This window comes from Schistocerca serialis, chromosome 6 (genome assembly GCF_023864345.2).
Source record: "Schistocerca serialis cubense isolate TAMUIC-IGC-003099 chromosome 6, iqSchSeri2.2, whole genome shotgun sequence".
Taxonomy (NCBI): domain Eukaryota; kingdom Metazoa; phylum Arthropoda; class Insecta; order Orthoptera; family Acrididae; genus Schistocerca; species Schistocerca serialis.
Window position 1 is genome coordinate 10,359,701 of NC_064643.1, and position 144,179 is coordinate 10,503,879.

General features: G+C 40.9%; 2 protein-coding genes across 2 annotated transcripts; one reads left to right on the forward strand and one right to left on the reverse strand.

The window, feature by feature from the left end:
* Positions 1-25,601: 25,601 nt before the first annotated feature.
* Positions 25,602-108,591, reverse strand: LOC126484185 (molybdenum cofactor biosynthesis protein 1-like). Its single transcript, XM_050107599.1, has 7 exons — positions 108,580-108,591; positions 85,767-85,987; positions 81,349-81,604; positions 67,401-67,625; positions 58,054-58,199; positions 47,893-47,978; positions 25,602-25,657 (listed from the first exon to the last, which is right to left on the reverse strand). The coding sequence occupies exons 1-7, from the start codon at positions 108,589-108,591 to the stop codon at positions 25,602-25,604; spliced, it is 1,002 nt and encodes a 333-aa protein (XP_049963556.1).
* Positions 108,592-139,211: 30,620 nt separating this feature from the next.
* Positions 139,212-139,692, forward strand: LOC126485134 (molybdenum cofactor biosynthesis protein 1-like). The gene has a single exon (XM_050108782.1). It carries the CDS (start codon positions 139,212-139,214, stop codon positions 139,644-139,646), a length of 435 nt encoding a protein of 144 aa, XP_049964739.1. The 3' UTR covers positions 139,647-139,692.
* The last annotated feature ends 4,487 nt before the right edge of the window (positions 139,693-144,179 follow it).

Consider the following 144,179-nt stretch of genomic DNA (forward strand, 5'->3'; position numbering starts at 1 on the left):
CTCCTGGGAGACCAGTGTTAGATTCCGATGAACCAGTGCAGGTTTATTGTATCTCTTGGACATTCACAATGACCATGAAACACAGAAATCGCATCGGGATTGAATACAAAAGGCACAATGCCGACTTGAGTACAAGAAGACCGAATCTTCTAAGGGTTTGTGCTTTGAGCGGCTCCTGGGAGACCAGTATTAGATTCCGCTGCACCATTACAGGTTTACTGTATCCCTTGGCCCTTCAATTTGACCATGATAAAAAGAAATCGCATCGGGATTGGATACTAAACTCACAATGCCAACATAAGTACAAGGTGAGTGAATCTTCGAAGAGTTTGTGGTTTGAGCGTCTCGTGGAAGACCTGTATTAGATTCCGATGTACCAGTGCACGTTTACTGTATCTCTTTGACCTTCACATTGACAATGAAACACAGAAATTGCATCAGGATTGAATACAAAAGGGACAATGCCGACTTAAGTACAAGAAGTTGAATTTTCTAAGAGTTTGTGGTGGGCGGCTGCTGGGAGACCAGTATTAGATTCCGATACACCAGTGCAGGTTTACTGTATCCCTTGGACCATCACATTGACCTTGAAACACAGATATCGCATCGGGATTGAATACAAGAGGCACAATACCATCTTAAGTACAAGAAGAGTGAATCTTCTAAGAGTTTGTGGTTTGAGAGGCTCATGGGAGGCCAGTATTCGATTCCGATGAACCAGTGCAGGTTTTCTGTATCCCTTGGACATTCTCATTGACCATGCAACATAGAATTTGCTTCGGGGTTAATTAAAAATGCACAATACCGAGTTAAGTACAAGAAGTGTGAATCTTCTAAGAATTTGTGCTTTGAGCGGCTCCTGGGAGACCAGTATTAGATTCCGATGCACCAGTGCTGGTTGACTGTATCATTTGGAAGTTCACATTGTCCATGAAACATAGAAATTGCATCGGGATTGAATACAAAATGGACAATGCTGACATAAGTACAAGAGGAATGATTCTTCTAGGAGTTTGTGCTTTCAGCGGATCCTTGGAGACCAGTATTAGATTCCGATGCACCAAAGGAGGTTTACTGTATCCCTTGACCTTCACATTGTCCATGAAGCACAGAAATTGCATCGGGATTGAATACCAAATGCACAATGCCGACTTAAGTACAAGAAGAGTGATTCATCTAAGAGTTTGTGCTTTGAACGGCACCTGGGGGCAAATGTGCGATTCCGATGCACCAGTGCATTTTTACTGTATCCCTTGCCCTTCACATTGACCATGAAACACAGAAATTGCATCGGGATTGAATACAAAAGGCACAATGCCAAATTAAGTACAAGATGAGTGAATCATATAGAGTTTCTGGTTTGAGCGGCTCCTGGGAGACCAGTATTACATTCCGATGCACCAGTGTAGGTTTACTGTATCCCTTGGACATTCACATTGACCATGAAACGCAGATATTGCATGGGGACCAATACAAAAGATACAATGTCGACTTAAGTACAAGAAGAGTGAATCTTCTAATAGTTTGTGATTTGAGCGGCTCCTGGGAGACCTGTATTAAATTCCAATGCACCAGTGCAGGTTTGCTGTATCCCTTGGACCGCCACATTCACCATGAAATTCAGATATCGAATCGGGATAGAATACAAAGGGAACAATGCCGCCTTAAGTACAAGAATAGTGAATCTTCTAAGAGGTTGTGCTTTGAGCGGCCCCTGGGAGACCAGTATTACATTCCGATGCACCAGTGCAGGTTTACTGTACCCCTCGGACATTCACATTGACCATGAAACACAGAAATTGCATCGGGATTGAATACAAAAGGGACTGCCGACTTAAGTACAAGAAGAGTTAATCATCTAAGAGTTTGTTTTTTGAGTGGCCCCTGGGAGACCAGTATTAGATTCCGATGCACCAGTGCAGGTTTACTGTATCCCTTGGCCCCTCACATTGACCATGAAACGCAGAAATTGCATTGGGATTAAATACAACATGCACAATGCCGACTTAAGTACAAGAAGAGTGAATCTTTTAAGAGTTTGTGCTTTGAACTGCTCCTGGGAGACCAGTATTAGGTTCTGATGCACCAGTACAGGTTAACTGTATCCCGTGGTCCTTCACATTGGCCATGAAACACGGATATTGCGTCGAGATTGAATACAAAAGGGACAATGCCAACTTAAGTACAAGAAGAGTGAATCTCTTCAGAGTTTGTGTTCTGAGCGGCTCCTGGGATATCAGTATCAGATTCCAATGCACCTGTGCAGGTTTACTGTATCCCTTGGACCTTCACAATGACCTTGAAACACATAAATTGCATCGGAATAAAATGCAAAAGGCACAATGCCGTCTTTAGTACAAGAAGAATGAATCCTCTTAGATATTGTGCTTTGAGCGGCTCCTGGGAGACCTCTATTAGATTCCGATGCACCTGTGCTGGTTTACTGTATCCCTTGGACCTTCACATGGACCATCAAACACAGATATTGCATCGGGATTGAAAACAAAATTCACAATGCCCACTTAAGTATAAGAAGAGTGATTCTTGTAAGAGTTTGTGCTTTGAGCGGGTCCTGGGAGACCAGTATTAGATTCCGAAGCACCAGTGCAGGTTTACTGTATCCCTTGGACCTTCACATTGACCATGAAACACAGAAATTGCATCGGGGTTGAATACAAATGGGGGTGCCGACTTAAGTACAAGAAGAGTTAATCTTCTAAGTGTTTGTGCTTTGAGCGGCTCCTGGTAAACCAGTATTAGATTCCGATGCTCCAGTGCAGGTGTACCGTATCCCTTGGACCCTCCCATTGACCATGAAACGCAGAATTTGCATCGGGATTGAATACAAAATGCACAATGCCGACGTACGTACAAGAAGAGTAAATCTGCTAAGAGTTTGTGCTTTGAGCGGCTCATGGGAGACCAGTATTACATTCCGATGCACCAGTGATGGTTTACTGTATCCCTTCGACCTTCACATTGATCATGAAACACAGAAATTGCATCGGGATTAAATACAAATGGGACAAAGCCGACTTAAGTACAAGAAGGGGTAATCTTACAAGAGTTTGAGCTTTAAGTGGCTCCTGGGTGTCCAGCATTAAATTTCGATGCACCTGTGCAGATTTACTGTATCCCTTGGACCTTCACATTGACCATGAAACACAGAAATGTCATCGGGATTGAATACAAAAGGGACAATGCCGACTTAAGTACAAGAAGGGTGAATCTTCTAACAGTTTGTGCTTTGAGCGGCTCCTGGGAGACCAGTATTAGATTCCGATACACCAGTGCAGGTTTACTGTATCCCTTGGACATTCACATTGACCATGAAATACAGAAATTGCATCGGGATTGAATACAAGAGGGTCAATGCCGACCTAAGTACAGTGAAGAGTTAATCATCTAAGTGTTTGTGCTCTGAGCGGCTCCTGGGAGACCGGTATTAGATTCCGATGCTCCAGTGCAATTTTACTGTATCCCTTAGCCCTTCACATTCACCATGAAACTACAGAAATTGCATCGGGTTTTAATACAAATGGGACTGCCGAGTTAAGTACAAGGAGAGTTAATCAACTAAGAGTTCGTGTTTTGAGTGGCCCCTGAGAGACCAGTATTACATTCCGATGCTCCAGTGCAGGTTTACTGTATCCCTTGCACCTTCACATTGACCGCGAAACGCAGAAATTGCTACGGGATTGAATACAAAATGCACAATGCCGACTTACGTACAAGAAGAGTAAAACTTCTAAGAGTTTGAGCTTTGAGCGGCTCATGGGAGACCAGTATTAGATTCCGATGCACCAGTGCAGGTTTACTGTATCCCTTGGTCCTTCACATTGACCATGAAACACAGATATTGCATCGGGATTGAATTCAAAAAGAACAATGCCGACTTAAGTACAAGAATAGTGAATCACTTCAGAGTTTGTGCTGTGAGCGGCCCCTGGGATACCAGTAGTAGATTCCGATGCACCTGTGCAGGTTTACTGTATCCCTTGGACCTTCACAATGACCATGAATCACAGAAATTGCATCGGGATTGAATACAAAAGGCGCAATGCCATCTTAAGTACAAGAAGAGCGAATCTTCTTCGTGATGGTGCTTTGAGCGGTTCCTGGGAGACCAGCATTAGATACCGATGCACCAGTGCAGGTTTACTCTATACCTTAGACCCTCAAATTGACCATTAAACACAGAAACCGCATCGGGATTGAATACAAAAGGACAATGCCGACTTAAGTAACAGAAGAGTGAATCTTCTAAGAGTTTGTGCTTTAAGCGTCTCCTGGGAGACCAGTATTAGATTCTGATGCACCAGTGCAAGTTTACTGTATCCCTTGGACCTTCTCATTGACCATGAAACACAGAAATTACATCGGGATTGACTACAGGGACTACCGACTTAAGTAGTAGAAGAGTTAATCATCTAAGAGTTTGTGCTTTGAGCGGCTCCTGAGAGACCAGTATTAGATTCCGATGCTCCAGTGCAGGTGTACTGTATCCGTTGGACCTTCACATTGACCATGAAACGCAGAAATTGCACAGGGATTAATTGCAAAAGAGACTTCCGATTTAAGTACAAGAAGAGTTAAACATCTAAGAGTTTGTGATTTGAGCGGCTCCTATGGGACCAGTATTAGATTCCAATGCAGCGGCGTGGGTTTACTGTATCCCTTGGACTTTATCATTGCCCATGAAACACAGAAATTGCATCGGGATTGAATTCAAAAGGGACTGCCGACTTAAGTGTAAGAGGAGTTAATCATCTAAGAGTTTGTGCTTTGAGCGGCTCCTGGGAGACCAGTATTAGATTCCGATGCTCCAGTGCAGGTTTACTGTATCCCTTGGACCTTCACATTGACCATGAAACACAGAAATTGCAACGGGATTGAATTCAAAAGGGACTGCCGACTTAAGTACAAGAAGAGTTAATCATCTAAGAGGTTGTGCTTTGAGTGGCCCCTGGGAGACCAGTATTAGATTACGATGCTCCAGTGCAGATTTACTGTATCCCTTGGACCTTTACATTGACCATGAAACACAGAAATTGCAACGGGATTGAATTCAAAAGGGACTGCCGACTTAAGTACAAGAAGAGTTAATCATCTAAGAGGTTGTGCTTTGAGTGGCCCCTGGGAGACCAGTATTAGATTACGATGCTCCAGTGCAGATTTACTGTATCCCTTGGGCCTTCACATTGATAATGAAACACAGAAATTGCATTGGGATTGAATACAAAAGGGACTGCTGACTTACGTACAAGTAAAGTAATTCTTCTAAAAGTTTGTGCTTTGAGCGGCTCATGGGAGACCAGTATTAGATCCCGACGCACCAGTGAATGTTTACTGTATCCCTTGGAACTTCACATTGACCATGTAACACATATATTGCATTGGGATTGAATACAAAAGGCACAATGCCGACGTAAGTACAAGAAGAGTGAATCTTCTAAGAGTTTGTGCTTTGAGCGGCTCCTGGGAGACCAGTATTAGATCCCGATGCACCACTGCATGTCTACTGTATCCCTTGGACCTTCACATTGACCTTGAATCACAGAAATTTCATCGGGATTGAATACAAAATTGATAATGCCGACATAAGTACAAGTAGAGAGAGTTTTCTAAGAGTTTGTGGTTTGAGCTGCTCCTGGGACACCAGTATTAGATTCCGATGAACCAGTGGAGGTTTATTGTATCCCTTGGACCTTCGCATTGACCATGAAACACAGAAATCGCATCGGGATTGAATACAAAAGGCACAATGCCGACTTGAGTACAAGAAGACCGAATCTTCTATGGGTTTGTGCTTTGAGCGGCTCCTGGGAGACCAGTATTAGATTCCGATGCACCAGTACAGGTTTACTGAAACCCTTGGACATTCACATTGACCATGAAACACAGATATTGCATGGGGACCAATACAAAAGAAACAATGTCGACTTAAGTCTAGAAGAGTGAATCTTCTAATAGTTTGTGATTTGAGAGGCTCCTGGGAGACCAGTATTAAATTCCGATGCACCAGTGCAGGTTTACTGTATCCCTTGGATCTTCAATTTGACTATGACAAACAGAAATTGCATCGGGATTGGATACAAAACACACAATGCCAACTTCAGTACAAGATGAGTGAATCTTCGAAGAGTTTGTGCTTTGAGCATCTCGTGGGAGACCTGTATTAGATTCCGAAGCACCAGTGCACGAATACTGTATCCCTTTGACCTTCACATTGACAATGAAACACAGAAATTGCATCAGGATTGAATACAAAAGGGACAATGCCGACTTAAGTACAAGAAGTTGATTTTTCTAAGAGTTTGTGGTTTGCGCGGCTGCTGGGAGACCAGTATTAGATTCCGATGCACCAATGCAGGTTTTCTGTATCCCTTGGACCATCACATTGGCCATGAAACACAGAAATCGCATCGGGATTGAATACAAGAGGCACAATGCCGACTTAAGTACAAGAAGAGTGAATCTTCTAAGAGTTTGTGGTTTGAGCGGGACAAGGGAGGCCAGTATTCGATTCCGATGAACCAGAGCAGGTTTTCTGTATCCCTTGGACATTCTCATTGACCATGCAACATAGAGTTTGCTTCGGTATTGATTACAAAACGCACAATACCGACTTAAGTTCAAGAAGAGTGAATCTTCTAAGAATTTGTGCTATGAGCGGCTCCTGGGAGACCAGTATTAGATTCCGATGCACCAGGGCAGGTTTACTGTATCCCTTGGACCTTAACATTGACCATGAAACACAGATATTGCATGGGGACCAATACAAAAGATACAATGTCGACTTAAGTACAAGAAGAGTGAATATTCTAATAGTTTGTGATTTGAGCGGCTCCTGGGAGACCACTATTAAATTCCAATGCACCATTGCAGGTTTACTGTATCCCATGGACCGCCACATCCACCATGAAATTCAGAAATAGAATTGGGATTGAATACAAAGGGAACAATGCCGTCTTAAGTACAAGAATAGTGAATCTTCTAAGACTTTGTGCTTTGAGCGGCTCCTGGGAGACCAGTATTAGATTCTGATGCACCAGTGCAGGTTTACTGTAACCCTCAGACCTTCACATTGACCATGAAACACAGATATTGCATCGGGATTGAATACAAAAGGCACAATGCCGTCATAAGTACAAGAAGAGTTAATCTTCTAACAGTTTGTGCTTTGAGCGGCGCCTGGGAGACCAGTATTAGATTCCGATGCTCCAGTGCACGTTTACTGTATCCCTTGGACCGTCACATTGACAATGAAACACAGAAATTGCATCGGGATTGAATTCAAAAGGGACTGCTGACTTAAGTACAAGAAGAGTTAATCATCTAAGAGGTTGTGTTTTGAGTGGCCCCTGGGAGACCAGTATTAGATTCCGATGCTCCAGTGCAGATTTACTGTATCCCTCGGGCCTTCACATTGACAATGAATCACAGAAATTGCATTGGGATTGAATACAAAAGGGACTGCTGACTTAAGTACAAGAAGAGTTAATAATCTAAGAGTTTGTGCTTTGAGTGGCCCCTGAGAGACCAGTATTACATTCCGATGCTCCAGTGGAGGCTTACTGTATCCCTTGGACGTTCCCATTGACCATGAAACGAAGAAATTGCAATGGGATTGAATACAAAACGCACAATGCCGACTTACGTACAAGTAGAGTAATTCTTCTAAGAGTTTGTGCTTTGAGCGGCTCATGGGAGACCAGTATTAGATCCCGATGCACCAGTGCAGGTTAACTGTATCCCTTGGAACTTCACATTGACCATGTGACACAGATATTGCATTGGGATTGAATACAAAAGGCACAATGCTGACGTAAGTACAAGAAGAGTGAATCTTCTAAGAGTTTGTGCTTTGAGCGTCTCCTGGGAGACCAGTATTAGATTCCGATGCACCACTGCATGTCTACTGTATCCCTTGGACCTTCACATTGACCATGAAACACAGAAATCGCATCGGGATTGAATACAAAAGGCACAATGCCGACTTGAGTACAAGAATACCGAATCTTCTAAGGGTTTGTGCTTTGAGCGGCTCCTGGGAGACCAGTTTTAGATTCCGATGCACCAGTACAGGTTTACTGTATCCCTTGGACATTCACATTGACCATGAAACACAGATATTGCATGGGGACCAATACAAAAGAAACAATGTCGACTTAAGTCTAGAAGAGTGAATCTTCCAATAGTTTGTGATTTGAGTGGCTCCTGGGAGACCAGTATTAAATTCCGATGCACCAGTGCAGGTTTACTGTATCCCTTGGACCTTCAATTTGACTATGATAAACAGAAATTGCATCGGGATCTGATACAAAACACACAATGCCAACTTAAGTACAAGATGAGTGAATCTTCGAAGAGTTTGTGCTTTGAACGCCTCGTGGGAGACCTGTATTAGATTCCGAAGCACCAGTGCACGATTACTGTATCCCTTTGACCTTCACATTGACAATGAAACACAGAAATTGCATCAGGATTGAATACAAAAGGGACAATGCCGACTTACGTACAAGTAGTTGAATTTTCTACGAGTTTGTGGTTTGCGCGGCTGCTGGGAGACCAGTATTAGATTCCGATGCACCAATGCAGGTTTTCTGTATCCCTTGGACCATCACATTGGCCATGAAACACAGAAATCGCATCGGGATTGAATACAAGAGGCACAATGCCGACTTAAGTACAAGAAGAGTGAATCTTCTAAGAGTTTGTGGTTTGAGCTGGACAAGGGAGGCCAGTATTCGATTCCGATGAACCTGTGCAGGTTTTCTGTATCCCTTGGACTTTCTCATTGACCATGCAAAATACAGTTTGCTTCGGGATTGATTACAAAACGCACAATACCGACTTACGTTCAAGAAGAGTGAATCTTCTAAGAATTTGTGCTTTGAGCGGCTCCTAGGAGACCAGTATTAGATTCCGATGCACCAGTGCTGGTTGACTGTATGATTTGGACCTTCACATTGACCACGAAACACAGAAATTGCATCGGGATTGAATACAAAAGGGACAATGCTGACTTAAGTACAAGAAGAATGATTCTTCTAGGAGTTTGTGCTTTCAGCGGCTCCTGGGAGACCAGTATTAGATTCCGATGCACCAGTGCAGGTTTGCTGTATACCTTGGACCTTAACATTGAGCATGAAACACAGATATTGCACTGGGACCAATACAAAAGATACAATGTCGACTTAAGTACAAGAAGAGTGTATCTTCTAATAGTTTGTGATTTGAGCGGCTCCTGGGAGACCAGTATTGAATTCCAAAGCACCATTGCAAGTTTACTGTATCCCTCGGACTGCCACATTCACCATGAAATTCAGAAATCGAATCGGGATTGAATACAAAGGGAACAAAGCCGTCTGAAGTACAAGAATAGTGAATCTTCTAAGACATTGTGCTTTGAGCGGCTCCTGGAAGACCAGTATTAGATTCTGATGCACCAGTGCAGGTTTACTGTAACCCTCGGACCTTCACATTGACCATGAAACACAGATATTGCATCGGGATTGAATACAAAAGGCACAATGCCGTCATAAGAACAAGAAGAGTTAATCTTCAAACAGTTTGTGATTTGAGCGGCGCCTGGGAGACCAGTATTAGATTCCGATGCTCCAGCGCACGTTTACTGTATCCCTTGGAACTTCACATTGACCATGAAACACAGATATTGCATCGGGATTGAATACAAAAGGGACTGCCGACGTAAGTACAAGAACAGTTAATCATCTAAGAGTTTGTACTTTGAGTGGCCCCTGGGAGACCAGTATTGGATTCCGATGCACCAGTGCAGGTTTACTGCATACCTTGGCCCTTCACATTGACCATGAATCGCAGAAATTGCATCGGCATTAAATACAAAATGCACAATGCCGACTTAAGTACAAGAAAAATGAATCTTCTCAGACTTTGTGCTTTGAGCGGCTCCTGGGAGGCCACTATTAGAATCTGATGCTCCAGTGCAGGTGTACTGTATCCTTTCGACCTTCACATTGACCATGAAACGCAGAAATTGCATCGGGATTGAATACAAAATGCACAATGCCGACTTATGTACAAGAAGAGTAAATCTTGTAAGAGTTTGTGCTTTGAGCGGCTCATGGGAGACCAGTATTTGATTCCGATGCACCAGAGCAGGTTTACTGCATCCCCTCAACCTTCACATTGACCATAAAACACAGAAATTGCATCGGGATTGAATTCAAAAGGGACAATGCCAACTTAAGTACAACAAGAGTAAATCTTACAAGAGTTTAAGCTTTGAGCGGCTCCTGGGTGTCCAGTATTAGATCTCGATGCACCTGTGCAGGTTTACTGTATCCCTTGGACCTTCACATTGACCATGAAACACAGAAATTGCATCGGGATTGAATACAAAAGGGACAATTGCTACATAAGTACAAGAAGAGTGAATCTTCTAAGGGTTTGTGCATTGAGCGGCTCCTGGGAGACCAGTATTACATTCCGATGTACCAGTGTATCGGTACTGTATCCCTTGGACCTTCACATTGACCATGAAACACAGAAATTGCATCGGGATTGAATACAAAATGCACAATGCCAACTTAAGTGCAAAATGAGTGAATTTTCTAAAAGTTTGTGATTTGCGAGGCTCCTCAGAGACCAGTAATAGATTCCGATGCTCCAGTGCAGGTTTACCGTATCCCTTGGACCTTCACATTGACCATGAAACACCGAAATTGCTTCGGGAGGGAATACATAAGGGACAATGACGACTCAAGTAGAAGAAGGGTGAATTTTTAAGAGTTTGTGCTTTGGGCGGCTCCTGGGAGACCAGTATTAAATTCCGAAGCACCAGTGCAGGTGTACTGTATCCCTTGGACCTTCACAATGACCATGAAACACAGGAATTGTATCGGCATTAAATGCAAAAGGGACTACCGACTTAAGTACAAGAAGAGTTAATCATCTAAGAGTTTGTGCTCTGAGCGGCTCCTGAGAGACCAGTACTTGATTCCGATGCAACAGTGCAGGTTTACTCTATCCCTTGGACCTTCACATTGACCATGAAACACAGAAACTTCGTCGGGATTGCATACAAATTGGACAATGACGACATAAGTACAAGATGAGAGAATTTTCTAAGAGTTTGTGGTTTGAGCTGCTCCTGGGAGACCAGTGTTAGATTCCGATGAACCAGTGTAGGTTTATTGTATCCCTTGGACCTTCACATTGACCAAGAATACACGGAAATCGCATCGGGATTGAATACAAAATGCACAATGCCGACTTGGGTACAAGAAGAGTGAATCTTCTACGAGTTTGTGCTTTCAGCGGCTCCTGGGAGACCAGTCTTAGATTCCGATGCACCAGTACAGGTTTACTGTATCCCTTGGACATTCACATTGACCATGAAACACACAAATTGCATTCGGACCAATACAAAAGATACAATGTCGACTTAAGTACAAGAAGACTGAATCTTCTAATAGTTTGTGCTTTGAGTGGCTCCTGGGAGACCAGTATAAGATTCCGATGCACCAGTACTGGTAAACTGTATCCCTTGGCCCTTCACATTGACCATGAAACACAGAAATTGCATCAGGATTAGAACATAAGGCACAGTGCCGTTTTAAGTACAAGAAGAGTGAATCTTCTAAGAGTTTCTGCTCTGAGCGGCCCCTGGAAGACCAGTATTAGATTCCGTTGCACCAGTGCAGGTTTCCTCTATCCCTTGGACCTTCACATTGACCATGAAACACAGAAACTGCATTGGGGGATGAATACAAAAGGGACAATGCCGACCTAAGTACAATAAGAGTTTTTTTCTAAGAGTTTGTGGTTTGAGCGGCTCGTGTTGGGCCAGTGATAGATTCCACAGCACCAGTGCAGGTTTACTGTATCCCTTGGACCTTCACATTGACCATGAAACACAGAAATTGCATCGGGATTGAATACAAAAGGGACAATGCCGACTTAAGTACAAGATGGGTGATTCTTATAAGAGATTGTGCTTTGAGCGGCTCCTGGGAGACGAGTATAAAATTCCGATGCACAAGTACTAGTTAACTGTAGTCCTTGGACCTCCACATTGACCATGAAACACAGAAATTGCATCAGGATTGAATACAAAAGAGACAATGCCGACTTAAGCACAAGAAGCCTGAATCTTCTAACAGTTTGTGCTTTGAGCGGCTCCTGTGGGACCAGTATTAGGTTCCGAAGCACCGGTGAGGTTTTACCGTATCCCTTGGTCCTTCACATTGACGATGAAACACAGATATTGCATCGGGATTGAATACAAAAGGGACAATGCCGACGTAAGTTCAAGAAGAGTGAATCACTTCAGAGTTTGTGCTTTGAGCGGCCCCTGGGATACCAGTATTAGATTCCGATGCACCAGTGCAGGTTTACTGCATCCCTTGGCCCTCAACATTGACCATGTAACACAGAAATTGCATCGGGATTGAATACAAAATGCACAATGCCGATAAGTTCAAGAAGAGTGAATCTTGTAGTAGTTTGTGATTTGGGCGGCTCCTGGGAGACTAGTATTAAATTCCAATGCACCAGTGAACTTTTACTGTATCCCTTGGACCGCCACATTCACCATGAAATTCAGAATTCGAATCAGGAATGAATACAAGGGGAACAATGCCGTCTTAAGTACTAGAAGAGTGAATCCTCTAAGAGTTTGTGATTTCCGCGGCTCCTGGGAGACCAGTATTAGATTCCGATGCACCAGTGCAGGTTTACTGTATCCCTCAGACCTTCACAATGACCATCAAACTCAGATATTGCATCGGGATAGAATACAAAAGGCACAATTCCGCCTTAAGTACAAGAGGAGTTAATCTTCTAACAGTTTGTGCTTTCAGCGGCGCCTGGGAGACCAGTATCAGATTCCGATGCTCCAGTGTAGGTTTACTGTATCCCTTGGACCTTCACATAGACCATGAAACACAGAATTTGCATCGGGATTAAATACAATAGGCACAATGCCGTCTTTAGTACAAGAAGAGTGAATCTTCTAAGATATTGTGCTTTGAGCGGCTCCTAGGAGACCTGTATTAGATTCCGATGCACCTGTGCTGATTTGTTGTATCCCTTGGACCCTCACATGGACCATCAAACACAGATATTGCATCGGGATTGAAAACAAAATGCACAATGCCCACTTAAGTATAAGAAGAGTGAATCTTGTAAGAGTTTGTGCTTTGAGCGGGTCCTGGGAGACCAGTATTAGATTCCGAAACACCAGTGCAGGTCTACTGTATCCCTTGAACCTTCACATTGACCATGAAACACAGAAATTGCATCGGGATTTGATACAAAAGGGACAATGCCGACTTGAGTACAAGAAAAGTTAATCATCTAAGAGTTTGTGCTTTGAGCGGCTCCTGGGAGACCAGTATTAGATTCCGATGCTCCAGTGCAGGTGTACCGTATCCCTTGGACCTTCACATTGACCATGAAACGCAGAAATTGCATCGGGATTGAATACAAAATGCACAATGCCGACTTACGTACAAGAAGAGTAAATCATCTAAGAGTTAGTGCTTTGAGCGGCTCATGGGAGACCAGTATTAGATTCCGATGCACCAGTGCAGGTTTACTGTATCCCTTCGACATTCACATTGACCATGAAACACAGAAATTGCATCGGGATTGAATTCAAATGGGACAATGCCGACATAAGTACAGGATGAGAGAATTTTCCAAGCGTTTGTGGTTTGAGCTGCTCCTGGGAGACCAGTAGTAGATTCCGTTGAACCAGTGCAGGTTTATTGTATCCCTTGACCTTCACATTGACCATGAAACACAGAAATCACATCGGGATTGAATAAAAAATGAACAATGCCGACTTGAGTACAAGAAGAGTGAATCTTCTAAGAGTTGTGCTTTCAGCGGCTCATGGGAGACCAGTATTAGATTGGGATGCACCAGTACAGGTTTACTGTATCCTTTGGACCTTTACATTGCCCATGAAACACAGAAATTTCATCGGGATTGAATACAAAAGGGACAATGTCGACTTAAGTACAAGAAGAGTGAATCTTCTAGTAATTTGTGAATTGAGTGGCTCCTGGGAGACCAGTATTGAAGTCCGATGCACCAGTGCAGGTTTACTGTATCCCTTGGACATCCACATTGACCATGAAACACAGAAATCGAATCAGGATTGAATACAAAGGGAACAATGCTGACTTAAGTACAAGAAGAGTGAATCTTCTAAGAATTTGTGCCTTGAGCGTCTCCTGGGAGACCTGTATGAGATTCCGATGCACCAGTGCACGTTTACTGTATCCCTTTGACCTTCACATTGACCATGAAACACAGAAATTGCATCAGGATTGAATACAAAAGGGACAATGCCGACTTAAGTACAAGAAGGTGAATTTTCTAAGAGTTTGTGGTTTGGGCGGCTGCTGGGAGACCAGTATCAGATTCCATGCACCAGTGCAGGTTTACTGTATCCCATGGACCATCACATTGACCATGAAACACAGAAATCGCATCGGCATTGAATACAAGAGGCACAATGCCGATTTAAGAACAAGAGGAGTGAATCTTCTAAGAGTTTGTACTTTGAACGGCTTCAGAAAGTCCTGAATTAGTTTCCGATTCACCAGCGATGGTTTACAATAACCCTTAGACCTTCACATTGAGCATGCAACAGAGATATTGCTTCGGGATTGAATACAAAAGGGACAATGTCGACCTAAGTACAAGAAGAGTGATTCATCTAAGAGTTTGTGCTTTGAACGGCACCTGGGGGCCAGTGTGAGATTCCGATGCCCCAGTGTAGGTTTGCTGTATTCCTTGGACCTTCACATTGACCATGAAACACAGAAATTGCATCGGGATTGAATACATACGGCACAATGCCAAATTAAGTACAAGAAGAGTGAATCTTCTAAGAGTTAGTGCTTTGAGTGGCTCCTGGGAGACAAGTATGAGATTCCAACGCACCAGTGTGGGTTTACTGTATCCCTTGGACCTTCACATTGACCTTTGAAAAATAGAAATTACATCGGGATTGAATACAGAGGGACAAACCGAACTTAAGTACAAGAAGAGATAATCTTCTAACAGTTTGTGCTTTGAGCGGCTCCTGGGAGTCTAGTGTTAGATTCTGATGCACTAGTGCAGGATTACTGTATACCCTTGGACTTCCACATTGACCATGAAAGACAGATATCGCATCGGGATTGAATACAAAAGGCACAATGCCGACTTAAGTACCAGAAGAGCGAATCTTCTAATATTTTGTGCTTTGAGCAACTCCTGGGGGAACAGTATTAGATTCCAATGCACCAGTGCAGGTTTACTGTATCCCTTGGACCTTCACATTGACCCGGAAACACAGAAATTGCATCGACATTGTATACAAAAAGGACATTTCCGACTAAAGTACAAGAACAGTGAGTTTTCTAAGAGATTGTGGTTTGAGCGGCACCTGCGAGACCAGTATTAGAATCCGATGCACCAGTGCAGGTTTACTGTATCCCTTGGACATTCACATTGACCATGAAACGCAGAAATCGCATCGGGATTGGATACAAACGGTGCAATGCCGACTTAAGTACCAGAAGTGCGAATCTTCTAAGAATTTAAGCGGCTCCTGGGAGATCAGTATTAGATTCCGATGCACCTGTGCAGGTTTACTGTATCCCTTGGAACTTCACATTGACCATGAAACACAGAAATTGCATCGGGATTTAATACAAAAGGGACTGCCGACTTAAGTACAAGAAGAGTTATTCATCTAAGAGTTTGTACTTTGAGCGGCTCTTGGGAGACCAGTATTAGATTCCGATGCACCAGTGCAGGTTTACTGCATCCCTTGGCCCTCAACATTGACCATGTAACACAGAAATTGCATCGGGATTGAATACAAAATGCACAATGCCGATAAGTTCAAGAAGAGTGAATCTTGTAATAGTTTGTGATTTGGGCGGCTCCTGGGAGACTAGTATTAAATTCCAATGCACCAGTGAACTTTTACTGTATCCCTTGGACCGCCACATTCACCATGAAATTCAGAATTCGAATCAGGAATGAATACAAGGGGAACAATGCCGTCTTAAGTACTAGAAGAGTGAATCCTCTAAGAGTTTGTGATTTCCGCGGCTCCTGGGAGACCAGTATTAGATTCCGATGCACCAGTGCAGGTTTACTGTATCCCTTCGACATTCACATTGACCATGAAACACAGAAATTGCATCGGGATTGAATTCAAATGGGACAATGCCGACATAAGTACAGGATGAGAGAATTTTCCAAGCGTTTGTGGTTTGAGCTGCTCCTGTGAGACCAGTAGTAGATTCCGTTGAACCAGTGCAGGTTTATTGTATCCCTTGACCTTCACATTGACCATGAAACACAGAAATCACATCGGGATTGAATAAAAAATGAACAATGCCGACTTGAGTACAAGAAGAGTGAATCTTCTAAGAGTTGTGCTTTCAGCGGCTCATGGGAGACCAGTATTAGATTGGGATGCACCAGTACAGGTTTACTGTATCCCTTGGACCTTTACATTGCCCATGAAACACAGAAATTTCATCGGGATTGAATACAAAAGGGACAATGTCGACTTAAGTACAAGAAGAGTGAATCTTCTAGTAATTTGTGAATTGAGTGGCTCCTGGGAGACCAGTATTGAAGTCCGATGCACCAGTGCAGGTTTACTGTATCCCTTGGACATCCACATTGACCATGAAACACAGAAATCGAATCGGGATTGAATACAAAGGGAACAATGCTGACTTAAGTACAAGAGGAGTGAATCTTCTAAGAATTTGTGCCTTGAGCGTCTCCTGGGAGACCTGTATGAGATTCCGATGCACCAGTGCACGTTTACTGTATCCCTTTGACCTTCACATTGACCATGAAACACAGAAATTGCATCAGGATTGAATACAAAAGGGACAATGCCGACTTAAGTACAAGAAGGTGAATTTTCTAAGAGTTTGTGGTTTGGGCGGCTGCTGGGAGACCAGTATCAGATTCCATGCACCAGTGCAGGTTTACTGTATCCCATGGACCATCACATTGACCATGAAACACAGAAATCGCATCGGCATTGAATACAAGAGGCACAATGCCGACTTAAGAACAAGAGGAGTGAATCTTCTAAGAGTTTGTACTTTGAACGGCTTCAGAAAGTCCTGAATTAGTTTCCGATTCACCAGCGATGGTTTACTGTAACCCTTAGACCTTCACATTGAGCATGAAACAGAGATATTGCTTCGGGATTGAATACAAAAGGGACAATGTCGACCTAAGTACAAGAAGAGTGATTCATCTAAGAGTTTGTGCTTTGAACGGCACCTGGGGGCCAGTGTGAGATTCCGATGCCCCAGTGTAGGTTTGCTGTATTCCTTGGACCTTCACATTGACCCGGAAACACAGAAATTGCATCGACATTGTATACAAAAAGGACATTTCCGACTAAAGTACAAGAACAGTGAGTTTTCTAAGAGATTGTGGTTTGAGCGGCACCTGCGAGACCAGTATTAGAATCCGATGCACCAGTGCAGGTTTACTGTATCCCTTGGACATTCACATTGACCATGAAACGCAGAAATCGCATCGGGATTGGATACAAACGGTACAATGCCGACTTAAGTACCAGAAGTGCGAATCTTCTAAGAATTTAAGCGGCTCCTGGGAGATCAGTATTAGATTCTGATGCACCTGTGCAGGTTTACTGTATCCCTTTTGACCTTCACATTGACCATGAAACACAGAAATTGCATGGGGATTGAATACAAAAGGGACAATGCCGACTTAAGTATAAGAAGAGTGAATTTTCTAAGATATTGTGGTTTGAGCGGCTCCTGCGAGACCAGTATTAGAGTCCGATGCACCAGTGCAGGTTTGCTGTATCCCTTGGACCTTCACATTGAACATGAAACACAGAAATCGCATCGGGATTGAATACTAAATGAACAATGCCGACTTAAGTACAAGAAGAGTGAATCTTCTAAGAGTTTGTGGTTTGAGCGGCTCATGGGAGACCAGTATTAGATTCCGATGAACCAGTGCCGGTTTAGTGTATCCCTTGGACGATCATATTGACCATGAAACACAGAAATTTCATCGGGATTGAATACAAAATGGACAATGCCGACTGAAGTACAAGATGAGAGAATTTTCTAAGATTTTGCGGTTTGAGCTGCTCCTGGGAGACCAGTATTAGATTCCGATGCACCGGTGCAGGTTTACTGTATTCCTTGAACCTTCACATTGACCATGAACCACAGAAATTGCATCGGGGTGAATACAAAACTCACAATGCCATCTTTAGTTCAAGAAGAGTGGATCTTCGAAGAGTTTGTGATTTGAGCGCCTCCTGGGAGACCAGTATTAGATTCCGATGCACCAGTGCACGTTTACTGTATCCCTTTTGACCTTCACATTGACCATGAAACACAGATATTGCATGGGGATTGAATACAAAAGGGACAATGCCGACTTAAGTATAAGAAGAGTGAGTTTTCTAAGAGATTGTGGTTTGAGCGGCTCCTGCGAGACCAGTATTAGATTCCGATGCACCAGTGAAGGTTTACTGTATCCCTTGGACCTTCACATTGACCATGAAACACAGAAATAGCATTGGGATTGAATACTAAATGCACAATGCCGACTTAAGTACAAGAAGAGCGAATCTTCTAAGAGTTTGTGATTTGAGCGGCTCATGGGAGACCAGTATTAGATTCCGATGAACCAGTGCAGGTTTACTGTATCCCTTGGAACTTCTCAATGACCATGATACACAGAAATTGCATCGGCATTGAATACAAATGCACAATGCCAACTTAAGTACAAGAAGAGTGAGTCTTTTAAGAGTATGTGCTTTGAGCGGCTATTGGGAGACCAGTATTAGATTCCAATTCACCAGTGCAGGTTTACTGTATCCCTTGGAGCTTCACATTGATCATGAAATACAGAATTGGCATCGGGATTGAATTCAAAAGGCACAATGACGACTTAAGTACAAGAAGAGTGATCGTCTAAGAGTTTGTGTTTTGAACGGCACCTGGGGGCCAGTATGCGATTCCGATGCACCAGTGCAGGTACACTGTATCCCTTGGACCTTCACATTGACCATGAAACACAGAAATTTCATCGGGATTTAATACAAAAGGCACAAAGCCAAATTAAGTACAAGAAGAGTGAATCTTAAAGAGTTTGTGGTATGAGCGGCTCCTGGGAGACCAGTATTAGATCCCGATGACCCAATGCGGGTTAACTGTATCCATGGGACCTTCACATGGACCATCAAACACAGAAATTGCATCGGGATTGAAAACAAAAACCACAATGCCGACTTAAGTACAAGACAAGTGAATCTTCAAAGAGTTTGTGCTTTGAGCGGCCCCTGGGAGACCAGTATTAGATTCCAATGCACCAGTGCAGGTTTACTGTATCCCTTGGACATTCACATTGACCATAAAACACAGAAATTGCATTGGGATTGAATTGAAAAGGGACTAATACTTAAGTACAAGAAGAGTTAATCATCTAAGAAATTGTTTTGAGCGGCTCCTTGGAGACCAGTATTGGATTCTGATGCTCCAGTGCAGGTGTACTGTATCCCTTGGACCTTCACATTGACCATGAAAGGCAGAAATTGGATCGGGATTGAATACCAAATGCACAATGCCGACTTACGTACAAGAAGAGTAAATCTTCTAAGAGTTTGTTATTTGAGCGGCTCCTGGAAGACCAGTATTAGATTCCGATTCACCAGTGCAGGTTTACTGTATCTCTTGGACCTTCACATTGACCATGAAACACAGAAATTGCATCGGGATTGAATACAAAATGCACAATGCCGACTTAATTACAAGAAGAGTGAATCTTCTAAGAGTTTCTGGTTTGAGAGGCTCCTGGGAGATGAGTAATATATTCCAATGCACCAGTGCAGGTTTACTGTATCCCTTGGACCTTCACATTGACCATGAAACACAGAAATCGCATCGGGATTGAATACTAAATGCACAATGCCGACTTAAGTACAAGAAGAGTGAATCTTCTAAGAGTTTGTGGTTTGAGCGGCTCATGGGAGACCAGTATTGGATTCCCATGAACCAGTGCAGGTTTACTGTATCCCTTGGAACTTCTCAATGACCATGAAACACAGAAATTGCATCGCGATTGAAATCAAATGCACAATGCCAACTTAAGTACAAGAAGAGTGAATCTTCTAAGAGTTTGTGCTTTGAGCGGCTCCTGGGAAACCAGTATTACATTCCCATTCACCAGTGCAGGTTGACTCTATCATTTGGACCTTCACATTGACCATGAAACACAGTAATTGCATCGGGATTAAATACAAAATGGACAATGCCAATTTAAGTACAAGAAGAATGAATCTTCTAGGAATTTGTGCTTTCAGCGGCTCCTGGGAGAATAGTTTTAGATTCCGATGCACCAGTGCAAGTTTACTGTATCCCTTGGATCTCCACATTGACCATGAAACACAGAAATTGCATCGGGATTGTGTACAAAAGGAACAATGCTAACTTAAGTACAAGGAGAGTGAATCTTCTAAGAGTTTGTGGTTTGAGCGGCTCCTGGTAGACCAGTATTAGATTCTGATGCACCAGTGCACGTTAAATGTATCCCTTTGACCGTAACATTGACCATGAAACACAGAAATTGCATCGGGATTGAATACAAAAGTAACAATACCGACTTAAGTACAAGAAGAGTGAATTTTCTAAAAGTTTGTGGTTTGTGCGGCTCCTGGGAGACCAGTATTAGTTTCCGATGCACCAGTGCAGGTTTACTGTATCCCTTGGTCCTTCACATTGACCATGAAACATAGAAATTGCATCGGGATTGAATACAAAAGGCACAATGCCAATTAAGTAAAAGAAGAGTGAATCTTCTAAGCGTTTGTGGTTTGAGCGGCTCCTGGGAGACCAGTATTAGATTCTGATGCACCAGTGAACGTTAAATGTATCCCTTTGACCTTCACATTGACCATGAAACACAGAAATCGCATCGGGATTGAATACTTAATGCACAATGCTGACTTACGTACAAGAAGATTGAATCTTCTAAGAGTTTGTGCTTTGAGCGGCTCCTGGCAGACCAGTATTAGATTCCGATGTACCAGCGCAGGTTCACTGTATCCCTTCGACCTTCACATTGAAGATGAAACACAGAAATTGCATCGAGATTGAATAGAAACGGGACAAAGCCGACTTAAGTACAAGAAGAGTGAATTTTCTAAGCGGTTGTGGGTTGAGCAGCTCCATGGAGACCAGTTTTGTATTCAGATGCACCAGTACTGGTTTACTGTATCTCTTGGACCTTTACATTGCCCATGAAACACAGAAATTTCATCGGGATTGAATACAAAAGGGACAATGCCGACTTAAGTACAAGAAGAGTGAATCTTCTAACTGTTTGTGTTTTGAGCGGCTCCTGGGAGACCAGTATTAGATTCCGATTCACCAGTGCAGGTTTACTGTATCCCCTGGACCTTCACATTGACCATGAAACACAGAAATTGCATCGGGATCGAATACAAGAGGGACAATGCCGACTTAAGTACAAGAAGAGTGAATCTTCTAAGAGTTAGTGCTTTGAGCCGCGCTTGGGAGACCAGTATCAAATTCCAATGCAGCAGTGCGGGTTTACTGTATCCCTTGGATCTCCACATTACCATGAAACACAAAAATTGCACCGGGATTGAATACAAAAGGGACTGCCGACTTAAGTACAAGAAGAGTTAATCATCTAAGAGTTTGTGTTCTGGGTGGCCCCTGGGAGACCAGTATTAGTTTCCGATGCACCAGTGCAGGTTTACTGCATCCCTTGGACCTTCACATTGACCATGAAACGCCGAAATTGCATCGGGATTGAATACAAAATGAACAATGCCGACTTAAGTACAAGAAGAGTGAATCTTCTAAGAGTTTCTGGTTTGAGAGGCTCCTGGGAGACGAGTAATATATTCCAATGCACCAGTGCAGGTTTACTGTATCCCTTGGACCTTCACATTGACCATGAAACACAGAAATCGCATCGGGATTGAATACTAAATGCACAGTGCCGACTTAAGTACAAGAAGAGTGAATCTTCTAAGAGTTTGTGGTTTGAGCGGCTCATGGGAGACCTGTATTGGATTCTGATGAACCAGTGCAGGTTTACTGTATCCCTTGGAACTTCTCAATGATCATGAAACACAGAAATTGCATCGCGATTGAAATCAAATGCACAATGACAACTTAAGTACAAGAAGAGTTAATCTTCTAAGAGTTTGTGCTTTGAGCGGCTCCTGGGAAACCAGTATTACATTCCCATTCACCAGTGCAGGTTGACTCTATCATTTGGACCTTCACATTGACCATGAAATACAGATATTGCATCGGGATTGAATGCAAATAGGACAATGATGACTTAAGTACAAGAAGAGTGAATCCTCTAGGAGTTTGTGCTTTCAGCGGCTCCTGGGAGACCAGTATTGGATTCGGATGCACCAGCGCAGGTTTACTGTATCCCTTGGACCTTCTCATTGACCATGAATCACAGAAATCGCAACGGGATTGAATACAAAAGGCACAATGACGACTTAAGTACAAGAAGAGTGATCGTCTAAGAGTTTGTGCTTTGAGCGGCTCCTGGGAGGCCGGTACTACATTCCGATGCACCAGTGCAAGTTTACTGTATCCCTTGGATCTTCACATTGACCATGAAACACAGATATTGCATCGGGATTGTGTACAAAAGGCACAATGCCAACTTAAGTGCAAGGAGAGTGAATCTTCTAAGAGTTTGTGGTTTGAGCGGCTCCTGGGAGACCAGTATTAGATTCTGATGCACCAGTGCACGTTAAATGTATCCCTTTGACCTTCACATTGACCATGAAACGCAGAAATTGCATCGGGATTGAATACAAAAGGAACAACGCCGACTTAAGTACAAGAAGAGTGAATTTTCTAAGAGTTTGTGGTTTGAGCGGCTCCTGGGAGACCAGTATTAGTTTCCGATGCACCAGTGCTGGTTTACTGTATCCCTTGGTCCATCACATTGACCATGAAACATAGAAATTGCATCGGGATTGAATACAAAAGGTACAATGCCAATTAAGTAAAAGAAGAGTGAATCTTCTAAGCGTTTGTGGTTTGAGCGGCTCCTGGGAGACCTGTATTAGATTCTGATGCACCAGTGAACGTTAAATGTATCCCTTTGACCTTCACATTGACCATGAAACATAGAAATCGCATCGGGATTGAATACTTAATGCACAATGCTGACTTACATACAAGAAGATTGAATCTTCTAAGAGTTTGTGCTTTCAGCGGCTCCTATGAGACCAGTATTAGATTCCGATGCACCAGTGCTGGTTTACTGTATTACTTGGACATTCACATTGACCATGAAACACAGTAATTGCATCGGGATTGAATACAAATGAGACAATGTAGCCTTAAGTACAAGAAGAGTGAATCTTCTTACAGTTTGTGCTTTCAGTGGCTCCTGGGAGACCAGTATTGGATTCTGATGCACCAGTGCAGGTTTTCTGTATCCCTTGGACCTTCACATTGACTATGAAACACAGAAATTGCATTGGGATTGAATACAAAAGTGACAATGCTGACTTAAGTACAAGAAGAGTGAATCTTCTAAGAGTTTGTGGTTTGAGAGGCTCCTGGGAGCTAACTCGTTACAATACACCCAGGAAGTGGAGAGGAACCCGCACTGGACACCTCAAAAGGCTGAACATTGGGAATAATTGTAGATGTAGCTAAATGGAATATCTGAAGGGAAGTAACAGAATAATGTGTACTAGGATATGTCAAACCTGCCCAAGTCCTCTACAAAGGATACCAAGGGTCTAAATAATTTTTTGATAACATTTTGTATTTAAAAATATTTGTGTGTATAAATTGTTCATGTTGATGTAAATTTGACATTTTAAGAAATGGTCATGCTTAGGAACAATATAAGAAATAGGCGTTATGTAAAAGCCAGTGTGCTTTTGTTTGAAACGAAAATGGCTATGGAGAGTGGAAAAGGTTCGAAAGGCGAATTGGCGTGCTACCTTGAGCAAGTGCGGGAAGTAAGTCACACAGTCTGTAGGCAGTAGTGATTGAGGTAACTCCTTTGTGGAGCAGAAGCTTTGCCTGCAAATTTTCATAAAAATCCCTCGGTTGAAGACTGCAAACAGCTTGCAGCATAGCTGCGAGTTGTTGAGCTACTGTATGTAGAACTGAATGAAGCCAAGTAGAGAAATTGAGCCCATACAGCAAGAAACTTGCAGGCTGTAGTGTGTGTAGTTTAGCCGTCATAACTGTTTGCCACACCCAAGCCTACAGCCCACAGATAAGATTTTTTTCTATTTTTACCTTTGTAGGGCATGAACCATTAATTTAAACTGTGTTTTAATAATCATTCTTGAACTTTACGGAAACTGGTTCACCCTGTTATTTCATCTTAATCATACATCTGTATAGGGTTCCTTCCTGGTGTTTGATTAATCCGAGTGTCCTGTTTTACAGACTTATGAAGTTCCAAGTTAATATAAAGAGGCACCATTTAAATAGCTTTAGTGTAAATAATAAAAATGTTTTCTTAACTATTGCAAAGTGTTGTAGTTTGGTTACATAAAATTCAATCAGAGTGAAGCCAAGTTACTAAAACCTGTTAGATGGCTATACAGAATTAGTTCAAAGAATAATAGCTTTTGAAAGTTAATTCCACCAAGAAAGAGGTTTTCTTTAAGTGAAATGTTCAGTTAAAAAGTGTGTGCTTTAGTGTCTAAGTATTTAAGTTTCTTGATTATGGAAAGTGCTTTTCTAAAGGTTGTCCCCCCCACCCCGGCTAATTTTTTTTACCTTCCTCGAAGTTATCTACTGGGCCTTTTCTTTTTTAAAAACATAATGCATAAAGATGTAGCCCAAAATTGTTTAAGTGGGGTAATTTATTTGAAGAGCCAAACTAAACAGTAGCAAGAAAGTAGGCAAAATTCACATTTCTGCTTCTCCAATACTTCACTATTCCATTGCCAGGATAGGTTGGTGACCATTAAGTACATGTTTCATACCACTAAATGAACTTGGAAATGAGTTGTCCTAGCTTCAGTATATTATTATTCATACTGTGTTTCTATCTAGCCACTGGGTAAGATCTTAGGAAAAGAAGTGAATAGTCCAATTTACTTATCCATTAGATGCAACACACGGTAAATCCTGTAAGAAGGATAACTCTATTGATTATCTTTTCCTATAAACAGGACTATCCTTCCATAGTGTATTTTATTTGGAAACTAAATTAAATTTTAGTAAGAGGGTTATAAGTGGCAACATAGAGACAGGGTTTCTGTTATTTATGTAAAAGCATGCTAATATCATAATGGTAGCGTTATAAGGTCCTATTAATGTGTGGTCATGACATTTGTTAAATGTCTCACCACATTCCTATTGAAACTATTTACTCTTCTTGTAAATAACACCTATGACAATTTTATACAAATGACCACTAAGACTTTGCTCGTCAACTTTCATTTAGGTAACAGCGATCTTTAGATGTATTTAAATCAGTACTGTTAAGAAATACTGACTAGCTTTATTTTCAAGAATCTCAAGTTTAAGTTATACATACTGTTATCCTCCAATAAGAATCATTGGCCGATTCTTCATCTTTGACAGGTTTAGCATGCCTGCAATGCAAAACATTATCTTTTGTATTAACAGATGAAATCCAACTTTTTAAATTTAATAAATGCTTATACAAACATAAAGTTTCTTCAAAAAATGTATTTCTGACAACTTCCTGTCACAGATAATTTTCACTGAATGTTGCAACCCAGTTATATTGCTGATGAGAAGCAAATGTTGATCTTTTCCCTCTCTTCCTTCACCATCTCCTGTTTTCAGAATGAGATTTTCACTCTGCAGCGGAAACGAGGTACTGGCAGAAGTAAAGCTGTGAGTACCGGACGTGAGTCGTGCTTTGGTAGAGCACTTGCCTGCGAAAGGCAAAGGTCCCGAGTTCGAGTCTCGGTCGGGCAAACAGTTTTAATCTGCCAGGAAGTTTCATCTCCTGTTTTGTTCACCTTGACATATTTCTACCAAAAAGACTACCCCAATGGATCCACTGCTTATATTTAACACACAGTAAATTCAGTTCAAATATTTCCTTAACACAGGATGTGCATTGACGAGCTTGAATTAATCAGAAAAATATAAACAGATACTAACCATTCCACAGCTCTTACAAAATACTTGCATTAAGTAATCATCAAAGCTACTTTTTGTACAGCAAGAGGACTAACAGTCAAAATGGTGCTACATGCTACAGGCAGTGCAATACAATTTATTTTACTCATTGCTACAGCAATAAATGTACTTATAAAAATATTCAGACTTAGACTATAATCAAATACAGAGAGAGAAAATATTCTAACTAAAGAGATATAGCAGCCATAGGCAGAAACAAATAAAAAAACTGATACTAATCTTAGCTTTGAGGACCAAAAGTTTCTTCATCTGGAAAATGTAAAAAGAGAAATGAGACTGTTCAAGAATTAAGGATGAAAATTCAGGATCTTGAGTCAAGGAAGATGGATGGTTAAATGAATGAAAAAACTAGACTGGACATGATGAAATTGAGTTGCGAAAGAGCAGCAGATGATGTAATTTTAAATGCTGAGAAATAAGATCTCTTCAAGAGGAGCCACCAAAAGGTCAAATAAGTGAAAAACAAGCTGAAAATACCGGTAAATGGGCTAAAATGGCGGCAAATAGATAAACGAAACAGAAAGATAGTGCTGAAGAACAGGCAACCAAACAACCACAACAACAACAACAATAATAATAACAGCACATTGTAGCAATATATAATAGCAGTCCCACAACATCTGGAGGAAGATTTTCCACTAACAGAACAATAAATTCATGAAGCCATCAAATCATTCCAACACTTCAAAGCAACAAATGAAGACTCCACTACAGAAAAATTATTGAAATAGTCAGAAGACACAAATGATCTACGACCGCTGTTTGAGAACATTTGGAAAGCTGAAGAGATTATGGAAAGCATTAATTCACAGCTATGAAAAAAAGGGGACACACAAAATGTCAACAATTGCAGAGATGCCTCACTTCTGCCAGTGGTATACAAAATATTATCAAAAATTCTCTGGACAGAGTTGTAGAAACTTTAGACAAATAACTGGGAGAATCTCAAGGAGCTCTAGAAAGGGAATACCCTGCACAGAACAGATGTTTATTAGAAAATCGATAATTCTCCACATACTGTTAATCACCAAACCTATCATAGTATCATGTATTGGTTTCAAGAAAACATTTGATTTGGTAGGCAGAGAAATTATAGGTAAAATCATCAAAGAATTTTGTGTTAAAGCAAACATAATCCTCAAAACACTAGCAAATAGGATGGCAGAAGCTAAATTTATGGGAGAAGTATCTCAACCATTTGAAATAAAAACTGATGTTAGACAAAGGGACAGTTTATCACCTTTACTGTACACTGCATTCTAGAAAAAATAGAAAGTATCTGGAATTTGGAGAAAAAAAAATCACAAAATTGAACCAATAATTTTAGGATGAAAAACAAATGGAATTAAGGTAAACTGCCTGGCTTCTGCAGATGATTCTGATATACTTTCAAAAAATCTGGCAGAAAGTTATTGAAAGAAATCTTTTGGAAGAAATAGCAAAGGGAGCTGGTCCCAAAATTTCAGCTGAAAAAACAACATTGATGACAATTTCAAACAATGCATCAACACTCTTAGAAAAACAAAAATGTAAAATAGCATTAGGAAGTAAATTTAAATATATTGGACAAACTGTACAACAAAATGGACTAGAAGAATTAACAGTAGATGCAAGAGTCAGAAAACTGGAGAGAGCAAATCGTTTGACAAAGGATATTTACAACAAGAAATGTACAACTAAAAAAACAAAACTAAGACACTATCCCACAGTGGTATGACCAGGATGTTTATATGGTTGAGGATGCCTAATGATGAACTATAAGCTGGACAGAACAGAGGTTCCTCAAAGGAGCATTATTAGAAAATAATGGTTGCAATACAAGCTACAGATGGCTGGAAAATGAGAAGTAATGAGGAGATCTACAAAAATTTTGAGAAAATATCAGAAGTAATGGCTAAAAGAAGATTAATCTTTTTTAGAGACCTCTACTGAATGAGTAGTTCTGGAAGAAGGAATCAATGATAGCATGGATTACAGAAATAAGAAAGAAACAACATCAAACAATCAGAAATAATAGAAAGAAACCTTTTTACAGATAAAATACTGAATTTAAAAGGATCATCACCTCTCCAAGATCAAAATTAATTTCATCCCTCTCAATAAGACCGTGAAAACCGGAAATAAAATTCATAAATATGATATTGCGAAGCTCAAAATCAATCAAAACATATTGGAACAATGCCACCAGTAACTGACAGTTGAATCCCATAAATGGGCAGACATTGACTCCATGATCCAACAAGCAGCTAATACTAAAATCCTGACAGCTAAAAAGAGGAATCATACATGGTGGAATGAGGTTTGTGGTGAGGTGGTGGGCCAAACAGCAAGTGCATGGAAAAAGTGGAACTCTACCAGGAGACCTGATGATTTTGATGTATTCCATGAAGTTCGAAAATATGCAGCCAGAACTCTACGAAGGGCTAAGCAGTTGCATGAGAAACAGCAGTTATAACAGATCGATCAGCGTTTCCAGATAAACAATGTCAGAGACTTCTATCAGACGTTCAAATCGAATTTGAAAGGATACCAAGCCCCTAGTTTTTGTTTTAGAGACGAAAATGGAAAGCTCAGTGTTGTGTACATAGTTCCGCATATTCAGCGCATACACAAATTTCCCACTAGAGTGAGCCCCGCTAAGCACAACAGCGCAGGCGCAGCACTCGTCCATCTCCGCACTACGAGATGGCGCTGCCACAGAGACGGACCAAATTCTGCTTCCGCCGATCCGCGTATTAATATGTAACACAGCCAATGAGATTGCTGCTAAGATAGAACACTTTCTCCTCGCGCATCACACTCGCGCAGTGATACATGAACGTGCGAGGTATTATAACGAGTGTAAAGACCTTCAACCAGTCAGTCTGCATTTGTCTGCACCAGTCTGCATTAGTCTGTACCAGTCTGCATAGTCTGTACCAGTCTGTACGAGTTCTACAATTGTCTGTACCAGTCCATAGTCAAGATTCAGTCTGCGCCTAATAAGATTACCATATTCCTGTACATTGCCATGAAGATAAATGTATAGACACTTTCGTCAAGTACCCGAGATATATGTGAGAATAAGATTAATGTATCAATACCAAAGGAACTTCAGATTGTCAATTGTAAATAGCATCCAGAACCAAGTTAAGTAATTTTTCTATTTGTTATTATTTTAATAAATGTATGTGAAAATTAATCAAGTTCTGTTTAAAGTTGGTCACCGTCAATCTGCTACTCTCAGCGTGCAAGTGGCATTTCTATCGTCTGACCTAATGGCAGAAGATAAATACGCCATGATAAGACCACGAGACATATTGCTGACACTCGCTTACTTTGTTAGAGCAACAAGTCAAATAATCTGATGGTGTGTGCACTGAAGGTCTTACAGTACACACACCACACTCGGCCTGACCAACAAAAAAACTGCAAGATAATGTCTCGTTACTTTGAAAACCTACTTAATTGTGATGAACCAAAAGAAAGATTCCCTGTATGTGCCCCAATCCACAAACTACCCCTCATCTCCATCTAGTAAAGAGGAGACCAAAGAGATCATCAACAACTTTAAGAATAATAAGGCAGCTGGAGAGGATTCAATAGTGGTGGAACTACTGAAGCTGCCAAATAATGAAACTCTAGATATACTAGTCCAACTTTTTGAGGAGATCTGGAGAGCTAGGATGATACCAACTGAATGGCAGTCAGCTTTAATCCATCGTCTACACAAAAAAGGTGATAAATAGAATGTCAATAACTATAGGGGTACCTCTTTAGTATCTGTTCCATATAAGATTCTCTCGAAAGTGATACAGAATAGAATAGAAGATCATTGTAACCAACTGATTGGGGACTATCAAGCTGGTTTCCAAAAGGGTGATTCTTGCGCAGAACAGATCTTTAACCTGAAGAACATCATGAGGTACAAAAAAGAATTGGAAGAAATAACTATGTGGTCATGTTTGTTGATTTTCAGAAAGTATATGACTCCATCGACTGACATGCATTAATGAATATTTTGGAAAAGTTTGGGGTGGATAATACATCAAGAAAGCTGATCAAACAAACTCTTGCTAACACAGTGTCGAAAATTAAACTTATGGGTGAGGTATCTGAACCCTTTACAATCAGAACGGACATAAGACGAGGAGATGGACTATCCCTCTCCTTTTCAATTGTGTCTTGGAAAATGTCATTCGAGAGTGGAGAAAGTTATTAGCCCAAGAAGAAACAAATGAAGAGTGGTTCAGACTTGGTCCTAAGAACAAAGGGGTGTGCATTGACTGCTTAGATTTTGCGGCTGACCTGGCCATTTTTGCTAACAACATAGAGTCAGCAATCAACAAGATAAATAGGCTGTCAGAAATTGATGAAGAAAGTTAGACTCCAGATCTCTATTCAAAAGACAAAATATATGACGAACATCTGTGACGGACCTGAATGGAAGATAACCAACCTGGGAAAAAATCGGATGAGTTAAGAATTTCAGGTATCTCGGTGAAGTCATCCACCAGGAGAATGGATTAAAAGAAGAAGCAATTGTCGGGATGAGGAAGTTAGACCAAGCATACCAACTGACAAAGAATACTTATAACAAAAAGTCTATGAGTATATGGGCCAAGTTCCAACATTATAATACAGTTGTACAACCTGAGGGCTTATAAGCATCCAAAACTTTGACCACGAATAGACAAGGTCAAGCTGAGTGGCTGGAAAAGCGTGAGTGTAGGATATTAAGGAAAATCCTAAGGTAATAGATGGGTCGATGGACAATGATGAATGAGAGCAAATGAGGACACGTGCAGTGAGACAGAACCTATCACAGCATCCATTACAAAGAAATGATTGTTATTTTATGGTCATCTCATGAAAATGGACGGTGATTGACTAACAAAAAGAATACGGAGTTTCATCCTATCTAAGAAAACGAGGCCGAGATGGTTCAAAGAATGTGAAAAAGATCTTAAGCAGATTGGTATCTCAGAGAGAAATTCCTGAAAGGAACAAATTTAGAAGATTGGTGACCAACTACCAAGGTTTTAACATGGCATCAACATCCGAAAGACAGTGAGGACCATTATCTGAAGAGCATAAAAAGGCACTTCTTGCAGGGGCTCAGAAGATACCGGGAGGAAGTCAAAGCTGGAGCAAGAACAAGACCTGGACACTAGAGTGAAGTCGGTTGTTACCACGCAGTCCGTAGAGACTCACCTCAATAAAAAAATAAGTAAATAAAAATAAAAGGCTTTCAATGCAGAAGAAATAGGGGATTGAGAACAACACGAATAGAATAAAGGGGGAAAAACATGAGGAGGAGATGGACGAGTACTGGAAAAACAGGAGACGACAAGGGAAGAAGAAGAAGTGAAGTTATTACATGATGAGAGATGGTGATTGGATTTGATTTGATTCAGTTTTCATTACATACACCGAAAAAATGAGATGATTCTCGAGGGTGTGGAACATGTCAGAATGTATAACACAAAACATTTTAATATAATGAATACTACCCTGATCATTTGTCATGAGATTGTCAAAATAGGTGAATACAATACAATAAACTGGAAAAGCTAATATTTACAGAATTAATACGCTGTCAGAATGAAACATTGTTATGCACTATTAATAAATTTATCATACACAAAATACCTAATTTTGACTGTTGCAACCAAGTGCTGTCAAAACTTATATCTAACATATTTTTACTTAAGCTGGCCTAACAGTCTCTGTTAGGATATTCATCTATAGAGTAGAAGGCATTGCCTATCAAAAAGTCATTCAAACTCTGTTTAAACTGTGCTTTATCTGAAACCAAGTTTTTAATGGTTGCTGGTAATTTATTGAAAATGTGTGTTCCTGAATATTGGACCCCCTTTTGGACCAACATAAGTGATGTTAGGTCTTTATGTAGATTTTTCTTATTCCTAGTATTGATAATATGTATTGAGCTACTTGTTGGAAATATAGATATATAACTTGCAACAAATTTCATTAAGGAGTAAGTATACTGAGAAGCAATGGTTGGAATTCAAAGTTCCTCGAATAGGTTCTACACGATGTTCTTCAAAGACTGGTCCCAGATACTCCATTGCACCATTCACCGAACCTGATAACCCCAAGCCGTCAGTAACAAAAATTAAGTCTTGCTTAAGAGATTTACAACACTACATGCACTTGTTACCAAAGTCTCATTTACTTTTAGAGCTATCTGTTCCACTTCCTTTTTGGCCCCACTTCTCTCTGTCTTCACTATATCTGAAACAGTTCTTATTTTGTTGCCCGATACAATTATCATTTTCTCTTAATAAAGCTACTTCGATTTCTGGATTACTTGATTCAATATTTTGCAGTATTCTTTGTAATGCATTACAATTCTAATATCAGAAACATTCCTAGATAGTAGATACAGTCTCCTTTTTGCCCCACATGATATCTTTATTCCTTGTATAATCCATGGTTTATCTTTTGACTTCTGTGTGATCTGAGTTACCTTTAGGGGAAAACAATTTTCAAAAGAGGAGGTAACTTTATTAATAAATGCTTTGCATTTTCCATTTGAGTCAGGTAAACATCTCTCCAGTTCATGTCTTTGAGCAATTTCCTGAATTCCTCAATTTCTGGCTTATTTATTATCCTCCTGTACTCAGATTTAATATTTTTTTATCCTGACAAGTTTCAACATTTAACACAAGATGCTGCACGTCGTGATCAGATAGTCCATTTACTATTGGTTTTGTGATATGATGTTTTTCCCCTAGATTTGTTCATAAAGATATTATCAATAGCAGTCTCAGAGCATTTACATATCCTAGCTGCAAAGTTCACAATAGGAACTAAATTGAATGATAGTGTTAAAAACACCAGCAACCACTATTTCCCCTTCTTTTGTTTTTTACACAAGCTATTCCTTTCGCTTTGTGAAATGAAGCACTGCCTAGTTCCAAAACACAGGACTACTATGACAAGGTGAAATGTTCTCAGAGTGCTACATGTATGATAGTAAATGTAATCAGCACTATAGTTGTTTTCTGAGTAGTTATGCTGTGTGTGTTTCATTCAATCAGATGAAATGGAATAAAATCATCAATTTATTTATTTGGGCTCTTTATCACCAAGATACATTCAATGTTGGTTGAGGTTTATCTTTTGAATTCACTCCAGTGTAGATTGTCAAAATTTTATCAGTTGTCAATGTACTTGTAACACAGTTTCCGAATTTACTGCCATCCAGGAAAGTATCGCACTCAAATTATTCTCAGAGACTGAGAGATGGCTGAAACCGAGAGCAGAAAGCTCTGACATATTTAGTGATTAATGGAATATATATCAGAAAGGCAGGTTAGACACTGTAGGAGAGGGAGTGTCCATTGTCTCTATTGAGGTCAAAGCTGATTGTGACAGTGAAGTTATCTGGTTGCGTATAACAAGTCTAGGTGAAATCACGTTAATTAATGGATAATCAGCCACCCAGTTCTGCTATGACAGTTTTGGAGCCATTCACAGAAAGTCTACAGACAGTAGCACATAAATACCTAGATCATGCAATACTAGTTGGAGGTGAATTTAGCCTACTGAGTATAGATGGTAGCCTATGGCTTCATTGCAGGGGGTGCAGTCAATCTTGTGAAGCACTTTTGAATGTGGTTTTCGAAAATTGTCTTGAGCACCTAGTTTGCCATGCCACATGCAATGGAAATATCTTAGACCTTGTAGTTACAAACAGGCCAGATATCATCAATGACTTCAGCATAGAGATGGGGATTAATAATCATGATAACATAATAACAACTAAGGTTACAAAAATTAATAAATCAGTCAAGAAGGCTAGGAAAATGTTCATGCCAGAAAGAGCAGATAAGCAGATGTTAGCATCTTACTTAGACAGAACTGACATCACTTAGTTCCATTAAGATGGACGTAGAGAGATTATGGTCAAAGCTTAAACAGATCGTGAATTGCACTCTCAACAAGTCTGTACCTAGTAAACGAATTAAGGATGCAAAAGAGCCACTGCGGTTTAACAATGAAATTTGGAAAATACTGAGGAAGGAAAAGCTACTGCACTCTTGGTTCAAAGGAGAATGCCAAATGGCAACAAGGAAAGGTTACTACCACTGTCATACCTCAGCAAAAGATCTGGCTGAGAAGCAGGGGAATTTATTGTCCTATGTAAAATCACTAAGTGAGTCAAAGAATTCCATCAAGTCACTTGACCAGTCTGGTGTGGCAGTAGGAGATAAATGTTTTAAATTTTGCATTTAAGAAATCATTCATGCAAGAGAATCATATAAACATACCGTCATTTGACAATAGCACAAAGACACCTAACAACAATCACCTGTAAACATGTGCCATGTCAGTGCTCTTGGAAGAGAGCTGTGGCAGTGACACGGCTCTGTTGTTGTTCCTGTGTAGTGATCTGCAAAGACGGGGGGGGGGGGACGGGTAGAGATTCAAGCAGTGATGAAGTACTTCATAAAGATAGGTATGAAAGCGAAGGACATTCATGCCGATTTCCAGAATACACCAGGGGCTCTGCTCCTTTGTCTTCAACTGTTGCCAAGTGGATAAATGAATTTAAATTTGGTCAGGAGGGCTTAGATGATGATCATCCATGAATAGGTCAGCCAAGATGTGTCACTACTCTAGAAATCATCGCAAAAGTGCGCATAATGATCAAGGAGGATCACCAATTTAGAGTGCATGAAATTGCTCACGCTTGCCAGATGTCATCTGAAAGGTATTCACAAGATGGGTGCCGCGACTCTTGATGCTGGGTCAAAAACACATGAGAATGGACATATCACAACAATGTTTGGCCTGTTTTAGGAGAAACAAACAAGAACTTTTGTGCTGGTTTGTGACCACGAGGAAACTTTGGTTTACTACTATACCCCAGAGACAAAGCAACAATCAAAGCATTGGAAACATGCTGAATCTTCGCCGCCAAACTCCTTCAGCGGGGAAGGACATGGCGTCAGTGGTCTGGGATGCGCCACCAAATTCCTTCAGCGGGGAAGATCATGGCATCAGTGTTCTGGGATGAGAAGGGGATTCTGTTTGTACTTTATCTCCCCACTGGGCAAACAATTACTGGAGAATACTATGCTAACATTCTGGACAAATTGCAACAAAAGATATGAGAAAAAGGCCAGGTTTAATAAGGAAGAAAGTCATCTAGCATCAAGCCAATGCACGCTCGCACGCATGTGCCATCGCCATGGTAAAATTACACAAACTAAGGTATGAATTGTTGCCACACGTGCCTCTTCCCTAAACTGAAAATTTTTCTTTGTGGATGAAGATTCACTTAAATTAAGAATTGATAGCCTGAGTTGACAACTATTTTGTAGGCCTGGAGGAAAATCATTGTCGAGATGGGATCAAGGTATTGGAACACTGTTGGACCAAGTGAATTAATCTACAAGCAGGGTACATTGAAAAACAAAAAAGTTTCAGTGACATAAGTACTTTTTTTCTATTCTGTTTCAAGAACTTTTCAAACCACCCTCGTAAGCATCCCTGACACCTGAAATAATTAAAAACAAATAAGTCACCAGTTGCAGATGGAATCTCAATTTGGTTTTACAAAGAGTGCTATATGGCACTAGACCCTTACTTAGCTTGTATTTATTGTGAATCTCTCACCCAGCAGAAAGACCTAAGCAACTGGGGAAAAAATACAGAGGCGTCTCCTGTATATACGAAGGGCGAAAGAACAGACCCGCGAAATTACAGACCAATACCCGTAACATCAGTTTGCTGCAGAATTCTTGAACATATTCTGGGTTTGAATCTAATCAGTTTCATAGAGACCAATAAGTTTATGTCCACAAATCAGTACAAAGCATCACTCATGGGCAACTCAGCATGCCCTTTTGTCATACAATGTCTGTTCAAAAAATTCCAGAACTTTGTCCACAAAATTTTCTATGCTTATCTTTTAGTTACTATGGATTGTCTCCTTCAAAATACTCTACTCCAAAATTGATACACTGCTCCCAATATCATTTCCACTTCCAGGAGCAGTCTTGACACACATCTTGCTGGGTCGCATAAAGTGCCGTCTGCGAATTTTCTTTTATCTCATCTACCATTGCAAAACTTCATCCTTTTCACCTTTGGAAATAAAAAGAAGTCTGCAGGGGTCATACTATTCTCACAAGGAACATCTCAGTCTCATTTGTAAGATCCAAAAAGTTTTTTTGGACTTGACTCATGAGCGTGGAATGAACTTGACGGCAACACAATGCATTCCAAGATGCTGTGTCATTTCATAATATGATCCAATTGAAATGTTACATTCTTCTACAATCTCTCGGACAGTGAATCTTCGACTGGCACACACAATTTCGTTGACGTTCCTGACACAAGCATCATCAGTGGACATCTAAGAGCGTCCTGAACAAGGATCATGTTTGACTTTTGTAAAGCCATTTTTAAAACGTGTGAATAATATGTAACACCGAGTATGGCTTAAGTACTCATCGCTATAGGCTCCCAGCATCATTTGGTGTGTCTCTGTAAAGGTTTTCTTGAGTTTCACACAAAATTTAATGCAGATGCATTGCTCCTCTAACTTTGCCATCACAAAATTCACAAACCCAGATTCCATATTTCTTGATTTCCGAGAAGCATTTGACATAATGACTCAATGCAGACTTTTAACAAAGGTACAAGCACATGGAATACATTCCCAGACATGTGAGTGGCTCAAAGACTTCTGAAGTAATAGAACCCACTACATTATCCCGACGGTGAGTGTCCATCAGTGACTGGGGTATCATTAGGATCGTTCCAGGGATGTGTGATAGGAGCACTATTACTCATATTTTCTATGTGCATAACTGATTTGATGGACAAAGTGGACAGTAATCTGTGGTTGTTTGCTGATGATATTGTGGTGTATGGAAGGTGTCATCGTTGAGTGATTTAGGAGGATAAAAGATGACCTGGACTAAGTTCCCAGTTGGTGTGATAAATGACAGCTAACCCTAAATGTAGAAAAATATAAGTTACTGCAGAGGAGTTGGAAAAACAAATCCATAATGCCAGAATCCAGCATTAGTAGTGTCATGAATGAAGAAGTCACATTGTTTCAATATCTGGACGTAACATTGCAATGTGATATGAAATGGAACAAACGTGTGAGGGTCATGGTAGGGAAGGCGAATAATCATCTTTTGTTTGTTGGGTGGATTTTACTACAGTGTGGCTCAGCTGTGATGGACATCACATATAGGATGCTAGTGTGATCTCTTCTTGAGTACAGTTTGAGTGTCTGGTATCCGCAAGGGGTCGAATTAAAGCAGACATTGAGGTAATTCAGAGGCAGGATACTAGATTTGTTAACAGTAGGTTGAAACAACAACATACAAGTATTATGGAGATGTTTCTGGAACTCAAATGGGAATCCCTGGAGGGATTTTGAGGAACACTGTGCTGACTGCAGAACAATTCTGCTTGCACCAACATACATTATGCGTAAGGACCACAAAGATAAGAGACAACAAATTAGGACTCATAGAGAGGCATATAGACATTCACTTTTTCCTCACTCAATTGGCAGATGGAACGGGAAAGGAACTGACTACAGTTGAAATAAAATTACTTGATAGTTGGCACTTCAAACGCCAATAAGAGTTGTCAGCGTCACACTTGAACTGTCTGCTGTTGCCAAACTCCACCAAAATTGGCCAGTCACTTCCAATTCCTGGTTCAGCATTCTTTCTTGATGTATTTGTATCCCGAATTACGAGCCCGACACTTTTATTATGTATTTCATGACACGCGATAGCTACACCAAAAACAACACACATTAACAATGCTAATGAAAGACACACATTTCATTCATAGCACTAACCAAACACTACTGAATAACTCAGCACAAGGTGTGATTCTGTATCATACATATAGTTATCATATTCACAGAGATCATCTTACATTAGATAAGCTTTTCACTACACTGCGTGAAACTGAAATTTTTAAGGTTGCAATTCATAGTTGCAACTGGGTCACTACATTCACATATATAAATACTTCATGCAGTGCTGTGGCATAGCACAATGGTTGGCAGATTAATCTAATATGTAGCATGTTGTAGGTTTGAATCTCATCAATGTAGCAAAATTTTTATTTTTAAATCTAACCAAAAGAGTGTGATTATTATTTTCATTCAATTAATTGGTTTAAATATATTTTTTTCTATTTTTAATAATTTGCTGCATCATTTTTCATCATTGTTTTGACTGTTCTATTTGGTCTAATTTTTCTTCCTGTCATTATTTCTTCATTTGGAATCTGCCTCAGTCATCTATAATCCACGACCAAGTGCCCACATGGACTGTTCACTGGTTTCTAACATGGCAGCATGTGCAGCTAGTGTAAGGATAGTTACAGGTAACAAATGACATGGAGAAATTTCAATTTGCTTTCAGCCCTGAAATTGAGTTTTTGTTGTCGTGAGTTTACCCTTAAGGGTTAGGTTTAATTGCCATGAACAAAGCGATCATGATATTAGTACTGCTGCAGACTGTTGACCACAATTTTCTCGGCTGGGTTAGGACACAAGTTTACAGTCAGGGATACAAAATGGGTCGTCTGCCCCAGTTCAGTCACTGGTCACTTTAAATCAATAGTCGACAGAGTATCCAACAATTCTGACATACCTTGCACCAGCCACTAGAAAAATTGCTCTGTGTTAAACATTTAACATAATTTGTGAAGTGAGCTGCTTGTTTGTTGTCACCTGTAACCAAACGGTAGCTGGTAGCCAATGTGGCAACATTGTTGCAGCAAGTGATTGATGTCAACTATCAAGTAATTTTATTTAGACTATTGTAGTGAGACAGGGTACCTTCTGCCATGCACCATATGGTGGCTAGTGGAGTATGTATGTAGATGTGGAATCACATCCCATCTCGAAAGTCAGCCCTTGATCTGCAGTTCTGGGTAACTTTCTCAAAATCTACCCTTTTTCCTAGACCTATCCTTCACCCCTCTTCCTTCCACTTCAACCCTTCTGCCTGAAGAATGAGCTACTGGCTCTGAAGCTCGCCTAATTATAATCTTCTTTTATGTGTGTGTTCTGCCGCCACTTAGCAAGTAGGTTGTTTATCTATCCAATTCAGTTATCATGTAAACAAAAGCTGCATTTAACACACCAAGTCTCTTTTACCAATCACTTTTAATATGTCCTACAGAATGTACTGTCTATCCTGTCCTTTTTCGAGATTACTGTTTTGTTGTACTTTTCTACAGGCATCATCTTACTTATTAGGAGTCAGTTCCTTCATGTTGTTGTTGTTGTTGTGGTCTTCAGTCCTGAGACTGGTTTGATGCAGCTCTCCATGCTACTCTATCCTGTGCAAGCTTCTTCATCTCCCAGTACCTACTGCAACCTACATCCTTCTGAATCTGCTTAGTGTATTCATCTCTTGGTCTCCCTCTACGATTTTTACCCTCCACGCTGCCCTCCAATGCTAAATTTGTGATCCCTTGATGCCTCAAAACATGTCCTACCAACCGATCTCTTCTTCTAGTCAAGTTGAAGAGCTGCATGTCCTCGGGAAAAATTATGGCTGTAGTTTCCCCTTGCTTTCAGCCGTTCGCAGTACCAGCACAGCAAGGTGTTTTGGTTAATGTTACATGGCCAGATCAGTCAATCATCCAGACTGTTGCCCCTGCAACTACTGAAAAGGCTGCTGCCCCTCTTCAGGAACCACATGTTTATCTGGCCTCTCAACAGAAACCCCTCCGTTGTGGTTGCACCTACGGTACGGCCATCTCTATCGCTGAGGCACGCAAGCCTCCCCACCAACGGTAAGGTCCATGGTTCATGGGGGGAGTTCCTTCATAGTCAACAGTTAAGGAATGGGTGGCTGAATTCATATGTGGCATATGTCTCTGTAAGATGACTCATGAACTACTTCCTAGAATTACAATCAAATATGAAAATGCTGAGAAAGAACACAGTGTGATATTGCAAGATCAGTAATTAAAAAGATGTGCAAAACAGTTGATGCCGTGGCCATACCAGAAAGTGAGTGGCATGTCTGTTGAAGCCTGACTACAACCTAATATGAAAAACAATTTGGGACAATCTGACACACAACTGATTCTATGCACCAATCTGTTCCCGATGATGAAATGAAACAGCAGTTGCACAAAAATAGCCAAGGTGACTTAATCGGAGAGAAAGAGTGGTCATTGTTTTCTAGGATGCAAAAGGGATTGTATTTTAGATTAGCTTGCAAGACTGAAACAATACCTCACAAATACTATGCAAGTATTCTGACTCAACCGGATGAAAAAATATGGAGCCAAGACCCAGGGGGAAAAAAAAGTTTATCATCAGTGAAATGCATATGGTCACAAAGGCACTTTCACAATAGGAAAACTGGGAGTTTCAAGTGTGAAGTCTTCAAATAACTATTCCATTCTCCAATTTTTTCACATTCTGACTTTAGCTTCCTCTTCTTTTCTTTTTGTATGAATGATTCACTTAAGACTACATGCGTCACAGCTCAAAACCGCTTTGTGAGTCAACAACTGGATATGTTTTCACTGCTCTGTCTCTTGTAACTCTGTTGGACATGGAGGTAGCAAATGAGGATGTAGGATGTCCATGACATACTGCTGTGCTGTCAGAGTGACCTGAAGTCATATCCGATGCTGCCCCAAACGCCCTCTCCCTATGTCGTTGTCATACTCACTGACAACTGTCATTGCGGGTCTTGTAGAATGTGACTCACTGCTGATCACATGACAGGTGCAGGTGTGAAAGGGTTACAATGTGCTCGGCGTACTTGCAGCAATTCTCCCATGGGCTCGTCAGACACGGTCAACCGGAAGCTTGCTGACAAGCAAACCGCCCTTACGTACCCAAGCAGTCCAACATGGGGACACTACCACATCTGAATGTCTCACAAATCTGCATACTGCATAATTCAATCAGCCTGGCAAATGGAGACACACAATTAGGCCCCTTCAAATTTTGTTACGTGCTGATAATGCTGACTCACAGAAGTACAGGGCATCTGTGTCCTTAACAGGGATCACTCAACATCTTACGCTCTTCACATCTCTTATAGCTCCTACCATTCACGGTAACAATCCGAGACACAAACAAAGCTAATGCAATCTGGTGACCTTTTTATCCATTTCAGAGAGTTGCGACTCTCATAATTTACCACTGGTATGCACACTCGTGAAACTACGTTGCTTCAGGGAGCTTCCCTTTTTTTTCTTCAAGCAGTTTAGTTCTTTGAATCCATTTTTCTTGTAGCTCAGAATAATTATTTTATTGTGTAGCAAACTTACAGGCTAGCATTCTGGCCTGAGCTGTCTGAGTTGGTGGTCATGTGTGTGTGTGGTGTGCTTGCTTGTGTGAATGAATGGTGTGTATTTCTATTTCTTTTTCTGATGAAGGTTGTGGCCAAAAGCTTATGTGTAAGTGTCTTAACTGTGCCTGTCTGCATTTTAACGTGCCATCTTTATGGTAATTAGCACTCTATCTTTTCCTACACTGCTGATATTCCAACCTGTAGTTTCCATTGTTTGAACTTACGGTCTACTGTTTTATGTTGCAGTGCACTTCTACAAGTGTAATACACAAATGTTGCCTTAGGAAAGTGTCACAATAACATCCATGTCTACCGTTTGCTATTTTTTACGAAATAGCACGTCACACTCGAAATTTAACTTAGCCAATGAAATAAGTTTGAAGATTTATTGTGTGTAAGAGACACGAGGGCCCACTGTGTGGGAAATGTGGGAAGTTCTGTGCAGAGACGGAGTTATCCACAGACGCAGTAAGTCTTGGGAGCTATACGGGTGTTTAAACATCGCCACCTGCTGGGATGAGGGGCCACTTACTCTGAGGTGGCGCTGTGCCAGCAACGAGCTCGACCCATTGATTAGCACCACAGATGACAATGAGCAACCAGCTGCTTCTCTGTGCAGAGATATAAAATTTATCGATTTTGGACATCGGGTGACAATCTGTCACATGGAGAACAATGTTTACTCTGGCAATTTTAACACTAATCTAGTGTTCTGCAACATATTAATGTGAAATGTTGTCTATGATGTTGAAGAGTTTAAGTTAAACTGATATCTGAGAATTTGTTGTTTTTGTGGCACTATCTGGAAAATGGCCTCTCTTGCAGCTCCAAGCATAAATGTATAGTGAAGAAGAATAATTAGCACAGCACACTGGAACCGAGTAGGGATCCGGTTTACTGCTCGGCCATAAATTAGCATATTGTGAGTACACCAGAAGAGACGCTGTACACACTTGCATATACTACATACACAAGTACAAGCATCGATCAAGCTACTGTGAAACTGCACTCTGTGTGACTCATCACTACATCAGAATACTGTAAATGTGGTGATTCCAATTTCGTAAGGTCTCTTCCTGTTTGTTTTCATCAGTTGGATCTTATTTTTCAAGTATGTGGGAATCCAATGAGCTGCCTGTTTGGATACATTCTTTCTGTATGTCCCACAAGTTGGATTCTTTGGAGACACATTGTAACAAGAGTTTTTAGGAATTTGCCTGGAGATTTCACACTGGGTTCTGTGTGATGTATTCCATCTTTTATTCTTGGACCTAAGATTTTTACTACAATTTTACAATCTTCTAATTCAGTTTGCTGTTTTCATGTCTTGTGTTGGACAAAGAGTCTCTCTCATGCATAAAGAAATTCTAATTTGATCACTGTTGTGCAATGTTAGATTTTAGAGTTCCAGGAAAAATACTTTTAGTTAACTGAGAGACAGTTTGTATTTTCTGAAGTCTGGATTCTATGCCTTCTTTTCATTATGATGTTCAGTGGTCTTTTTCACCTAATTATTTAAACTCTTTATCACCGAATACTATGTTGTTGCCTATATAAGTTCACCCAGTGCCATTTTGGTATCGTCCATTAATTTTTTATCCAGGTGAAATTATTAGTCCAATTTTCCTAGATTGCTCCCTTAATATTTCAATTTGCTTTAGCACATCAGTGATGTTTTTGTCAATTAGTATTACATCATCGGTATAGGTTACACAATATAATTCTATCTTTAAGTTTACGTTCTAGTCAGTGTAATAGTGCACCTGCTCTTCTCCATTATCTTACAATTTTCTTAGGGGCATAGTTGAATAGCAATGTGTTATGCCATCCCATTTTCATATACTTATGTCTGTCTTAAATTACACTGCTTGAAAAAAAGTGAGACACTCAGAAGGTGGGGAGAAAACAAATTGAAACATAGCTAATTCAGAGGGTATGTGATGTTATTTCAGTGATAACAAAACAGAGTCAAATTTACACAGAACTTATCAGTTTGAGCCCACTTATCAACACAGCAATGCACCCTGTCTGGCCTGGACAGTGCGGGAGGATGTCGTAAAGCTGCTGCATACCCTCCTGAGAAAGGTGATCCACAACTGTTGTAACTGGACATTGCAATCATGGATACAGGCAGTGGGATGGAGTTGACGTCCATGTTGGTCCCATAATGTTCTATCGGGGACAGATATGGGGATTTTGCTGGCCACAGGAGTATATCAACATCACGCAGACAACTTAAAGAGACACACACTACATGTGGACAAGCACTGGCCTGTTGAAAAATAGCACCACAATACTATTACCCACTGCTGTACCATCAGAGTTCCCTCGGCCATTACAAGCCGTGACCTGAAGTCATACCCAATGGCTCCCCACACCATGGGACTGCTTTGTGACCCCCCCCCCCCAAAATGTGGAAGAATGGGACCTCTCCCCATCTCCCCGGGTCACTGTCGAACTTCTCCACGATAGTCATTTGGAGCAGTGCAGGACTGGGACTCATTAGTGAACATAATGTGACACCATTCATTAGCAGTCCGTACTTCTCGATCATGGCACCACTTCACATGCAGTCATTTGCTTGGGTGTTAATGGCAGCCTATGTGCAGGACGGCAATTCCATAGTCTGGCTGCTCCTAGCTGTATGACACAGCATGTTGCAAGGAGTCTATTACAGTGAACTCCTGTTTATCCTAAATGATCGGGACGGTGGCCGGTTCCGATAACAAAAATTTCAGATAAATCAAAGTCCCCCTGTTTTCACATGTGAACACTCCAAATTGCATCAATATTGCGAAATACGATCGTAAAACGTGCGTAGGGTATGTAAAACGTTACTGATATGGTTGCAAATAACCCTGCACTTTTTTACTGAAAAAATTGTGTTGACATGTTAAAAAGGCACCAAACTATGATTGAAAACTCAAAGTTTTTAAGTGCTGTATAACAAAGCTCGTTTATTTTGCATTCTTACAGAAAAAATCTCCCTTATTTGGCAGCAGGAAATAACAGGAGTTTTAATTTTATTACCTACTCTTTTGAGTAAAAAATAAACTACTGAACAAAATCATGAAACAAATCTAGAGATTACTCAAAGGAACAAAAAGTCTGTCTAGAGAAACTTTCAAGAAAATTAAAAAAAAAAAAATCTTTTTAAGTTATGGACATAGAAGTTCTAGGATGCTTCATTAGAGTTTATTTTTTGGTAACGAAGTCACAAACGTCTTTTTTTTTTGTTTTTTTGCTTGAGAAACTATTGCTGCAACAATACATCTCCAACGTTGAAATCAAACTATTTCAAGATAAATCGTCTCCGCCTGTTGGCTGATGTACTCCAGGGCAGTTTGGATCACTTCGTAACAGAATGTGTGAGGAATATTTTTCTCTGATTCATCATCAGAAACATAGTCTTCTGAAACTTTATGATCAGTCACAATTTGGACGATTTCATCCTCAGTCACATGAAAAAATGCCATTTTCTATCCACTCTTCAATGTCTTCGAAGTGTGTGTCTTTACAACCAGCTTCTCCAGTAAATTCACCAAAATTATGTCAGCTTGAGTTTCGGTGTTGCCTCCTCCTTCCCACCACTTAGGTTGCCTTACGATCTAAGAGTTTTTTCCAAGACCTAACAAGAGGAACTGGAGGAATTAGATTCCAAGCTTCAGCAATCAATGAATGACACTTAAAACATCGATTTTTTTAAGAGCTTCCACAAAATCATCTGCAGCATCAATCACGCCTATTAATTATTCCAGCATCTTGCGTCTGTAATGTTTTTCCATTGCCTCAAGAATACCTTGGTCCATTGGTTGACATAGAGATGTGACATTTTGTGGGAGAAATACAACTTTGATATCCCCATCTTGCAGATCACCTGGGTGAGAAGGAGCATTGTCCACAAGAAGTAGCACTTTTCAAGGAAGTCCTTTTCCTTCCATGTAATTTACTACAGTTGGAACAAACTCTGCCTGGAACCACTCTCTGAAGATGGCACTGTTCATACATGCCTTAAGACTGACTCGTGTACCTCAGTGGCAAACTGGTTGGTTGGTGTCTAAATGCTCTTGGTGTTTTGGATTTGCCAATTAAAGTAAGACACAGTTTATGATTGCCAGTGGCATTACTGCAAGCAAGGACAGTAAATCTTTCTTGGATTTTTTTGTATCCTGAAGCCATTTCTTCTTCTTTAGAGGCAAGGGTTTTCATTGGCAGCATTTTGTAATTCAACCCAGTTTCATCACATTTGTAAAGTTGATTGCCAGTATAACCTCCTTTGTCAATGATTGTGTGCAGTTTCTTCTTAAAATCAGTGTAGCAGCTTCATCCCCAGATAATGATTTGGCACTGATGGCAATTTCATGAATGCCATGCTGCTTCTTGAAACGATCCTGCTGGCCATTACTTCCGAGCAATTCTTGCTTCTTTCCTTCAATCAGCTCATTTTGACAAAGTAGAGGACCTGAAACTGACACACCTTTGGCTCTTATTTATTCGTGCCACAAAAATAATGCCTCTTCTAACTGAGGATGTGCACCTTTTCTCATTGCTTTTCAAGATTTCACTGCGCTGCCCAATGCTTGGATGGAACAAAATTTTTAAATTTCTGATCAATTTGTCTTCCGATCAGTAATTGTACTCCTACTCTGCAGCAACTTTTGTGGGTGGCTCACCAGCATCAATTCTCTGCAAAGTGTGAAGCTCTTTTTCCAACAAGATCACATTCATTTTATGTTTCGTGCCTGTAGTCACGTTCAGTGTTCTTTCTACAGACACTCGACTGAGTCCTTTATGGTTTTTGGCCCCTTTTATCTCTGGACACTTTAAGGCACATAGTGGGAGCACGAAACCTCAAATCAGAAACACACAGATGCACAACTTGACAACACTCGAGATGCACTACACAAACTTTTGACTTTTGAAACCAGGCTGTGGCAGCCATCAAATGAAAGCATTCGATACATCTATGCCATTTCCTCTGTTCTACCCAAGCCCACGTGGCAACACAACAGGGTGTTGTACATTCACTGTTACACACTCAGCTTTGATGTACCGACAACAAGTGGAAAGTGTTAGGCGGCGTACTCTAATTGTCGGTTTTGACAGGGCTACGTTGCGCTGCATAGAACAATACTGTATGTACTGTACTACCAAGGAGTTCCAATAGATGGCAGTGGCATGAAACCATGCAATACGAATAAGAAACACACTAGAGCTTCAACCAACACACGCACGAATTGACGATACTTGGACTTTTGACACGCACCAGTGCACTGATTAGCAGTAGATTGCCAAAAAACACCAGCAAATGCTTGGCTCCAGGTGCACGCAAACTGAAACTTGTCAAGTGTCAATCTAGCTAGCCAAAAGTGTAGCTGCACGAGAGTTTACTGTACTTGTTCTCAGATGGCAGTCACAGATGTGAACAGGTTACAATGTACTCAGTACACTACACAGTGATGCTCCCTTGTAGTGGTCTCATGTAGTCAACTGGAACATTGATGATGAGTATGCCCTTACTTTCCAACATCAGGCCACTGTCAGATCCAAATACTCCAAAAATACAGATGTTGCAAGGTTTAACCAGGCGACCAAATGGACATCCACAATGAGGTTTCTTTCAAACTCTCATCAGATAATGCTGTCTCACACCAATATGCAGCACCTTCATATCCTCCAGAGTGATGATTCATCTGACGCTATTCGCATCCCTTATATACCACATGATGCTTGCTAAACAGCAATAAAAACAAGGAACACTAATGAATAATGAAGGAAAAGACAGACTGTTACTTACCATAAAGAAGATACCTTAGGCTGCAGATGGGCAGAATTAAAAGACACTTACATAAAGCTTTCAGCCACAGCCTTCACCAGTAAGTAGTAATCTGCCTTTTCCAATATTGTTGATATTCCTACTGGAGTTTCCATTGTTTCAAGGACACTGATGCTTTTCTGTGAGTGTTTGCTTTATGATGTTTTCTGCATTTTAGCTTTTTTTTAAAAAAAAGAAAAAAAAGAAAGAAAGAAAGAAAAAAAAAAAGATTTGTTGCTGGAAAACTTCTGAAGTCCAATAAAGGAGTTACAACAGCCATATATGGTTATCTGGTGGACCTTGCAGAACCAAATTCTAGGGCTGAAATATCTTGTTGACCAATGGGCATTAATCAGAATGAATACTAAATAAAAATTAAATCCAAGTTTACACAAAAAACACAGGTTCTAACACTATTGTTTTTCGTTCTATTTTGCTCTTATGTTTGCTATGACTTGTTAAACAGAAATTTTCTTTCTATCTATAGAGTTACATTTGCTGTAATGTATCTTACCTCGATGTTGTTTCTTCCTTCTTCTCACTGCTGCCCCAATCATGGCAAGCAAGTCATCCTCACTGAATTTGCTTCGTATTGCATCTCTGAAACAACTGTTAAAACACCCGTTAAACAGTACCAGGCAATTACCACACAGTGAAATGTTGGTACACTAAAAAGGAAGAAAAACTTTGCAGAAATCTTCAACAGTAATCTTGTAGTCTGCAGTAGGCAACAGCAGGATAACAAACCCACTGGACAAGAATGGGAAAGTCATGATAGAAGTTACTTTTATTTTTATAAATAAACAGGTATCTTACACAAATGCTCAAGAGTGTACATAGGATCTTGGGCTGAAGAGGTGGAGCAGAAACTGACATTAGTTTTGTTGAAGAGGGAGTACTGGAACACAGCACAATTTCTTGCAAAATGAAGCCAAATTTATTGATAAACTCTTAATTAATTGCCAAGCTCACTAATGTGATCATTTTACGACAGGTACTTACTGCTTGGAGTATATGTGACTTTTCAGGCTTGCCTGATAGATCTGTTGCAAAAACACTTTGGGTTCCCCACCAGATAACATTATGCAAGTCCCTCCCTCAATATTTAAGTGACACAACGTTTTGGCATCTACAGGTGGTGGTGATTTCCACCATCACTGCTGCAAGATGCAACTGGCAATTTCCACATGACAGCTTTGAAATTTATCATGTGGATGACTATGACCATCATATTTAGAATTCAGAGGATTTCATAGAATACCTGAAGATGCTTAAACTAGAACTTTCAGATCTTTTAGTTAGCTCAAATGTTATATCATTACTTACAAAAGTGCCCCTGCAGCCCTCATTAGAGGTTATTAACATCAAGTTTGAGAAAGAAATTGTGGTGCTGTTTAAACATGTGCATACCTCATCCTATTTCTTATGTAACACCAACTACTTTAATCAAGTGGACAGTGTTCCCATGGGAGATCCTCTATTTCCCTTAGTAAATATCCAACATTCCTCCTTCTGGCAGAATGCTGAAGAGACATTTGTGGTGTGGCCCACATAATACAGACACTACCTATGTCCCTGCAGCATTTGCACTCGCTCCATCTGAATATTCAGTTCACTGTGGAAGTACAAAAAGATAGCAGCTTACCATTCCTGGATGTCACAGTTAGAAGAAAAGCTGACAGAACACTGGGGCATAGTCTCTACTGCAAACTGATACACGCAGAGTTATATTTGCGGTCCAAAAGTTGCCATCACCCTGCACAATGTGGTAGTGTCTTACACTCCCTGGCACATAGAGCACACGTGATCTCAGATACCAACAGTCTGCCTGGTGAACTGTAAAACCTAATAACAGTGTTGCAGCAGAACGTTTATTCTTGTAAACAGATTTGCAATGTGTTCTGAGCAAAGCAAGTTCAGTGTAGGGATGTAAATGAAGATACTTAGACAAGCACTGCAAATGGCTTTCTTACCATATTTCAGTGGCATGTTTTCAAAAATAGAAAGAATCGCTAGGAGAAACAGAATCAAGTGTGTTTTTCGTCTACCAGCGAAACTAAGGAAGTGTTTGTGTTAAGTTAAAGACAATCTTGACCCTAGAAAACATAGATCATATATAAGATCTGATGCCATTATGGGAAATCTTATATAGGGCAGACACCTCACATTGTGCAAGAACACTGTGTTCAACAGCACTGACAAAAATGCCACCCAGTAAATTAGTGGTAGCAGAGCACTGCCTGAATACAGGGCACCACACGTTTCCCAAGAGGCCATACGGTGGGCAATCTTACCAACAGGAATATGGAATTTTGACTAAGCACTGCCCAGAATCCAGCACTGACTGCCATGAAATTAAAACAGTAGAAACCAGATCCTTCGATGTATGACCTGATGCAGCACCTTGCAGAGAGTTAATTCAGCTTTTAACCACACGAGTGTCCAGAAGTGCAGTCATTGCCCACAACACATAAGCAGAAGGCTACTATGAATGGCATTTCCATCCAACTGGGAGTGCCTGTCCACACATTCGTACTCCTGCTTCTAGCCTGACAAATTTCAATTCTGCTGTGCGAATATCACCAGTCACATCTTGCAGCAGTGATGACAGGACCCACCACTACCTGAAGATGACGAACAGTTGTGTTGGTGAAATATTGCGAGGCTTGCACAAAGTTATTCAGTGGCCAATCTGAGAAGATTTGTATACATTATTTTTCTGTGACACAGGTATTGTGCAGCAAAATGTGATAACTTTCTGCATTTGCTTTTTTGTAAATTTCAAAATACCCCAAAAATTGGTGAGAAACACTGAACATATGACGTAACCAGATGACATACCCCACAGCATGTGCAGCAGTCGGGGTTGAGTGTAAAGGAATGATTGAGCAGTGCAATACTTTCATTTGAGAAAACAGAGCAAATTTCAAAACATTTTGTAAATATGATCTGTTGTAAATGTAGATGTTACAAAATTACTGTCCCTGCTGTAATCAAGCAAAAGCAGTTCTGATTTTGTGTTTTTTGCTTCTGTCACTTCTCTTTTTGTTTACAGACATTAGTTAGTAAAGAAAACAAAGGTCATTTAATGGCGATGATGCTATTCTGAAGTTTACACTCATCTACTTATGGTAGGTTTTCATTGTACTGTACTTTGCAAGAAATCAAGGAAACTGCAAGACCGGTAAATAAAATAATAAACTTCAATATAAATACATAATTGTTTAACACAATGAAAAAATACTGCCTGCCAGATGCAAGACACAAATCCTGAACGCCATCACTAAAGTCGCACACATGTATCCGTAGCCACAACGATATGAATACTTGACTTGGGTTGGGATGATCAAGTGTGACAGACCAAGAGGCTCAACCACTGCAAGCATGGCAAGGTACATCATCTGGTGACATTTGTCATTCGCTTTTGACACATTTCCCAACATTTGTATCGTATCCAACATTTGTGATCCACTGTGTCTTGTATTAAATTACTTGTCTCAGGGTCATCTACAGTGCTTTGGAGGTTTTTAAATGTTAATACGCATCACCCTGTGTGTGTGTGTGTGTGTGTGTGTGTGTGTGTGTGTGTGTGTGAGTATGTGTGTGTATGTGTGTGTTTATATATATGAAACAAATACTAACAAAGAGATAGAGGGCCTGGTGAGTACTTACCTCAGCTCAGTACAGCCGATAGATACACAAAACAGAACAGAAAATTGACGTATCCTAGCTTTCGGAACTTCGTTCCTTCATCAGGGAGGAGAGAGGGGAAAAAAGGGGAAGAAGGGAAAGTGGATTCAGTTATTCACAACCCAGGTTATGAAGCAACAGGGAAAAGGTAAACAGGGAGGGTAGCAAAGATGGAGGCATGGATGTCAGAGGGAAGCCAAAGATATTCTACTGTAATTACTGTGCCAGCTTCAAACCAAGGAGGATGAATACAGAAGTAAAGAGGTACATAGTATAAAGATAAACACAACTATGTAGGATAAAAAGATGCGTGAATGGCTAAAGAGGAAAGGGAAAGAGGAGAAGACTAAAGAGTAAATGGGAGTGAGGTTGGTTAACATAGGTTCAGTCCAGGGGGATGGCGGGATGAAAGGATGTGTTGGAGTGCAAGTTCCCATCTCTGCAGTTCCGAGGTACTGGTGTTGGGTGGGAGAAGCCAAATGGCACATATGGTGTAGCAGGTTCCTAGGTCCCTAGAATTATGCTGGAGGGCATGCTCCGCTACTGGGTATTGGACATCTCCTAGGTGGACAGTTCGTCTGTGCCCATTCATGCGCTCAGCCAGTTTAGTTGTCGTCATACCAATGTAAAAGGCTGTGCAGTGCAGGCATGTCAGCTGATAAATGACGTGCTGTCTCACATGTGGCCCTGCCTTGAGTTGTGTATGTTATACCAGTAGCGGGGCTGGAGTAGTTGGTTGTGGGGGGATGCATGGGGCAGGTTTTGCATCGGGGTCGGTTACAGGGGTAGGAACCGCTGGGTAGAGAAGGTGGTCTGGGAATATTGTAGGGTTTGACAAGGATGTTACGGAGGTTAGGGGGTCGGCAAAAGGCAACTCTGGGTGGTGTGGGGAGAATATTGTCAAGGGATGATCTCACTTCAGGGCTTGACTTGAGAAATTCATATCCGTGGCGGAGTAATTAGTTGATGTATTCGAGGCCAGGATAATATTTTGTGACAAGGGGGATGCTTCTGTGTGGTCTGGGGGTAGTAACATTGTTGTTGGGTGGGGAGGAATGTATTGTTTGGGAGATCTGTTTGTGGACAAGGTCTGCAGGATAGTTGTGGGAGAGGAAAGCACTGATATATAATATAATACAGGGAAACATTCCAAATGGGAAAAATATATCTAAAAACAAAGATGATGTAACTTACCAAACGAAAGCGTTGGTATGTTGATAGACACACAAACAAACACACACACAAAATTCAAGCTTTCGCAACCCACAGTTGCTTCATCAGGAAAGAGGGAAGGAGAGGGAAAGACGAAAGGATGTGGGTTTTAAGGGAGAGGGTAAGGAGTCATTCCAACCCTGGGAGTGGAAAGACTTACCTTAGGGGGGAAAAAGGACAGGTATACACTCGCACACACACACACACACACACACACATATATCCATCCGCACATATACAGACACAAGCAGGGTATATGTGCGGATGGATATGTGTGTGTGTGTGTGTGTGTGTGTGTGTGTGTGTGTGTGTGTGGCATACTGGTCTGAACTATGCAGCCTTCAAATGGAAGTTTTTTGATCACTCCTTATTTTGCACCCTGCCACCTTGGCAATATGTACCGCAAATCATCAGACAGACGACCTTCCTGCATGCTTCGAGCATCCCCTGGTGCTGTTCCGAACCAATGCTAATCTTTGTAACTGTGACGAGCAGTGTGCAGATTGCATCTTTGTATCCCACAAAGAGGTGACAGTTCCCAGTGGCATGAATGGTTACTGTTTATTGACTGTCACTGAGTTGGTGAGTCATTTGCTACATTGTGGCCCACCTGTTCGCTGCTAAAGCCATGCTAGTCAGTGGTAACCCCTGTCAATGATATCCTGTTGCCCATAGCAGTTCACTCTGCTGATTGTGGTAGTATTTTCCTTGAATAAATCTGCTCACAGTGCACCTTTGACACTGTGGTACAAGAAAGCCCAATGACTACACACCCTTATAGAATAAGTGTCTCGAGCCATGGTTACCCACGATATGGCAGTGATAAAATCACCCTGTGATCAACTGTCACACTGCAGCTGTAAGCTGCACCTCCTTTTTCAGAATACTCAGGTTTATTAATTTGAAGTAAATCAGATCTTTTGCAGGAAGATTTAACAAAAAGAGCACATCCACGAAAGGATGAAACCATGTCTAATTAACTGGAACACAAAATTAATAATTAGTGGTGACAAAGATCCTCTGCAATAAAAAATAATGTCCACTTACTTCATGTATTAGTCTTCAAGTGACAGAATATATGTAACTGTGTCCTTCTTATTTACACTGATTAAACAATGGAAATTCCAGGTAGGAATATCAACAGTGCAGGGAAAGATAGATCACTATTTACCATAAAGAAAACAAAGTTGCACACAGGCACAACACACAAGCAAGCACTCCACGCGCGCACGCACGCACACACACACAGAGAAAAAAAAACTGCCAAGTCCAGCAGCTAGGGGCAAGCTACTGGAGTTGTCAGTCATATGTGTGTGACATGTGCTTGCCTGTGTGTATGAATGTGTGTGTTTCTCTGTATCTCTTTTGCTGATGAAGGCTGTGACCGAAAGCTTTGTGTAAGTGCCTTTTTAATTGTGCCTGTCTACAATGTAACATGTCTCCTTTACAGTAAGCAGCAATCTACGAGGGTCAGTCAAAAAGTACTGCCTCCTATTTTTTTTTCTACGTTTAATTGTCAGGAAATTTAAATGCAATTACATAGGTTGAAAACCACATCATTGAGGATCATTTTGTCATTTTTCAATGTAATCTCCGCCCATCTCTACAGTTTTGGTCCATCTTTGAACAAGGGCATGTATCCCAGCACGGTAAAAATCACAGCTCTGCTTCCTAAGCCATTGACGCACGGATGTTTTGACGGCCTCCTCATCTTCAAAATGAATCCCACGATGAGCTTCTTTTAGTGGCCCGAACAGATGGAAGTCTGATGGTGCCAGGTCAGGGCTGTATGGGGGATGAGGCAAAACTTCCCATCCAATTTTGACAATCTCGTCAGAGGTGTGACGACTGGTGTGTGGTCTTGCATTGTCATGCAAAAGAAGAACATCTGCCATTGATTTTGTTGGGCGAACTCGCTGAAGACGTGCTTTAAGTTTGTTGAGGGTTGTGACGTATTGAACAGAATTTATTGTGCATCCCTGCTCCAAAAAATCAACCAGAATCACACCCTCTGTATCCCAGAAAACTGTTGCCATAACTTTCCCTGCCGATCGCACAGTTGTGAATTTTTTCTTCCTCGGCGAGCTTGTGTGACGCCACTCCATTGACTGCCTCTTTGATTCGGGCTCAAAAAAATGCACCCATGTTTCGTCCCCGGTCACAATTTTTTTCAGAAACTCATCTCCCTCCAAACGGAAGCGCTGCAAGTGTTGGGAGGCTATTGTTTTCCTTGCCTCTTTATTCTGATCGGTTAACATTCTTGGAACCCACCGTGCACAAACTTTTGAGTACCCCAATTGTTTAATAATCGTGATCACACTGCCTTTACTAAGAGAAATAATGCGACACACTTCATCTGCAGTCACCCGACGGTCACCACGAATGATGTCATCAACTTGCTGAATGTTGTGTGGAGTCACTGCACTCACCGGCCTGCCGCTCCGCTTTTCGTCAGTCAACGGTGTTTGCCCTTCAGCTTCCTTACAACGACGAACCCATCGTCTAACAGTGCTGACATCCACTGTCACAACACCATACACCTTCTTCAGTCTTTCATGAATGCGTATGGGCGTTTCACCTTCTGCATTCAAGAATTCAATCACACAACGCTGTCTCAAACGAACATCGATGTCGGCCATCTTACAAACTTCTGCTGTGCTGCCACCTGTTGACACAGAAAGTTACTACTGCAGTGGATTGCAGAAGAAGGTTTGAGGAATGGCGCCAAATTCAAATTTTTCACTTAACTTAATTTCTTTAAGTAGAAAAAAAATGGGAGGCATTACTTTTTGACCGACCCTCGTATGTTTTCCTATATTTTTCATTTACACAGATGTAATTAACAAATCAGAGTCTATTTATTCCAGAGAAGTGACAGTTTGTTCATGACAGTTCAGCACAAATCTGATTTTTTATATACAGCAAGGCTACCTATAAATTATTCTGTGTGCCAGTGTTCATGCTGACTATAGGGATTCACACGGATCATGTGTAATTTGACATCTGGTCCTGTAAACTTACTTCTGCTCAACGTGAAAAATTCTCCAATCCACATTTTATAATTAACCTTAACATATCAAATAATGCACCCTTCGATATAACTGCTTATTGTCCACTTCCCATCACTCTATTCCCAATGTCAACCCAGTTGACCTCTTCTTCTAATCCAAAAACCATGGTTGACTCAATGTTTGCTATTGCAAGCTATTGCTATTGCAGCACAAAAGTGCCAGAGGCACCAGTAATGATATATAATTAAAAATACTAGAAAGTAAGGCTCACTGGTCCGTACATGCTAAGACAAACACTACAAGTGCGTAAGACACCGCGCTCTCACACAACAAGTACAAGGTCTGAATACATTCCATTTACGATACACTAAACTGTTTCATTCACGGTGCAATATACATACTCTCTCCCCAATAAACAGAATAGTTATAACTCAATTGTTCACAAGTGTATATTATGACTCTTGCCACAGCTATGCAGTCAGTATGCCACAGGGGTGCCATAGAAAGGGATCAGGTTCAATTCCTTGTAGAGCCGGGAAATTCTGCTCGGTGGACGGACTGGAATAGGGTACACTCTGCTTGTAGTTCCAGCTGAGGAGCTACTCAAGTGAGAAGCAGTGTCTTCAACTTCTGGAAGTTGATAACAGCCTGGAGAGTTGTATACTGACCCCCTAACTCTCCATAGATACGCGTATATAGTAGAGGACATCTCTCGAAGGGCATTGCGTGGTCTTCTGGGCCCAATGCAGAGTTCCTTTATCAATGTATATTGTATATCACCACTTGTACACACTCATCAGCACAGTACCATATTGTCTCTTCGCGTGGCAAATTTTTATTCCCTTGTTTCCAGATCAAGATTTTTCCACTTCCTCTTCTTCTTCTTCTTCTTCTTCTTCTTCTTTTTTTTTTTTTTTTTTTTTTTTTTTTTTTTTTTTTTTTTTTTTTACTTGTACCACACATATTCCACACGGTTTATGCTCACTCCTTCAATGATACTTCCTATCCTCCTCTAGTGTCCGAGTTGTCCCTGCTTTCCTGCGTGTTTGTTGGTTTAAACACCCTTGTTTCAAAAGAGAGTGACAGCTTCGATACAGTCTTGTCAACATTTTGTATTTTTATTTAGCAATTATTGTTTGAGCCTTATAGGCGAATGTCACAAGATATTGTCAACCACTGCATTCACTAGATTGGAATGGGGTTCATGGTAACTTATCAATTCATTTTTTAAGTTGCTGTTATCTTTTTCATCCTATCTTGGACTAGCTTTTCCATACTCCCACTCTATTTTACGTAGTCAAACAGTTATCTGCCCTTGCAAACTTGCTCCTTTACTACCAAGTTAACTAATACTGGGCAGCCTAACAGAAGTTCCAATATCCAGTCTTTCACCACAATTCACCTACACACACTTTTCACTCACTGATTTTCTTTTTTCAATGTCATAAATATTTTGCTTTCACAGACTGCTGTGCTATGAACATAAAATTGTAGGAACATCTGCCTCACAGGTCATTTTTTTTTTTTTATTAAAGAATATGTTCCTTGCTTATTCCTATTTGCTTCTGATACATTTCCATTCTCACTTTTATTTTGTTTTGATCCATTTCTTTTTTCTTTGATAGACAAGTCAAACAACAATGGCAATATGTTGCAGCCCCTTGTGTTTCACCCTACTTACTATGAACTTACTTTTCTTAGCTTCCAATTTTATTAGTCATTTGGTTTTTAAGATACTTAAATTAATTGTTTGTCCCTGTATTTTTATATCTTATTTTACCTTCGGTTGATAAAGGATTTCTGGTATGCTCACAAAGAGAGAGCTGATTCTTCCCACCCCTCACCCCCCTTACCTTGTCCTGAAGCAAACTTATCGCCAAGTATCTTGCAGTTTTTTTCCTATTATTAATCTCTTAGTCTAGTCATCAATTTAAAAGTGTCAGTTGTTGGTCCCATTGTCTAATAATTTGTACATTTATACACATGAAGTTCCAATTTTTATTTGGAACATATAGACTCTGATAATCATGAATCACAGTTCAAATGGCTCTGGGCACTATAGGACTTAACATCTGAGCCAAGGCAGGATTCAAACCTGCGACCGTAGCAGTCGCGCAGTTCTGGACTGAAGCGCCTAGAACCGCTCGGCAACAGTGGCTGACGAATCATAGTTACCATCACATGGACAGAAATATTGTGTTAACTTTATTACAACATAGGGACATAACTAAAAATGTCTTTACATAATTTCCAGTTCTGATTACTTTCCTTTAATTTAATCTCACAAATAGGTTAGTGTAACATGATGTTGACAGAGGCAAATTATATATACTCACAAATTATTTAGCTAGAGGTATCTGGTTTGTATGTCTGGGAGGGAGGAGGGTGCAAGCTGAAAACTTCAAGAAAAGATTACTCATTTCATACCTGCTGGATTTAACTGCAGTTTATCTCTTCCATATACCAACCACATACCTAATGTGCATGGCAAACAGTTTGAAAGTATTATTCTATACTCAGCATTTGGAACTATCAGTTCCTTAATGAGAGAGGAAAGAGGGATAAGTTTCTGAAGGTCTCAAAGGTCACTCGGACTCCATGACTAATGTGAGGACAAGAGGAACAAATGTGTCTATAAGAAGTTTTGGAATTTCACCTCCTGGAGGTAAAATACTGATCAGTCTGTCAATCTTCTAGTAATTTTATGGTTTCCTCACATGAATTTTCACTTGGACACGATTATTCTATGTTTCATCACTCACCTGAGAGATATCTCTGAATTCCCAAAGAGACACACCTTCAAATTGCCATCAGCTGTTATCCGTAAACGGTTGCACGTGCCACAGAAGTGTTCACTCATTGAGGTAATAAATCCCACATGTCCCTTGAAGCCCGGCACATGGTATGCCTGCAAAAAGAAATTGTAAGAAAATAGCTACTGCTGTTGTGAAAATACTATAAATGTGTTGCTCACCAAGTGGAGGAAGGAGAAAATGTGCATTAAGGGGAGTTTGAACGCCATATCCTGACAATGTTAAATTTAGTGACTTAACTTCCCCGTATTTCAGGAACAACTGTAGCCATTGACAAGAAACTTTTACAGGACATTAAACTATATGTTCTGAGTCTTACAATAATTGCATTTCAGCCACTGCTTTTGGAAATACAATTTTTTAATTACACAGTTAAAATTTTGTGTACTTTTTTGTATGTTATTCTAAATAATTTTATTTATACATAACATTATGTTCTTCTTTTAGTTCAGAAGGCTCAGGATACATACTGAAAATTTGAATTCGCTATTCGAATTAGTTACTGAGATTTAGGGAAAAATGCAAGACAAAATGTAAATTTTCAGGAAGAGTTTTTAAAGTTTTAATAGACTGTAACTCAATATATGCTTAACATTTTATTTTTAGTCACTCAGAAGCACCCTGCACCATACTGTATATCATCCTCTTGATCTTTTTTAAGTTTTTTCTTGATTTCTTCTTTCTGGACTCTGTAGTGGCCAACTGTGCTGCATACTCTGCTATACCAGTGCAAACCTTGTCCATCCATTCAAATTCTCTGATGCAGTTTGCTCCAGAATTAATTCCCATATGTTGTAGCACTTTCACGCTACCAATGTTGCCATCAGTAAAAGCAATAACAGCATGACTGACCCCCACTTTAGTGTCTTCATTACAAGAAAAACATTTTTTGGTCTACATCTACATCTACATCCATACTCCTCAAGCCACCTGATGGTGTAGGGTACCTTGAGTACCTCTATTGGTTCTCCCTTCTATTCCAGTCTCGTATTGTTCGTGGAAAGAAGCATTGTCGGTATGCCTATGTGCGGGCTCTAATCTCTCTCATTTTATCCTCATGGTCTCTTTGCGAGATATACGTAGGAGGGAGCAATATACTGCTTGACTCCTCGGTGAAAGTATGTTCTTGAAACTTCAACAAAAGCCCGTACCGAGCTACTGAGCGTCCCCCCTGCAGAGTCTTCCACTGGAGTTTATCTAACACCTCTGTAACTCTTTCCCGATTACTAAATGATCCTATAACGAAGCATGCTGCTCTCTGTTGGATCTTCTCTATCTCTTCTATCAACCCTATCTGGTACGGATCCCACACTGCTGAGCAGTATTCAAACAGTGGGCGAACAAGTGTACTGTAACCTAATTCCTTTGTTTTCGGATTGCATTTCCTTAGGATTCTTCCAATGAATCTCAGTCTGGCATCTGATTTACCCACGATCAACTTTATATGATCATTCCATTTTAAATCACTCCTAATGCATACTCCCAGATAATTTATGGAATTAACTGCTTCCAATTGCTGACCTGCTATATTGTAGCTAAATGATATGGGATCTTTCTTTCTATGTATTCACAGCACATTACACTTGTCTACATTGAGATTCAATTGCCATTCCCTAAACCATGCATCAATTCGCTGCAGATCATCCTGCATTTCAGTACCATTTTCCATTGTTGCAACCTCTCGATATACCACAGCATCATCCGCAAAAAGCCTCAGTGAACTTCCGATGTCATTCACAAGGTCATTTATGTATATTGTGAATAGCAACGGTCCTACGACACTCCCCTGCAGCACACCTGAAATCACTCTTACTTCGGAAGACTTCTCTCCATTGAGAATGACATGCTACGTTCTGTTATCTAGCAACTCTTCAATCCAATCACATAATTGGTCTGATAGTCCATATGCTTTTATTTTGTTCATTAAACGATTGCGGAGAACTGTATCGAACGCCTTGTGGAAGTCAAGAAACACAGCATCTACCTGGGAACCCGTGTCCATGGCCCTCTGATTCTCGTGGACGAATAGCGCGAGCTGGGTTTCACACGATCGTCTTTTTCGAAACCCATGCTGATTCCTACAGAGTAGATTTCTAGTTTACAGAAAAGTCATAATATTCAAACATAATACATGTTCTAAAATTCTACAACTGATCGATGTTAGAGATATAGGTCTACAGTTCTGCACATCTGTTCGACGTCCCTTCTTGAAAACGGGGATGACCTGTGCCCTTTTCCAATTCTTTGGAACGCTACACTCTTGTAGAGACCTACGGCACATTACTGCAAGAAGGGGGGCAAGTTCCTTCACATACTCTGTGTAAAACTGAACTGGTATCCCATCAGGTCCAGCGGCCTTTCCTCTTTTGAGTGATTTTAATTGTTTCTCTATCCCTCAATTTCAATATCTACCATTTTGTCATCTGTGCGACAATCTAGAGAAGGAACTACAGTGCAGTCTTCCTCTGTGAAACAGCTTTGGAAAAAGACATTTAGTATTTCGGCTTTAGTCAACCATCCTCTGTTTCAGTACCTTTTTGGTCACAGAGTGTCTGGACATTTTGTTTTGATCCACCTACCACTTTGACATAAGAGCAAAATTTCTTAGGATTTTCTGCCAAGTCAGTACATAGAACTTTACTTTCGAATTCATTTAACGCCTCTCGCATGGCCCTCCTCACATTACATTTCGCTTTGCGTAATTTTTGTTTGTCTGCAAGGTGTTGGCTATGTTTATGTTTGCTGTGAAGTTCCCTTTGCTTCCTCAGCAGTTTTCTAACTCGGTTGTTGTACCACGCTGGCTCTTTTCCATCTCTTATGAGCTTGATTGGCACATACTCATCTAACGCATATTGTACGATGGTTTTGAACTTTGTCCACTGATCCTCAACACTATCTGTACTTAAAACAAAACTTTTGTGTTGAGCCATCAGGTACTCTGAAATCAGATTTTTGTCACTTTTGCTAACCAGAAAGATTTTCGTACCTTTTTTAATATTTCTATTTATGGCTGAAATCATCGATGCAGTAACCGCTTTATGATCACTGATTCCCTGTTCTGCGTTAACCGTTTCAAATAGTTTGGGTCTGTTTGTCACTAATATGTTATCGCCATGCATCAGTTCTCTGTTTAACTGCTCAAGGTAGTTTTCAGATAAAGCTCTTAAAAAATTTCACTGGATTCTTTGTCCCTGCCACCCATTATGAAAGTTTGAGTCTCCCAGTCCATATCGGGCAAATTAAAATCTCCACCCAGAACTATAACATGTTGGGCAAATCTAATCGAAATATTTTCCAAATTATCCTTCAGGTGCTCAGCTACAACAGCTGCTGAGCCAGGGGGCCTATAGAGACATCCAATTACTATGTCTGAGCCTGGTTTAACCGTGACCTTCACCTAAATTATTTCACATTTCGGATCTCCGTCAACTTCCTTCGATACTATTGCACTTCTTATCACTTTAAACATGCCTCCCCCTTCACTTTCCAGCCTGTCTCTGCGGTATACATTCCAATCTGAGTTTAGAATTTATTATTGTTTACATAGGGTTTCAGCCAACTTTCTGTCCCTAGTACTATGTGGGCATTGTGACCGTTTATTAATGAGAGCAGTTCTGGGACCTTTCTATAGACGCTCCTGCAGTTTACTATTAGCACATTAATATTGTTATTCCCTGTTGCATTTTGTCTACTCCTACCTTGCCGCATCTCAGGAGGTGTCTTGTCGGGCCTAGGGAGGGAATTCTCTAACCTAAAAAACCCACATGTGCACTCCACACATACTCCGCTACACTTGTAGCCACTTCCTGCATGTAGTGCACGCGTGACCTATTCAGGGGGACCCTACATTTCTCCACCCGATAGCGGATGTCGAGAAATTTGCACCCCAGATCTCCGCAGAATCGTCTGAGCCCCTGGTTTAAGCCTTCCACTCGGCTCCAAACCAGAGGACCACTATCAGTTCTCGGAACGATACTACAAATAGCTAGCTCAGATTCCACCCCGCGAGGCTTTCTGCCTTCACCAACTCCACTAACCGCCTGTATGAACTGAGGATGACCTCTGAACCCAGACGGCAGGAGTCATTGGTGCCGACATGAGCAACAATTTGCAGTCGGGTGCACCCAGTGCTCTCTATCACTGCCGGCACGGCCTCCTCCACATCTCGGATGAGACCCCCGGCAAGCAGACAGAGTGAACACTGTCCTTCTTCCCCGACCTTTCCGCTATTTCCCTAAGGTGCTCCATCACCCGCCTAATGTTGGAGCTCCCAATAACTAATAAACCCCTCCCCCCATGTGCCTGCTCAGACCTTGCTGAAGGAGTGGCCACATGTCCACTCACAGGCAGAACGGGCGATGCCACACAGCCAGCCTCCACACTGACCCTCCGCCTCGTGCGCCGCGAATGCTGCTGAACCCGCCACTCCCCTTGGGAAGAGGGTGGCCCAACCGCGCCCGGTACCCGCAAAGATGTGTCGACAGAAGGGTCAGTGGGTGAAGCATGTATCACCTGGGGTGTACCATGCAAAGCACCAGACTCCCCACTGCCGCTACACTCCAAGGCAGCAGCCTGAAGACGGGTAACCGCGGCCATCAACACGTTCAGCTGTTCGCGAACAGTGGCCAGCTCCACCTGTGTCCATACACAGCAGTCACACATCCTATCCATCCTAAGAAATCAATTTACTGTAGAGAGTTAATCAACTTATAACTAGACTGCTAATTCACTAAAGGTGGCTGATAGTTGACTAAACTGTGGTTACTAGACACTTCCTGTAGAAAACAATGAAAATAGCCCTACCTGTCTCTGGACTGTATTGAAAACAAACACTAGCACTACTGGCACTATGGCTTACTAAACGGACTCTCTCTGACTGTATTCAAAACAAACACAAAATCTATGGAACACTATTACTAGCACTCGACAATAAAAAGCTTCCTAAAAGCAAAAACACATGGAAGAAGAAGTGACAAGTAAGAAAAATAGAGTTAATACTTAAATTAGCGTAGCTCGCTGCACAGCAGACATGACGCAGACGGCAGTTATGACAACACTGACACTATAAGATTATTGAACGACTCATTGGGATTTTGAGTCTGACAATGCAGACACTTCTTCAATAATTCCAGATTGCCAGGTCTCTGTAAACAGGTTTTATGATATCCACAACTGCTGCTGGGATAGAATGTTTATGGCTGTATGACCTGTTTAAGTACTGGGCATTGCAGTAATTGCACCATGAACCAGATCCAGGAGGGCAAAGATGGTGTACTGGTTTATCATCAGCTGACAGTCTCTGGAAGAAGGTAGCCCGTACTGCCTGCTTCAATTTCAACAAATCCTCAGTATTATTTCTAATGGCAATCTCATAATACTGTTGTAGTTGATCAATCATTTTGTCTGTCAGCCTGCTTCTTATGGTCTTACCACCTGAAAGTTTCTTGTCTCTCAAACTTTGTTTCAACTTCCTCAATCTGGTACCCATCCTCTTCTGGACATGACCAACACATTCCAGTTCTGTGATAAGCTTCTCACCATAAGGCTGAGTGGCTACTACACTGTTATATGCATTTGAGTCTGCATAACCTAAGAACTTAGTGTAACACACTCGCCTTTAGTTTACAGATCGATTATAAATTTCAACAGCTGCACAGGCCTCCGTACGACTAGTTGTCCTTCATAATTTCTGTCACAGATATGCCCTTCTTCATGCCCTGCTTTATACTTATAACAATGTTTGGTTAAAATCTGGAAATCTATTAGCTTTCCAGTATCCACACTGGTCACTGTAGCAACAGAATTCTTAGAAATGCAGCTGCGCTTCTACCAAGTGCCCCAAAAGCTACGGATATGTCAATCATACCATCGTTTATTTCAGCAGCTTCATTTGCAGTACACTTAATTGACTCACATGCAGCAGATTTCACAGCAGCTCCAATAAATCCTGCATACTTGTCCATTTTACAAAGTGGGCGTGGCATATACATCATGACACACATTGTTTCTGCTGCAGTGTAACCTTTGCCAATAGCTCTCAATCCATAAAACCACCTAACATTTATTTCAAAATAATTATCTTTACACTTATCAGAATTCCAAAATGAATGAGTATATTTACAACTGGCAGAATTAATGATACGTTTCCTGGCTAGTCCATTTGATACCTCAATGTCTTCATGTAAACTAACTGGCCCTCCACATACATACAGCACGCACATTCACATAACACCCCTGTTAGGTTGTGTAAAAGTATCAGAATATAACCTAACCTACCGTTTACATGAGTTTTGTTTTGAGATAACTGTGTTATCACTATGTTTCATTTTAATCTTCGAAGCACTAATGGGTGTTTCGCTAGATACTCATGAGTTTGCCAGTATTTCGTTGTCTGTAACTTCACACACCACATGCTGAACGCAAAGTTTCTCTTTATACAAAAATTTATTACCATGAAACCCACATTTCTCAAAAACACTTCATTTTGGAGTCATACTTTTTGAGAGATTTACCAGTCTATTCGTCACTTTTCCTCGGAAGAACGTTAGCACTTCGATATACAAAGCATGTTTATACTATGAAAAGATACGATACTATTTTTGACAGTGCTACCAATACAAACATAATTTAACATTTGTAACACAGTAATCCACAGCTTTCTACAGGGTGGTCCATTGATAGTGACCGGGCCAAATATCTCACGAAATAAGCATCAAATGAAAAAACTACAAAGAATGAAATTCGTCTAGCTTGAAGGGAGAAACCAGATGGCGCTATGGTTGGCCTGCTAGATGGCACTGCCATAGGTCAAACTCATATCAACTGCATTTTTTTAAAATAGGAACCCCCATTTTTTATTACATACTCATGTAGTACGTAAAGAAATATGAATGTTTTAGCTGGACCACTTTTTTCGCTTTGTGATAGATGGGGCTGTAATAGTCAAAAATGGTTCAAATGGCTCTGAGCACTATGGGACTTAACTTCTGAGGTCATCAGTCCCCTAGAACTTAGAACTACTTAAACCTAACTAACCTAAGGACATCACACACATCCATGCCCGAGGCAGGATTCGAACCTGCGAACGTAGCGGTCGCACGTTTCCAGACTGTAGCGCCTAGCACCGCTCGGCAACTCCGGCCAGCTGCTGTAATAGTCACAAACATATAAGTATGTGGTATCACATAACATTCCGCCAGTGCGGACGGTATTTGCTTCATGATACATTACCCGTTTTAAAATGGACCGTTTACCAATTGCGGAAAAGGTCGATATCATGTTGATGTATGGCTATTGTGATCAAAATGCCCAAGGGGCGTGTGCTATGTATGCTGCTCGGTATCCTGGACGACATCATCGAAGTGTCCGAACCATTCGCCGGATAGTTACATTATTTAAGGAAACAGGAAGTGTCCAGCCACATGTGGAACACCAACCACAACCTGCAACAAATGATGATGCCCTAGTAGATGTCTTAGCTGCTGGGGCAGCTAATCCTCACATCAGTAGCAGACAAATTGCGCGAGAATTGGGAATCTCAAAAACGTTGGTGTTGAGAATGCTACATCAACATCGATTGCACCCGTACCATATTTCTATGCACTATGAATTGCATAATGATGACTTTGAACGTCATGTACAGTTCTGCCACAGGGCACAAGAGAAATTATGGGACGATGAGAGATTTTTTGCATGCGTTCTATTTAGCGATGAAGCATCATTCACCAACAGCGGTAACCTAAACCGCCATAATATGCACTATTGGGCAACGGAAAATCTACGATGGCAGCGACAAGTGGAACAGCAGCGACCTTGGCAGGTTAATGTATGGTGTGGCATTAAGAGAGGAAGGATAATTGGCCCCCATTTTATCGATGGCAATCTAAGTGGTGCAATGTATGCTGATTTTCTGCGTAACGTTCTACCAATGTTACTACAAGATGTTTCACTGCATGACAGAATGGCGATGTACTTCCAACATGATGGATGTCCGGCACATAGTTTGCGTGCGGTTGAAGCAGTATTGAATAGCATATTTCATGAAAGGTGGATTGGTCGTCAAAGCACCATACCATGGCCCGCACGTTCACTGGATCTGACATCCCCGGATTTCTTTCTGTGGGGAAAGTTGAAGGATATTTGATATCGTGATCCACCGACAATGCCTGACAACATGCGTCAGTGCATTGTCAATGCATGTGCGAACATTACGGAAGGCAAGCTACTCACTGTTGAGAGGAATGTCATTACACGTATTGCCAAAGGCATTGAGGTTGACAGAAATCATTTTGAGCATTTATTGCATTAATGTGGTATTCACAGGTAATCACGCCATAACAGCATGCATTCTCAGAAATGATAAGTTCACAAAGGTACATGTATCACATTGGAACAACCGAAATAAAATGTTCAAATGTACCTACATTCTGTATTTTAATTTAAAAAACCTACCTGTTACCAACTGTTCGTCTAAAATTATGAAACATATGTTTGTGACTATTACAGCGACATCTATCACAAAGCGAAGAAAGTGGTCCAACTAAAACATTCATATTTCTTTACGTATTACACGAATATGTAATAAAAAATGGGGTTCCTATTTAAAAAAACACAGATGATATCAGTTTGAGCTATGGCAGCGCCTTATAGCAGGCCAACCATTGCGCCAGCTGGTTTCCCCCTTCGAGCTAGACAAATTTCTTTCTTTGTAGTTTTTTCGTTTGACACTTATTTCGTGAGATATTTGGCCCGGTCACAATCAATGGACTACCCTGTATATAATAAATTACCGATTTTATTAGGTCTTGACGTAATGCATGTAAAAATTTTAACATTTTCAACTGGTGTAGATTATATTTTAGAAAATAAAATAAAATACTTCCCACACAAGTTTATAAGTAATATACATATCATTTTAGTTGGAGAATTGCAAATTTTATAATCAGATAAAAACCCAAAAAAGTGAAAAAGAATGTTTTCCCCTTCTAACTCCCCTTAAAGTTATGGAAATGTGCAAGCTTTTGGAGTCAGTGGCTTCTTCTTCTGGCAGAAACAATGAAGGGGAAGGAAAAGGGAAGAAATAAAAGGATTGTCAAGGTTCAGGAAATGGGGAGAGTTGCAAAGAAGCTGCAGAGAAACCCAGGCCAGGACAGACTTACTGAATGGGATGAGAAATATGTAACTAAACCAGTCCATCTCTCATACCACCAGCAGATGTGAAGTATTCTTGTGATCGGTAGTAAGTCATAAGCATTAAATTATTTTCAATGTATGTTCATATGTAATACTGCACGTACCTTTGAGGTATCATTGGGCCCATTGGGAAGAGGATCAAAATCAGGCCACTGCTTTCTAATTATTTGGAGCATTTCACTAAAGGAGACCATCTTCCCATCATTCCATTTGTTGCCGCTGAAAGGCATGTACTCGATAAATCTTACATCAACATTTTTCTCTTTTGTTAACTCCACAAAACTGCACACTTCATCTTCATTAAAACCTTGCATTACAACACAAATTATCTGTGGAAGAAAGACACCATTAAAAACTTGGTATCAGATAAAGCATGGTTTAAACAGAGTTTGAAAGACTTTTTGATAGGCAACTCTTCCTACTCTATACATGAATATCTTAACAGTGGCTGTTAGGCCAGCTTAAATAAGAATGTCTGTTAGATTTCAGTTCTGAGAGCACTTTGTCATAACAGTCAAGATTATGTACTTTTTGTTTGATAAATTTATGAATAGTGCATAACAATGTTTCGGTCTGACAGCGTATCAATTCTGAAAATATTAGCTGTTACAGTTTGTATTGTATTCACCTAGTTTGACAATCTCCTGACAAATGATCAGGGTATTCAAATGTTTTATATTTTTTATGTTATACTTTCTGGCATGTTACTCACCCATGAGAATCATCTCATGTTTTGGGTCTTGGAACAAAAGCTGAATCTAATCTAATCTAACCTACAAAATAATGGTTCTACAAGTCTGTTGTTATATTTGTATACCTCACTGATTCTGTTAAATTAATCTTTTTCTCTCTTTTTAGAGAATGTGGGAATTTATCTTAGCATGCCAAACTGTTAACCTTCTTAACAATTTAAGAAAATTAAACTACATACGTCTCCAATCCTTTTTCCCACTCCAACGCACACATCTTTTGCTGAAGGTATTATTTTAACTATTACATTAAATTATGAAGCTTTCTTGAAACTGTGCTGCCATTTGTGAAACAAAGTTAAAAGTGTTCTCAAGATAAAAGGTCTTCACAAAAGGAGCATTTAGTATCTGTGCAGGTAGTAACACTGACAGCCTTCATATAAACAAGCCCATATGGTAGAACATCCTGCTTTACACATACACGCAATGGCAGAAAAAAGGAAAAGAGCACACCTTTCATTCAAGCATTGAATATATAAACTGATGAGACAAAACACTACGACATCCTGTTTGATAATGTGTTTGTCCACTGTTGGAACACAATACAGCAGTGATTTTGTGTGGGACAAGTTCAATAAATTTCAGGTATGTTCCCAACATTATGTGAGGTATGTTCCCAGCATTATGCAGCACCGCATGTCTAAGCACAGGTCATGTAATTCCCATAAATTGGAGATCAGTGGTTTCTGGGTGCAGAACTGGTATCTGATATCATCGCAGATGTATTCCATCAGATTCAGAAGGGGTGAATTTGATTCTGGCCTCGTGACACTGAAAGTCATATTGTTGAAACATGTCACCTTCATTAGGGACAGAGTGCGGACAGTGCACAATAATGTTCACACAGAACAAAGCTGTTATGGAGCCTTCAGTTACTACCACAGGACCCATAGAAGACCAGGTGAATGTCCTCCATAGCATAATATTGCTCCCACTGGCCTAAGTCTGTAGCAAAGTGCACCTTTCAAGCACCAATTCACTCTGTTGACAGTGTATGTGCACAAAACCGTCAAGCAGGTGTAATGCGAAACACGAATGATTCAACCAGATGACACATTTCTATTGATTCACTGCCCAATCTCAATGCTCCTGAGCCACAGAAATTGTAATTCAACAGTGTTGTCAACATGGGAACATACAGGGGTTGTTTACAGCAGAGCCCTATGTTTAACAATGTGCAATGATTGGTGTGCTCTGAAATACTCGTGCTTCCACCAGCACTGTGTCATCAGACCTGCCACAGAAATTAGCTTCCTCAACCGAATGTCATCTTTTTCAAAGGAACCATCCCAGCATTTGCCTTAAATCAATTAGGGAAATCAAGGGAAACCCAAATTTTGGTGGCCCGATGGGTCTCGGATCCGTTGTTCTCTCGAAGGCAAGTCCACTGTCTGACCACTGTGGTGGCATGACCTAGTCTTAATTAAGCCAGAAAATCCTGGGAAATGCTGACATACTTATTGATTTAAGATATAACAATTTAAAACAATCCTTTCATGAATTTCACTACAATTTTCTGCTCTTTTGAAAAAAAATTTCTTTTGACTGTTTTGATGTTGTTTAGTATGTTTAAATAATGATGGCAGTCTCTATAAAATGGCAGTTTGACTTTTAAGTTTAGTTATACTGTTTTAAACTACATCCTTCATCTATTTGTCCACCCAGAAGTGCTATAGGATATAACTTGAAGACTATGGTGAGATGGTGGGGGACAGTCATGTGTTGAGAAGGAGGTGCTGCCAGAAACGAAGTGTGTGAGGTGACGTTATTGACACTGCATACAGGGAGAATAAAAATACTCTATTCCATATTCATTTACAATCTACGTCTGGCCCCCATATGGTTTTACTTTTCTCCAATAAGAAAAAAAGAAATTGTCAGTAACTGTCTTTATAAGGTCTTAAAAGGAAACAAACAATAGAAAATCTAGGCTGGAATAATGACCATATTATAAAAAAGATACATTGCTATTCACTGTATACAGGAAATGTTAGGTCACAGACAAGCACAACAAAAAGACTACTAAACAAGTAAGCTTTCGATCAGAAAGTCTTCTTCCAAAGTGGACAAAACACACACACACACACACACACACACACACACACACACACACACACACACACACACACACACCCATGACCGTTGTTTCTCCCATTATGCGCAGTTGCTCCCAGTCTGGCCCTAGCAGCCAGAGACAGTGGTCATGTATGTGTGATCTGCATTTGCGCGTGTGTGTGTGTGTGTGTGTGTGTGTGTGTGTGTGTGTGTGTGTGTGTGTGTGGGAATGGGGGGGGGGGGGGGGGGGGCGTTTGCACCAAAAGCTTACGTGTTTAATAGGTGGTGTTCCCCCCCCCCCCCCCTGCCAGCAACACAACATCTACACTATACAGTGAGTGCCAATCTATCCTTTTCATAATACTGTCGTTACCACCTTGCCAAGAGGCATATTGTGGAGTAATCCGAAGGGCTCTACTAATTTGTACAAGAGGAAGGAGAGCACAATCTCAATGTAAGTTTTTAGAAAACTGGTATGTGCGTTACTTCTCCAAACCTTTCAGAAAAGACACGGTATGCTCTTCATTCAGCAAGATGCGTAATAAACAATATTAGCAATACTGCATCAAACTTGTTCACTTTCATCTTTGGATTAAACATTCGATTTCAGAGAGTACAGAATTTGGCAGAATCAAATTTTGGGGATATGTGGAACTGGGACAATGGCATATTTTTTACCCATTCAACAAACTAAGCACTGCTGATTGCTACTTTTATTGTGTCTGCTGCTGCAATGCATATATGAAACTGTAAGTGCAGCATCTATGATGGAATAAAATGTTATACAAATGAAACAAACAGGCACAGTGAAATAGAGTAGTATGGCTCATCATTTCGGTCTCACAGATTAGCAGGTGTTGACTTGAAAGATAATACTTAAGAAGTATTTACTCAAATCCAAGCCGCACTTTTTTCCGGTTTTTGTAATCCAAAAAACCGCCTGCGGCTTAGAATCGAGTGCAAAGCAAGTGGAAGTTCTGAAAAATGTCAGTAGGTGCTGAAACAACTAACTTCTGCCGTCGAATATATGTAGCGCTACACAGGCACAAAGATAAATACTGGCGCCAAAACCTCTGCGTCAGTAAATAAATTAAAAAAAAAAAGGTGGAAGACAATTTTCATACATTATCCAAAGAAGTAAATACAAATTCCGTATTGTTCATCTTCGAATGTAGCAGAACTTCAATGTATTACGAAAATCCGACTGGCAAGACTGTTTGGGATGTTTGTCAATATGGCCAACTCTACGTTCTGAATGTTTTCCTACCTGTGAGAAGAGATGGTTGCTAATAGGAACCTGATGAAATGTGAATCACATGCAGTATTCTCTTCATCATAAGAGTTATACGAATATAAACATTTTGCCACGTATTCTTTCGTGTTTGCTGCTATCTTATTTAAATCCTGTCTGCCTAATAAACTACGAAACTAGAGTGAGACAACAGCAAATGCGGAAGAATATACGTATCGTGTCATGTTTATATTCGTATTATTCTTATGCCTAATAGTGATACAGTCAGAAATGAAGCATGGCAACTGACTAGATTTTTATATCTAAGATGACTCTAATTTCTGTGCAGAATTTGATGTACTAAAGAAGCGGCCGCAAAGATTTTCAAATGGAGAAAAATTTTCGCCTAACTCTCGTTCAGAACATGTTCTATCATACGCAGTCTATTATTTGGTTCTTGTTGATCATTATCAAAGAAAGCAGCAGTGTAAGTAACAAGAAATAGTAGTCTCTTGCCATTGTTCTGCTAATGAGACAATTTCTCTCTCTCGTTGTTTTTTTTTTTTTTTTTTTTTTTTTTTTTTTTTTTTTTTTTTTTTTTTTTTTTTTAATTGTAAGCGGCGGTAGCGTGCACAAAAGCAAGCCATGCCGCGAGCGACGAAAGGCTGGAAACACGCACTATCAGAATGTGACAAACAATGCATGACACAGTACAGTAATGCATTTTCAGCTTAGAGTGACATAAACGCCTATAACAAGGAAAATGGCACTTATCAGATCAAAGCAAAATAAGCAATCGATTCAAACCAGATGAAGCACGTGAAAAAGGAAGGGTACCAGTATAAATACGGACGGAGCGCCTGACGCATAGCAATGGCTACCTGGTAAAGCTTAAGTGCTACGCTTACGACTCGAACCAAACTACTGTAGCTGTATCGTCATTCACTCGAACTAAATTGTGTCTCATATTACAATGGACTGACTTTGTTTCGATTTGGAGGTGCGGCCTAACATTTTTCTCTCCCCTTCAACTTCGAGTCTCAAATTTCAGGTGCGGCTTAGATTCGGGAATTTTTTTTTTTCCTTCCTTTATTTCGAGTCTCATTTTTCAGGTTTGAGTGCAGCTTAGATTTGAGTAAATACGATAGGTGGTATTTCAACTAATTCTGACTATGAAATAAAACAAAGTACAGCAGGGAGCTCTGACGAATTAAAGAGCAGCGATGAAGATTCTGATGAATAGTAAAGTATGAGTTAAGAAATAAGATGCTACTGAGATCATAAATTTTTCTTGTGTTGATGAATCTGTTAACAAACATATTCAAAAATGCACTGAAACATTGGCACATGTAGTGTTGGGAGGTGATAAACTGTCATTACTGTTAGAGGAGCTACGTATTTCTTGCTGTTCTACTCCTACATGACACTGTATCTGAAGGTATAGAATGAATCTTCACTGGCTAGAGAAATGGGTAACACAATTTTACAAGTCTCTGCTGTCATGTAATCTCTTCAGGGAAATCATGACTGTACTACGATTCGGTTTGTGGTTGACAAGGTCAGAGTCATTAAGAAATGCAAGGCAGCTACCATGTCAGTCCTAGAAGAAAGAGACGTAGCAAACTGTCAAAGCATGTACATCCCTGGTCCTTATGTTTGTGGTGATGTACTAACCAAGTAATACTGAAGTGTGATCCAAGTCGCACAAATATGGCTTTAATAATAACCTCCGAACAATATGCCTCTAAGGACTCAACAAGACACAGAACGCTGATGTGCACATTACAAACTAGAATCACACAGAGAGTCAGTCAGCACTGTTCCACACTTACATATGTGCAAGTCGCCAGCAGATGGCATGGCAGGGACCGCACGGCACGCTTGGCTCCCAGAGATGGCCTCCAGCAGCCAGCCTGCAATGATCAGTCGGTGACCAATTTAAAGACGCAAGTACGGCAACACCACTCTCGGTGCACTCACACAGACACGTACTAGTAGCACGATACAGCAGTGATGAGCAGTAGTACCCCTCCTGTCTTGCGCGCCTTTTATCTGGCCCTACAATTTACTTTCCTAGACCCACACAAATGCCTGATCCTCCTAATTCAATTTGCTCTGCAGACTATTTAAAATTCATAAAGAAAAAGGAGCCACAATTGCACTTTGTGTGCCAGTTACTTTCCAATACATTGGCACCAGCTGATCTTATTTAAGAATACTGAACTTTCGTAGCCATACTTACAGCACATCCTTTGCTTCCTGGTCTAAATCCAAGTTAACTCCCAGCCCCCTCCCCCCCCCCCCCACACACACACACGCCCCTCCCCCCCCTCTCCCCCCCCCTCGCAATCAGCTAGTTGTGTGCTGTTATCTCACGTCACACCCTAGTCTATGAGTACCCAGCTGTCTATCACCTGACCCCTCTACCTGCACCCCTAGCTAGCCCACAGATGGCTCCCCACTCTCCCACGAGCCACTAAATGCTTCCCTCCAAACCCCTCCCATCTCTCTCCATTCCTCACATTGCCTCAACCCACCCCATCCTACCCCACTCTAAAGCCCCACCTCACTCCATAACACTCACCGTGGGCCAGTAAAGAGCTGGCAGTTGAGCGACCACAAAATAAGGAGACGTGCATGCGCATGTGAGTGTGTGTGTGTGAGTGTGTGTGTGTGTGTGTGTGTGTGTGTGAAAGTGTGCTCGTGCTCATGTTTTCCCTACAGCTAGAAAAAGAAAGTGCATTCTGGAAGCTCGCCAAGCAACGTACCTTTTAGTTTGGAATGTAGAAGACGAGGTACTGGTGGAAGTAAAGCTGTGAGTACGGGTTGTGAGTCGTGCATGGATAGCTCAGATGGTAGAGCACTTGCGCATGAAAGGCAAAGGTCCCAAGTTCGACTCTTGGTCCGGCACACAGTTTTAATCTGCCAGGAAATTTTCATATCAGTGCACACTCCACCGCACAGTGAAAATCTCATTCTACATACCTTTTGTTCATGTGCCTATCGATGAGACAGTGCTTCTGCCTTTTGGTGAGCCATCTCCTTTATTCCTAAATAATTCGTAATTTTCAACAGAAACTTTCCGTACGTTATTATTGCATCCTACATTACAATATGCAATTTCCACAATATGTGGTCCTCTGTGAATATAATGGGGGTAACAACTGTAGGAGACCAAAAACTGACTGCAGTAAGCAAGTTCAACTTATTGTACGTTGCAGTAGTTATGCAGAGGTGAAGAGGGTCACACAGGATAGGCTAGCATGGTCAACTCCATGAAACCAATCTTCAGATGGAAGATCACAACAATAAAAACATTTGATTCAGCATACACCAGACTCCAAACAGCGTACACAACCTGTATGCTCAGAAACACAGAAAATCATATTGGTTCCATCAGCAGGAAACTTCAGCCCGTAATTGTTATGGAACACTGTGGCGATTTTGTTCATTAATAAAACCCAAAACTGGGGAGTAATAAGAGAGGATTGTTGTAACTTCTTATCAACCTGGTTACCAAAATACATATTAAGAACACTGGTAAAGTGTTATTTTAAAGGGGTCACTCCAAAGCGCCACGAAAGTATTTGAGCAATGTATAAAATTAGAGAATCAGTGCACAATATTGAAAGCCTATCTACATAATCTATATCTGCATGACTAGTCTGTAATTCACAATTAAATGCTGGCAGAGGGTTCAGAGAACCACCCTCAACCTCTTTATCTACCATTCCACTCCCCTACAGCATTTGAGGAAAAACAAACACTTCAATATTTCCGTACAAGCTCTGATTTCTCTATTTTATTACAATGATCATTTCTCCCTATGTAAGAGGGCTCTAACAAAATATTTTCACATTCGGAGGAGAAAGTTGATGATTGAAATTTTAAGAACCTGCTCCAGCAAATTGCTTTTGCTTTAATGACTGCTACCCCAATTCACATGCGATATCTGTGGCATGCACTTTCCTGTTTGCCAGTAATACAAAATGAGCTGCCCTTCTTTGAACTTTTAAATGATGTCCTCTGTCAGTCCTATCTGGTAAGGATCCCACACCATGCAGAATACTCCAAAAGAGGACAGACAAGTATAGTTGTAGATAGTCTCTTTAGTAATCCTAATCTTCTAAATGTTTTACTATTAAATCACAGTCTTTTGTTTGCTTTCCCACCGCATTATCTATGTGAGCATTCCAATTTAAGTTATTTGTAAATGTAATTCCTAAGTATTCAGTAGACTTCACAGCCTTTAGATCTGCGTGAATTATCATGTAACCAAAATTTAGTAGATGCCTTTTACTACTCATGCGGATGACATAACAATTTTTATTATTTAAGGTCAGTTACCACTTTTTGCATCATATGGATACGTAGCCTAAATCATTTTGCAGTTCATTTTGATCATCTGATCACTTTACAAGACAGTAAATGATTTGCAAGACTGTAAATGATAGCATCATCTAAGAGGACTGCTCAGATTCTCTCTTAAATTGTTAATGTAGATCGGCAACAGCAGGTGGTCTACAACACTTCCTTGAGGAATTTCAGATATCACTTCTGTTTTACTTGATGATTTTCCATCAATTACTATGAACTGTGACCTTTCTGACAGGAAACCACACATCCAGTTGCACAACTGAGACAATACGCCATAGGCACACAATATGATTAGAAAATGCTTGTGAGGAACTGTTTCAAAAAGTCTTCTGGAAATCTACAAATATGGAATAAATTTGAGATCCCCAGACGACAGCACTTATTACTTTGTGTGACTAAAGAGCTAGCTGTGTTTTAAAAGGTCTATATTTCTGAATCTATCTTGGCTATTTATCAATGAATCATTATCTTTGAGATAATTCATAATATTCAAACACAATATATGTTCCAAAATCCTAATGCAAATCAACATTAGTGATATGAGTCTGCTATTTAATAGATTACTCCTCTTTTCTTTCTTGAGCATTGGTGTGACCTGTGCAACTTTTCAGTCTCTAGGTATGGATCTTTATCAAATGAGCAGCTATATATGATTTCTAAAGGAGCTATTGTATCAGCATTCTCTGAAAGAAACATAACCGCTTTATTACACTGAGGAGAGCTACTACTAAGTTACTCACAGTTGCAGTTGTTCTTGATTTGAATACTGCAATATTTACTTTGTTGTCTTTGGTGAAGAAATTTCAGAAATCCGTGTTTAGTAACCCTGCTTTAGTAGCACTGTCATCAGTAACATTACCACAGCTATTGAGCAGTGAAGGTATTGGTTGTGTCTTGCCATTGGTGTACTACACATGCAACCAGAACCTCTTTGGATTTTCTTCCAGATTTCAAAATGAAGTTTCACTATGGGAAGTATTAAACACATCTTGCACTGAAACCCACCCTAAGTTTCGAGCTTCAGTAAAACATCGCTAATCTTGGAGATTTTGCATTCTTTTAAATTTTGACATGCTTTTTTTCATTGCTTCTGCAGCTGAGTTTTGACATATTTTGTGCACCACCCTTTTAATTTATTTGGTATCCTTTCAATTGCACAAACAGAATGTGCAAAGTAAGTGGAAATTACTCGTCTCTTCCCTGATTACAGTGCAATAGAAGATACTACAAGATGTTGACAGATTGCCATATCTCGTTAGCTTTATATGTAATAATGAGGTCACAGATGCAGAAATCACCAGCAGAACTGGAAAATCAGTCCATATGGTAATTAGGTCTGTAATATGTCAACAAAGCTTTGACTGTACTCCTTTATCATTTATATGTGTGAGACTTGGAAAATATCAGTAAAATCAGCACACAGTCTCCATATTTTTCACCAACAATGCTAGAGATGAATTCTGAAGATGTTAACCCAACCAAGTTACAAACGATGAAGTGCTGAGAATACGAGGTCTACACAGCCTGCACGTAATTATTGTTGAAAGAAGACTGAAGATTGCAGGTTATGTTCTACGCATGTAAGGTGGAAGAATCCCAAAATCAACACTGTTGTGGAAATCAATGGACAGATACAGATGTACAGGAAGACCTTTTAACACCTGGAACTTTTGCAATGAATCTTCAATGCATGGACACAAACTTGGAGGAAGGTGAGAACTTGGCAGCTGATCGAGTGAACTCTGTGAAACCAGTTCCTTGTATGGTACACAGCAAATCTGAGTAAGTTAGTAAGTAAGTAAGTAAGTAAGTAAAGTAAGTACAACTGGGGATTTTGCAAAACTGCTGGATGATCGATATTATTGTCTAGATTTGACACTGTTGGACTTATACCTTTTCCTTGATGTGTATTCTTCAAATTGTGAGTTTTATGAAAAAGCTGATAGGTACTTACCAATCAACCTTCCCTCACATGAACTGACATTGTCTCTTTATAAATTCTACTGTGCTAACAATTATCTACTGAGAATCCTCAACTAGGTCTCCGCAGCTCAAATGAGCCAGTTTCTTTTAAATTTCTGTCTTTGGCTATAATTGTCTTCCAAGTATGGTGACACAACATCCTGTCATGAAACTTTTGCCTTTACACTTGTTTTTTTTTCTGGACACTGCCTTTTTCTGCACTGTGCACTAAATACACTATGTGAGTAACGCCCAATCTCCAACAACCAATCGTGAACTGTAATCAGTTGTGAACTCTACCAGGGCACATAACAAACAATTAACATTTGCGTTTTAGTGTTCTAAGCTGTGAAGTCATCAGCGGACAAATAACTTAGTACCTATTCCTGGACTGCCGGAGTGGCCGTGTGGTTCTAGGCGCTACAGTCTGGAACTGAGTGACCGCTACGTTCGCAGGTTCGAATCCTGCCTCGGGCATGGATGTGTGTGATGTCCTTAGGTTAGTTAGGTTTAATTAGTTCTAAGTTCTAGGTGACTGATGACCTCAGAAGTTAAGTCGCATAGTGCTCAGAGCCATTTGAACCTATTTCTGACATGCTGTTGTTTGGAACAACAACTGACATGATCCAAAATATTACTTTTTTTTATTATAGCTTCACTTTTATTTTGTCTAATGATTACTAATTTCAGTATCAAATTCCATCATCAAGCCACTATATGATTGGAAAGCAAAGTGTATCGTTAAAATATTGTTTATTAAACAGATTACCATTATATCATCATTCCTTAAAGTAATGTCCAAAGTGGAAGGACAGATGATTGATTTTGAGTATATACAAAAGTCAGAGTACTGAACCGGATATGAAAGAAGGAAAACCAGAAGGGCAGTGAGAGACGGGTGCCTTCTATCACCTTACTTCCTTAATATTTTCATCAAGGAAGTAATAACAACAACAAAGAAAAGATGACAAGAATCAAAAGGTAATTTCTGGAATACTCCAAGGAAATGTGATAGGACCATTACATTTACAATGAATATAAATGATCCAGTAGAAAGTGTCAGAGGCTCCTTAATATTGTTCACAGGTACTCTCACTTGTCCATCAGAAAGTAGCAATAACAGAAGGCAGTATCAATTTGCACAATGACCTGCAGAGGATTGGTGAATGATGCAGGCTCTGGCAGTTGACCCTGCACATAAATAAATGTAACATATCACTCACACACACACACACACACACACACACACAGGAAAAGAAATCCAATACTGTACAACTACACTATTAATGACAAATTGCTGGAAACAGAATCTACCATAAAATATCTAGAAGTAACTATCCAGAGCAACCTTAAAGTGGAATGACCACATAAAACTGCAATAGAAAAGCAGATGCCAGACTAACATCCACAGGAAGAATCTTAAGTGAATGCAAATTACCCCTGTGTCCTTACCCAGTAGGACTGACAGAAGAGAGAAAGAAGATCCAACGAAGTGCGGAGTGTTTTGTCGCAGGATCATTTAGTCACTGTGAGATCATTACAGAGATGCTCAGCAACTCCAGTGGTAGATGCCATAAGAGAGCAGTTGTGCATCACGGAAAGATTTACTACCCAAATTTCGAGAGAGTAGTTTCCGAGAAGAGTCTGACAACATAATAGTTTCTCTCATATACAATTCACGAAATGATCACGTGAAGAAAATTTGAGAAGTTAGAGATAATACAGAAGTGTACTGACAGTCACTCTTCTCAGGCACTGTTCACAAGTGGAACAAGGCAGAGGGGATCAGTTGGTGGCATGAGACGTACACCCTGCCACACACAGTTAGGTGGTTTTTGGAGCATGATGTCGATATGGAAACTTAATTGCATGCATATACACTGCAGATTGATGACATCACAATAGTAAATCAAAGTAGGAACTAAATAAAATGTTTCAGGCCTTAAATCTAGACATGGTAAAACTAAAGCTAAAAATGAATACAAAGAAGACAAATGTTATGGCTACAGACAAGAAAGGAGGTGGAGGTAGGACTGACACAAGAACAGACAATGAGAAACTCAAGAAAGCAACTGAAATTCAATATCTCAGTAGCTTTTTGCAAGAAAACAATCAATATTTCAAGACATTCAAGAAAAGAATAGCACAGGTGAAGAATTCCTTCCAAAATAAGAAGAAGCTGCAACTGAATAAACATATCAGCTTCCACATTAACAAAATATTTGTAAAGACCTTTGTGTGGAGTGTTCTGACACACAGATGCAAAATCTGTACATTAGAAAAGCCAAAGGAAGCTCGCCTCAAACCTGCTGAAATGTAGTTCTGGAGGAGAAGTACAAGAACTAGCTGCATTGACAGAAAAATTAAAGGAAATAGGAGAGAAGAAAAAACCACTGAAAGTTATAGGCCAGGGCAAAGCAAAATACACTGGACACTTAACTGGAGACGATAATCTTTTAAAAAACATTTCTGAAGGCAAGATCGTAGGTAAGAAAACAAGGGGATGACTGAGAACATCCTACTTAAACAATGTGATCAATGAATGGGATTTTCTTCACACATGGAGATGAAGACAACTGCTGAAGAGAGGAAGCTGTGGCTGCAGAGACAAGGTTTAACCTTTTGGAAGAGTAAGGACAAACAAATACGAAAAAAGTGAATCTACATGGTAGCTACATATGGAATAAATGACAACTTCTTGTGTGCAGTCATCAAGTCACTTACCCCAGTAGGTGTCTTATCTACTAAAAGTAAAGGTCACTGTTGTGCTTTCAATAGATGTGAACTGCACCCTGAAAATGGTATGTCTAGTTTGCAGTTGTACAGAAGCTTTTTATTTTGCAAAATGGTTCAAATGGCTCTAAGCACTATGGGACTTAACATCTGAGGTCATCAGTCCCCCAAATTTAGAACTACTTAAACCTAACTAACCTAAGGACATCCCTGCCTGAGGCAGGATTCGAACCTGCGACCGTAGCAGCAGCACGGTTCCGGACTGAAGTGCCTAGAACCGCTTGGCCACAGTGGTCAGCTTTTATTTTGCAAAGAAATTTTTGATAATAAGATGAACTGATGCTGGTACTTGCTACTGAAACCAGTAGTACTTAGATACAACAAAAGTGTGACTATAGAATTAAGAATAATTTTTCCAAACAATCGAGTATTTTTTTCAAAATGGCACCACAATAGAGGATACTTATTTTAAACTAAAGACACAAAAGAAAAAAAGAGAAACTGTAAAGATCTTCAGTTTCATAATGCTCTCTTGGGAGGAAAATATAAGATACCAATTACAAATTATTTGTTTCAGTTCCTTTAGAATAATTTCCTGTTTCACAGGTGCCTTGAAGAAAATAAAAGATCTCAAAAGTGTCTTAATGACAACCGATGGCCTCATGTTGACAATAATTGGTAAACTTGCAAGCCATACTTTTTTATGTTGTATAAACTACGAAACTGTTAGCATCGTCAGCTAAAATTTACTTCTTCTGTCTTAATATACCTTCCTTCACTTACAGCTGCAGTGTGGAGACAGCGGTGAGGGTGGGAGCGGGGATGGGGGTGAGGGTGAGGGCGTACTGCTTTAAAATGGTGATTCTTGTATTGATATTCTTAACAACAGATTTATATCTTTTGTTTATGAAAGTCTGCATGCGATGACAGCTGCACTAGTAATACCTTCACAGGTTCGTATTCAAGTTGCAAGGCTAGATCTATGCCAGCCATGACACGCTCCCAGCCTTTCCTCCTCATGATCTGGTTGTAGCGTTGGGACTGCAGGGTGTCTAAGCTGATGTTCAGACCGTCAAGCCCTGCCCTCTGCAAGGCAACCAGCTGTCTTGTCAACATGAGGCCATCGGGTGTCATTAAGACACTTTCGAGATCTTTTATTTTCTTCAAGGCACCTGTGAAACAGCAAATTATTCTAAAGAAACTGAAACAAATAATTTGTAACATTGTTGCTGCATATGAAACAAAACTCCAGTTGATAAATTGAAAATACAAATTCCTTAAAAGTTAACTGTACATTTGCCCTAATACAAAGAGATAAGAAGGGTTAATAAACTGAATTGGAGAATGCAAGTTAAGATAGCAATGAAAAAATAATTAGAGGCATAAGATCACCTACTGCAACAGGGAAATGGGAATCAATATGAACCATTACCCAGCTACTGTCAACTGATTCCATGTCTCCATGCACACTGTATAAACCACTGTGGGTTTGTCCGACAAAGTACATTGTTGTACCACACATTATGGTTTATCCCCATTCAATGCTCATGTGGAGTGTGGGAAGAATGATTCTTTAAATGGTTCTGTGCATGCTGTAATTAATCTTGCCTTCATGGTCCCTATAGGAGTGATACATATGTAGTTATTGTATAATCCCTAAATACCTCGCTTAATACAGGTTCCTGAAATTTCATAAGTTGGGTTTTGTCATATATTTGGCGTCTATCTTCACTTGTCTGGCATTTCCAATTTTTAGTAGCTTCTTGATGCTCTCCCATGCATCAAATAAATCTATGATCAATCATGCTACACTATTTTGTATACATTCAATGTCTGCCATTAGCCTTATTTGTTATGGGTCGTACTTAAGCAATATTCTAGAATGGGCCACACAAGTATTTTGTAAGCAATGTCCTCTATAGACTGATTGCATTTTCCAGTATCTTACCAATGAATTGAAGTCTGCATTCTGCTTTGTCTACAAGTGAGTCTATGTCACCATTTCATTTCATCCAGATATTTGTATGAGTTGACCAATAAAAACTGTGATTATTTGATAATGTAGTCATACAATACTGTCTTTTATTTGTTTTGTGATGTGCTCCAATGTACATTTCTGAAAACTTAAACTCAGTTGCCTATCTTTGGACCAAATTGAAATGTTATGATCTGACTCAAATTTGTGCAGATTTTTTTCAGGCAATAATTCATTATAGACAACTCTATCATCCAGGAAAAGTATGACGTTCCTTATAATATCATCTTCCAGAACATTAAGGTACAACATTAATGTAATAGTATAAATTACTATAACTGTATAAATAAGTTTATAAGTGTGTAAAATACATTGAACTGTTTGTTACAACAAAACATTGTACTGGTATACTCAGCAAGATGTTAAATCAGCAGATAGCTACATTTTATGTTCAACATTTTGTGTACAGCATATATGCTGGAAAGGATTTATACCCAAATTAAATAAATCTGAAGAAATGGTAGTGTGTCTCTGGAAAAATAATCCATAAAAACTCATACAGTCCAATTTGCTATTATGTCACTGTTGCTGAAATATAATACAAAGTAACTGAATTCGATGAACATTCTCAGAGTGCAATATGCCTCAGAGTGAAATGCACAGTAATGTCAACATTATTTTTCAAGGCTATGTTTGTGAAAATGGATGAAAGCAAACCACACATTTTGTTCTCAATCTGCGGAAGCATTATGCACTGTGAAACACTGTACTGCTGTTCTACATAAAAGCTGTCTCATTGTCAACATCTTTCCCCTGCTGGCTGTTCTACACTTCTCATCACTGATTCAACACATTGTAAGATATTTTATGCTGTATGACACCACAGTCTAGTCTGGTTAGGACAGCACAAAAATAATATATGAATTTCAGTATTGAAACTGGAACAGCAGAACAGCTCTCATCACACTGGATATTAAATCGAGGTTGGATTACAGCCGTGGGTACATCATTTCATGCTACTCAACTGTATGTCATATGTCAGAGTTCTTCAACTGTAGTAGCTGGTGACTGGTGGCTGGCGACTGGTGGCATACCCATCTCTTGGCATCCTGTGAACAGACGTTCTCCACAGGTGACAGATTTGAAGGAAATGCTGGATACGGCAACAGTGGAACACTCTCTGTATCGAGGTAGCTCAGTACAGATCAGGTGATGTAAAGTCTTGCATTATACTGTTAAAAGATAACATCACGGAGCCCTTGAAAATAGGGTACAGCGATAGGCCTTAACAAAACACAAATGCAATGGCTGCTGTCCAAATTACTGGCTATGTGAACCAGAGGTTGTGACATGTATCCAGTTGCACCCCATACCATCACATCACATGCTGGACCTGCATGTGAATGACAGGTACAATCTGGCCAGGTCTGTTGGCATCAGAGCCTCCACACACAAGCAAGTACATCAATTGTGACGATGTTGCAGAACCGAGACTCATCTGATACAATGACACAGTGCCATTCCTGTGTCTGGCATTGTTGTCAGTTGCACCGCTGTCAGTTCAACTCTCTCTAGAGCTGCATTAATGGCTTGACAGTCTGTGCTGCTCCAGATGCCATCACATTGTATGTGTGGATACTTGTCTCACTGTATACAAGCCCACTTCCTGACTAAATGTACAAAACTTCACTGCAGGATCATGTACGCATGAGCGAACACTTGTCTGCCCTCTCAGGTGCTAGTTGGATGGCACTACGGAGGCCCTGCAAGGCATTTAGCATGGCCCTCCTGAACCTACCAATTCTATGTTCGCACAAAATGAGATTCTGAGCAATGCAAGCAGCAATATAGTGAAACAATAAACCAGAGTCTCACCAGACCATGAGCCTGCCACTGCCAAATCTGGAATGCTGATAAACATTTCTCCTTCTTCCATTATGTATAACATGGTCTTTGTGTACACAACCAACACTGAAATAGAATTTCTGAATGAGAAACCTGCTTTCTTGCATACAGAATATGCATGGGAGTGCTGAAAAGTAATGCCTCTGAATTTTTTATTCTGTTCTCAATATCGGTTGAGGTATGACACGTCACGCATATTACTTGGTCAACTTTCCCACTTCACTGACTCGTGGCACACCCCCCTCCCGCTAACAGATGGAGTCGCAATAGGCAGCCCACTCTGGCCAGAGATTGTGAATATGTTTACGGTGCACTTCGAGGAAGAGGCCCTGATGTCATCCAAATGGAAATCCATCTTCTTCTTCTTCTTCTGTTATGTGGATAACACACTTGTCATCTGGCCTCATGGAAGAGACAAACTTCTTGACTTCTTTGTACATCTGAACTCCACACGCCACAAAATCAAATTCACTATGGAGACCAAAGAAGAAGGAAGACTACCATTCCTGGACATCATAGTCAGGAGAATAACGGACAGCACCCTGTGCCACAGTGTGTATCTGACTCTATAAAACACATAAACTCAGTTCTCCCTATGGCACTGTGAATAATTTCAATAACAAAAACTGAGATGAATGTTGCAGCGTACATTTAATTTCCACTTTGGCTTTGCATTCAAGATCAGTCTTACCTGAGAGTGCAACATTACATCTTTGTTTAATTTAATTATATGTTCATTAGATTTTGGTTATAAGGCACGTTTTGCTTCCTAATGTTTCATCTCCAAATGCTGGAAACAATCCATGGAGGAAGAGGAGTATGTAAGACATTGGTGGACCAGGTTGGAAGTATCTGTGAATTTCAATACTCTGTAGAAGAGCTCAATCATTTGAAAATAACTTTCAGACCTTGTGGCTATTCTAACAGATATACATAAGGCACTACATTCTAAAATATTTGCATCTGTCAGTGACAAAACAAGCAACTAGATTAAAAGTTCTCTTGCCACTTGTAAAAACAGTCGCAGATTGTGACCTCTGAGTGCTATAAAGAGAAGGTATTGATGCAGTGCTTAAACCAAACAGAAGACCACAACTGCAGCCATACTCAAGCAAATTGCTATGCAGTAGTTTCAGTGAATTTGACAATGATGTGGCTGCTTTCATAGTGGCCCAGTCATATTGTGGGGTACGGAATGCCAGTGACAGGGCTGGAATTGTAGGTGACAGATGGGTTTTTGGCAAAGCCTTGTATCAATACCTCCTTAATTATTGAGCTGAAAAACTGTAAAAAACATCATACAGTAAAATCACACAAAAAAAATTCCTATTTCTGCAGGTATTGTGCCTTCTGTTTCTTTTTCATTACAAAAACATATTGATTCAAGTTTATAAAGTCACAACTATGTCACTGTGATTTGTGTAACACACATTCTGGAACATGTTCCAGGAATGCCATGAAACAGACAGCTTTAAATACTTACTCTAGCTCATCTTTCAAGACTTGCATGCCAACAACAACACCATCTATCCAATCTGTTTTTATTTCACTTTCATGTAAGGCTTTCTCCACAAAGGATATCATCTGCCATGTAGGCAGTGCAAGAGGAAATTCCACACTCACATTTGGGTAACCAAGTGGATTCTGTGTCTTTTCAGAACCAAGTACAATCAACCCAATTTCATCTTTACCACTGGTAAATATCTGGAAACATATTAAATGGTAAAAATAAGTTTTGTTTATAACAAGTTGTATCCAATAAAAACATCACACACAGGTACTCTTTATAAAATCATTTAATTCGATAGATAAAAAATCTACTCACCAAGCAATGGCAGAACACACACATAAAACACTGTTGTGATAGGCAAGCGTTTGGAGCCAGTGACTCCTTCTTCAGGCTGAAGGGTTGCAGGGGAAGCAAGAAGGGTGAAGGAAAAGGACTGGAGAGGTCTAAAAAAAGGGGTAGATTTTGGTAAAGTTACCCAGAAACATGGGTCATGGGTGACTTACCGTACAGGATGAGAAGGAGAGACTAATTGTTGGGGAGTGCATCGGGCAAGATTCGGAAACCTGAGAGCTTAAAGGTGGAAGACAGGGTAATATGCAAGACAGAGATTACTACTAAAACTGTACATGAGTTAATAAGAGTGAGAAGCTAAGTGTATTGTATGCAACAGCTGTGGGAGGGGGCAGTGAAAACAGACGGGAAAGACAATGAAAGATGTAGAAAGCTAAAACGGAGTGAAGCACAGAGTAATTACAGTGAAGAATAGCTGAGACAGGAGAAATTAACGTAAATGAAGGCGAGGTGGGTGGTGAGAACCAAGGACATGTTTTAGTGCTAGTTCCCACCTGCGGAGTTCTGAGAAACTGGTGTCTGGCGGAAGAATACAGGGGGCATGTGTGGTGAAACAAGTGCTGAGGTCACGTATGCCATGTTGAAGAGCATGCTCTGCAACAGGATATTGCGAGTTCCCAGTATATACACTACGCCTATGCCCATTTATCCTAACTGATAATTTGGTGGTAGTCATGCAGATGTAGAAAGCTGAACAGTGTTTACATAATAGCTGGTATATGACATGTGTCGTTTCTATTTCTCGCCTGATCCGCAGTTCTGTGTGACTTTCCCAAAATCTACACCTTTTCATGGAACTCTCCAGGCCTTTTCCTTTACCCTTCTTCCTTCCCCTTCAACGCTTCTGTCTGGAAGAGCCACTGTCTTTTATGTGTATGTTCTGCTGCCGCTTGGTGAGTAGATTTTTTATCTATTCAATTAAATAAATTTATCAATAATTTATTGTTTTTGTTGTTATAGTTACTCTTTATAACCTACTTAAAATACATCACGTACCCTCCTCTCCACAATTCTTCGAACACATAGTTTTGCCTTTTGTAAAAAATCACTGCGTTTCTGTATAACATACTTGGAGTCAAAGTGTCCAACATCTATTACAATTATAAACAGATGAAAGAAAGTCATTGTATTTATTGGCAGTATTACGCAATCAAATATTTTGAAAGAGTTCCAGTGGTATAAATTTACAATATCTTACAAATAAATATATACGTTTATTCTTTAAATCAATTCTTAGCAATAACATAATAGTATAAATTGCAGAATCAATATAGCCAATTTTAATGTAATGACTGCAATACTAATACAAAATAACAGCGGTAAGTTATTACAAATGAGAGGGGGAGAGAGAGAGAGAGAGAGAGAGAGAGAGGCATTTAGACAATGTTTCATTACAGTGTGAAACTTATTAGAATTAAAATGAAGCCATAGTGAATTATTACATTCCAAAAATAATAATTATTGTGTTCTTTCACATCAAAATAATACATTCATTAGGCAATGTATACTTTTAATTTCAGAAATTTTTATAACAGCTCTGAACTTCAGTGTTTCGATGAATTTATTACATGTGTCAATGAATGAGGGTTGATAACATTGCTTTAGTCATTCAATTGTTCATCATGTGATATTCGCAATGTTCTTAATAACTTCTTATGTAAAGTTCTATCATCAAAAAGATAATCTACGTAAGTTTTAAAAGTCGCGAATCTTTAAACAACAACTTGAAAATGGGTATATCAGTATTTTGTATACATTCTAGCATTGCTAGATTTACTTTTAAATTTTAAAGTATATGAGCAGATTGAGCGACTTTCCATCCAGAAAATTTGCTGTTGGCAAGACCTCACTACAAAGAAAAATGGTCTTTCCGGAGTCAAATGCTAAAAAATTCATAAATACCAGCATTGTAAGTTATACAAACAGGTATTAAGCAATGGGCATAAATATCGTTCTGCTTGACTTGAAAAAAAGTAGGTAGATGAAAGAGTAAATTGGGTGCAAGGATTGAACATAAACTCACCCAAATTGCAAAGGTTTTTTAAAAAAAAAAAAAAAAAAAAAAAAAAGGACCAAGAGGGTCACTGCTCAAGAATTGAGAACAGCCCCCCCCCCCCCCCCCCTCTCTTTTACAGGCTTGCTTTCACTTTTCAGATGAGACCATGTCCCCCATATGTGAAGAAAATAGCCAATACGTAAAGAGAATTACAGATAAAGCTTTTTCTAGAATGAGATTTTCACTCTGCAGCATAGTGTGCACTGATATGAAACTTCCTGGCAGATTAAAACTGTGTGCTGGACCAAGACTCCAACTTGGTGATCTTAACCCCAGATCTGTGTTGCCGATTTGGGAGGTAGATCTCGTATCTGGAAAGAGGAGATGACAGTTAGGGTACTATGGGTGAGCAGCTGCCATCAATTTTTGATGGTGCAGAACCCACAATAGTGGAACTGCTGCCTAGTCCAAAGGCACCTGTTACCAGTCTTACCCCACAATAGTGTATCGAATCCAGATGTAATGTCGAAGCTGATGAAAAGTCATATGAGAGATTCCTGTAATCTAGGTGTGACTTCACCAATGCTGCATACAGCCATATCAAAGTAGAGTGGACCACACCGTGGTCAGTGTCGCTGAGGCATAGAAGAGCATTCAGGTGCGACCTACATGTCTGCTTTAGTTGACAAAGACGGGGAACCCATGTCAACTAGGCATCTAAGACCGGTCCTAAAAAACACAATGACAGAAATGCATAACGTAGGTCATGGCAGGCAAAAAATGGATGCTATGAGTGAAAGCCCAGGATTGTGCTTGGTGTATTGCTCCCTGCATTCTGCCTCCAGCAATAGAAGTCGTGGATGAACAGGAAAGATGGGGACACCATATGCCATGCAGCTGCCACCAGATCATTGATAGCCACAAAAAGGAGAGTGGCACTCAAAACAGAACCTTGTGCAAGCCCCTTCTCCTGCAGGGGGGGATGCTACAGGAGGCACCAACCTGTACCCAAAAAGTGTGACATGGAAGAAAGTTCTGGATAAAAATCAGGAGTGGGCCATGGAGGCCCCACTCCTTTAAGGTGGCAAGGACGTTATGGCACCATGTGGTATCATAAGATATACACGCAGATCAATGAAAACTGCAACAAGGAACTGATGCTGAGCAAAAGCTGTTCAGATAGCACACTTCAAGTGGACTAAATTATCTTCAGTAGAGCACCCTTGGCGAAAAGCACCCTGGATCGAAGCCAAAAGATCCGGGGATTCAAGGACACAATACAGCTTTCGACTAACCATATGTTCAAGTAACTTGCAGGACACTGAGTAAACAGTCTGGACGACAGCTGTCCGTTTGAAGAAGCAATTTATCAGATTTCAAAATTGGAATAATGGCATTTTCTCGCTACTGGGAAGAGAATTCTGCATTGCACCAGGGATGGTTAAAGAAAGGCCAGGTACACTGACGGAAAAATTTGCAACACCAAAAAATAATTAATGTAGAGTAATGAAATACCAGGAATATATTTGTTGAGACAACGTATGTAAAGTGATTAATGTTGCAGGATCAGAAAACAATGTAAGTGTGAGATAAGCCACAGCAAACGTAAAAGTAATTGCTGGTACACTGATGTACACGTGTCATGTGTCAGTTTATGGGATGGAGTTCCATGCCTGTTGCACTTGGTTGGCCAATAAAAGGACAGTTAATGATGTTTGTGGATGGGTTGAAGCTGTCATCAGATAATGTCCAATATGTGCTCGATTGGAGGTAGAGCTGGTTATCGAGCAAGCCAAGGCAATATGTTGACACACTATAGCATGTTGGCTTACAACAGCAGTATGTGAGCAAGTGTTATCCTGTAGGAAAACACCTCCTGGAATGCTGTTTGTGAATGGCAGCACAACAGGTCAAATAACCAGACGGACATACAAATTTGCAGTCAGCGTTCGTGGGATTCATACAGACAGTTTTGTCAGTGGAAAAGCGAAAGCTATTGTTGATGCTCCAGGAGTAAAGACAATCAAGACATTGCTGAAGATGCCACTAAGTGAGACAGGTTCATAGAGAACTGCAATAGAAGGCAAAATCGTCAAAAAAAAGGGAGCCGGAGATGCCCAGTGGGAGACATGCCATTATAGGGTTAATGGTGATAGCAAAGAGAATGACACTCAGAATGGAACCCTGAGACACACCATTTTCCTGGATAAAGGTGTCCGACAAGGCAGACCTTTCATGAACCTCGAAAACTCGGTCTTTTAAAAATGTCTGAAGGAAACAGGGTAGGTGGCCATGGAAGCCCCACATGTGAAGAGTATGGAGGGTACTAGCTCTCTAGCAGGTGTCATAGGCCTTCTCACAAATCGAAAAACACAGCGACAATATGGGATTTCTGCAGAAAACCATTCATGACATGGATGGGCAAAATAATGAGACGGTCCACTGCAGAATGCCGTGTTGAAAGCCACACTGTGCATTCATCAAAAATTGTGAGACTCGAGCCACCATATCATCCGGGCATGAATCATATGTCCCATCACCTTGCGAACACACTGGTAAGAGAGATGGAGTGGTAGCTAGAAGGAAGAGTGTGTGTGTGTGTGTGTGTGTGTGTGTGTGTGTGTGTGTGTGTCAGAGAGAGAGAGAGAGAGAGAGAGTGAGAGAGAGAGAGACAGAGACCTAATTTCGGCAAGAGCTGGATTTCAATCAATAAACTGAGTTGAAGTCTGCTGTTGTGGTCTTCATCCAGCTACTGGTTTGGTGCATCTCACCAGCCTATTCCAGCCTTTGTAAGCCTCTTCATCTGCATAGTATTTCAACCTAAATCCACTTAGAATGGTGAACCACCATTCAGAGAATAACTTTTTAACAACACAGTTCGACTTCTCTAAAGGCTTCTATACTGAGAATCCAGCATAATATCTCACAAATTCAATTCCAGTAGAATTAAATAGTGGAAATTAACCCCTCTGTCATCTTTCCAAAGCCTTTGACTGTTTAGATTAAAAAATTCTGTGAGGGGAAGCTAAAATAGTATGGCATTAAAAGTCTTCCCCTTGCATGGATTGAGTTGTACTTTAACTACAGAAAATGGAAGGTCACATTAACAAATGATAAGACAGGAAGTGGGCGCCATGTGTAGAGAGTACAAACGATACTAGTCCCCAACAAATGTCGTAGGCTTTCTCCAAATTGAAAAACACAGCCAGTCTGGGATTTCCACAGAAAACCATTCATGACATGGGTAAACAAAGTGGGTGATAGCCAGAAGGAAGTTGTTTGTCCTTACCGGGCTTAGGTGTGGGTATAACAGTGGCTTCACAACAGTGGCTTAATAACATGCCCTCTGCCCAGGTCCGGTTGTACGTATTAAGCAAAAAGTGCTTGCCCACAAGAGAAAGGTGCTGCAACATTTGAAAATTAACAGTGTCTGGTCCAGGGCAGAGGATTGAGATGAAGTGAGAACGTGAGCTAGCTTCCTCATAGTAAAGGCAGCACAGTAACACACACGATTCTGAGAAGAGAAGGGTATTGCCTGAGTCTTCTCTGCCCATTTCCAATAGAGGTAGACAGGATGATAGTGGGAGGAGCTCAACATTTCTGCAAAATGGCGACCCAAGGTGTTGGAGATAGCAATATGGTACACGATGATACTGTCTGCTACTGTCAGGATGAAAATTGGGGAATGGATCTTGCTCCCAGAGAACCATCGGAAGTTGGTGCACACGATGGAAGAGGGGGGTGAAACTGTTAAAAGAACTAGTGAACGAAGTTTAGCTACCTTTTTGGTTATCCTGAAGAATGCGAATTCCATCGCAGCAGGCTTCAGTCCACCAAAGGATTGGGACACAGCATGGTAAAGAGGAAGTGTGAGGAATGGAATGTTCTGCGACGGTAAGGATAATGTTTGTAAGAAATTCCACCTGTGACAACTGTGGAAATCATGTTCGTTGAAGGTCGCCAGGGCGGGGTAAAGTCTCCAGTCAGCCTTAGTGTGCTGCCATTTCGATGTGCACGGAGGTGGGGTAGGAGTCAGCAAATGGATAGCACACAGGAAATGGTCGCTCGAGTAGGTGTCAGAAAGAACGGACCGTTCAAGATGATGTGCAGGACGGGCAGTGAAGAAGGAAAGGTCCAAATGGGAATAGGAGTGCGACGAGTCTGAAAGCAACATGGGTGCTTCTGTGTTAAAGATGAAAAGGTTAAGTTGATTAAGAATGGCAGCGAAGAGGGCACCTCTCGGATAGGTTCTGGAAGAGCCCCAAATGGGATGGTGTGCATTAAAGTCCCCAAGCAGCAGAAATCGGCGAGGAAGCTGTCCAATAAGCTGGAGGAAGTCGAACCTGGTGACATCAAATGATTGAGGGATGTAAATGGTAGAAAGGGAAAAGTTCAAGTGAGGAAGGAAAAGACAGACTGCAACAGCTTGATGACAGGTAGTCAGGGAGATGGATTGGTTGACTATGAATGTCATCCCATATGAGCAGCATGACTCCTTCATGAGACAGAATGCCAACCTCGAGCGGAAGGTCAAAACAGACCAGGAAGAAATACAAAAGCTCAAAGCAGTCGTGAGGATGCAATTTTGTTTCCTGAAGGCAGAGTACAAGTAGAAGCTGCGATTCTAAAAGCAGTCATAAATCCTCTTTGTTGGATCAAAGTCTGCAAAAGTTCCATTGGAGGACAGTCACAATGAGGACAATAGGAAGGGGTGTCACCTCGGCAGCTGCCAAGTGTCAGTCTGCGAAAACTCACTGCTACAGGGCACAGAGGCAAGAGGATCCTGCTCCATGAGGTCCTACAGAAGTGTCGGCTTTCTTCTGCTGTTGACATGAGGAATTCAGGGCATGTTGTCTGTAGTTCAACAATGCCTAGATGATCCTTACTGCAGTTTGATTGCATCTGCATTATTACACTTTGCCAAGAAGGGCTCTCAGCAAGGGTAGTGTCCAGACATTGTGGAGTGAACCGTGGCAATGTTGTTCGGACATGGAAGAGATAGAGAGGGACAGGAACTATCAGTGACATACCTTGCTCAGGCCACCCGAGGGCTACTACTGCAGTGGGTGCCTGCTACCAACAGATTATGGCTCTGAGGAAGCCTGACAGCAATGCCAATGTGTCGAATAATGCTTTTCGTGCAGCCACCGGACGTCTTAGGCCTGTTGCTCTTCCATTCATTGAAACTACAAAATTCCTGAGGCTCCTGCTTTATACAAAACTATCTTGGTCCTCCGACTTCATGCTCCCTGCAGCTTTTTCGATGGGTGTGAACCCTTCACCATCTTGGCTTCATGCGGCAGCCCATCTTCACCTTGACCTTCAGGCTCGCCTTCAGTTTCACGACCTATGCATGGATTTTTGCAACAATATCTTTGTGTACACTGATGGCTCTTGGACTGACCATGGTGTCAGGTGTGCCTTCAACGTCAACCAACATTTTTTGATACTGACTTCCGGCACATTGCTCAGTATTTACAGCAGAGCTCTTCACCCTGTATCAGATCATGGAGTACATCTGGTGACATACTCTTTTCAACTGTGTCACTGCTCAGACTCTCTCAGCACCCTTCAAAGCCTCTGTGCACTGTAGACTGTCCATCCCTTAGTGCACCGGTTCCAGGAAAGCTTCCACTTGCTCACTTTTTATGGAGCCACTGTGATGTTTACGTCGGTTCCAGGTCATATCGGTCCAAGAGGTTGCTGACACTGCTGCCAAAGCTGCATTCCTCGTACTTCAGCCCAATAATTCTTGCATTCCCTCTGATGATCTCTTGTTGCTTTCTGTCAGGAGGTGGTGTCACTTTGGCATCGCCACTGGTCCTCCATTCATAGGAATAAGCTCTGGGTTATTAAGCCTCTTCCAGTGGCTTGGACAACCTCCTCTCAGTCGTCCTGCGGCGAGGAGGTCATTTTAACTAGGTTGCATATTGGGCACTGCCTTTTTAGCCATCACCATTTGTTAAGTGGTGCTCCCCCACTACTTTGTGTACATTGCACCCAACTTTTAACTGTCTGCTGTTTCCTCAGAGGGTGCCCTTTTTTTTTACCGTTTACGTTCCCGTTTGGGTTTGCCATCTGAGTTATTGGCCGTTTTAGTGAACAATGCGTGGGCTGTCGACCGTGTTTTACTTCTTATCAGTTGTAGCAATATGGTGAAGGCCATTTAACTTTTAGTTCTGGGCCTCCATTTACCTATTGCGTACTTCATAGACCTTTCTCCACATCCCTGATTGTAGCTGTCCTCTCTCCTGTCATTAAACGTTGACATGTAATCATTTTTAACTCCTCTCCTCACCTTTGTGTTTCACAGTTTTGGCATGGACACATATGACCCTAGTTGTTTTTGCGCCCTAAAACAAAATGGGGGAGAAATACAAGGCCCTTACATTCTTTTGTCGACTTATGTCTTTACCTCCCCTTGAGACCTCAAAATTTGTCGGGGAAAAATTCTAAAATGTGTCCGTGGAATCAGAGATATCAGGGAATTTCACTTGGAGAAACTTGTGGCAGCCCTGATTTTAGGTGTTTATATATGGAAATTATTTTTGCTTCTAGTATTGCAGTTCTGAATTGCTGAGTTCATCCTAAACTCACACGTGAGTGGTATCTGCATACCCAGGAACTTAGAACACGGGAGCCTAATTGCCCAGTTATCCCTACTTTTGATATTCGTATCTGTAAGTCACTTTCATTTCTTTAGAACTGCACAATACAAGTTTTTAGGCATTAAGCTGGTACCTGTGGATCAGTACACGCCTGTTCTGTTATTCTCCTGGATGTTTCTGGTATGGATGAGTTTAGATCTTGCATCAATAAGTTTGTGGCACTGCAAAACATTAGAGTTTTTCCTAAGCCCTCCAGTGCCGGAAGTAAATCATTTTTGTGGACTTGGCAGCAAACACTGTGTGCCACACCATATTTTATGTTCTCCCTTTTTGAGTTTAATCTTATTCCTGTCTTATCATTTGTTAATGTGACCTTCCATTTTCTGTAGTTAAAGTACAACTCAATCCATGCAAGGGGAAGACTTTTAATGCCATACTATTTTAGCTTCCCCTCACAGAATTTTTTAATCTAAACAGTCAAAGGCTTTGGCAAGATTACAGAGGGGATAATTTCCACTATTTAATTCTACTGGAATTGAATTTGTGAGATATTATGTTTGATTCTCAGTATAGAAGCCTTTACAGAAGTCAAACTGTGTTGTTAAAAAGTTATCCTCTGAATGGTGGTTCACCATTCTAAGTGGATTTAGGTTGAAATACTATGCAGAGATGAAGAGGCTTACAAAGGCTGGAATAGGCTGGTGAGATGCACCAAACCAGTAGTTGGATGAAGACCACAACAGCAGACTTCAACTCAATTTATTGATGGAAATCCAGCTCTTGCCGAAATTAGCTTCTAGCTACCACTCCATCTCTCTTACCAGTGTGTTTGCAAGGTGATGGAACATATGATTCATGCCCGGATGATATGGTGGCTCGAGTCTCACAATTTTTGATGAATGCACAGTGTGGCTTTCAACACGGCATTCTGCAGTGGACCGTCTCATTATTTTGCCCACCCAAGTCATGAATGGATTTCTGCAGAAATCCCAGATTGTCGCCGTGTTTTTCGATTTGGAGAAGGCCTATGACACCTGCTAGAGAGCTAGTACCCTCCATACTCTTCACATGTGGGGCTTCCATGGCCACCTACCCTGTTTCCTTCAGACATTTTTAAAAGACTGAGTTTTCGAGGTGCATGAAGGGTCTGCCTTGTCGGACACCTTTATCCAGGAAAATGGTGTGTCTCAGGGTTCCATTCTGAGTGTCATTCTCTTTGCTATCGCCATTAACCCTATAATGGCCTGTCTCCCACTGGGAATCTCCGGCTCCCTTTTTTTTTGACGATTTTGCCTTCTATTGCAGTTCTCTATGAACCTGTCTCACTTAGTGGCACCTTCAGCAATGTCTTGATTGTCTTTACTCCTGGAGCATCAACAATAGCTTTCGCTTTTCCACTGACAAAACTGTCTGTATGAATCCCACGAATGCTGACAGCATTCCAGGAGGTGTTTTCCTATAGGATAACACTTGCTCACATACTGCTGTTGTAAGCCAACATGCTATAGTGTGTCAACATATTGCCTTTGCTTGCTCGATAACCAGCTCTACCTCCAATCGAGCACATATTGGACATCATCTGATGACAGCTTCAACCCATCCACAAACATCATTAACTGTCCTTATATTGGCCAACCAAGTGCAACAGGCATGGAACTCCATCCCACAAACTGACACATGACAAGTGTACAACGGCGTACCAGCATTTGCATTTACATTTGCAGTGGCTTATCTCACACTCACATTGATCTCTGATCCTGCAACGCTAATCACTTTACATACGTTGACTCAACAAATATATTCTGTTGTGTGTAGACAAGACAGCCTAGACACAATAAGAGGAAGCCGAAAGGCATGCGCTACGCTCACACAGATGGACGTGAGGTCTGAAACAGGATACGTAATGAATGCTATACAGAAAAGTACATAGCTTCTGTAATACTTAACTTTAATCCATCCTTTTGGTACATCTGGGGAATGTGGTGATACAAGTGAGACTCTTTAGATACATGCAATGTTACTAATGGCGCCTTGCTAGGTCGTAGCCATTGACTTAGCTGAAGGCTATTCTAACTATCGGCTCGACAAAGGAGCGAGGCTTCGTCAGTATAGTCGCTAGCTATGTCGTCCGTACAACTGGGGCGAGTGCTAGTCTGTATCTCGATACCTGCCTTGTGGTGGTGCTCGGTCTGCAATCCCTGACAGTGGCGACACGCGGGTCCGACATGTACTAATGGACCGCGGCCGATTTAAAGCTACCACCTAGCAAGTGTGGTGTCTGGCGGTGACACCACATTCCTCCCCCGCAAATCGGCGAACGGTCGTGTTATAAGGCTTCCGCCCGCCGTGGGGAGGACCCCATGTTGACGTATGCGATGAGGTGGGGAAACTAACAACAGGCGAGGCTGTGCCACCCGCACCCAGCCATTCGGTGCGAGGGGATCTAGGAAACGCCTGATAACCTAGTCCAGGGTGCACGTCAACATGCGGTGTATGTGCCCGTAAAGAGACAGGAGGGGCCGAAGGGTCGACCGCGAAGACGCCATGTGGTCCGGAGCGGGCAAGAGCTCCATGGTGGAGGACAGCTGGTCACGGGAAGCGATCGGCGGCGCGTGACCCAGGGAGGTGCTTGGCGGCTGCAGCAAAGCGTCCACTGTGGGCGGCGCCGGCTGGAGGACAGGCGGCGGCGGCGGAGGCGGCAGCGGCGCGTCGCCATGGGGCAAAATGGAATTCATCGTCGGTAACACCTGGGGATGAGGCGAGCCAGTAGATGGGTCCCCAGGGCGCTGACCGGACGGCACCGTCGCTGAAAGCAGACGGGGAGCGGCAGAACCCGTGCGACGACAGAGGTGCAGCTGATTGAGATGCCGACGCACCTCACCAGAGGCCCCCAAAACCAAATACATCGCGCGGCCGAGGCAGCGAAGAATGCGCCCTGCGAGCCAACGCCGTGAACCTCGATAGTTGCGATAAAATACAACGTCGCCTGGAGCAAAAGCAGAAGTCTGCCGCTGCACAGGAACCTGATGCGGCGGGTGCAGCAAAGACATCAAGGTTCGATGAGGACGACCGTGGAGCAACTCAGCCGGCGAGCGACCATCTCGGGGCTGAGAGCAATACGAAGACAAAAAGAGCAACAACGCGTCCTCCCGAGAATGCGACTCTTTCAACTTCAACATCTGTGACTTGAAAGTCCGGACCAATCGTTCAGCGTCACCGTTTGACTGAGGCGAAAACGGCGCGGATGTCAGATGTTGAATACCATTGGCCTGGCAGAATGACTGAAATTCTGCGGACATGAATTGTGGGCCATTGTCAGAAACAATAGTCTGCGGAAGACCTTCAATGCAAAAGATAGCAGACAACGCTTGGATGGTGGCAGTTGACGTCGTGGAAGACATCCGGACAACAAAAGGAAAATTACTGAAGGCATCTACCAGAATAAACCACCGAGCATTCCAGAATGGACCAGCAAAATCGATGTGCAAGCGTTGCCAAGGGGAAGTGGCTTTTGGCCATGCAAATATTTTCCGCGGCGGTGCTGATTGTTGTTCGGCACACGCCATGCAAGAAGAACACATATTCGTAATCGCAGCATCGATGCCGAACCAAGTACAGTGCTGACGAGCAAGTTGTTTCGTTCGCACTATACCCCAATGTCCTTGGTGAAGAAGCCGTAAAACAGAGGACTGTAACGAACGTGGGACCACGACTCTGGACTGATCATTATCAGAACGCAACAACAAAACACCACGTCGAACAAAAAGTCTCTCCTTGTGAGCAAAAAATCGGCGAACCAACGGATCCTCGATCCGAGACTTTGACAAAGGCCATTGCGTAGCAACAAAACGCAAAACGGTAGCAAGGACCGGGTCAGCAGCTGTGGCTGTAGCTACACGACGAAAATCAATCGGAAACGATTTGACCACGTAATCGGTTTCCGAATCAATGAGCATACAAGCAAGTTCAGAAGAGTCGAATGCTCTATCCTCAGCAACAGGCAAACGGGACAAGGCATCGGCGTTTCCGTGCTTAGCAGTGGACCGATAAAAGATATCGTAGCGGTAATGCGAGAGGAAAATAGACCAGCGAATGAATTTCTGCGCTGTACACGGAGGTACAGGCTGGTTCACTGATAGGTCCTGATTTACTATAGACATGTTAAACAACTGAAATAAATCTAAACCAAACAAGTTCACTGCAGTAGAAGAACGAAGAACGTAAAATGACACAAGTTTTGTTTGTCCCTTGTATGTTGCAAGAAGGGTGCACTGTCCTAACACAGGGATATTCTGACCTGAATAACTATTTAACTTAACATTTGCGGCACGCAACAGAGGTTTGCCCAGTTGTTTGTACGTGTCATGATTGAGCAATGAAACTGCAGCTCCGGTATCAAGCTGGAATGGTATGACCTTGCCATTTAAGTCCAAATCTACAAAAAGTTTATTGTCCTGGTGACGACATGAGCGACTGTCTCATGCAATTTGAACTGACACTGGTACAGAAGCACTTGCGACTTGACGCGAGTTCCGGCAACGTCGACGCACAGCATTTGTGGAACGAACACAGTCACTGTTAGAGACAGTGGCACTGGACGAAGTGGAATTAACTACATGAATGTCCATGGGCGAAGGTACACGAGCCTGAGTATTCTTGGTTCGATTCCGGCGCGAAGCAAAGGGCTTGGAATGATTAAGAGTGTCTGATCTGAGCTTTTTCTGGCAAACACTTTGAACATGTCCTTTCTTATTACAGTAAAAACAAATAGCTTGGCGTGACGGGCAATTTTCACGCAAATGTCTAGTAGCACACCGCGGGCATGATTTCACTGCAGTTGTATGCTGTCACGGCACACCTGGTTTAGAGCGAGGCGGCAGCTGCGCGGACGCGTGCGAGGGCAGTTTACTGGGCCGTGCAGTGCGCCCGGCGGACGGGGTAAATACTTTTCGAAGTTGGACCTAGCAGATGCGTACTTGCAAATCCCAGTGGACGCCGAATCCCAGCGCGTCTTGGTGGTTAACACGCATCTTGGCTTGTACCGATTCAAAAGACTGCCATTCGGGTGTGCATCCACCCCTGCATTGTTTCAGCAATATTTACAAACTGTTTGTGCGTCGGTGATGATGGTAAAGTGACGACCATACAAGAAATCATGGAACTTAGTAACACCAAACACGAGAGCCAAAGCTTCTTAATGTGGTATCACCGCCAGACACCACACTTGCTAGTCCCTAGCTACGTCGTCCGTACAACTGGGGCGAGTGCTAGTCCGCATCTCGAGACCTGCCTTGTGGTGGCGCTCGGTCTGCGATCCCTGACAGTGGCAACACGCGGGTCCGACATGTACTAATGGACCACGGCCGATTTAAAGCTACCACCTAGCAAGTGTGGTGTCTGGCGGTGACACCACATATTCCTGGTATTTCATTACTCTACATAAATTATTATTTGGTGTTGCAAATTTTTCCATCAGTGTACCTGGCCTTTCTTTAACCATCCCTGGTGCAATGCAGAACTCTCTTCCCAGTAGCGAGAAAATGCCGATATTCCAATTTTGAAATCAGATAAATTGCCTCTTCAAACGGACAGCTGTCGTCCAGATTGTTTACTCAGTGTCCTGCAAGTTACTTGAACATATGGTTAGTCGAAGGCTGTATTGTGTCCTTGAATCCCCGGATCTTTTGGCTTCGATCCAGGGTGCTTTTCGCCAAGGGCGAAGATAATTTAGTCCACTTGAAGTGTGCTATCTGAACAGCTTTTGCTCAGCATCAGTTCCTTTTTGCAGTTTTCATTGATCTGCATATATATCTTATGATGCAACATGGTGCCATAACATCCTTGACACCTTAAAGGAGTGGGGCCTCCATGGCCCACTCCTGATTTTTATCCAGAACTTTCTTCCATGTCACACTTTTTGGGAACAGGTTGGTGCCTCCTGTAGCATCCCCCCCCCCCCCCCCCCCCCCCCCCCTGCAGGAGAAGGGGCTTTCACAAGGTTCTGTTTTGAGTGTCACTCTCCTTTTTGTGACTATCAATGATCTGGCGACAGCTGCATGACATATGGTGTCCCCATCTTTTCTGTTCGTCCGCGACGGCTATTGCTGGAGGCAGAATGCAGGGAGCAATACACCAAGCACAATCCTGGGCTTTCACTCATAGCATCCATTTCTTGGCTGCCATGATCTACGTTATGCATTTCTGTCATTGTGTTTTTTAGGACCGGTCTTTGATGCCTAGTTGACATGGCTTCCCCGTCTATGTCAACCAAAGCAGACATGTATGTCACACCTGAATGCTCTTCTATGCCTCAGCGACACCGACCACGGTGTGGTCCACTCTACTTTGATATGGCTGTATGCAGCACTGGTGCAGTCACACCTAGATTACAGGAATCTCTCATATGACTTTTTATCAGCTTCGACATTACATCTGGATTCGATACACTATTGTGGGGTAAGACTGGTAACAGGTGCCTTTGGACTAGGCAGCAGTTCCACTATTGTGGGTTCTGCACCATCAAAAATTGATGGCAGCTGCTCACCCATAGTACCCTAACTGTCATCTCCTCTTTCCAGATACGAGATCTACCTCCCAAAATGGCAACACAGGTCTGTGTTTACGATCGCCATGTTTGAGTCTTGGTCCAGCACACAGTTTTAATCTGCCAGGAAGTTTCAAATCAGTGCACACTATGCTGCAGAGTGAAAATCTCATTCTAGAAAACGCTTTATCTGTAATTCTCTTTACATATTGGCTATTTTCTTCACATATGGGGGACATGGTCTCATCTGAAAAGTGAAAGCAAGCCTGTAAAAGAAAAGGGGGGGGGGGGGGGCAGTTCTCAATTCTTGAGCAGTGACCCCCTTGTTTTTTTTTTTTTTTTTTTAACCTTTGCAATTTGGGTGAGTTTATGTTCAATCCTTGCACCCAATTTACTCTTTCATCTACCTACTTTTTTTCTCGCCAAGCAGAACGATATTTATGCACAGTGCTTAATACCTGTTTGTATCACTTACAATGCTGGTATTTATGAATTTTTTAGCATTTGACTCCGGAAAGACCATTCTTCTTTGTAGTGAGGTCTTGCCAACAGCAAATTTTCTGGATGGAAAGTCGCTCAATCTGCTCATATACTTTAAAATTTAAAAGTAAATCTAGCAATGCTAGAATGTATACAAAATACTGATATACCCATTTTCAAGTTGTTGTTTAAAGATTCGCGACTTTTAAAACTTACGTAGATTATCTTTTTGATGATAGAACTTTACATAAGAAGTTATTAAGAACATTGCGAATATCAAATGATGAACAATTGAATGACTAAAGCAATGTTATCAACCCTCATTCATTGACACATGTAATAAATTCATCGAAACAGTGAAGTTCAGAACTGTTGTAAAAATTTCTGAAATTAAAAGTATACATTGCCTAATGAATGTATTATTTTGGGGTGAAAGAACACAATAATTATTATTTTTGGAATGTAATAATTCACTATGGCTTCATTTTAATTCTAATAAGTTTCACACTGTAATGAAACATTGTCTAAATGCCTCATTCTCTCTCTCTCTCTCTCTCTCTCTCTCTCTCATTTGTTATAACTTACCGCTGTTATTTTGTATTTGTATTGCAGTCATTACATTAAAATTGGCTATATTGATTCTGCAATTTATACTATTATATTATTGCTAAGAATTGATATAAAGAATAAACGTATATATTTAATTGTAAGATATTGTAAATTTATACCACTGGAACTCTTTCAAAATATCTGATTGCGTAAAACTGCCAATAAATACAATGACTTTCTTTCATCTGTTTGTAATTGTGATAGATGTTGGACACTTTGACTCCAAGTATGTTATACAGAAACGCAGTGATTTTTTACAAAAGGCAAAACTATGTGTTCGAAGAATTGTGGAGAGGAGGGTACATGATGTATTTTAAGTAGGTTATAAAGAGTAACTATAACAACAAAAACAATAAATTATTGATAAATTTATTTAATTGAATAGATAAAAAATCTACTCACCAAGCGGCAGCAGAACATACACATAAAAGACAGTGGCTCTTCCAGACAGAAGCGTTGAAGGGGAAGGAAGAAGGGTAAAGGAAAAGGCCTGGAGAGTTCCATGAAAAGGTGTAGATTTTGGGAAAGTCACACAGAACTGCGGATCAGGCGAGAAATAGAAACGACACATGTCATATACCAGCTATTATGTAAACACTGTTCAGCTTTCTACATCTGCATGACTACCACCAAATTATCAGTTAGGATAAATTGGCGTAGTCATAGTGTATATACTGGGAACTCGCAATATCCTGTTGCAGAGCATGCTCTACAACATGGCATACATGACTTCGGCACTTGTTTCACCACACATGCCACCTGTATTCTTCCGCCAGACGCCAGTTTCTCAGAACTCCGCAGGTGGGAACTAGCACTAAAACATGTCCTTGGTTCTCACCACCCACCTCGCCTCAATTTACGTTAATTTCTTCTGTCTCAGCTTTTCTTCACTGTAATTACTCTTTGCTTCACTCCGTTTTAGCTTTCTACATCTTTCATTGTCTTTCCCGTCTATTTTCACTGCCCCCTCCCACAACTGTTGCATACAATACACTTACCTTCTCACTCTTATTAACCATATACAGTTTTAGTAGTAATCTCTGTCTTGCATATTACCCTGTCTTCCACCTTTAAGCTCTCAGGTTTCCGAATCTTGCCCGATGCAGTCTCCAACAATTAGTCTTTCCTTCTCATCCTGTACGGTAAGTCACCCATGAGCCATGGTTCTGGGTAACTTTTCCCAAAATCTACCCCTTTTTTTAGACCTCTCCAGTCCTTTTCCTTCACCCTTCTTGCTTCCCCTGCAACCATTCAGCCTGAAGAAGGAGTCACTGGTTCCAAACGCTTGCCTATCACAACAGTCTTTTATGTGTGTGTTCTGCCACTGCTTGGTGAGTAGATTTTTTTATCTATCCAATTAAATAATTTTATAAAGAGTATCTGTGTGTGATGTTTCTATTGGTATACAACTTGTTATAAACAAAACTTATTTTTACCATTTAATATGTTTCCAGATATTTACCAGTGGTAAAGATGATATTGGGTTGATTGTACTTGGTTCTGACAAGACACAGAATCCACTTGATTACCCAAATGTGAGTGTGGAATTTCCTCTTGCACTGCCTACATGGCAGATGACATCCTTTGTGGAGAAATCTTAACATGAAAGTGAAATAAAAACAGATTGGATAGATGGTGTTGTTGTTGGCATGCAAGTCTTGAAAGATGAGCTAGAGTAAGTATTTAAAGCTGTCTGTTTCATGACATTCCTGGAACATGTTCCAGAATGTGTGTTACACAAATCACAGTGACATAGTTGTGACTCTATAAACTTGAATCAATATGTTTTTGTAATGAAAAAGAAACAGAAGGCACAATACCTGCGGAAATAGGAAATTTTTTTGTGCAATTTTACTGTATGAATGTTTTTTACAGTTTTTCAGCTCAATAATTAAGGAGGTATTGATACAAGGCTTTGCCAAAAATCCATCTGTCACCTACAAATCCAGCCCAGTCACTGGCATTCCCTACCCCACAATATGACTGGGCCACAATGAAAGCAGCCACATCATTGTCAAATTCACTGAAACTACTGCATAGCAATTTGCTTGAGTATGGGTGCTGTTGTGGTCTTCAGTTTGGTTTAAGCACCTTCTCTTCATAGCACACGGAGGTCGTTATCTGCGACAGTTTTTACAAATGGCAACAGAACTTTTCCTCTAGTTGCTTGTTTCTCACTGAAAGATGCAAATATTTTAGAATGTAGTGCCCTATGTATATCTGTTAGAATAGCCACAAGGTCTGAAAGTTATTTTCAAATGATTGAGCTCTTCTACAGAGTATTGAAATTCACAGATTCTTCCAACCTGGTCCACCAATGTCTTACATACTCCTCTTCCTCCATGGATTGTTTCCAGTATTTGGAGATGAAACATTAGGCAGCAAAACGTGCCTTATAACCAAAATCTAATGAACATATAATTAAATTAACCAAAGATGTAATGTTGCACTCTCAGGTAAGACTGATCTTGAATGCAAAGCCAAAGTGGAAATTAAATGTACGCTGCAACATTCATCTCACTTTTTGTTATTGAAATTATTCACAGTGACATAGGGAGAACTGCGTTTATGTGTTTTATAGAGTCAGATACAAGCTGTGGCACAAGGTGCTATCCGTTATTCTCCTGACTATGATGTCCAGGAATGGTAGTCTTCCCTCTTCTTTGGTCTCCATTGTGAATTTGATTTTGTGGCGTGTGGAGTTCAGATGTACAAAGAAGTCAAGAAGTTTGTCTCTTCCATGAGGCCAGATGACAAGTGTGTTATCCACAAAACAGAAGAAGAAGAAGAAGATGGATTTCCATTTGGATGACATCAGGGCCTCTTCTTCGAAGCGCACCGTAAACATATTCACAATCTCTGGTCAGAGTGGGCTGCCTATTGCGACACCATCTGTTTGCAGGAGGGAGGTGTGCCACAAGTCAGTGAAGTGGGAAAGTTGACCAAGTAATATGCGTGATGTGTCATACCTCGACCGATATTGAGAACAGAATAAAAAATTCAGAGGCATTACTTTTCAGCACTCCCATGCATACTCTGTATGCAAGAAAAGCTTATGGAGCAGGTTTCTCATTCAGAAATTCTATTTCAGTGTTGGTTGTTTACACGATGACCGTGTTAAGCATAATGGAAGAAGGAGAAATGTTTATCAGCATTCCAGATTTGGCAGTTGCAGGCTCATGGTCTGGTGAGACTCTGGTTTATTGTTTCACTATATTGCTGCTTGCATTGCTCAGAATCTCAATTTGTGTGAACATAGAATTGGTAGGTTCAGGAGGGCCATGCTAAATGCCTTGCAGGGCCTCCGTAGTGCCATCCAACTAGCACCTGAGAGGGCAGACAAGTGTTCGCTCATGCGTACATGATCCTGCAGTGAAGTTGTGTACATTTAGTCAGGAAGTGGGCTTGTATACAGTGAGACAAGTATCCACACATACAATGTGATGGCATCTGGAGCAGCACAGACTGTCAAGCCATTAATGCGGCTCTAGAGAGAGTTGAACTGACAGCAGTGCAACTGACAACAATGCCAGACACAGGAATGGCACTGTGTCATCGTATCAGATGAGTCTCGGTTCTGCAACATCGTCACAATTGATGTACTTGTGTGTGGAGGCTCTGATGCTAACAGACCTGGCCAGATTGTACCTGTCATTCTCATGCGGGTCCAGCATGTGATGTGATGGTATGGGGTGCAACTGGATACATGTCACAACCTCGGGTTCACATAGCCAGTAATTTGGACAGCAGCCATTGCATTTGTGTTTTGTTAAGGCCTATTGCTGTGCCCTATTTTCAAGGGCTCCGTGATGTTATCTTTTAACAAGATAATGCAAGACTACACATCACCTGAGCTGTACTGAGCTACCTCGATACAGAGAGTGTTCCACTGTTGCCGCATCCAGCATTTTCTTCAAATCTGTCACCTGTGGAGAACGTCTGTTCACAGGATGCCAAGAGATGGGTATGCCACCAGTCGCCAGCCACCAGTCGCCAGCCACTACAGTTGAAGAACTCTGACATATGACATACAGTTGAGTAGCATGAAATGATGTACCCATGGCTGTAATCCAACCTCGATTTGATATCCAGTGTGATGAGAACTGTTCTGCTGTTCCAGTTTCAATACTGAAATTCATATATTATTTTTATGCTGTCCTAACCAGACTGGACTGTGGTGTCATACAGCATAAAATATCTTACAACGTGTTGAATCAATGATGAGAAGTGTAGAACAGCCAGCAGGGGAAAGATGTTGGCAATGAGACAGCTTTTATGTAGAACAGCAGTACAGTGTTTCACAGTGCATAATGCTTCCGCAGATTGAGAACAAAATGTGTGGTTTGCTTTCATCCATTTTCACAAACATAGCCTTGAAAAATAATGTTGACATTACTGTGCATTTCACTCTGAGGCATATTGCACTCTGAGAATGTTCATCAAATTCAGTTACTTTGTATTATATTTCAGTAACAGTGACATAATAGCAAATTGGACTGTATGAGTTTTTACGGATTTTTTTTCCAGACACACACTACCATTTCTTCAGATTTATTTAATTTGGGTATAAATCCTTTCCAGCATATATGCTGTACACAAAATGTTGAACATAAAATGTAGCTATCTGCTGATTTAACATCTTGCTGAGTATACCGGTACAATATTTTGTTGTAACAAATAGTTCAATGTATTTTACACACTTATAAACTTACTTATACAGTTATAGTAATTTATACCATTACATTTATGTTGTAACTTAATGTTCTGGAAGACGATATTATAAGGAACCTCATACTTTTCCTGGATGATAGAGTTGTCTATAATGAACTATTGCCTGAAAAAAATCTGCACAAATTTGAGTCAGATCATAACATTTCAGTTTGGTCCAAAGATAGGCAACTGAGTTTAAGTTTTCAGAAATGTAAATTGGAGCACATCACAAAACAAAAAAAAGACAGTATTGTATGACTACATTATCAAATAATCACAGTTTTAATTGGTCAACTAATACAAATATCTGGATGAAATGAAATGGTGACATAGACTCACTTGTAGGCAAAGCAGAATGCAGACTTCAATTCATTGGTAAGATACTGGAAAATGCAATCAGTCTATAGAGGACATTGCTTACAAAATACTTGTGTGGCCCATTCTAGAATATTGCTTAAGTACGACCCATAACAAATAAGGCTAATGGCAGACATTGAATGTATACAAAATAGTGTAGCACGATTGATCATAGATTTATTTGATGCATGGGAGAGCATCAAGAAGCTACTAAAAATTGGAAATGCCAGACAAGTGAAGATAGACGCCAAATATATGACAAAACCTAACTTATGAAATTTCAGGAACCTGTATTAAGTGAGGTATTTAGGATTTATACAATAACCGCATATGTATCACTCCTATAGGGACCATGAAGGCAAGATTAATTACAGCATGCACAGAACCATTTAAAGAATCATTCTTCCCACACTCCACATGAGCATTGAATGGGGAAAAACCGTAATGTGTGGTACAACAATGTACTTTGTCGTACAACCCACAGTGGTTTATACAGTGTGCATGGAGACATGGAATGAGTTGACAGTAGATGGGTAATGGTTCATATTGATTCCCATTTCCCTGTTGCAGTAGGTGATCTTATGCCTCTAATTATTTTTTCATTGCTATCTTAACTTGCATTCTTCACTTCAGTTTATTTACCCTTCATATCTCTTGGTATTAGGGCAAATGTACAGTTAACTTTTAAGGAATTTGTATTTTCAATTTATCAACTGGAGTTTTGTTTCATATGCAGCAGCAATGTTACAAATTATTTGTTTCAGTTTCTTTAGAATAATTTGCTGTTTCACAGGTGCCTTGAAGGAAATGAAAGATCTCAAAAGTGTCTTAATGACAAACGATGGCCTCATGTTGACAAGACAGCTGGTTGCCTTGCAGAGGGCAGGGCTTGACGGTCTGAACATCAGCTTAGACACCCTGCAGACCCGACGCTACAACCAGATCATGAGGAGGAAAGGCTGGGAGCGTGTCATGGCTGGCATAGATCTAGCCTTGCAACTTGAATACAACCCTGTGAAGGTATTACTAGTGCGGCTGTCATCGCATGCAGACTTTCATAAGCAAAAGATATAAATCTGTTGTTAAGAATATCAATACAATAATCACCATTTTAAAGCAGTACGCCCTCACCCTCACCCCCATCCCTGCTCCCACCCTCACCCCTGTCTCCACACTGCAGCTGTAGGTGAAGGAAGGTATATTAAGACAGAAGAAGTAAATTTTAGCTGACGATGCTAACAGTTTCATAGTTTATACAACATAAAAAAGTATGCCTTGCAAGTTTACCAATTAAATATCTTATATTTTCCTCCCAGGAGAGTCTTATGAGACTCAAGATCTTTACAGTTTCTCTTTTTTTCTTTTGTGTCTTTAGTTTAAAATAAGTTTCCTCTATTGTGGTTCTGATTTGAAAAAAATACTCCATAGTTTGGAAAAATTATTCTTAATTCTGTAGTCACATTTTTGTTGTGTCTAAGTACTACTGGTTTCAGTAGCGAGTACCAGCATCAGTTCATCTTATTATCAAAAATTTCTTTGCAAAATAAAAGCTGACCACTGTGGCCAAGCGGTTCTAGGCACTTCAGTCCGGAACCGTGCTGCTGCTACGGTCGCGGGTTCGAATCCTAACTCAGGCAGGGATGTCCTTAGGTTAGTTAGGTTTAAGTAGTTCTACGACTGGGGGACTGATGACCTCAGATGTTAAGTCCCATAGTGCTTAGAGCCATTTGAACCATTTTGCAAAATAAAAAGCTTCTGTACAACTGCAAACTAGACATACCATTTTCAGGGTGCAGCTCACATCTATTGAAAGCACAACAGTGACCTTTACTTTTAGTAGATAAGACACCTACTGGGGTAAGAGACTAGATGACTGCACACAAGAAGTTGTCATTTATTCCATATGTAGCTACCATGCAGACTCATATTTTGTATTAGTTTGTCCTTACTCTTCCAAAAGGTTAAACCTTGTCTCTGCAGCCACAGCTCCCTCTCTCCAGCAGTTGTCTTCATCTCCATGAGTGATGAAAATACCATTCATTGATCATATTGTTTAAGTAGGATGTTCTCAGTCATCCCCTTGTTTTCTTACCTACAATCTTGCCTTCAGAAATGTTTTTTAAAAGATTATCATCTCCAGTTAAGTGTTCAGTGTATTTTGCTTTGCCCTGGATTATAACTTTCTTCTCTCCTATTTCCTTTGATTTTTCTGTCAATGCAGCTAGTTCTTGTATTTCTCCTCCAGAACCACATTTCAGCAGGTTTGAGGCGAGCTTCCTTTGGCTTTTCTAATGTACAGATTTTGCATCTGTGTGTCAGAACACTCCACACAAAGGTCTTTACAAATATTTTGTTAATGTGGAAGCTGATATGTTTATTCAGTTGCAGATTCTTCTTATTTTGGAAGGAACTCTTCACCTGTGCTATTCTTTTCTTGAATGCTTTGAAATATTGATTGTTTTCTTGCAAAATGCTACTGAGATACTGAATTTCAGTTCCTTTCTTGAGTTGCTCATTGCCTGTTCTTGTGTCAGTTCTACTTCCACCTCCTTTCTTGTCCGTAGCCATAACTTTTGTCTTCTTTGTATTCATTTTTAGCTTTAGTTTTACCACTTCTTGATTTAAGGCCTGAAACATTTTATTTAGTTCCTACTTTGATTTACTATTGTGATGTCATCAATCTGCAGTGTATATGCATGCAATTAAATTTCCATATCGACATCATGCTCCAAAAACCACCTAACTGTGTGTGGCAGGGGGTACGTCTCATGCCACCAACTGAACCCCTCTGCCTTGTTCCACTTGTGAACAGTGCTTGGGAAGAATGACTGTCAGTACGCTTCTGTATTATCTCTAACTTCTCAAATTTTCTTCTCGTGATCATTTCGTGAATTGTATATGAGAGAAACTATTATGTTGTCAGACTCTTCTCAGAAACTACTCTCTCAAAATTTGGGTAGTAAATCTTTCCGTGATGCACAACTGCTCTCTTATGGCATCTACCACTGGAGTTTGCTGAGCATCTCTGTAATGATCTCACAGTGACTAAATGATCCTGTGACAAAACACTCCGCACTTCATTGGATCTTCTTTCTCTCTTCTGTCAGTCGTACTGGGTAAGGACACGGGGGTAATTTACATTCACTTAAGATTCTTCCTGAGAATCTTAGTCTGGCATCTGCTTTTCTATTGCTGTTTTATGTCATCATTCCACTTTAAGGTTGCTCTGGATAGTTACTTCTAGATATTTTATGGTAGATTCTGTTTCCAGCAATTTGTCATTAATAGTGTAGTTGTACAGTATTGGATTTCTTTTCCTGTGTGTGTGTGTGTGTGTGTGTGTGTGTGTGTGTGATATGTTACATTTATTTATGTGCAGGGTCAACTGCCAGAGCCTGCATCATTCACCAATCCTCTGCAGGTCATTGTGCTAATTGATACTGCCATCTGTTGTTGCTACTTTCTGATGGACAAGTGTAGTACCTGTGAACAATATTAAGGAGCCTCTGACACTTTCTACTGGATCATTTATATACATTGTAAATGTAATGATCCTATCACATTTCCTTGGCGTATTCCAGAAATTACCTTTTGATTCTGGTCATCTTTTCTTTGTTGTTGTTATTACTTCCTTGATGAAAATATTAAGGAAGTAAGGTGATAGAAGGCACCCGTCTCTCACTGCCCTTCTGATGTTCCTTCTTTCATATCCGGATCAGTACTCTGACTTTTGTATATACTCAAAATTAATCATCTGTCCTTCCACTTTGGACATTACTTTAAGGAATGATGATATAATGGTAATCTGTTTAATAAACAATATTTTAACGATACACTTTGCTTTCCAATCATATAGTGGCTTGATGATGGAATTTGATACTGAAATTAGTAATCATTAGACAAAATAAAAGTGAAGCTATAATAAAAGAAAGTAATATTTTGGATCATGTCAGTTGTTGTTCCAAACAACAGCACGTCAGGAATAGGTTCGAATGGCTCTGAGCACTATGCGACTTCTGAGGTAATCAGTCGCCTAGAACTTAGAACTAATTAAACCTAACTAACCTAAGGACATCACACACATCCATGCCCGAGGCAGGATTCAAACCTGCGAACGTAGTGGTCACTCGGTTCCAGACTGTAGCGCCTAGAACCGCACGGTCACTATGGCTGTCCAGGAATAAGTACTAAATTATTTGTCCACTGATGACCTCACAGCTTAGAACACTAAAACACAAATGTTAATTGTTTGTTATGTGCCCTGGTAGAGTTTACAACTGTTTACAGTTCACGATTGGTTGTTGGAGATTGGGCGTTACTCACATAGTGTATTTAGTGCACAGTGCAGAAAAAGGCAGTGTCCAGAAAAAAAACAAGTGTAAAGGCAAAAGTTTCATGACAGGATGTTGTGTCACCATACTTGGAAGACAATTATAGCCAAAGACAGAAATTTAAAAGAAACTGGCTCATTTGAGCTGCGGAGACCTAGTTGAGGATTCTCAGTAGATAATTGTTAGCACAGTAGAATTTATAAAGAGACAATGTCAGTTCATGTGAGGGAAGGTTGATTGGTAAGTACCTATCAGCTTTCTCATAAAACTCACAATTTGAAGAATACACATCAAGGAAAAGGTATAAGTCCAACAGTGTCAAATCTAGACAATAATATCGATCATCCAGCAGTTTTGCAAAATCCCCAGTTGTACTTACTTTACTTACTTACTTACTTACTTACTAACTTACTCAGATTTGCTGTGTACCATACAAGGAACTGGTTTCACAGAGTTCACTCGATCAGCTGCCAAGTTCTCACCTTCCTCCAAGTTTGTGTCCATGCATTGAAGATTCATTGCAAAAGTTCCAGGTGTTAAAAGGTCTTCCTGTACATCTGTATCTGTCCATTGATTTCCACAACAGTGTTGATTTTGGGATTCTTCCACCTTACATGCGTAGAACATAACCTGCAATCTTCAGTCTTCTTTCAACAATAATTACGTGCAGGCTGTGTAGACCTCGTATTCTCAGCACTTCATCGTTTGTAACTTGGTTGGGTTAACATCTTCAGAATTCATCTATAGCATTGTTGGTGAAAAATATGGAGACTGTGTGCTGATTTTACTGACATTTTCCAAGTCTCACACATATAAACGATAAAGGAGTACAGTCAAAGCTTTGTTGACATATTACAGACCTAATTGCCATATGGACCGATTTTCCAGTTCTGCTGGTGATTTCTGCATCTGTGACCTCATTATTACATATAAAGCTACCGAGATATGGCAATCTGTCAACATCTTGTAATATCTTCTATTGCACTGTAATCGGGGAAGAGACGAGTAATTTCCACTTACTTTGCACATTCTGTTTGCCTTATCTCTATTAATTTCCAGCCCTACACAATAAGGCATTTAATGAGAAAGCAGATAAAAATTAACTTGATGCCTTCCAAGAAGACGGTCTCTACTAAGTCTCTACTCCTTCAAGTCTGACTATGTAAGTGTAGACCAGAGATGGTTTAAATTCAGAGAAATAGTATCGACATCAATTAAGAGATGTATACCAAATAAATTGAAAGGATACCAAATAAATTAAAAGGGTGGTGCACAAAATATGTCAAAACTCAGCTGCAGAAGCAATGAAAAACAGCATGTCAAAATTTAAAAGAATGCAAAATCTCCAAGATTAGCAATGTTTTACTGAAGCTCGAAACTTAGGGTGGGTTTCAGTGCAAGATGTGTTTAATAGTTCCCATAGTGAAACTTCGTTTTGAAATCTGGAAGAAAATCCAAAGAGGTTCAGGTTGAATGTGTAGTACACCAATGTCAAGACACAACCAATACCATCACTGTGCAATAGCTGTGGTAATGTTACTGATGGCAGTGCTACTAAAGCAGGGTTACTAAACACGGATTTCTGAAATTTCTTCACCAAAGACAACAAAGTAAATATTGCAGTATTCAAATCAAGAACAACTGCAACTGTGAGTAACTTAGTAGTAGCTCTCCTCAGTGTCATAAAGCAATTATGTTTCTTTCAGAGAATGCTGATACAATAGCTCCATTAGAAATCATATATAGCCGCTCATTTGATAAAGATCCATACCTAGAGACTGAAAAGTTGCTCAGGTCACACCAATGCTCAAGAAAGAAAAGAGGAGTAATCTACTAAATAACAGACTCATATCACTAATGTTGATTTGCATTAGGATTTTGGAACATATATTGTGTTTGAATATTTTGAATTATCTCAAAGATAATGATTCATTGATAAATAGCCAAGATAGATTCAGAAATATCGACCTTTTAAAGCACAGCTAGCTCTTTAGTCACACAAAGTAATAAGTGCTGTCGACTGGGGATCTCAAATTGATTCCATATTTGTAGATTTCCAGAAGACTTTTTGAAACAGTTCCTCACAAGCATTTTCTAATCATATTGTGTGCCTATGGTGTATTGTCTCAGTTGTGCAACTGGATGTGTGGTTTCCTGTCAGAAAGGTCACAGTTCATATTAATTGATGGAAAATCGTCAAGTAAAACAGAAGTGATATCTGACATTCCTCAAGGAAGTGTTATAGACCACCTGCTGTTGCTGATATTCATTAACAATTTAAGAGAGAATCTGAGCAGTCCTCTTAGATGATGCTATCATTTACAGTCTTGCAAATCATTTACTGTCTTGTAAAGCGATCAGATGATCAAAATGAACTGCAAAATGATTTAGGCTACCTATCCATATGATGCAAAAAGTGGTAACTGACCTTAAATAATAAAAATTGTTATGTCATCCCCATGAGTAGTAAAAGGCATCTACTAAATTTTCACTAATGTTGATTTGCATTAGGATTTTGGAACATATATTGTGTTTGAATATTTTGAATTATCTCAAAGATAATGATTCATTGATAAATAGCCAAGATAGATTCAGAAATATCGACCTTTTAAAGCACAGCTAGCTCTTTAGTCACACAAAGTAATAAGTGCTGTCGACTGGGGATCTCAAATTGATTCCATATTTGTAGATTTCCAGAAGACTTTTTGAAACAGTTCCTCACAAGCATTTTCTAATCATATTGTGTGCCTATGGTGTATTGTCTCAGTTGTGCAACTGGATGTGTGGTTTCCTGTCAGAAAGGTCACAGTTCATATTAATTGATGGAAAATCGTCAAGTAAAACAGAAGTGATATCTGACATTCCTCAAGGAAGTGTTATAGACCACCTGCTGTTGCTGATATTCATTAACAATTTAAGAGAGAATCTGAGCAGTCCTCTTAGATGATGCTATCATTTACAGTCTTGCAAATCATTTACTGTCTTGTAAAGCGATCAGATGATCAAAATGAACTGCAAAATGATTTAGGCTACCTATCCATATGATGCAAAAAGTGGTAACTGACCTTAAATAATAAAAATTGTTATGTCATCCGCATGAGTAGTAAAAGGCATCTACTAAATTTTGGTTACACGATAATTCACGCAGATCTAAAGGCTGTGAAGTCTACTGAATACTTAGGAATTACATTTACAAATAACTTAAATTGGAATGCTCACATAGATAATGCGGTGGGAAAGCAAACAAAAGACTGTGATTTAATAGTAAAACATTTAGAAGATTAGGATTACTAAAGAGACTATCTACAACTATACTTGTCAGTCCTCTTTTGGAGTATTCTGCATGGTGTGGGATCCTTACCAGATAGGACTGACAGAGGACATCATTTAAAAGTTCAAAGAAGGGCAGCTCATTTTGTATTATTAGCAAACAGGAAAGTGCATGCCACAGATATCGCATGTGAATTAGGGTGGCAGTCAATAAAGCAAAAGCATTTTGCTGGAGCAGGTTCTTAAAATTTCAATCATCAACTTTCTTTGTTTGGCACGGCACTTGGAGGGCGACGGTTCAGTCTTCACCCATCTGTCTCTTTTGTCCCATGTCCTGATTATTTTCTCCTCATGCCTCACTCCTGTCTTTACTTTGAACAGTTCATAGATCTCTCCCATGAACTTCACTTTCGATATTGCATTTTTCATGTTTCTTGTCATATTAACATCAAAGATAATGATAATGTGCCAGAATAATGTAAGGCTAGCATCTTTTTAGTCACATATTTCTGCTGATACAGCTTATATTGTACACCTGGAAATACAATGTCAATTTTGTTCCGATGACAACGTATGTCACCTGGGAGTAGTAGATGTACTGGCAATGGTTTCAGTGTCATCCGCCAACAGATAGTGTAATGGCATAGCTATCAGAGTGCTATATGTGTCTACCCTTTAATAGGAAATGCTCACAGCCAGTGTGATGCAGACATGTGAAGCAAGCAGGCAACCATGCCAGGAAGGCACACTCGTGATTCTTATAGCCAACGAGTGAGTTTAAAAAGGGGTAAAATTGTGGGTTTCCGAGTGGCAGGATGGTCCTTTCGGGGGAATTTCCACACAAGTTGGATGTGCTGCATCAGTTATGCAACGCTGCTAGTATCAGTAGTCACGTAAACATTCTCACACACGTAATCGAGGTTCTGGACATCCACACAGCACAGATGCTCACTAGGATTGTTGTACTGAAAGGGCAGCAGTTGCAGATCGTACGGCTACCACAGCACAGATAAAAGGTCTTGTGAGCCCCAGATGTGTCAACACAAACTGTTGCGAAGCAGTTATTGCCAGTTGCGTTACGGACGTGCACACATCTATCCTGTCTTCCAATCGTGCCTCAGCACTGACATGCATGGTTCGAGTGGTGCCATTAGACGATCTCTTTGAGGATGGCATGGCACGCCATGGTTGTAAGTGATGAAAGCAGATTCCGCTCACACACAAGTGATGGTCGTATCAGCAAATGACATAAATCTGGTGAGCACTCTCTTGTAGAGTGCATTTGCCCAAGATACAGTGGCCCCACCCCAGGCCTTATGGTCTGTGGTGCGATAAACTACAACTCTCATTCATCTGTGGTGTTTCTGCACTTGGTACATGCAGAATGATGTTACACCTGTTATTTTTGCATTCTTGTAACTGGAAGGTAATGTACTGTTCCAACAGTATAGTGAGGACCCACACGCTGCCCATGAAACTCAGTGTTCTCAGAAAGATGAGCAGTGACTTCCCGGGCCAGCATGTTCTACGAGTTTGTCTCCAACCGAGCACATGTGGGAACATGGGATGAGAAGTGACTCGTGCAACTTGTCAACCAACAACTCTTACATAACTATCTGAACAGATTGAGCATGTGTGACATAATTTATCTCAGGACAGTTTTTGCCATCTGTACTATCGACTGAATGCCGTAGTCAGTGCCTGCATTGTCACCAGTGAGGCCTACACCACGTACTAATGTGTGTGTTTTGGCACGGGTCGATACATGCTAGCTGAGAAGCATTTGCAGTATTGATCTGTAAATGTGATCATTTCATGTACTCCATATGCACTGTTGCAACATTAAATCTAGAGTGAATTTTCTTCTGGCAGTGGGCACAGACTTTTACCTCACAACTTTGATACATTTTACTTTTTCTTTTTCTTAGTCTTTATCCCCTGCTATCACAGTCTCAGCATGTTAATGTGGATTTGGCAGTATTAGTGGTAAATTGTGGCCAGATGCCCTTTCCATGCCACCTCCCCCCCCCCCCTCCCCCCCTTCCAACCCACACCAGAGTGAAAGTTATGTACCCTGTATCTGTATGTATCTAATATTATCGTGTGTGAAAGTGTGAGAATGTTTTCAAAATGTTTGAGGATCATGTAACTGATGTGGGGTGTGCATACCAGTCTGCTATTCATCTAGTCGGATGTGGACAACAGCCTAAAAACCATGTCCACACTGGCTCTAGCTGCATGCTAACGTTGGCATCTACCCAGGAGTATTACAATTTCGATAGAGTACAGTAGAGTTTTAATGATTTATACAATACTTTTATGTCATGAATTTTAGAGAATTGATTGAAGATGTCTTTCTGCTGTTGTTTAATTTATGATATAGCCACAACAGAAAATCCAACAGAATATGTTAATTATTCTGGTCTTGTTCATTTCCGTATTTGTTCTGTGTTAAAGTAATTGTTCAGATGCATACAACATAAAAGTAAAAGTAAGGTCTATGATGACAGGCAGTGACTGGGCTGTTGTCCTGACAGCAGGTAGGGTGCAGCCTTTGTTCACTGTGGCACTAGGAGGGAGAGGGTTAATGGCCTATCACCCCAGCTTCCTTTTACCCCTGGGAAATATCCCCAGGAGTCACCTGATAGCAGGTTGGCGTCACCTGGGGGCCATCCTGCAGTCACTGGAACAAGGAAAATTCCCCACCTTATATGTTTTATGGGGAATCGAGCCCAGGACCTCCTGATTGGAGTCTAGTGCGCTACCCACTAGACCTCCACAACCACCGTGCTTATGGGATATGAAATGTCTGCATCTATATGACTACTCTGCATTTCACAGCTCAGTGCCTGACAGAGGATTTATCAAACCACTTCCATACTGTTTCTCTACCGTTCCACTCTTGAACAATGTGTGGGGAAAAGTAACACTTAAATCGCTCTGTGTGATCTCTGATTTCTTGTGTTTTATTATAACGATCATTTTTCCCTATGAAGGTGAGTGCTATGAAAATTAAAATGTTTTTGCATTTGGAGGATGAAGTTGGAGACTGGAATTTTGTGAAAAGATCTTGCCACAGCAAAAAAGTATTTCTTTTTGTGATTACCATCTCAACTCGCATATCATGTCTGTGACTCTCTCTCTCCTAATATTTTACAATAATACAGACTGAGCTGCCCTCATTTTGACTTTGATTTCCTCCATCATTCGTATCCCATGGTGTACTTGTGCATTGTCATCTTGAAACACAACCAATGATCATCCAAATGTCGACTATATGACAGGACAGTAGGTTCGAGGATCCTATCATCATATTGCACAGCCCTCAAATAGCCTTATTAGAAATGAGATGTGTCAGACATCTGTATACCATACTGGCCCAAAACATGACCGATCCATCTGCCTGCTAAACTTAAAAGACTGGACTGCAGGTCTGAAACACATTTTTCACTGGAGCGGACACAAATGAACAAGAATTATCTATGGCTCTGAACAGTAGCTGAGCACAAGCAGACACCATTCTGTTGCATTTGGTTAGCATTCACAGGTGTTCACTCATGTTCTGCCCATTATCAGTCCTTCGATGAACTGTCAAACGAAGTCTCCATCATCTCTGCATTGGTGAGAGCAGGAGAGAAAGAGCTAAATTCTGGTGTTTCATCAGTGAACTTTTGTCTTCAACTCAAGATCTTTGAGCAGCAGAATGGTCTGAAGAGAATGTAATGTTTCTGATAACAGAATAGATGCTCGTGAATTCCAAGATGTCCACGCCATAAATGCCAAATAAAAAGAAATACAATTGACAGAGAGTTTCCGAGGTACTGGGAACATGAGAAAGATGATAATTACATTAGATACTTTCATCAGCCAGGAATGGAGTGAATAAGCACGAGCTTTGTATTTGTTTTTATTAAAAAAGAACAGCACAACAAAGTTCCTTGAAAGTAAACATGTACAAAAATGTATCTATCATGCTGATTAAAATTATGTACATACCCCACACGAGCTTTGTATTTGTTTTTATTAAAAAAGAACAGCACAACAAAGTTCCTTGAAAGTAAACATGTACAAAAATGTATCTATCATGCTGATTAAAATTACGTACATACCCCACAAGCCACCTTAGTAATTTCTTGTCCTGTTCCACTGACAAATAGTGCTAGGAAAAGCAATAGTCTATATGCCTCTGTACAAGCCCTAATTTCTCTTGTCCTTGTGGCCTTTACATTAATTGTAAATTGGTGGCTGTAGGATCATCCTGCAGTCAACCTCAAGTATGAGGTACCTAAATAGTTAAATAGTGTTTTGTGAAATGAATATCATCTTCCCTCCAGGGGTTCCTATTTGAGTTCATGAAGCATCTCTATAATACTTATGTGCTGATCAAACTTACTGGTGATAAATCTCTGAATTGGTTCAATGTCTTCCTTTAATCCAATGTCATGCAGATCCCAAACACTCAAGCGATGTTAAAGAATGGGTCACACTAGTGTTGTGTCCTTTACAGATAAGCTACACTTTCCTAAAATTCTTGCAATAAAGCTATTTGGCCATTTGCCTTCCCTACAACCAATTTTGCTTGTTTCATGTCTTACTGCTTTGCAACATTATGCCTAGGTATTTAATTGACGTGACTGTCAAGCAGCATACTACTGATGCTGTATTCAAACATCATGGGATTTTTTTTCCTTCTCATCTGCATTAACCTACATTTTTTTATATTTACAGTAAGCTTCCATTCATCTCACCAATCACAAATTTTGTCTAAGTCATCTTATATCCTCCTATAGTCACTCAATGGCGACATTTGCTCATACACAATAGCGTCATCAGCAAACAGCCTCATAGTGCTGGCCACATTGGCTGTCAGATCCTTAATGTACGCTTATTAGCCAAAACATTATGACCACTGCCCACTGCAAGTTGGATGCTGCCTGGTGGCATTGCGGGCATGTGATGCGGTAACAAAAATATGTAAATAGAGCAGAGGGGGGTGGGGGCTCACTTAGGTAAGATATGGGCTGCAAATGGGGAAATCAGTTGAGATAAGTGATTTTGATATATGGCAGATTATTATTATGCTAAGCCTGTGACACACATCTCAAAAGCGGCAATGCTGGTCAAATGTTCATGTGCTATCTATCACTAGGTGCTAAATGGTTAGACATCCATGACTCTTCACAGTACTTGGGGTTTGGCGGCATGTCTGGCTGCAATGTAGGATAGACGGTGATTTGTAGCAACTCTGCTGAAAGAGCACACTGCTAGTGCACGCACAAGTGTTCCATAGCACACTGTTCATTGTAAATTCTGGAACACGGATCTCCGCACCAGACCACTCCTACATGTTCACATGTCTACCCAACAACATCATCAGTTGTGATTGCAGTGGGCACAGGACCATTCGGATTAAACCATCAATCAATGGAAATGTTGGCTCTTTGGGTGAATCCCATTTTGCTACACTAGGTTGATAGGTGTCTCCACAAAAACCATCATTGAGGTGAATGGCAGCTCCAAATGTGCAGCACACCACGGATGCTGGCTGGTGGGAGCAGCATTATGCTTGGGAGACATTCTCCTGCACTTGCATGTAGTAATCAAAGACATGCCGACAGCTGTGAATCACCTGTGTCCCTTCATGCTTGATGTCTTCCCCGACAGCGATGTCATCTTTCAGCAGTGTAAATGTCTGTGTCTCAGAGCCAGAATCATGCTACAGAGGTTTGAAAAGCATTATAGTGACGTCACGTTGATGTCTTGGTGGCCAAATTTGCCTGATGTAAACCTAAAAAACCCATCTGGATCACTATCGGGCATCATTACCACGTATGCAAATCAGTGAATTACAAGACCTGTGTGTAGACATCTAATGCTTCATACCTCCTCAAACCTAACAACAAGCTGTCTGATCCCTGATACGCAGAATCAGTGATGTATTTTGTCCCAAAGATGGACAAACAAGCTATTAAGCAGGTCATAATGTTTTGGACCACCAGTCTATACAGGATGTTACAAAAAGGTACTGCCAAACTTTCAGGAAACATTCCTCACACACGAAGAAAGAAAATATGTTATGTGGACATGTGTCCGAAAACGCTTACTTTCCATGTTAGAGCTTATTTTATTACTTTTCTTCAAATCACATTAATCATGGAATGGAAACACACACCAACAGAATGTACCAGCATGACTTCAAACACTTTGTTACAGGAAATATTCAAAATGTCCTCCGTTAGCGAGGATACATGCATCCACCCTTCGTCGCTTGGAATCCCTGATGCGCTGTTGCAGCCCTGGAGAATGGCGTATTGCATCACAGCCATCCACAATATGAGCACGAAGAGTCTCTACATTTGGTACCGGGGTTACGTAGACAAGAGCATTCAAATGCCCCCATAAATGAAAGTCAAGAGGGTTGAGGTTAGGAGTGTGTGGAGGCCATGGTATTGGTCAGCCTCTACCAATCCATCGGTCACCGAATCTGTTGTTGAGAAGCGTACGAACACTTCAACTGAAATGTGCAGGAGCTCCATCGTGCATGAACCACATGTTGTGTTGTACTTGTAAAGGCACATGTTCTAGCAGCACAGGTATGAAATCATGATAACATGCTCCATAGAGCGTAGGTGGAAGAACATGGGGCCCAATCAAGACATCACCAACAATGCCTGCCCAAACGTTCACAGAAAATATGTGTCAATGACGTGATTGCACAATTGCGTGCAGATTCTCATCAGCCCACTCATGTTGACTGTGAAAATTTACAATTTGATCACGTTGGAATGAAACCTCATCCGTAAAGAGAACACTTGCACTGAAATGAGGATTGACACAATGTTGGAGAACCATTCGCAGAAGTGTGCCTGTGGAGACCAATCAGCTGCTGATAGTGCCTGCACACGCTGTACATGGTACGGAAACTACTGGTTCTCCCGTAGTACTCTCCATACAGTGACGTGGTCAACGTTACCTTGTACAGCAGCAACTTCTCTGACGCTGACATTAGGGTTATCGTCAACTGCACGAAGAATTGCCTCGTCCATTGCAGGTGTCCTCGTCATTCTAGGTCTTCCCCAGTCGCTTAGTCATAGGCTGGAATGTTCCGTGCTCCATAAGATGCCAATCAATTTCTTCAAACGTCTTCCTGTCGGGACACCTTCGTTTTGGAAATTTGTCTCGATACAAACGTACCGCACCATGGCTATTGCCCAGTGCTAATCCATACATCAAATGGGCATCTGCCAACTCTGCATTTGTAAACATTGCACTGACTGCAAAACCACTTCCTGACGAACACTAACCTGTTGATGCTACGTATTGATGTGCTTGATGCTATTACTGTAGAGCAATGAGACGCATGTCAACACAAGCACCGAAGTCAACATTACCTTCCTTCAATTGGGCCAACTGGCGGTGAATCGAGGAAGTACAGTACATACTGACGAAACTAAAATGAGCTCTAACATGGAAATTAAGCATTTCCAGACACATGTCCACATAACGTATTTTCTTTATTTGTGTGTGAGGAATGTTTCCTGAAAGTTTGGCCGTACCTTTTTGTAACACCCTGTATAGAGAATGAGAGTGGTGCTATCATACTTCCCCGGGGCACTCCTGAGAATAACCCCAATACCCCTGCCTCTGATGAACACTCACCATCAAGGACGACATTCTGGCTTCTGCTACACAAGAAGTCATCTCGAGCCATTTACATATCTTGAAACCTAATCTGTAATTTCAGACCTTAATCAACAGTATGCAACTGTGGCAAACACTTTCTGGAAACAGCAATGTGGAATCTGCCTGTTCCCTTCATTGCTGATTTGCAGGATATCTTGTGAGAAAGGAGCAAGTCGAGTTTCACACGAACGATGATTTCTAAATCTGTGCTGATTTGTGAACAGAAGCTTTTCTGCCTCGTGGAAATCAAAGTGAAAATACATTCAAGAATTCTGCAGCAAACCAATGTTAAGGATATTGGTTTGTAATGTTGTGGGTCCATTTTTTTACTCTTCTTATATACAGGAATTACCATGCTTTTTTCCAATTGCTTATGACTTTGCATTAAGCAGGAAATTACAATAAATGCATGCTAAGAACAGGACCTATGCCATAGTGCACTATTTGTCGAGAGATCCATTGCTGAAATTTTGACATTTTGTTGGCTAAACAGTAGGTTGGAGGATTCAGTTCTGATACTGCACAGCTCTCAAATTATACTTACTAGTTATTAGAGGCATTTGATATCCATAGGTGACACAAGACCAAAACCAGACTGACTCAACTATGTGCTGAATCTGTGGGTCTTCACACTTGAGACATGCATTGGTACCTGGCCATTTCCGCACCCTTCTACAAGGATCATCAGGTATCAAAGAAATGCTTCACTTATTGTGAAAGGAATACAATACCACTGATCCAAGTTCCGCTGGAGGACACCCTGTATCACCACTAGTAATCTCCTTTCCTGTTGCACCACAAACAGAGTGAGGGCAAAATGACTTGTCTATATGCCTCTGAATGAGCCCTAATCTCTCTAAACTTGTCTTCATGGCCCTTACATGGAATGTACATTAGTCACAGTAGATTGTTCTGCAGTCAGCGTCAACAGCCATTTCTCTAAATTTTCTCACTAGTGCTCCTTAAAAAGATTGTCGCTTGCCATCCACCGGTTTCCATGTACACCACGATTCTTTGTGCACTACATTCCCTGGGGGTTTGTACTGTAGTACATAATGGACACCTAGAGACCCCACTGAATGTGTCGAGATGGTTGTGTACCGTGTGAGTCAACACAGCTCTCCCCATTATCTGCAAAAAAGTCACAGTGCAGTTACAGTAAGTTCCTGAGGTACTACCTGTCAGCTATAATTTGAAGTTAGCAGTCGTCAGTTGTTGTTGGCTCTGAGCAATCTCTGTAGTGCCGATTTTTAACATTTTGTTACTGCAAAGGCTGTGGAATGTTCATATGACGTCGCTGTAGCTTTTGCCAATTGTGTGGTAACTTTGCATGCTGACAAACATTCTCACTGTAAAGTAACAATGCTTGGGCAGTCTTTAAGCATTAACGCTTTAATCCCATTGCAAAGTCAAATTTTTTGATGTTATATTTGACATGTGATCAGTTTGTTTATTTATTTATTTTTGTAATTTTATTTTTGTGGTTTAGTACAAAAACTGTAGTGGTAGTGTATTTCTCCTAGAGCCCTTTTGTGGGCTGCTATTTTCCACTGTGAAAATGAGGCAATTTTTTTTTTTCCAACTACACAAGTGACGATAGTAGTGATCTGACAACAAACAAAAACTGTTTGTTGTAGCAATTTTTATGCATCTGGTACAGTGTACTATCACAAGATACCAGGTACATCAACAGATGGTAATATATATTCCCAAAAGCTTTGTAAAACCACTAAGTGGTTGGCAAGTGTGCTTCCCGAGATTCACAAAAGACATAATTGTGTAATACCGTATTTACTCAAATCTAAGCTGCACTTTTTTCCGGTTTTTGTAATCCAAAACACCACCTGCAGCTTAGAATCAAGTGCAAAGTAAGCGGAAGTTCTGAAAAATGTTGGTAGGTGCCGCCACAACTAACTTCTGCCGTCGAATATATGTAGCACTACACAGGCATGCTTTGCAGGCACAAAGATAAATACTGGCGCCAAAACCTCTGCGTCAGTAAACAAATTAAAAAAAAAAACGGTGGAGGGTGGTGGAGGGGGGGGGGGGGGGGGGTGGAAGACGAGCTTTTTTCTCTGCCCCGAGTTTCGACCACTGCATTTTCATACTTTATCCAACAAAGTAAATACAAATTCCATATTCTTCATCTCTGAATGTTGCAGCCTTTCAATGTACTATGAAAATCCGACTGGAAGACTGTTTGGGATGTTTGTCAATATGGCCAAGTCTACGTTCTGAATTTTTGTCCTACCTCTGACAACAGAGGGTTGTTAATAGCAACTTTTATGAATTGTGAATCACATGCAGTATTCTCTTCACCATAGGAATAATACGAATGTAAACATTTTGCCATGTATTCCTATGTGATTCCTGCTATCTCATTTAAATCCTGTCTTCCTAATAAACTATGAAACTAGAGTGAGACAACAGCAAACGCGGAAGAATATATATATCATGTCATGTTTATATTCGTATTATTCCTATGCTGAATAGTGATACAGTCAGAAATGAAGCACGGCAACTGACTAGATTTTTAAACCTAAGATGGCTCTAATTTCTGTGCAGAATGTAATGCACTAAAGAGGCGTCTGCAAAAATTTTCAAACGGAGAAAATTTTTCGCTAAACTTTCGTTTGGAACATCTATCATATGCAGTCTATTATATGGTTCTTGTTGATCATTATCAAAGAAACCAGCAGTGTAAGTAACAACAAATAGCAGTCTCTTGCCATTGTCTCACTGATGAGGCGATTCCTCTCTCTTTTTTTTTTTTTTTAATTGTAAGCGGCGGTAGCGTGCGCAAAAGCAAGCCATCCCGCGAGCGGCGACAGGCCGTAAACACGCATAATCAGAATGCGACAAACAATGCATGGCACAGTCCTATAATGCATTTTGAGCTTAGAGTGATGGAAACACCTATACATCTACATCTACATCTACATTGATACTCCGCAAGCCACCCAATGGTGTGTGGCAGAGGGCACTTTACGTGCCACTGTCATAACCTCCCTTTCTTGTTCCAGTCGCGTATGGTTCGCGGGAAGAACGACTGTCTGAAAGCCTCCGTGCGCGCTCTAATCTCTCTAATTTTACATTCGTGATCCCCTCGGGGGGTATAAGTAGGGGGGAGCAATATATTTGATACCTCATCCAGAAACACACCCTCTCGAAACCTGGCGAGCAAGCTACACCGCGATGCAGAGCACCTCTCTTGCAGAGTCTGCCACTTGAGTTTATTAAACATCTCCGTAACGCTATCACGGTTACCAAATAAGCCTGTGACGAAACGCGCCGCTCTTCTTTGGATCTTCTCTATCTCCTCCGTCAGACCGATCTGGTACGGATCCCACACTGATGAGCAATACTCAAGTATAGGTTGAACGAGTGTTTTGTAAGCCACCTCCTTTGTTGATGGACTACATTTTCTAAGCACTCTCCCAATGAATCTCAACCTAGTACCCGCCTTACCAACAATTAATTTTATATGATCATTCCACTTCAAATCGTTCCGCACGCATACTCCCAGATATTTTACAGAAGTAACTGCTGCCAGTGTTTGTTCCGCTATCATATAATCATACAATAAAGGATCCTTCTTTCTATATATTCGCAATACATTACATTTGTAATGTAACAAAGAGAACGGCACTTATCAGATCAAAGAAAAATAAGCAATCAATTCAAACCAGACGAAGCACTTGAAAAAGACTCTCTAGTATAAATGCGGACGGAGAGCCTGACGCATAGCAATGACTACGTGGTAAAGCTTAACTGCTAAGTTCACCACACGCACCAAACTACTGTAGCTGTATCGTCATTCATTCGACCTAAATGGACCAACTTTGTTTCGGTTTGGAGATGTGGTCTAAAACGTTTCTCCCCCTTGAATTTCGAGTCACAAATTTCAAGTGGGGCTTAGATTCGGGAAAAATTTTTTTCCTTGATTTCGAGTCTCATTTTTCAGGTGCGGCTTAGATTCCAGTGTGGCTTAGATTCGGGTAAATACAGTAAGTGTACTTCCCAAACCATTTTGAGAAACTATTTTGATGGAAAGCATATTTTCCAAGAGCCATTAAAACACTGTTATTTGGTGGGCTGTATACTTCTCACAGCCCTAAAAGCTATATTTCATAACAAAAAGAAAGTAAACTGGTGCAGCGGACTATCACTGGATGCCAGGAGCATGCAGAAGTGGTTCAATGTATTCCCATAAATGCAGTAAAGAAACACAGCTACTGCTAAGTATATCTCTCATGACCAGTAAAAGCCTTAAGTGACTCTTTGCAGCAGGTCGACAGACTGTACAGCCCACGTGAGTCACACTGTCCCATTAACGAATGGAGACACAGTGCACTCTGCTAAAGTAAATGAGAGTGCAGGTTCGCTTTCACCTACATTACACAGTCAGTTGTACTTAGTGATTTCTGGTGGACAAAAGAATATTGAGAAAGGAGAAATGAAGGAAGATAAGTGTTTAATGTCCCATAAACACTGAGGTCTTTAGTGTCTGAGCACAAACTCTGATTTTTTCAAGGATGGGAAGGCTATTTATTGTGCCCTTTCAGAGAAACCATCTCGGCATTTGCCTGTACTGATTTAGAGAAAGCTCAGGAATCCCAAGTCTGGGTGGACTAGATGGAGCTGTAGAGAGCAAAAACTGTAGAGGAAAACAGAGATTGGAATACATCCAGCAGATAATTGAGGCTGTAGGTTGAAAGGGCTACTCTGAGATGAACAGGTTGCCACAGGAGAGTAATGCATGGACTTTAACTGTTAGTCGCCCTGAATGTGAGTCCAGTGAGCTCACCACTGTGCCACCTCGCTCGATATATTTTGAGAGAAGTTCCTGATTTTACCATTTCACAGGATGTGGGACATGTACTTACCATCAACTGTATTTCTTTACTGTATTCCTGAGAACACATCATACGAGCTCTGTATGCACCTGGCACCTGATGTTAGTTTGCTGCACCAGCTGAACTTTCTGTCTGTTATGAAATGTAGCTTTTAATTGTCATTAAATGTCACTTGTTCCTTTCAGAAGCAGTTGCAAATATATGTGCCACCAAATAATGTTGTTTTGAAGGCCACTGGGAAGTATGCTTACTACCAAAGTAATTTTTCCATGATACAAGAAGAATATACTTACCACAAAATTAATTTCTTTTTTGGACTGCAGAAAAGATACTTACCACCAACTGACCATACTTACCACTAATTTAGTTGTTTTACTATGCTCTTGGGAAAATGTTGTACCTCCTCTGGACGTGGTTGATCTTTTGTGATAATATGCTAAACCACTGGTGCCTGTTTGTCATGACATCAGTGCTGTTGTCACTTGTTACAACAGAACACATTGTTTCATTCTGCAATATATGCTATTGTGACTTGCCTCAGCTCGTTTCTTTAAGTAGTGTTAAATGAAGTTTCTAGGATTGTAAAATAGATAGTCAAATAAAATCAGAAAATTCCTTTTTTTCACATGTAGTAGTAACTCATAACAGCTTACTAAAGACAGTGGGAAGTATACTTACTACTATAGTTTTTTGCTCCTAAATCACAAAAATAAAATAATCAAAAATTAAATTTAGTTGAAACTTCTAAAATGATACCAAAACAATTAACTTTACAGGGCTGCTACAAAAAATGTGCCCACAAATGGGTTAAAAACAAAGTTTGCAAGCTGTGGGGGCAGTGTGAAACTTTTTTAAGCACTGTATTTGAAAAATATTATTGATTTTGTTCCACTTCTAGAATGTTAGGTTTTGTGGATTTTTGCCTGTACATTAATGGGTGTGGATGCGTTCAGTGGAAGCAAGTGTGTCGTGTATGATTTTTCTCAGTAAATATGTCTTACTGACTTTGCAGTATATCTCCAATGTTCTGGATGCATCAAATGAAGTTTAAAAGACAGCTAAATGCTGTTGCTGGTATGTCTCTTCATGTAAATGTCAGAGTTACTATTATTATTCAATACAGAAAGGAAGATTACCAGCTTAGCAATTTGCTGAAAATGGGTTCAATAAAGGGAATATTACAATTAACATCCTGTTAATGACAAATTAATTAGAGATGGGAAGCAGCCTCAGATTGGAGAAGGAAATTGGACGGATAGCTGACTCCATAAAAATTAATACATTTCATACTGTGCTCGAGCACAGGCAATAAAAAACAGTGAGCAAACATGATGCGTGTACTTGTTGCCTCAGGGTCTCCTGCGAAACTGAGGTCCTTGAATAAGCTACATCACACTGCTTCATTGTGTACTTGTTGTCAAGCCAGTTTATGAAGTACACATCCCTCTTCATTTTAAATAACTTTGTTTTGAATGCACTGTACAAGAATATTGAATACCTTGAAAATTATCGAGTTCAGCCATTCATTCACATGTAATATTCCAACAGCTCCATCACCGATGAGAGCCTTCAGGGGTGTAAAACGAGTAAGTGAGAAGTGCCACTGAACTACTAACAACCATTTTCATCTACTACTAATCTGCTCACATTAATCATTATTCAAGGGGATCAGTTCTACATCATTTTATTTTTATAAATATACAGAGAAGCAACTACTTGAAAAAAGCCAATGCTCTGCTACTTAAACTGCTCTGCCACTATTTTGATTTAATACTTCATGCTAAATGGGCATTTAATTTTACACAGGACACTGTCATCTAAACTTATTCTGATAAATTCATATACTTCCTTCTTGTGCAATGCCCTTTATGCTGTCAATGCCACGTTGGGACCGGTACAGTAGTTTCTGTTCCGTGGAGGACCAACCGTACCTGCACATAGGCTATTATCATGATGTAATCACCACTTCAAAAGGCATTCCTGTCTGCTCCTAGGGAATATGTTGCATGGCTAAATATGGTCTTCTGTTAGAAAGTGTTTGTGTGTTGTGTATTTGAGGTGGGACAGGTAGGTAAATTCACATATCCAGGTAAATTATTGGTGTACTGGCTAATAAAACATTTTTTACTTTAATTTTGAATATTTGGGGATTTCCCGACTGCTCCTAATGTCGGCTGGCAGATGTTAAAAGGGTGTTGCACCTGAATATAAAACAGTTTTCTTAACCCTAAGCTTCAATGCATATTCTCTATGGAAATTATTTATATTGTGATTGTTATGGTTGCAAACTTTGCAATTAATGCTAAATTCTCTCTTGTCCATTTCAGCAGCTCAAGGTCAGCATATCTTGCTGCTATGTGGAGGACCCAGGTCCAATTCGTGGTAATGCCTTTTTTTTTAAGGGGCGAAGCTACTCCACACCCACACTGACATGGTGACCATCACCAAAGTTCTACCATCACCTCCGTTTGCTTCGTTACAATTGAGAAGTGCACAGGATGTGGGGTCATGATGTTGTCCGTAGGATTACCCACTAATACAGGCACTTTGAGGCGATAGAAGTGGTCGAGAAGTGAGCAGAACATAGCAGTTTTAAGGGCAGAGGGAGAAAAGTGCCGAGGCAAGCACCAAAGGAAAAGAACTTCTGCAATAGTCTGGACAGATAGTAAGAGCAGTAACAGTTTCTTTCTGTCTGCAAGGGTGAGGTTGTCGTTAGTTTTGGGTATCATGCGATGCTCGATACCATTGTCGCAGCTTAAAACACTCTTTACGAGTGTCAGTCCTATTGAGGAGGGGTACTCCTGGGCTGTGCACCTCAGTGTCTCCTGGGCCACCTGCAGCATCTGTACTTGTAACATGCCAAGGTCGTTATACGAGTGGTCAATTGGCCATAAAGAGGTTTGGTTGGATATGTTTATGTTTAGTGTGCAATACTGCTTTCCCGTATTGCCAGTTGGTCAGCTAGATATTTGCAGCTGGCAATGCCATTTAGTTTTGCTGTAATGCAGGGATTCACCAGTGTTTATTTTGTCTGTGAGCTTGTGCTGTCCACAGGTGATTAATTGTCCCTAGATAGAAGTGTTTTTCAGCAGTTGTGTTTTCACCCATGGTTGTGGTCGTAGTTTCCCAGGTTAAGAATGAAATAATTGTCAGAGTGTCTCAAGTTCCTTTACAGTCGTGTGGTGAGTTTTTTGAATATCTGTGTGTGAGTCTCAAGGCAGTATTCTCTGTGAAGATCGACAGTGTGTGTGGACTGTGGTGCACTTCGTTGTGTATCACCTGTAGGCGGCACAGGCGGTCAGAGCCACATAACCCCAGACTGCAGCTGCATGTATCATCATGGATCTAATCAGTATCATGTACACAGACCTCGATACCCTCCTATTCAGTGTGCTTTACCTGTTGAGCTTAGAGTAACACTGTTTGAGCCTTGCATTTGCTCAGTTGGCCAGTCACTGAAGTATTTGACTTTCACACTGAAACGTATTGGGCGTGTGTGTAGCGTTATTTGTCTTCAGTCTTAATGTGGGGTCCTGCCCACTCATCTCATATAGGGTGCCTAAAGGATGCTGCATTCTCAAAATGCTATACAACAATTCAAGCAAACAACATTAATAGTTTTTATTACAAATAAGAAGTTTGACAATGCTTAACCTGGAATTTACAATGGTGTCGCAAGCAATAGGCGACATGCAGTATAAATCCGAGTCCTTTGCTATATACAATGTTCGTGCAAGTTTGACACACAGTTTGTGGATCACTAATAACTGTTATTGTAGCATTCAGCGCTAGGCCTGTCCGTATACTGTCCTAATCCTGTCCAAATACTGAGTGGCCGAGGCTGGCAGGAGCGGCACTTATATTCTCTTTGTCTAGGGGCCTGCTCCCGTCGTGGTGTGGTCCTTGCCAGTGGGCTATTGGCTGACGGTGTGTTCACTGCCTTCTTAGCTCTTGCAATCTTAATTTTCATTCCAGAGCTTGTGGGTATGCCAGAACACTTAATGTTTGTGCAGTTGTTATGGTTTGTCAGTGAACAGAACTGATTCACACTTGTCAGCATTTGCTTTAACACACTGTCGTTCCAGCTAGGCAGTTTTGTTTGCAGTTGCGAATTATGCCTGATGGTTTCCAGTCTTGCACTAGGATGGTAATGTCGTCTGCGTAGATGGTTGCCATTGTGTTTTGTTCAGTTGGAAAGTCATTGACGTAGAGATTAAACAAGAGGGGCCCTTGGATGCTGCCTTGGGGTACTCCCACTTGTATACTGTGTTGTGTTGACTGTTTGCCCTGAACGTCGGTGTTGAAGCTTCTGTGGGTGAGATTGAGTGTGTAAGATGCATGAACTCGTTGGAGAGACTAGCAGTGCAGAGTTTGCGAATGAGACGATTGTGCCGTAGATGACTGAAGACCAAGAACAGCACTCCTGTAGCTTTGTTGGTGTTGGGGGTGTGTGTAATATGTTCTACTACACCGAGGAGTTGTTGTGTTGTGGAGTGGTGATTGCAGAATCCAAATTGCTCCAGTCTCAGCGAGTGATTGGTGTTGCAGTGCATAGTAAGATGTTTGAGAATCATCTTCTCAACAATCTTATTCAGGGAGCTCAGCAGGCTGATGGCTCCATAATTTTGTGGTAGGGAGTGGTATTTCCCTGGCTTCCTGAACATCAGGACAGGGAAGTGTTGATGTTGTAGAATGGTATTCGTCATATGTGTGAGATGCTCTATAGCTTTATTTGTGAACTCCTGGGTGACATGGTTTTGAAAGTGATTGGGACCAGGAGCTTTTCTAGCTGTTTTGTGCTTAATAACCTGTGTAATTTCATGTGTAGCAGTATGTATTGTTACATTGCACGTGGGCTGGGTTACAAGCCATGTAACCTCCTGGTTCATTTCAAGTAGCAGTGCTGGATTGGAAGGAGCCAGATTCAGTGTGAATGATGTTGCTAGTGTTCTGGTCATCAGCTCATGCTTCTCCTCCATGGAGTATGCTGGTCTGTAAGGCGGTGGTAAGGGCTTTGACAGCTTCAACAAGTTTCCTGCTTTGTGTAATTTTGGGAATTTGTGGGATATGACTTTTCAAGCATTTCCTTGAACAATGCCCAATTCACACGCTTGTAGCTCAGTATCCTGTGAGATTCATCATACTGCTGTGTTTCTTCCAAGTAAAGTATTACAGGTGTTTGGTGAGGCCAAATCATGTATAATTTCAATGTTGATTGTGACTATAATGCCAATCACATCTAATGTCTATCACATTTAGTCTCTGTTCCCTGTTTTAAGTGTCATCTCAGCTGGCACTAGTGTAATGTAGTTTGGGCGCAGTGCATGTTCGCATAGTTTTTTTGCTAATGGTGTTTGATCTTTGTTAGTTCCAAGCAGAGTGTTTAGCATTAAGATCACCAGTGGCTATTAGTCACTATGCTATGTTGAGTATTGTGCTGATATCGCTTGTTATGATATTACCAGATCAATTGTATATCGATATCAATGTAGTGTTCACTCAGTTGACTTGACCCTAACAGCTGTGGCTTCTAGTCTTGCAGGTTCAGGGATCTTAATATTTGTGTATTCTTTGTCTCAATATATGATGATTGCTTTTCCACCCACAGTTGTGCCTTCAGGTGGTCAGTTCAGTAGATGTAATATCTTGGGAAGAGTAGTTGTTCGTGTGACTGGAGTTAAGCTTTGTTCATGAGAGCATTCCAGATTCCCTTCTCCTCCATAAATGCAGCTAGCTCTGCCCTTTTGTTGCCAATCCCATCTGCATTCCAGAATAGCATCTGAGTCAAAGTACTGTTGTTTGTGTTTTGTGGTGTATTATCTATGGAAGAGTGTGGGCGGTGTGGTGATAGCAGTTTGTATAGCAGCCATGCAATGGCTGGGTGTAGCCGTCATGAGTTTGTGCATGCGTTATGATGAAGAGCCTCAAGAGGATCTTAAGCCACGTGAGTGGGGAATAGTGTCTCCACTATGCCTCTGATTGTGGTGAGAATGTTTGTTATGTCAGCCAAAGTGTTGGCGGTGGTGTTGGTGGCTGGTGGTCCTTATGTTGGTGTACTGGATGGGCTGGCTTGTGTGTTATTCATGGTTTGTATTTCATCTGGGGTCACCTGTGTTATTGCTGTGGTGAGGGGGGCAAGAGTGTGAGTTACGGTTACATTGTTCCTTTTAATGTGTTCCTATGTTTGTCTGGTCTGTTGTTGGTGTATTTGTTGTGGTGTGATAGTGTCCCCTCTTTTGTTTTTTGGGTACCTCTGTTTCATTTCGTGTGTTTGTGGTTGCCCTAGTTTGGGTGTGTCTTCTGTGATATCACGAGTGTCACAATGTGGCCTAGACAGAGTTGACTTGGTGTTGTCTGGGACCGGCAGTGTTGTCATCAGTACAGGGGCAGTTTCTAGCATTGCAGGTGTGGGTTGTGGTTCTGTTGTTGTGGGAGTGTGCCATGAGTTTGTGGAGCTCTGTGCATCCTCAGTTCATCCACTTCCACTGACAATGCTAGTAAAAGAGATTCCACACCTTACTGGTTGGGGGGTGGGGAGTGTCTTGGAGCTGTTCTGGTTACCACTTGTCTGTCTTTGGCACTTTTGCACCTTAGAGCTTCTTTGTATGCTGCACACCATCTGTAGTTTGCACATGGACCCCTCCACATTTGGTACATTTGATAGTTGTACCAAGTTTAAAGTGTCGTGCTACATGGTTACCAGTGCATTTGCAGCACTGTGTGCCAGTTCACATCGGGTGCCGCACGGCCAATCTGCTGGCAGTGGTGGCACTGTTGATGGACACACGGAAGTGTGTATATTTCTACTACGACCATGTGAAGCAGGAGCATCTGCGTCAGAAAGTTGCATGAGTAAGCTGTGTCGTCCAAATCCACTAAATAGTTTGGCTGCAGTCTGTGTGTCACGAATCCCAGAATTCATCTCATGCTCTCACAGTCCCAGCTGAGAGCTGTGATTATACCATGAAGAATGTCATTGAGGGTTGTGGTGTCAACTCCTTTCATGATGTACATTCGAGTTTTTCCCCCTTGGGTGCTATATTTATGATACTCAATTCCCCCAGCTTTGACGAATTTCAGGAGATTTGTGCAATCTGTTTTGTTGCATACATACAGTGATACATGGTCCCTTGTGAGTTTTGTGTTTGGTATATGGTGGGGAGTGACATTCTACAAATGTCTTGTTTAGCTTGCCGAGGCAAGTGTAATTGTGTATTATGACCAGTGGGAAGCCAGTCGGTGTAGTGTTCTGCGTAGCGGCTGGGTTAGTGTTGTGTAGTTGAGGTGCTGCAAAATTGTTTGTATGGGCGCTCGTATTACCGATGCTCAGAACTGCTGTTGGTGAAAGCACGCTGCATTTGCCATGTGAGTCAGTAGGCTCAGTTGTTCGTGTATGTTGCTGCTGATTCCATTTTGGACCCACCAGCTTCGAAGGTCCATCTTTGTTCCACGGAGCTGTCACTTCCAGCTCGAGGACTCCTGCGGTGATATTGAGGGCCTCTCTAGTATATTCACTGGTGGTGTGACTGGTGTTGGTGTTGCTGTTGCTGTTGCGTTGCTTCCACCCGTCAGTTGGACAATGAGCTCATGCTGTCTCCGAGCCATTGCTTCTTGATTTGTGGCAGCAAAGTCCAGATTTAGCTGGTTCATCACTTACTGATAGGTGGCAAAGCAAGACAGTAACATTGAAGGGAACAGATGGCACTCCTGCCTCTTGTGCTGCAGTCTTGCTACGGGTCGTTGGGTGGGATCTGCTCGGTGGATCTGCCGTCTCCCAGACATAAGGATACTTTTAAGGATAGAATGTGGATATGAGACAATTTTACTTTTTCGTCTGAAAAGACAATTTTGCTTTTTTAGTGTACATACAGAAGAGGGGAGTCCTTATGACTCACTTGTGCAAGATGCAATGCACAGTGCAAGAGAGCACGGGTGGTAGACAGCAGGCCTGTACTGGAAAGTGTTGTCCAATGTGAACGTGCCCCGGACACTGAAATACCCTATTAAAGAATGGGAGAGTCACACTGGGGAAGTTCCAACCACAGTTGCAGGAACTTTGAGCCAGAACTCTTGGCCACCTAGCACTGTCAAGTGTGTAGCAGCGTGTGCTTATTAGTGACACTCCAAAGAGTGTCCTGTGGCATCTATGCCAGTTTTAGCGTATATGTAACACAAATATCCTCTCGCAGCTACTGCAGGTACAGAGGGAAGGCAGCTGCTCAGCTGCGACTCACCCGTAGTACTGCCCGTGGTTTTCCTTGGTGGGAGGACTGGAACGAGGTGCACCAAGCCTTGTGATGCCCATTGAGGAACTGTTGGACTGAGGCGTAGTGACTCTGAGGTCAAGAAAGCTGGCAGTGACCAGAACAGGGTGTGCTGACTCACCCCCCCCCCTCCCCCCCACTATACTGATTTCAGTGATGCCATTGCAGAGGATTACACTGTGGTTGGTCATCTGGTTTTGATGTGGGCCAGAACATGAAGCTTTCCTTTGCCTTTTTTTGCTAAATTGACTCTTACTTCTGGGCACAAACACCTATACAGAGCAAATGTATTGGCACCCAGGGTTTGGTTATTTGGGGGGGGGGGGGGTTGGGGGAGTGATGGTTTGTTATTGTTTCCACCCCCCTCACCCAGCTTCCCTCAAAAATGCAACTCGCTAGCAACCTCACTGTTAGCATATGACAGACATCTACAATTTTAATAACAATAATAAACACACAAAAATATATTAAATTATTCAATATAATAGTAACAATACAAATAGGTGGATCAAAGAAGGAAGAAAACATAGGACAAACAAAAGAACTTCAGAAAGTGTACAAACTGACATGGACACACTATAATAAAAGAAACATTTCAGTACAAGGCAAACACATGCGCTACAATACAGTTATAGTATCAGAAGCACTCTTCGCATCAGAAATGACCACAATCTGAGGACCAGGCACCACAAAGCAGAAAGAATGCAATGCAAAATCCTCAGAAAATTTTTTGGAGCAGTGTACAGAGATGGCATATGGATGAAGAGATCAACCAGAGAATTATAAGAACACAGAGGCAGACTCAGTCACAATCAGAAAACACCGACTAACATTCTGTGGACACATACACACAATGAACAGCAACAGATTCACAAAGGGATTTAGGATGTAGTAAATGCCTAAATCAAAAAAAACCAGTTGGTTTCAAGAAATAGAAGAAGGCTAAAACGAGCAGGAATCAGAATGGAAATGATGAATGAAAGAGACAAATTCAGAATCAAAATTATGAACATAAAACTTGAAGTAAAGGGAAGGAAGAAAACAGAGAAAATATGTACATATCAAAGGAAACAAGAACACAGTCAATGAATGAAACGATTTTGGGAAGAGAAAAGGGAGGAGGAAATAAGGAAAAATCTGAACAATCACGTAACAACCAAGTTGAACTCTGTCAAAGTGTGTGCTCACCATCATCATTTCAATAAACATTATGACTGAACAGAGGTCTGCAAACACATGTGAATGAGGGGAATACTGTTTCTATCAATGATTTCCAACTGTGTTCGGGAAGTCATTCTTTCTGTTGTTGTTGTATCGGATCTGTTGTTGACACCTGGTATGTTCAACCCAGTGGTGTGCAGCTTTACCCGGCTGGAATGTTGTCAATCAGACCAAAAGCATGTCCTTGTGGGCAGACCCTAGCACGAGCAACTGAAAAGTGTCCTTTATTACATGTAGCTTGTCATTGCTGGAAGAACTTGGCATTTTTGACACACTTCTGTTTCCATGCTACCTCCTTCTCCAAAAGTTATGTGTGCATTTGGAAATTGGTGAAGTAAAAAATATAAAGACATCGTGTTGTTCTGCCACATCTGTCTGTAGTGTGCATTTTGGGGTGCGTGTACGATACAAGGCATTTAGGTATGGTGAGGTTACTTAGCCATTAGTGTTCACAATGGCTGGCATAAAGGAAACATGACAAGTATTACATTAGAAAGCAACAGCGATAGCTTTCCGACCGCATAAATTCTACTAGGCAGAGTCAGAAGCAGACACAGTGGCCTGTGCCAGATACGAGGGTTGGAAGTGGCTGAAATGTGAGTCGTGGGACAGAGAGAAAGAGAGAGAGAGAGAGAACACACAGACAGCACCATAAAGCATTCCCCATCTCTTTCTGCACGGAATGAACCACACTGCTGCCTTCTTAAGGGCACCCCAGTATAATATGTTGTTTGGGAAGTGGGTGGTAGTTATCATCATTGCAATGACCTCCCCTTATATCCACTCCTGCAAGATTGTGAAATCTACAGCCACTGAGGAGATTTATGTGAGATGTTCCTATCAACTTTGTGTAACATTCATATTGCACACTTCTGCAGACAAAACAGATTTTCGACCTTAGCTTAGGAAAGAAAAGAATCATCACAGATCATTAAGGTTCAAAGAACTTGTCTTGAACACTGTAAGGGATCCGTGATCCCACAAACATAGATTCTAGTATCTGACGCCCAGGTCGATAGCGGACAGGAGTCGATTGTCGAGCACTGCAGTAGGCAGTGAGACTAGTGCTGAGTGCGCAGTAGTATGGTAGAGTGTCGAGTGAGAAGTAGAGTGGGAAAGACGGCCAAGAATGGTGGTCTAGTGAGTTGTAAACGGTAAAATTCACTGGAGTATGACGAGTGAGCACGTCCCCCTGATCGTCGTGGGGTTGACTCTCACTAATGCCGATTCGCGAGTGATATGAAACAGAAAGTGACAAGTGCCAAATTACGTGTTTCGTGTCAACCGCGTCAGCCAGCAACAACCATGGATTGCAGTGAGGATTGTTGTGAATGTTAACCATCAGCATTGCCTGTGACAAAGTGCTGAAAATCAGCAATCAATAAAAAGAGATAACCACAATTAGACGTGTAAGGCAAAGGTAGCAACAGCCTCAGAATTTGTGTGTTAGTAGGAAATATATATCAGTTGTACATCGCAACCTTTGTGATACTTAATAATAGACAAACTTTCAATCATTAGCTATTCCGTCTCAGAACAGCCGCATTCGGTTGAAATACTCCCTAAACCACAGCAGAACAACGCAGAACAACCAATAGCCTTTCATGCAGTAAGCACACGGTCATATATCATAATAATTAACTGTTTTGTGGCTTTGGTAAATTACCCAAAATCCAGTAAAGGAATTAATCGGGGGTGTTTCAACACGAATCCTTAAAAATTCTTTTGTAGTTAACCTATTTTCAGATTATGAAGAGTTCTTTGTTACAGCTTGTATTTTTATTCCAGGTGGCACTGAACTTGATGGCTGTAGTGATGTTGTGAAGGCACAAAGTCGGAAGTTGTTAAACCTTCAGAAACAAGATTTTCAAAAGTACTTCTTCTCAGATACCAATATTTCGCCCCTGTTTGTGTCGGATACACAGATGTCTCAGTTGTTGTCACATAATTTGAGTGTAGTGACTGAATCTAGAAAACAGTTTCTTTTGCTTCCCTGTACCCCAAGCATTATGTGCAATACAGGACTCCTAACAAGACAAACACACAGAGCACTGCCCTCTGTCTTCTCTTGCCGTTTCTGCAGTTTGGGAGCACAGTCCGGAAGTCTGACTCATGTTGACCGGACCAGCAGGGCGAAAATGGTCGACGTGGGTTCGAAGCTGGTGACAGAACGGACTGCTGCAGCACAAGCAAAGGTTTTTGTGGGACCCGAACTGATGAAACTCGTACGAGAAAATGGCCTGAAGAAAGGTGACGTACTTAGCGTTGCTCGCCTGGCGGGAATTGTGGGGTCCAAGCAGACGTCCAGCCTTATCCCTCTGTGTCATAACATATCTTTATCCTCTGTGGCTGTGGACATTGAACTGGACTCTGCTCTCAACTGTGTGATTGTAACTGGCACAGCAAAGTGTAGAGGGCAGACGGGTGTGGAGATGGAAGCTCTCACTGCTGTATCGGTGTCTGCCTTAACAGTGTACGATATGTGCAAAGCTGTGAGTCATGACATTGTGATATCTGAAATAATGCTTCTGGCCAAAAGTGGGGGAACTAGAGGAGACTTCCACCGGACATGAGCATCTGTGTGGGGCAGTGAAATAAGTTAAGTATACCTGGTGTGATGTAGGCAAATTTCAAAGTCTGTTCATAGTTATCATAAATTATATACACATCGAATTGGCCTGAATATAAGTTGCACCTTTAATTTCGAAAAAGAGAGAAACTTAATTAAAAATAATTTGTCAAGTTGCCCATTTACAAAAGCTTTTCAAAATGTGATTTACCCTTAACCAGTTTTTTTGTAGTACACTGTAGATAAATTACACACAAAAACAAAGCTTTCAGTTGCAGTTTTCATGTAAGACACTCTTAACTTCACTAACATTCATTGTTTTGTCACTGTCAGTATTTTTGTCACTCTCCTCCCAAAGTACAGTGGCGTCGCTACAATCCTGGGCATTGCATGTGCAGCATTTCTTGAACCGTACCTTTAAAAAGCACATCTGTTAGATGAATAACTGTGAGTTTGAAATTTGCAACGTAACTGTACCGAATTCCAAATCTCTCTCTCTCTCTCTGTGCCCTCCCCCAGCTGTGTGGTAGTGTCCTCTGTGTTGCTCTATTGTTTCAATTTTTGATGGTCCCATGCTGTGAAAGTTGAGGTGAAGTGTTCATTCTTAAATAAATAGTGTGTATCAGCTCTTTTCTCCTAGGATCAGGTTGTCATTGCTGTGTTCATTGATGTAAAATGACACTTTTTTAACAGTTCCTAAAAGGTGCACCACTTCATTGACACTTTTGCTCAGGTGTAGAGCATATTGGCCAGACTAATTTACATGTTTCAGCTTTACACTGTATGGTATCCTCTTTTTTAAAGGCCTATTATCTTTCTTGTGTGTGACTTGTCCAGAGATTGAAAATGTTTTATTTTGTAAGTTACCAATCCAGAACAGATTTCTGTCAATTTAATTCTTCAGGTTTTTCCAGAAGTTTGCTGAAATTCCCGAGTTGTCCTTTGCACAGTCGGACATCATTGTCTTCCTCGCATATTTCGGTGACATTAGTTGTTGCTTTCACAAAGTGCTACTTGAGACTGACCGTCAGATGGAGCAGGTCTGTAATTTGTTCCCTCTGCCTTCGTGCTTCATCTGCAATCTGCTCTGACAGACATCATCCTCGGGTATCCGTGTTGCGTGATATTCCGAGTGTCATCTACACTCACGGGCACGATTCTTGTGTGTTATGTTTTCAGTCCAAGCTGGTTGGTAGAATTCTGTTTGCGGGCTGTACCTGTTTGGGGACAAGGATCGGCAGGGCATGAAACCCTAATCTTTCATCTTTCAGTTAACTCAAATGTCGAGTGTCACTTTTTTCATGTACTGCGGTTACAAATATAAGAAAATACAAAATGAAAATTTCTCAACATAGTCATGTTTCTTTTCAGTATGTTTCTCAGATCAGTACACTGCAATGTAAATATTCCATTAAAAGAATATATTTTTGATTGTTTCTTCAGTCAGAGATGCATTGCCTTTTTGACTTAACAATCAATGTCAAATCATTGTCCCTCAAACAATCCTGCAGGGGTTTGACAATGTGAGACCATGGCTTTATGGAGGATCACCTAGAATTAGCTGCCGTCTTTTCTGACATGATTTTAAATCAATGCTATCATCACTGTTTCTTTTGCTTAGGGTTTTGAGTCTAGGAATGATGCAAACAATCAGCAGTTTATTTCTTTGTTATGTGATCTTTTTTCTCCTCCCTAGCCCCCTTTCTTCCTTCATTTGGTAGCCTTGAGCAAATTGAATATTCCTGCTTTTGTTTGTATTTATTAATCTGTTTGTGCCTCTAATTCTTAAAAGACTTCATTATGACACTAATAATCTGAAGCAGCAAATTTGGGGAAAAAGAGCTGCATTCATTTATGCTGTTGTAAAATGGAGGAATTGGTTGTAGTTGGAAAAAAATCTGCCTTTTACAGCTGCTGAATTTTGTCATTTATTTTACGTAGCCCACCCATGATCTACAATCAGGTCTTCTTCTTTATGTTGTATTTTTTGTGAGAATGTTGAAACATAGATGATTGTTATGCATCTTTGCAGCACCTAAACTTGAATATTGTACTTAAAAATGTTATTTGTTATCTTTTTTAAATTAAATTGTTATGTTAAAGAAGTGAATTAAATGATTGTTGCCTGTGACATAATTTTGTAGCAGCTAAAATTAAATGCTGGTCTTCAATATTTTAATTGTTATAGTTTGGGGTATGATTGTTGTAATTAGAAAATGAATATGTGCCTTGTGCACTATGTTGTTACAGTAATTTGGAGTTTATTTTGTACATCATCTGGTGTAAATTATAAGAATTTAAGCAAAAACTTCTGTCTCTCAACAGATTTCTTAATAACACTATTCCAGTAACTGGATATGCATATTGAAATATTTGTGTTGTATATTAGATTCTATGACCTGTACCGAGGCAATATTTTGCGGTTGCAAATTTTCTTGACTATTATTAAGTGTGTGTGTGTGTGTGTGTGTGTGTGTGTGTGTGTGTGTGTGTGTGTTGCTTATGCCCTACATACGAGTCCTCCAAGGTTCTTATGATCTGACCAATGTACGACATGCCAAAATGCTACAGCTGCATGGGGAGATACAATTAAATCCCATCCCCCCTCTCCCTCTCTCTCTCTCTCTCTGTCTCTCTCCCTCTCTCTCTCTCTCTCAAAGATCGGCAGGTTCAGGAATCTAACACAGAAAGAATTTAATCACAGTTTCTTTTTCATCTCTATCATACAATGTAGTCCAATTTTTTGCTAATACAGATATATCATTTTGTGATTTATGTTGTGTACTCTTCAAAAGATCTAATGATGTCCTCATTCCTTTCTTATAAACAAAACAAAAAGAAACTAACAATAATTGTCATTAAAGTAAAACACAGAACAGTGTCTCCATAGCATCAATGAGCACATCCTTTCAGCACCTTTGACCCAGGCAGTGAACACAGCAGCGGTCAGTCTATGACTTGCAGCAGGTGAATCCCAGTCAGCTGCATTGCTCATGCACCCCACGTAAATAATAATAAACAAAATCTAACAATACACATAACCAAGTCTTGATTTGTGACAGTATACCGCTGATGACGAAAAAAATTAGACCCAAAGATTTTGAGATGTGGTACAATAGAACTATTGCTCTAGTTGAAGCGGTAAGACACAAATGTTGTATTCACACTTTTAAAAAGCTCAGAAAAGTGTTATAACTTTTTCAGAAGTCTAAATCAAACTATGGAAACTCTCGGTAGGAACTTAGAAATATAGGAAATGATAGAGTGCTACTTACCATAAATACATGTTAAGAAGTCTATTTTTTTTTTCTTTTAACAAATCTAGCACTGCATGTTACTGCCAAATTAGTCATTACCTATGATTGCCCCAGTGGCAGAAGTATGTATAATAATGTCAAAACGTTTGTGACACTACACACTAGGACAAGCTCAAGTTTCAGATACACGTTGATTGCGTTCTGGATGATGCTATCTACATGTTCATCCACACTCTGCAAACCACTATGAAGAGTATGACAGAGGGTACATCTCACTGTACCAGATATTAAAGCTTGTTCATGTTTCAAGACCATTTAAATCTTTCTCTGCATGCTGTAATTAATCTAATATTGTCCTCACGGTCCCTATGGGAGCAATAGTTACAAGGTTGTAACATATTCTAGAGTCGTCTTTTGGTAAGCATACTTTCTTAGGATAGTGTACATCTTATCTTGAGGCGTCTGTCAATTCAGTTATTTCAGCATCTCTGTGACACTCTCCCTTGGGTCAAACAAACCTGTGACCATTTGATCTGCCCTTCTCTGCATGCGTTCAAATCACCCATTAATCCATTTTGATACGGGTCCCACACATTTGAGCAAATGATTTGTAGAATGACTGCATTTCTATGGTATTCTAGAGTGCTACTTACCATAAATACATGTTAAGAAGTCTATTTTTTTTTTCTTTTAACAAATCTAGCACTGCATATTACTGCCAAATTAGTCATTACCTATGATTGCCCCAGTGGCAGAAGTATGTATAATAATGTCAAAACGTTTGTGACACTACACACTAGGACAAGCTCAAGTTTCAGATACACGTTGATTGCGTTCTGGATGATGCTATCTACATGTTCATCCACACTCTGCAAACCACTATGAAGAGTATGACAGAGGGTACATCTCACTGTACCAGATATTAAAGCTTGTTCATGTTTCAAGACCATTTAAATCTCTCTCTGCATGCTGTAATTAATCTAATATTGTCCTCACGGTCCCTATGGGAGCAATAGTTACAAGGTTGTAACATATTCTAGAGTCGTCTTTTGGTAAGCATACTTTCTTAGGATAGTGTACATCTTATCTTGAGGCGTCTGCCAATTCAGTTATTTCAGCATCTCTGTGACACTCTCCCTTGGGTCAAACAAACCTGTGACCATTTGATCTGCCCTTCTCTGCATGCGTTCAAATCACCCATTAATCCATTTTGATACGGGTCCCACACATTTGAGCAAATGATTTGTAGAATGACTGCATTTCTATGGTATTCTACCAAA

Bases quoted from the DNA above. Each gene is read 5' to 3' on its own strand.
- LOC126484185 (XM_050107599.1), bottom strand. The intron at 81,605-85,766 runs GTAAGTATTTAA...TATTTGTTTCAG, and splicing joins GTCTTGAAAGATGAGCTAGA to TTTCTTTAGAATAATTTGCT. The intron at 47,979-58,053 runs GTGAGTGATGAA...CAGTTGTTTCAG, and splicing joins AATTCAGAGATATCTCTCAG to AGATGCAATACGAAGCAAAT.
- LOC126485134 (XM_050108782.1), top strand. From the start codon at position 139,212: ATGGTCGACGTGGGTTCGAAGCTGGTGACAGAACGGACTGCTGCAGCA.